The sequence below is a fragment of the Cibotium barometz genome, chromosome 29 (assembly GCF_041138505.1).
Source record: "Cibotium barometz isolate CiBa-2024 chromosome 29, ASM4113850v1, whole genome shotgun sequence".
In the NCBI taxonomy this organism is placed as follows: Eukaryota; Viridiplantae; Streptophyta; class Polypodiopsida; order Cyatheales; family Cibotiaceae; genus Cibotium; species Cibotium barometz.
In genome coordinates, this window is record NC_141074.1 from 27,870,157 (window position 1) to 28,014,335 (window position 144,179).

General features: G+C 41.2%; 2 protein-coding genes across 2 annotated transcripts; both read left to right on the top strand.

Annotated features, from left to right (window-relative positions):
- The first annotated feature begins 12,228 nt into the window (after window positions 1-12,228).
- LOC147622003 (ras-related protein Rab2BV-like) lies at window positions 12,229-65,377 on the top strand. The gene is made up of 2 exons (XM_086823044.1): window positions 12,229-12,541; window positions 64,725-65,377. Exons 1-2 carry the CDS (start codon window positions 12,353-12,355, stop codon window positions 65,205-65,207), a joined length of 672 nt encoding a protein of 223 aa, XP_086679170.1. The 5' UTR covers window positions 12,229-12,352; the 3' UTR covers window positions 65,208-65,377.
- Window positions 65,378-91,370: 25,993 nt separating this feature from the next.
- LOC147622004 (bidirectional sugar transporter SWEET5-like) lies at window positions 91,371-93,746 on the top strand. The gene is made up of 6 exons (XM_086823532.1): window positions 91,371-91,416; window positions 91,869-91,905; window positions 92,013-92,229; window positions 92,883-93,044; window positions 93,271-93,390; window positions 93,549-93,746. Exons 1-6 carry the CDS (start codon window positions 91,371-91,373, stop codon window positions 93,744-93,746), a joined length of 780 nt encoding a protein of 259 aa, XP_086679658.1.
- The last annotated feature ends 50,433 nt before the right edge of the window (window positions 93,747-144,179 follow it).

Consider the following 144,179-nt stretch of genomic DNA (forward strand, 5'->3'; position numbering starts at 1 on the left):
GCAGAAAATACAGCAGTTTGTGCAGAAAAACCAGAGTGTAGTTTCTGGTAAAATTGTGTGTTTGGCAAGATGTCAAATGATGGGATAACTCAGATTGTGGCTGAGAAGCTTGACAAGAATAACTTCCATGCTTGGAGGTTCAGGTTGACGAATTTCCTAATGGGAAAAGGCTATTGGGACTACATAGAAGGTGAGCATGAAGAGGCACCGGAGATACCGGATATAAATCCGACTGCTGCAGATGTGAAAGAGTTTAAAGACTGGAACCAAGGATCCAGGAAGGTTATGTATTGGCTATCCATTAGTATACAGGACACCATGATTGGGCACATTCAGGATGCCAAGTCCCCCAAGGAGGCGTGGGACACCTTGGTAAAGCTTTATGAAACAAATACCAAGACACGTAAGATACAGTTGAAGAATGAACTTCATATTGTGGAGAAAAAGAGCATGTCTGTGAATGACTATGCGCTGAAGATAAAGGGTATTGTGGAATCCCTTGCATCTATTGGTGTGTCAGTAGATGATGATGACAAGGTGGAAGTCTGTCTACGTGGTCTCAGGCCACAATACAAGGCGTTTAAGACGTCCATTCAGACTCGGGAAAACATTCCCAACTTTACAGATTTGGTGTCTATGCTGATTATCGAAGAGAAGAACTTGGGTGAAGACCAACAGTCTTCACAAACCAAAAACAGTTCAGAGCAACAGGCCTTCTACACGAGTTCAGAAAGAGGACGAGGTAGAGGAGGCCGTGGACGCGGTCAAGGAGGTGGCCGAACAGGTAATCAGAATTATGGCCAGCAGCAGTAGCAACAACAACAGTCCCAGAATCAACAACAACAACAACAACACGCATGTGGAAGAGGCAAATTCAGAGGCAGGGGGAGTCAAAGAGGCCGTGGAAATTGGCAAAGGCAATATAATGATACACGTGAATGCTATTATTGTGGTAAGCCTGGACATGTGCAGGCAGAATGCTATAAGAAGCAAGCTGACATGCAAAATGGAAAAGTGCAGCAAAACAACTATGCATCCTCAAGCAGAAATAATGAGGATAATGAAAGGTTGTTTGTTATGCAGCATGTCATGAATGCCATGTCTGAAAATGTTGATGCAGCACAAAAAGATAATGTATGGTATGTGGATTCAGGCGCTTCGAACCACATGACGAGTCATGGGGAGTGGTTCAAGGAGATGAAAAACCCGAAAAGACCAGGTTTTGTGGAAACAGGGGATGACACTGCTCATCCAATTTCCCATGTTGGAGATGTGCCATTGTCTATGCAGGATGGCAAAGTGAAGTACCTTGCAGATGTACTTCATGTACCGAACATAACAAAGAATCTGGTTTCAGTTGGCCAAATGATTGAGGAGGGTTTGCAGGTTCGGTTTAACCCTGATGGTTGTTATGTTGAAGACTTTAAAGACAAGTGCAAGTTGGTTGCAAAAGGCAACAGAGTGGGCAGAATGTTTACATTGAATGTAGACATGCCTGAAATGAGTGCTGCGATGTTTGCAAATGGTTCACATGAATTGTTGCAGACACAGACATTTGGCATAAAAGGATTGGACATGTAAATGTGCAGAGATTGAAGTCTATGCAGACAAAAGGAATTGTGTCAGGGCTGCCAAAATTTAAAGTGGAAGGTATGCAGAAAATATGTGAAGCATGCCAATTTGGGAAGCAAACAAAGCATGTGTTTCCACGTAACAGATATGTGAGCAGAAATGCACTAGATGTTGTGCATTCAGATGTATGGGGTCCTACGAAGACCATATCTATGGGAGGCTGCAGGTATTATGTGACTTTCATTGATGACCACACAAGGAAAGTGTGGGTATATTTCATGAAAGAGAAGAGTGAGGTGTTCACTCACTTTCAGAATTTCAGAGTTTTGGTTGAAAAGCAAACAGGGAAATATGTCAAGTGCCTAAGGTCAGATGGAGGGGGAGAATACTTCTCCAATGAGTTCTTTGAATTTTTGAAGAAGAATGGTATTCGGAGACAGTTTACATGCAGATACACTCCGCAGCAAAATGGAGTTGCTGAGCGGAAAAACAGGCACATTGCTGAGATTGCGCGAGCATTGATGGAAGAGAAGAATATGCCGCATAGCTATTGGGCTGAGGCTGTTTCTACAGCAGTATACATCATGAACAGGACTCCAACTGCAGCCATACATGATGTAACTCCAGAGGAGAGGTTTACTGGCAGAAAACCAGATTTGTCTCATCTGAAAGTTTTTGGATGCATTGCATATGTACATGTGCCAGATGAGCTGAGAACTAAGCTGGATCCAAAAGCTAAAAAATGTGTGTTTATTGGATACTCCCTTGAGCAAAAGGGATACAGGTGTTATAACCCTACTACACGTGAGTTGAGGGTAAGCAGGGATGTTGTCTTTGATGAGATGAGCAGCTGGTATGCTGCTGAAAAAGAAGCTGTTGGGGCTGATGTGAGTGGAAGTGTGGTTGCACAGAATGCAGGTCAGCAATCACAGTCTTTGAGTGGACCAGGAGAGTCCTCATCTAGTGGGTCTGTTGATAGACCATGGAGTGGCAGGCTGCGTCATAATACCAGTCCTGCAAATGTGATTAGTACATCACGTAAAGGAAAAGAGAAAGTGGTTGAGCCCCTTGGTATGCCTGACATTTCTGCAGGGCATTCTCATGTTGATGGAGAGTCTAGTGGCTTAGATATGAGCCTTGATGAGGAGCTTGGGATCCCAGCTATGAGAACACCTGGTGTAAAGAAGGCTATGGAAGCCATGAATGAAAAGCTGCGAAGATCAGGGAGCGTGAAGAACCCTGTGCAGAGATTTACATATGATGGTTATGTGGCACATCACTATGCATATATGGCAAAGGTTGTGCAGGTTGTTGAGCCCACATGCATTGATGAGGCTGTTGGAAATGTGTGTTGGGAGAAAGCTATGGATGAGGAGATGGATGCACTATATGGAAATGAAACTTGGGATTTAGTGCAATTGCCTGAAGGCAAGAAAGCCATTGGATGCAAGTGTGTGTACAAAGTTAAACATAACAGTGATGGAAGCATAAACAGGTACAAGGCTAGGTTGGTAGCCAAAGGATATGCGCAGACATATGGGATTGATTATGAGGAAACTTTCAGCCCAGTTGCCAAGATGGCAACGGTGAGAGTTGTAATAGCAGTGGCTGCGTCAAAGCAATGGTCTTTATATCAGATGGATGTAAAGAATGCATTCTTGCATGGGGATTTACAAGAAGAGGTGTATATGTTGCAGCCACCTGGTTATGAGGATGTGGGTCACCTCGAGCATGTTTGCAGGTTGAAGAAAGCCTTGTATGGCTTAAAGCAAGCACCAAGAGCATGGTCTGACAAGATTTCTGAATATCTTGTCACTATTGGCTTTCATGTAGCCAATGCAGATTTCTCGCTGTATGTGAGACATGGTGATAGAGGAGTTGTGCTTGTTGTCATCTATGTAGATGACTTGATAATTACGGGGGACCATGATGCAGAGATCTTTGATGTAAAGATCTTGCTTAGACAGAAGTTTGAGATGAAGGATCTGGGGGAGCTCAGATATTTCTTGGGCATTGAGGTGATTAGGTCACCACATGGTATTGGATTACTGGAGACAGTATGGCTTGGACATGTTGTCCAAGTATGGTATGACAGGCTGTAAGCCTATCTCAGTGCCATTGGATCAGAATGGCAAGTTGAGTGCAGATTCAGGAGAGATCTTGGAGGATCCTACTATGTATAGGCGCATAGTAGGAAGTTTGATCTACATGACGATCACCAGACCAGATTTGAGCTATGCTGTTGGGTTGGTGAGTCAGTTTATGCAGGTTCCACGGAAACCGCATTTGGATGCAGTGAGACGCATACTGAGGTATGTGAGGTCTACGTTGCATTGTGGACTATTCTATGAGACTGGGACAGAGATATGTGTACATGGGTACACAGATGCTGATTGGGCTGGTAGTATCTCAGATAGAAGATCTACCAGTGGATTCATGTTTTCTTTGGGGAGTGCTGCTGTGACTTGGAGTAGCAAGAAGCAGCCTACGGTTGCTCTATCCAGTACAGAGGCCGAGTACAGAGAGGAGCTGCTATGGCAGCATGTGAGATAGCTTGGTTGAGAAAGCTACTTGCAGATTTGGGTCTATCAGTGGATAGACAAGTCATTTTCTGTGACAACATTAGCAGTATACAGTTGGCCAGGAACCCAGTCTTTCATGCTCGTACGAAGCACATAGAGGTCCACTACCACTTCGTCAGAGAGAAGGTCTTGGCAGGAGATCTTGACCTTGTTTATGTCAGCACAGAGGATCAGGTAGCTGACATCTTCACCAAAGCATTGGGTACAGAGAAGCTCCGCAGATTCAGGGGTTCGCTTGGTGTACATGAGATGGAGTTGAGCTCGAGGGGGAGTGTTGAGATATCGAGCTTATCTAGTGAGGCGGTGGACACTGATGACCTGCCTGGGGGATAGGCCCCACACTTACATCACTGGCATGGTTGGTGAGATCTTGGGTGATATGCGGCCAGTGGGATGACAGGCTGTGTGACAGCCATTCTAGAGACTGGCATAGTTATAGCGCCAGCTCATTTAGTCGGGTTCACACTATAGAGAACCCGTGTATGTATTGGTTGAGTACCTTTCATATTATGTATACTCTTATCTTGTATATGGCGTGTTGAGTGTTGAGTAGAGAAGAAGAAGATTTTCAGCCTCTCACCTTGTGTGTTCTCTATTAGGGTTTTGTGAGTGTGTGTGTGTGCTTGCAACAAGAGCTCAAGCTCTCTTCCCCCCTGCATCTTTTCAATGTTAGAGAGAGACGTCAGAGCAAAAGCTTAGAGCTTCTCGAATGGATTCCTAGGCTACAACTAAGGAAAATTGATCTAGCTCATTAATATAAAACATTATTTGCTATGGATTGGGGAGCCTATGCTTATCTTGACTACTACCCTATCACTTTCCAATACTTGATGTCCATAGCCTTAAGGATCTCCTTTGAAAGATCATGGGGATATTCATTAATGACCTTTATGTGCACTCAAAGTGGAAGGAGCATCTTAGACTAGTCTTTATTTAAGAGATGTAAACTCTATCGCACCTTATTCAACACACTTAAATGCCAATTTTAGGTCAAACATGGTGTCATCCTCTTGGACACATTATTTTAAAGAATGGCATCTTCATAGATAAAAACAAGATCCGTATAATCTTGGAATTACCACCATCCATCAACTGCTAGGGGGTTTAGAGATTCATAGCGCACATTTGGGTATTAAAAAAGGTTTTTCTTCTTATATGCCATGTCAAATATGCTAGACCCTTATATAAGCAGTTAATTATCTTTGAAAATAATGCTAATGGGCATATGAAAAGTCTTTAGCAAACACACCCATCTTGAGGTCCCCTAAGTACCATTTCAGCTACCCTCATCTTGTGGTAAACGACTCCCAATCCATAATAGTCGATTGATTTGAAGCATAATTTTGCATTAGAACTAAACTTGTGTCTTACATGTTTTATTTGACCCTTGTATAGGTACAATCAAAGAGAGCATCATCCTTGGAAGGGACAGATTGCGTCCACTAATTGCGTAATTAGTTGGTGAAGAAGAACTGATACACTAGAGCTTCCCCATGGGATTGTTACTACCATTGGTGAATGAGGACATCCAAACCGTTTTAACATCTAAAAAACCCCACCCCTCTCCCATCCTGAGTGGCGAGCTTGCCACTTGGTATGGGGAGAGGTGGGGTTTTTCCAAATTATTTCAATTTTTTTTTTCACACACACACACACATCTCTATCTCTCCAATTAGAGAGAGAGAGAGAGAGAGAGAGAGAGAGAGAGAGAGAGAGAGAGAGAGAGAGAGAGAGAGAGAAAGAAAGTTGTATTAATGTCTTCAAAAGGTCAAAATGACCTATGAGACCAAAAGGTTACATTATATCCACCATGAGGTACATCATCCTGTGTGGGTACAAAATAGTAATAAAGAAAGATAACAAAAATCTAGAACTTTAAAATCTGATCTAGGTACATGAGGAGAGAGCTCTCATATCACCCTAATACATCCCTCATGGGCCGCTATGACATGGTGCTCAAGGTGGTAAAACTGAGTTGGCACGAGAAGGTCCTGCGATGATGGGAGATGATGGCCCGGATCCTCTTGTGGTGGCATGGCCACGGGCGAGGGCCATGGGGTATGGGGCGTCGAGCTACTCTACATAACTTAGTGTGGCTTTGTCAAGTGTCACACCTCTCAGCTAAGCTCTTGCGCTAGCCTGTGGTCTGGGTATGATGGGTGGATCGGCCCTCGGAGTGCTAATATGGAAGAAGTCGGTGAGAGCTCTTTGTGCTGGTCCTCGAGCAAGTACAACTGATCTGGATCTCACTAAGGACTCCCTGTGTCTATGGAGCTCTAGAAGAAAAAGTCCTAGGCATCTCTGATCCAGGAAGTCCATGATCCGGGAAAGTGGTCCGAACCCAGCTCGGAAGAGGCAATGGAACCTCCCCCGAATCTCATAGTATATAGGGCATCGACATATGTAATGATCCTCTGTCTCGGGCTCTGTGTGACACAGAGCTAGCATATCATGTCCTCTGGTGCAGCCGTCCTAGGCCCATATCTGGCAGTCTCCACTCTTAGCTGGTGGGACACGAGGTGCGGATCTAGCCGAGAGAGAGAGAGAGAGAGAGAGAGAGAGAGAGAGAGAGAGAGAGAGAGAGAGGAGATTTATTAAAATAAAGAAATTAAAAAATCACACCACATAACCCAACCAAGATACTTGATGCTAGATATGCACCAATTGATAACTTTAATGCAAAAAACATTAGGAGCTTACCAACCAAGGAACATCAATGTGCCAAGGTGAGCTCCCTTAGCATGCTTCAAATGTCAAGGAACACATAGTGGCCAATCGTCTAATGAGAGCTAGCTTAGAAGAAGCCAACTGCTAACCCACCGCTGTTAGATAGATGGTGTAGCCTAGACTGCTATTCTTGCAAGAGTACTGAAACCAGCTCATCAAATGTAAGGGCATTTGTATTTCTCTTCATCTTCATCATGAGTCTAAGGGTAGAGGCAAAACTTTGATAAGAATCTGGCAATGCATTGAGAACTGTGGGCACCAATGTACTATCAGGATATATCTCATCCACACTAGCGAGCTGCTCCTTAAAATCTCATCCACACTAGCGAGCTGCTCCTTAAAATCTCATCCACACTAGCGAGCTGCTCCTTAAAATCTTTGATCTTGGTGTTTAAGAACATTTCCATTGAGTCTCCCTTATTCTTGTGCTCAGACTCCAACTATTTACGCCAGATATGCAACACGTGCTTCATTGCGCTCCTGGTATAATGCACAGCAAGTGCATCCCATGCCTGTTTTTAAGTCTTACATGACCGAATATGAGGATTAATTCTTCGCTTCACAGAAAGTGAAAGCAATGCATGTGCATCTCTTCCATCCTATCCCGTTTTTTAGCAGCAGTAGGAAGTACTGGTGGTGCATGTGGAGGAGCCACATCTGTATCAGATTCTACTTCAGATGTACCTGCAGTACCTGGTGGTACTAGTAGTTGTGAAACACGACGAGTTTCACTACCACTGACCACATTCCAAAGGCCTTTAGGAACCAGTGCATGCCTCATCATATAGCACCATAATGGGTAGTTAGTCCCATTAAGTTTGTCCTCAACAGACAACATGTTGAATACATTACTGCTGCCAGCCATGATTGTCTACCAAGTGCAAAATCTTTCAACACACTGCAACAAGTACTCAATATTCACTGAATGCAACCCCGGATGACTACCAACTAACTGAATCACATACAAAGTGTATGAAAAATAACATAGAGTAGAGAATAGAGTGTTATTGGGGCAAAAGTATGATGGTCAATGTTGTTGAAGACACTGCAGATGTTGTTGCACACCAAATCTTTGTCGTCGTTGCATAGCCCAAACACCCAAAATTGAGCAGAACCAATCCAAAATGACGCCTCTCCAGAACGTTTGTAGAAACTTTGCGGTGCCTAAAATGCACCCCAAATCACACCGCGGACCCCAAAAATTTTGTATACTTCGTATACTATACAACACACTACATTATATACCTTCTTCTCTTAAGAGGGTATTTCAATCAGAGACCGAAAAGCAGGGTCGTGTGAGGGGGAGGCAAACTACTAGATCAAGTGTCAAGGAAGCTAGCTCTGATACCAATTGTTGAAATTAGGGTTAGGGTTGCAACAATGCACACACACAAGATAAAGAAGCTTGAGAGCATACAAACTCACTAGATTAGAATTAACAAACGTATGCTAGATACAAAAGATAAGTACACACCCCAAAATGAGTAGATAAGAGGGTGTACATACGCACGGGGGGGGAAATCTCCTAGTGATGGAAAAAGTGTACCAAAAATACTTCTTCATATATAACTCCCGTGTTAACTAAGATCATGATCAAGGTCAAGTTTTTACTAAACCTCCAAGGATAATCTGGAGATGGTGGACTAACACTCTAATGGAGACATAGATACTTTGGTTCTATGGATAACATGAAGTTGAACTCCTCCTAGTTCTTCGGCTCAAGGGAAAATAACTCGATAAAATTCCTTGCAATCACGTTCCTCGCTCTCCTAGGAGGAAAAGTGCTAGAAGGCGAGTGCTATCATGTTGTCTTCCATGGAAATTCCAGGGAGTCTCGACAATGAGGGTCGAGTCTTAAAATCAAGAAGGTTTCAAGAGGATAAGATACATGGGGAATCAATCTTGGATCCTTAATTTATAATTCCAGGGAGTCTCGACAATGAGGGTCGAGTCTTAAAATCAAGAAGATTTCAAGAGGATAAGATACATGGGGAATCAATCCTGGATCCTTAATTTATAATTCCAGGGAGTCTCGACAATGAGGGTCAAGTCTTAAAATCAAGAAGATTTCAAGAGGATAAGATACATGGGGAATAAATCCTGGATCCTCAATTTATAATCAAACATCATAGAATATTTTGGTCAAAGTTACAAAAGATACAAAGAATACTATTAGAAATCCAAAAAGATAGATATGTATAAGTATCATCAATTTAAGTACATTATCGGTCCATCCCTCCTACATCACCAAGCACGGTGATATTATCAAACTAATATACCATAATATAGATCTCTTGAGGGGGACGATCATCATACATAGTTAAGCTATCATAGGGTACATAAATAGTAAGCACGGATAGCATGTAACCACCTCTAGCTATGGGTCAAAGTCTCATACAGGTGATTAGCCCAAGTTTTCAATGAAGGAGGAGTAAGAGAAGGTTCTCTCTCACAAGGAGAGTTATCCTAGCAAAGACGTGAACTCGTTCTTTGAAATCCTACATGAGATGGTGATCTAGTGAGGTTGAGAAGAGCATCTACACAAAATACTTAAAGATGCTCAACCGATCATCATGATCCTTCAAAGACAACAAGGTAAGTGAAGGAGAAAGCGATCATCTGGTCCTCACAAGAAAGGACAGAAACTAGATGTTGAGCCATCTAGTCAAGAAAAGATTCGATCGATTGGTTAATGATGAAACATATCATCAACAAGTTTATTTAGTTTTTCCAAAAAAAAAGAGAGACTAAATCATGCTATGATACCAAGTGTAAGACCCCTACCCTCCAAATACAGCTATAGAGGATTTACTACCTTGTCATGGAGTTCGATTTAGTTCATTACCACTTTACTTGGATGTGATTCTCTCTTTAATCTCACAAGAGGATTAACTAATTGAATTTGATTCCTTTGGTGATTTCTCAAAACATAAGAGAAGCACCAACCTAATTTTTAGGTGGTCGAAACTTGTTAAGAAGTAAAACTATCATGGAGTCCGATTTCGTTGATTGCGGCTTTTCTTAGATGTGATTCTCAATTTAATCTCACAAGAGGAACCACACACTACTTTTCATTGCATTCAAAGAAATACTCCTTGAGAGTGATTCGATTCAAGAATTATGCTTTTTGGGAGATACGGTTTCATTGTCTTAGACCCTTTGTGTTCTTGGGACCTTATCTTATAACTTAGAAAAAAAAAGGAATAGGGTCCATTTCTCTAGTTGTGGATCTCTAAATCCCTTACAATCTTTCCTAGAATAGTTAACTTATGAGCCAACTTGAGATGTGTAGATGATTCTAAGCATAGATATGGGTCATGTATCTTCACTTCCTTAAGAGGCTAGTTTATATCCAAGATTAAGAAGATCTTATTTAACCTATTGTTGAAAGCCCTAATATAAGCATTCCATCAACACCTATGTAATTTCAAACATAGTGTAATCATCCCATCACTACTTATGTATATGCAAGCTCAATGTAAGCATTAGCTTAACAAGTAAGGAAGTTGGTATATGCAAGATCTACCTCTTAGGGTGTACATCTAATTAGCATACAAAAGTTCAATTTCTATCCTTGGTAAACCTATTATACACCTACAGTAAGCACCTTAGCAACAACCATAAAAGCTTAACATTGATGGAGTGATTAGAAGATTCATGCAAGCACCTTAGCAACAACCATAAAAGCTTAACATTGATGGAGTGATTAGAAGATTCATGCAAGCAATGAAGGAGATTACCTTACCTATCAATCATTATCACCTTCAAGCTTTAAGTGTTCTCATAAGCAGAACTAAGGAATGATTAATGCAACTTAAAGTAAGCATTATTTAAATAAGATTAGCAACAATGTAACCCTAAGCAACATCCATGAAAGGTTAGTGTAACTACATTTGGAATTAGGTCACCATTCACCTAGTATTTAGGCAACATAATGTGACCTTGAAAAATAAATTCTCTTTATGCAAGACTAAAAACAATGTGACCTTGATATAATATAAGAAATAGATATTCAAAAGAGATATGTCATAGCCAAAAATTGATAATAACCGAATCTTTTAGGCGATTTTTACCATGATGTTGGAGTTGCCTTGCAAGTGCACCCAACATCCTGGGAGGGCGTGAATGATGTTTGTTCGATGAAATGAATGGTCTTGTTAAGCTCAGTCACTAGTTGTTATTTGATGAGCTCTCCCATTATTGACTTAGAGCTATGAGCCCATGGACTTTGCTAGTGTGGATTCTAAGCTACCCTAGGGAATGTGGGTGTGGGAGAAGCTAGGTGGGGAGACAAGGTTACCGTAGTAGGCACTCTTTTTCTTTGTAGTGGGTGGAAAACACAAATAGTGACGACTGAAGAAGAAGCTAGCCACAATTTTTTTCGTTTGTGACTAGTAGAGTGCTCGGTAATGTGGGAAAGCAAGAAGTCATCCCACAAATCCCTCCCTAAATATAAGATTACGGATGATGAGTTTGTTGAAAGGCACCTTGCATTGAATTGCCACCTAATACATTATACTTTTGCAACAAAAATGTCTCATTATACTCTTAGCATTTGCATTTGTCTAGTGATTGTATTCTCTCCTTGCATTTGTCGACATTGTAGAGTAAAGAAACCTAAGTATAGAATAGATAGAAACTCTTAATGTAGCATCGCAAACAAGTAGCAATTTTAAGTACCTAGATTTGACCTAGGTGGTATCTTCAAGTTATCTGGCCCACCCTTGCACCATAAATAAGATGGTGGATGAAACATTGGGTGAAAGTGAACAAAGTGAGATTGTGAATTGCCAATCTTGTTCCCTTGGATCAACCAAAGTAGACTTAGAGTTCAAGTGCTGATTTCCAAGCACACAGAAAGAAATGTACTGTCGATATTTTTAATGAAAAGAATGGGCTTCTCTTGGCTTCAAAATTATAATCCCCATGAGTCAAGGAGCGAAGTATGGGTTGGGGAAATGGGAGCCTTCCCTTCAGTGCTCGAAAAAAACCCGAGTTTGGTGTAATATCACCTTTAAATTTTAAAAAATACGTGCAAATTTATAGCTTGAAGGTGCCAATACTTGCAAAATTTTGAGGGAATATAGTACAAATACATAAAAAAAAAACTCTTCATTGATAATTTCTTAATTTTATATATGAAGGTTTTCAGTTTTTGAGAAAAGAGTTCGCTGCTTCCCTTATATATGAAGGTTTTCAGGTTTTGAGAAAATAGTTCGCTGCGTTTAATTTTTGAAACCTTCTAGTTCGCTTCTTTGGCGCGTGCACGTTGGCGCGCTAGGGTCCCTTTGTGTCGGAAAAGCACTTGTCGGCTGTGTGCCTTCCAGCTTAGTAGTGGCGCGATCCCATGATTGGAACCTTGGCACCTCTCTGTCTGTCTTTCTTTCTGTGTCGCAGCCTCTCGCGCATTTGTGCCTGCATCTGTATTTCTTACATTAGCAGCGGCAGTAGCAAGTCGCGAGGGGGGCGGTATGCGGCGCGCGGGCAGCAGCAGAGGCGGTGGTGGCGAGGAGGCGGAGTACGACTACCTGTTCAAGGTGGTGCTGATCGGGGACTCCGGCGTGGGAAAGTCCAACCTGCTCTCCCGCTTCACCCGCAACGAGTTCCACCTCGAGTCCAAGTCCACCATCGGAGTCGAGTTCGCCACCCGCACCATCCAGGCATACACTCTCCCAGCTGTGTGCGCGCGTGTGTTTGTAGATGATCCGATTCAGCAGGGATGATGTTTTCTAGATAGCTTGGTTGATATCTGACTGAACTCACAAGAGAAAAGGCCTTTTCCTGCTTTGAACTTTATCAACCTCTGAAAAGAAGAAAGGTCTTATCAAAGTGTTAAAAGTTCCGTATGCTACGCTCTGCACGTTTCTTGTGAGTCGGTCCCGTACAGCAGTTTTGTACATCTCCTTCGAAGCTCAGCTGTAGTAAGTTCTCTCGCCTTCTCTCTACAGTAGCCATCTCTCTCTCTCTCTCTCTCTCTCTCTATCTCTCTCACGCCCCAGAGGAGTAGAGCCAGATCCATTCTGTGAGCCAGACGCCTGCGACCCAGAGCATTAGGACACCCTCCACCACACACAGACAGATCTGGGAGGCTCTCCGCGGACATGACATGCTCCCATCACAGCGTCTTTCTGCCATGAGATTGGTACTGGTTGAGGAGGGATCATAGGATAACCGTCTCTATCTGGATGTATACAAACATTGGTGATTTCATTTCCTTTTCAATTCTTTCATGGCTCAGTATATCCATGGTACCATTGTATTACTTATGGTCTCATAGACTCATGGGGTCTTCCTTAGACGTTAATATAACTCTCTCTCTCTCTCTCTCTCTCTCTCTCTCCCCAACAATGAATGTGGTAATCTCTCTTTCCCCCATATACATAATTTTCTCATAAACTTTTCTCAATTTCATCCAATTTTCACATTTTCTCCCAAATTTTTTTTCTAATTTCCCACAATTTTCCATTTTTTTTGATATTCATGAATAAAAAATAGCAAAAGCTTGGAGCTCCCGACTGTGACCTGCCCCCCCCCCCCCCGCCCCTCCCCGCCCCCTGAAGCCCCCTTGTATCTAACCTAGCCGCCTCCCCAATGTGGTCTCTCTGCTTGCCTCGCCCTCTGTCCTATGCCCTACTCATGACCCCGTGGCCGCGGGTGGCACATGCTCTGTAATATAGTACAGAAGGCAGCCCGGACCTCCGTGGTGGCTTAAGGCCCGGACCGGTACTGAGAAGGGAGAATGTTACATGTTTCTTAATCTGGGTAGAGATGGAGAAGCCGAAGCAAGCCTGAGTGGAGCAATCACCTTTCACCGGCAAGCTTTGGATTCTCGTAAATGCGGAAAGCCGGAGCGATGGGACAGTTCCCGCCTCTACCCCTGCCTCGCCCTCTACCCTACGCCCTATTCGTGACCTCGTCTCCCACCTACCCTTTTCACATGCAGCCCTTTGCTTGTTGCCTTTCTTGCCCCAACCCGCTCCCCCCCCCCCCTCTCGCCCGCCCGCCCTGCCCCGCCCCGCCCCACCCTGGTCACCTCCTGTGCGCAGCCTTATGCCCCAGCCCTTCTTGCCTTTGCTCGCCCCGCCCCTCCTCGCCCTTGCATGCCCTTGTGTGTAGCCAACCCGTCCCTGCCTCTGTTTGCCTTCCTTTTCCCTCTTTGCCTTGGTGCCCTCTATCCCCAGCCGGAGTGGTTTGTTTTCCTTGCTTCTCCCCTTCTTTTCGTTCCCGGTCTCTTCGTTTGCTTCCTCCGGGTTCCCACGGAGTACTTGTGCTTCTTCCGACGATTGAATGCATCCTGAATCAGGTGCTTGAGCAGCCACCCCCTTCCCTCCCCAAGTGGCAGATAGAGTCGCTCGGGCAGTAAGATTCTCCACGCTCTAGATACTTGTAGCCTCTTTGAAGAATGTACCCCACCAGGTGTCGATCCCTTGCCTCAACGACTCACATTTTCTTTAGCAAGTTGTCACCATTTGGCTACCCAAGTGGTCCTTTCCATGGTTTGAGCCTCGGGCTTTAGAGGCGCAAGTCGTCTGACAGGACGGAGCTTCACGAGTGGGAGGAACCATTGATGTGCTCATGATTCAAGAGCATCAACTCATTGTCGGGCCGCACACATCATTGTGGGAAGTTTCTTCTCGATTGGAGCCACATCTATTGGTCCTGTGCTTTTGGGCCCCTTGGGAACCAAGGTGGAGTATGTATTAGTTAGTGGCTTCCCAGGTGGTGGACATAGGCACGATAGTCCCTAGATGAGCAAAGTGGTTGATTCTCAAGGTTGGGAGACCAAACTTGGCCTCCTCAACATCTACACTCATAATAGAGTAGCAGACCAGTGGATCACACCACCTTTTATATTTAGGTGCGCTAGGGTTTTCCCCCCTTAGATGTGGGAGTAGCTTGCTTTTCACATCAAAGGCCAGGATACTTGGCACCACTTGGAGGCCAGATGCCTCATCCTCTCTTTCTCCCACTCGGATTGTCGGATGGACAACTCTACCTTGTCCCAATTAGACCGCTTCTATGTGAATGAGGGGGGTTGTGACAAAGATGGAATGGTGGGTAGGCATCCTTTTTCCGACCATGCCTCGATGATTCTTCATTTGGTTGATCCTTAGCACCAATATTGCGAGCAGGTAGCTTGGATCCGGAACTCCCATCATTCGTCTACTAGCAGATCAAGGAGTTATGGTCCACTTACACCTCGTCATGTGCATGAAATGCCATGGACATTCTCTGGAGCTAGTCAATAAGGAGGCAGCCAGAAAAAGAGCAGTAGAGCTAGGACATGGAGCACAGAGTGCTGTTTGGCAGTGTGGACTTGGAGCAAGGGCATGGAAGGCATGGGAGCTGCTGTCGGCTGCTTACAGAAGGCGTCGGTTGTACCAGATAGCAAGGCGGTTGAAAGCGCATCAAGATATAGCAAGAAGACCAGGCGGCACAGCTTTATGGATTTATGTGACCAGTCGGCCTGCCGATTACTGGTCGGCCGGCACTCCAAGATGTCCAAAGGGGCTATAAAAGGGGCACGTGCTCATTGTAGGATTCATTCATTGTAGTATAGGAGATGATTTTGATGATGTTCACCTTTTGTATGAAGGCAGCCTAGGGTTGTAAGAAAAGTACCTTTTGTACCATATGAAATATATTGAATTTCTAGCCATCTCTCTCTCTCTCTCTCTCTCTCTCTCTCTCTCTCTCTACTCTCCCTTTACGTCTGCGTTTTGCATCAGCATGTTTCTAGTAGTGTTTAGAGCTGAAAGAAGACTCCTAGAGCTTCCGCGTGTTACATTGGTATCAGAGCATCAAGCTCAGCAAAGCTAAACACTGATTTAGTCCCATATGATGGTGTACAGGTCCAAGGTACAGGAAAGTACATGGGTACGAAGCCCAAGGCAAGGAACACAGGAACGGGAAGAGCTTCGAGGAGGTTTGTTGGTGGTGTTCCACAAAGCTAGAGGGGATGGCAGTCCTGTGAGCCAGATAGGTTCTCGGGCAACGGTCCCAAGGGAGGATTATCCTCCAAGGGGTGATGTGAGAGTGCCAGACTCATTTCTCAAGAATGAAGACCAAGACAGTGTTCAAAGTCAGGGCAGGAACGGATTGGGGATTGGATGGAATAGATGCATAGATCTTATTCAGAGTCAGAGTGGTTTTGGAGACCGAGCTGGGTTTTCAGAGAAAAGGGTTGCCAGGGATGGATGGATGACAGAGGGACTTCGGGAAAAGAATGGGATGATGATAGTCATCCAAGAACAAGTTGGAATCCCGTCATCAAGTTTAGTAGAGGGGGATGTCATGTGCATGAAATGCCATGGACATTCTTTGGAGCTAGTCCAGAAGGGGACAGCCAGAAAAAGAGCAGTAGAGCTAGGACATGGAGCACAAAGTGCTGTTTGGCAGTGTGGACTTGGAGCAAGGGCATGGAAGGCATGGGAGCTGCTGTCGGCTGCTTACAAAAGGCGTTGGTTGTACCAGATAACAAGGTGGCTGAAAGCGCATCAAGATATAGCAAGAAGACCAAGAGGCGCAGCTTTATGGATTTATGTGGCTAGTTGGCTGGCCGACTGCTGGTCGGCCAGCACTCCAAGATCTCCAAAGGGGCTATAAAAGGGGCACATGCTCATTGTAGAATTCATTCATTCCCTAGTATAGGAGTAGATTTTGGTGATGTTCACCTTTTGTATGAAGGCAGCGTAGGGCTGTAGAAAAGTACCTTTGTACCATATGAAATATATTGAATTTCCAGCCATATCTCTCTCTCTCTCTCTCTCTCTCTCTACTCTCCCTTTACGTCTGCGTTTTACATCAGCATGTTTCCAGTAGTGTTTACTTCTGAAAGAAGATTCCCAGAGCTTCCGCGTGTTACACACCTCCCCCTAGCATGCTGTAGAGACCTTGGACTACGCCCTCTAGGAGGTTAGCCACTTTCTTGAGATAGCAGCCCAAGAGTGGCTCAATGCTTTCAGAGAGCGCAAGAGAGGCTTACATTGCAGTCGAGCCTCTCTTTAGTGCCTTCTAGAGCAGATCCCACATAGCCCTTGGGTTGGAGGACAGCCCGTATTGCACTCCTGTCCTTGGAGGAGCAAAGAGTGTAGCACATATATCATGCTTGTGCCTCCTTTTGGTATGAAGCTAAAGATTTCTTCGACACCATTGGGCCCCATTTCCACCACGAGCATTCAATCCTTGAGGAGATGAAATGGATCGATTATGCCCCCCCCCCCCCCCCCCCTTCCCCCCTTTTCGTGATTCGGGACTTCACCTCTGAGTATCACCACACCCTGCTTTTTGCTGAGCTAGACTCCCCTAGCGCGTGAGGAGGCCCGCCCAAAAGAGGGTATGGCACCACATTTAACCTTGTGTTTTAGATTCACTCCAGACATCATTGGCTTTCTTCTGCTTGCCCTCATAGGAAGTGCCTTGGGGAGGACGGACTCCGGGTTTCTCTCTTCATGCAGCATTGGGGTCCCATGAAGGCTAGCATCAAGGCAACTTTCAATGAGGTTATGCAGTTTGGCTTCCTACTCGAGTGCACTGAAGAGGGTCTTAGCTACCTCATCCAGAAGGAGAGAGGTGATAGACTTGAGATTCCCCAGTGGAGACTCATCACCCTCTTAGACGACTTATAAGATGACACCGTTGCATACCTTGAGGGCAATACTGGACTTGGGTTTTGCCTATATAGGCCATTGGGCTCTATAACTAGCACTAGAGCTTATAAAGGCCACTGGGATCTATAACTCGCACTAGGTGGCTTGGAGAGTCAGCCATAGAAGCAGGGTGGCCTTGACCTTATAGACCCTGCAGTACAGAGAAGTGCCCTTCTAGGCAAGTTGATAGTTCGCAGTCTGCATCTTTGTTTGTCATGTGAGGAATCCACTTCTTGAGAATCAGTCACCAACAAGTGAAGGTACTGCAGATGTTGGTAGTGCCATGGTGGTGAAAGCTTTTATAGGGCAAAGGTGGAGAACAAAAGAGCTTAGCAAGTGCATAACAGGAGTGAAGTAGGTGTTGTGGAACTAATGGTGGCCAGGAGATGGGCAACCACTTGAAGGCGGAGCTACAGGTGGTGGAGTTGCAAGTGGTGGCAAAGCTGGCATAGGAGCAGAAGGTGGTGAGCTAGGAGTAGTCAATGGCGAGCTGAAGGTTGACGGTGGTGGTTCGCCCGGCAGTTGCACTACCCAAAGATGCAGCGGCCTTGCCGACGGGCTAGGCGGAGGCGGAGCCCTCTCCACTAACATTGCCCGAGATTGGTGGCGCGATCGGCGAGATTTTAGGTGGTGGCTCTGACAGCAATTGTGAGCTTAGTTAGGATTAGCAGAGAGGTTGTTATTGAGGCCTAAATAGATACATGGTGATGAGATTAGTAAAGAATCATTTGGACTTTACTATGATGAAAGATCTTTATGCTACAATTGAAGATTTCAAGGACATTTAGGACAGGTTGTAGAATGGAGACTTGGTGACTTCTTATGTCATCAAGGAAGGGTTTCTTATGATGCAAACCGGTTTATGTGTGACCAAGGATTTGAGACCAAAAGTAATGGAAGAATGTCATGCCTCACCTTATATGGGACATAGGGTATCATGACAACAACTTAGGCTTTGGAGAGTTATTTCTTTTGGCCTAGCATGAGGAGGGATATTGAGCAATATGTTCGAGAACGTTTGGTTTGTCAGAAGGTCAAGTTTGATCGACAAAAACCTGCAGGATTATTACAACCTTTGCCAATTTCCAATATTCCATGGAAAAATATTGCTATGGACTTCATCTTTAGATTACCAAAGTCAGGATTTGGGAATGATGGAATATGGACTATTATTGACAGGTTCAGTAAGCAAGTCTACTTCATTCCAGTGAAGAAGACCATCCGTGCAAATCATATGACAAGATTGTTTATTTAGTAGATTTTCAAGCATCATGGATTACCAAAATTCATTGTAGGGGATAGAGATCCTCGGACTACTAGTTTCTTTTGGAGCGCACTTTTTGACAACATGGGGACAAAGCTGAATTTTTCTTCGGCTTATCATCCTCAAACAGATGGGCAAAGTGAGATTGGCAACCTCACTATTTTGGATATGCTAAAGTATTATGCTCTCGAAGCAAAGGATCAATGGGAGAAGTACTTGCCATTGGTTGAGTTTGCCTAGAATAACACTATGCACTCTTTGATAGGCAAAGCTCCTTTTGAGATTATTTATGGCAAACCATTGTTGTTGCCTATTTTGAAGACCAAGGAAGAGATCTTCCATGCGGATGAGTTTGTTCAAGATTTGGATACGACCTTTGCACAGGTTCGGAAGGCTATTGAGACATATCAAGCCAAGCATGGACACCAGTCTAGGTTAGGAAACAGGCTTTATAGAAGGCTATCTCATGGACAGCCATTAAGGCTTGTCCAAGAGCCACTAAGGAGCCCATGGATATGAAGGCAAGCCTAGGCCTTTAACCAGCCCTAAGGAGACTATGGGTCATTTGGAATGACATTGGGAAGGAGGCTGTATGCATTGTGAAAGAAGGGCACCTAATGTAGTGAAGATAGATCTCAAAAGTTATGATGTGAATATGATGGGAAGCTGTTGAGCTATCTACATATATTACCTAGGGGCATTTGTGTGATATGTTGGTCACCTATGTTGAGTCCAGTTGGACCCAACGACCACATCACCCAACTCGGATAATAATAGATGAAACAAAAGACCTACGATCATGGCACAACTTCCCGACCCTTTGGAGGTCTAGGCACAACAAAAGTATTAATCTTAGTTTTGGTCATAAGCTGATTGAGGGAATAGTTATGGCATGGGATGTGCGCATGGCTAGGTCGCCTCTTTGCAGTGATGTGGTGGAGTTGGAGGCTAGTTGCTTCTTTTGCGTCAGGTCTCACTGAGTCACCACCTTCGCTCCAGAGGAGGGGGGGGGGCAGGGGGCATACTTGAGCTCTCTCTCTCTTTTACACACTCCATTATGATGATGAAATTTCATCCTCCATAGCTCTATGTGTGATTCTGTGGATGCCAACATTGAGCCCAAGCACAGACAATTACAATCTAATTGCAGCCTCTTTGTTGTGACAATCCGGAATCGTAACAGTTTTGTGACACTCTTGAGGAAGGATTTGCAGATATTCGACAAGCATGAGATGTGCCTGTGCCAAATTTTCGTTTGAAAATCCCAGGCCATGTTCTCTTTGATCTTGTAACAACATTGTCACAAAAAGCAATAATTCTTTTTTTTCCCTGATAAAATGCGTGCTACAACAGATGTTGGTCAATGGATAAAAGCCATACTTGGGGGATGCTTCGTGGAGGGGGTTTACTCTGCAGCACAAGGTTTTTATGAGGTAATTCTTACTAAATCCAAAAACATGTTGTTGGAAAAGTCGCCTTTGTTCTTTGGACAGTAAATGGTGCATGTTTAACCTTGGTCGCCCACCAAAGATTATCAGAGTTTTATCAAGCATAGATGCCCTATGTGGGTAGAAGTGGTGGATCTCCCAGTGTATATGTGTCCTACATTGCCTTTCTTGGCAAAATCACTAGGTAAGGTTGTATGTTCCCAGATCTTCTAGGAATGTAAATAGATTATGTATCCTTTGGAACACTGATTGTATTCAATTCGTATTGTGCATATGTTCATACCAATCAAGTGCTTTACTTACAATATACAAGGCCTCTGTGATGTAAATAAATGGAGGCTTTTTTGGTCATATGTAAATACTATGAATCTCCGTGTGGTTTGTTTGCAAGAACATAATCAGCACAGTTCTGCTGGAAGACAAGGGGTCTTCTTTGGATATCATATTTTCTATGCGGAAACCCAAGGTTTCTCTGGCACTCTTATAATAGTTGCAGCCTATACTAGCTTACAATGATCCAAATGGTCGCTGGGTTGTGGTGCAATGTGTGAATGCAGGAGAGCTGTATGAATTTGTAAGTGTTTATGCATTGCAAACTTCTGCATATAGAGCTGCAATGTGGCGCTCTTTACGAACATATTCATGGATTTCAAACGCTTTTATTACAGGGGATTTCAAAAATTCGCCAAACTTTCATGATAACACCTCTCACCGTTCTCACATGATGTGTTCCAAAAAGCAAGATTGGGCTCGGACAATGACTTCTTTAAATGCATGTGATTTGTGGGCACAGCTTATGCCACATCAAAAGGGTTATACTTTTCATCATAATTTGGTTTCGCATTAGTGGGCATGCTTAGACAGATGGTATCTTCTCAATGCTGCTCAGTATACTGCACACACATGTAAAATGTGGATTGATCACACATTGTGTCTCTTTGATCATTCGCCGCTATGGCTTGGCCTGTACTTTGGCATGGCTGACAATGATTGTCCATCACCTAACAAAAGGCTACTTATGATTAACAACAATTACTTGTCACATGCTCATTTTTCTCATTTGGTACGTCCAGCTGTACATTCCCTTGTCATGCATATGCAAGAGGATATAGATACTTATTGGTTCAATTTTGTACGTGAATGCAAGCTGTGATATAGGACTATGGCAGATGGTATATAGGAGAGAATACAAGACAATTAGAACAAGCCAAAATTGCAATGCAAGAGTACACTAAAATTAGTCAGCTTAGAGAGCTGAATAATGACAAATAGCAGCTGTTAACACAAGCTGAAAATTGCCTCTACCATAATGATAAACATAAGCTTAATAAATGGAAAAGTAGGGCAAGACAGAAGCCATTACTTGATAAGGCTGCTCGTCAAAGTCTTTTTTCAAAGGCTTGCATACTTCCGGACAAAAACATTGCATTCCAAGGGTCAAAAGAACAGATGGTACTTGGACATGCACTAAAGCTCAGCTTGCCATGAATATTTTTCTCGCATGTTTGCTGCCCCTTTACCACTTTCAAGAGAGGCTCTTGATGTTATAAAAGGTCTAGGCAAATGGAAGTCTCCAAGCTGGGATGGCCTGACTATGGAGTTCTTTCAAAAGTTTTGGAATATCTTGAAATTGCCAATCTTACTTATGGTAAATCATTGTTGGAATGTTGGACAATTGCCATGCTCATGGGAAGAAGGTTTGCTGAAATTGTTGCCCAAAAAACACCTCAGTGAAACTATATTGGATTGGCGTCCCATCTCCTTAATGCCTATCATATACAAATTGGTCACCAAGATGCTTGTTAATAGAATAAAGGGTGTCCTACATGCAGGTTTACATTGAGTGCAGTATGGATTTGTCCCTAGAAGACAAATCACTAACAATATAACATATGCATACATAGGCATTGAATAGGCCAGGTATACAGTAGGATTCACTAACAATATAACAAATGCATACATAGGCATTGAATATGCCAAGTATACAACAGGATGTTCTCATCATGCAAGTAGACATAGCCAAGGCCTTTGACACAGTGCATTGGAACTTTATAGCTCAAGTAATGGATAGAATGGGCTTTGGGCCTAGAATGAAAAATGTCATTTTTTGGCTTTATCAAGAGGGAACAACCAAATGCATTTTGGGTGGTGAACTTTCAGCCTCTTGGCATCTTGGGAAATCTGTTCAGCAGGGTTGTCCGTTTAGTATTTTTCCCAAGTCCTCGAAGCCTCATGAAACCTGTCAACCACCCCCTCTGAATTTGGAACCACAAAGCCTGGAGAAACCACCTCCTTCTGCAAGTAAGCACCTGTCACCTGCCTGGCTTTCCGAAAGGTCCCGTGGAAAGAACATCCTCAACTACTGGAAGTTCTATGTCCCGAACACCACGAGACATCAGAGCATAAGTGACCTGTTCAGCTTCCTCTGACTGACGAACACAAGAACTACCAACATCAGTTCTGGAAAGTTCCTGCCATCTGCTGCCATCTACTGGCAAGCTATCCACCATCTGGTCCCGGAAAGCCCGCACCTGCAGCATATCCACACTTAAGTGGCCATTACCAGACTGCCACTCATCACAAACCTGAGGACCTGGGAGAGAGAGTGCTGAAAGCCTGTAAACTCCATTCTCCACTCCGCCTTCCCAAACCACTTGGCCTGTTGCTTTGTCCCGGAGAGCAACAAAATGCTCATCAAACTCCACCCGTACGCCAGTCTTGCAAACTTGATGCACTGACAACAGATGAAAACCAAGTGTTGGAACATACAACACCTGGGAGGAATGCTTCCCCCCTCTGCCATCGGGAACTATCTCCATCCTGCCCTCACTGTGAACTGGGATAGTGGACGTATCCCCAATAAGAATATGACCAGAAAGCTTGCAGAGATCCTGTAAACCGGAACGAGAAGGAGTCATGTGCCTGGAAGCACCACGATCGAGAATCCACTCTCGAGTATGCGTTGCGGAGAGTCCTCCAATCTCCTCTCTGCCTGAAGAAAATGAAAAATCGGTGTCCATCACCTCCAGGTGCACAAAAGCCGGAGTCTTCATGATTGCTACTGAGGAATCTTCACCCTTCTCGATCTTCCGCTTGGGACACTGCCTCCAATAGTGGCCTTTCTCGCCACAATCATTATAGGTCCTCTCTGCCTTCAGTTTCTCGCGGTCAGCGTCGGACTTCTTCTCAGAAGACTTCTCCGATGAAGCCTTCCCTTTGCCCGAGTTACGGCCTTTCGACCGTTGGCCAGTTGAGGCCTCCGAACCTCCACCCTGAGGAGGGTTCGTGAATCGTTCCTCCTGGTCCAGGACCATGGGCACAAGCTCCTCCCACGTGATGGTGCTGAGCCTGCCACTGGTAATCAACGACGAGTAAAATGCTGAGTACGAAGAGGGCAAGTGTGACAGCAACGTGATGGCCATGTCCTCTGACGATATCTCCTTCCCAGCCTGAAGAACTTTTTGTTGAAGAGCCTGCAGCTTGTTAATATGCTCCCGCATCGTCGACGACTTTGCAGGGTTCATAACCCGCATCTGTACTTCCAAGGAAATCCTCTTCATGGGCGATACCTTGTTGTAAAGTGAGGCCAAATGCTGCCATATACCTCTGGCCAGCGTCATGTGCTTTACATGATTGATTACTTGTGGTGTGCAGTTGAGGAAAATAAACGAACGGACCCTGGCGTTGACACGATCCCACATCTGTGTCTGGGCCTCCCGGTCCTTTCGGATCGACGGTAACTCCCCTTCCTCTACTTCCGGCCGTGGAACACCAACGACGACGAAATCGGCGAGGTCGTACGACTCCAGAACAGATTCCATCATCACCTTCCATATGCCGTAGTTGCTCCCGTCCAACTGACGGTCCACCGGGAACATGGGGAGTGTCGGGACCTTCACATGTCTCTTGGCCATCTCAAACAGATCTGCCATAGCGGGGATGTACTCTGAAAAGGGTGGGTGGGTGGGAACAAAGAAGAACTAAAACCTGCAAGTGGCTGTCCAGCAAATCAGCCCGCCTTCCTCTTGCTTCTCCTCTTCCTGAACAGTCCAAACAGTCCACCAATCAGCCACAAAACAGTCCCCCTCTTGCTCACACAAATCCCAAGACCTATCTAGAGCCTAGGGCTCTGATACCATGTCAGAATATGCAGCGGAGATGATGACCAGATGTGGGAACACAAGAGCAAAAAGCGCAGGTAGAAAACAGCACAAGAGAGAGATAGATGTAGGCGTGTAACTCTGCTCTGATATACACAAGAAGATCCCGAAATATGATACAAAGAGTGGTATGGGGCTAGGGGCCTATATATATGCCCCCACATCAGCAGTCGGCGTGCTGTAGGGCAGCCGACTGGACACAGGAACCTCCACGACTGGATAAACACAGTCGGCGAGCATCTGAATGGGTCGGCCAGCACGAGTAGAGACCCACGACTCATGCACTGCAGTCGGCCATGTCACAGATGCAGTCGGCCAGGCTCAGGGTCCTCCTGCCACTACTAGACTGCCTCCCATGCCACAAAAAAATGGGAAAAAATAGGGGAAAAATACGGGGAGTGAGGAAAAATGATAAAACACCTGATAAGGGGGGGCACACCCACAACAAAGGCCCTGGTGTATAATCTAGACAGGAGATGACTTCTAACATCTTCTACTTCCAGTGCTCCCAAGGCCCCCCCGGCTTAGGAGGACTTGGACAGTGTGCTTGAGGATATGCTTTCCCCCATGTGCAACTAGCCAGAAGAGGCTTGTGGGCGGGAGAGGGGGCTGTTAACAATTCCAAATTTTGGTGCATGGGAACCATAAGTCAAAGTTCCAAGCATGATAAAAATAAAAAATCTGGTAGGACAAGGTCAGCTTTGATAGCTATGGATTGAGATTGAATGCGTTTCAAATTCATTGCTTGGTGTAGCATACATTATGGAATGGATGTGTTCCAAGTTCATTGTTTGAGGTTTTGGGATGTGATGTATTCACAGTCCATTGTTGGGAGATTATGGGCGTGGTATGTCCGACAACTCATCATTCTATACTTGGGAGTTCATTGCACACTCGTGTGGGAATTCGGAGCCAAGCAATGTTCAGGTGGCATTATGTTTTGAGGAGACAGGTTGGCAGGTGCATCTTCTGCAATGTATCCAGTATCTGCAATATTGGGGTATCCATGGTCGCGTCTTCATCACGTTTCTTCTTCAGACATTTGCTCACTATGAGGTGCAGACGGGGTGTTAAAATATGTATATAAAGGCCCCTCTCCCCTTTTGTTGTATCCATTCATTCTCAACGCATATTGTCTCCACCCATCTCTTGGCGAGCATAAGCCTTGTGTAAACCTCTTGAGGAGATCATGGAGAGGCACAAAGCCACCTTCCCATGCCCGGCGGATCTGCAAAGCCTTCTACAAGTTAACCTCATGCTCGATATCCTTGACGGCCCCCTCCCCCTCCCCCTCCCCCTCCCAAGGGGGTTAGCTCCATAGATTGTACGATGATGATGGTCCCACTTTGTATCATATGGCTCGGATTTGACATCCCACGCTCATAGCTCTTGTCTTTGTTTTCTTTTGTACCATGATGAGATTACATGGACACTATTGTATCACTTTTGGTGTCACAGCCTTAGGGAGCTCCTCACCATCAGGTGTCACCCATGTAGATCCTCTAGCTCCCATGTAGATTCTCTAGTTTGCCAACTATCGATTGTGGCCATGTAGATCCTCTAGCTCCCATGTAGATTCTCTAGTTTGCCAACCATCGATTGTGGCCATGTAGATCCTCTAGCTCACCATCAGGTGTAACCCATGTAGATCCTCTAGCTCACCATCAGGTGTAACCCATGTAGATCCTCTAGCTCCCCAATTATTGATTGTGGCCATCATATGTATCTAGTTTAGATCATCTTCAAGCTTAATAGCTTGTTTTTAGCATCTTTGTAGGGTGGGTCCTTCCCTACATCGGTCTCTTCTCTGTAAGTATAGCAATTTGCAAAGGGGTCAAGTTCTACCATGCACAATCTTGATATTTTATACATGCATATATAGATAATAGCCCTATAATTTCTCTAATATTCGCCAAGCGTTGGCACAAGGGGTATAGAATGGACCTAGGGCCATTCTACCATGCACAATACTGATATTTTATGCATGCATGGGTAGAGAATGTCCCTATGGCCACTCTAACATGCACCAATAGTTGGCACAAGGGGTATAGAATGGTCCTTAGGCCATTCTAAAATTGATGACGTGCTTTGAAATTCCTTATGGCCATTCTTTCAAGAAAATTGTGCATGGTAGAATGGCTCTAGGGGGGCCATTCTAAAACAATTTGTGCAGTTTTGTATCACCCTAGAGAGATAGATATGTTTATGTTTTGTTTCTATTTTATTTTCCATTCCATGATGTATTGTATCACTTTGGTCTCATAGGCCCATTGGGTCTTTGGTAGACAATTGATATATCTTTCTTTCTTTCTCTCTCTCTCTCTCTGCCATCTCTCCCTCTCTCCTTTGTTTTGCTTCCCCATTGTGCAACTCTAACAGATGGTACACAATTTCTAGCGCAAGCATATGCTGATGACTCTTTCGAAGGCTGATGTAAGGGCTCTCATGAAAGCACTATCCCTCTATGGTTTGGCTGTAGAATTGCATGTGAATTTTGAAAAATCCAAGTTGCTCCCTTTGAAAAATTATGACTAGCATTAGATTTTGTGGCTAGGTCAGATCGTGCCACCTAATGAGATAGTCAGGCATCTCGGTTATCCCAGTGGTTGGGAGTTGTCTTTAAAGGATCAGACTCAATGGGTGATGGGCAAATTGCACTATAAAATTGAATATTGGAAATTATCTACATGGCCTCTACATGTGCGATTGTGGATAGTGCAGTCAATTATAATGGCATATGTGCTTCCGCTACTACCTTGGTTCTATAAACAAATTGATAATTTCATGTCTAAAGCAATGGAATGCCTATGGAAACCAAAGCGGATAGAAAAGGACTACGTTTGTTAAGGCAAGAGCTTGTATGTTCACCCAAAATGCATGGTGGACTCAATGTCGTTAATATTCATTAACATATACTCGCTAGGAAGACCAATCTTCTACAGAGCAAGTCAAGCCATGGGCACGTAGGTTGGGAGCTATGTGCACTAACATGCGTACAGATGCATATGAACATTGGATTATCAATTATGATGTTATAGTCTTTGGGCGTTTCACTGGCCATATTCTAGGCTCTTCATATGCGATTGCTCTTATTCAAGATTGGCAAGCTAACCTATGCCATCTACAATGGTCCGGTAGGCCTCCGAATCCGGATAACTCAATGTTACTGTAGAGTATTCACAGGAGCACAATATTTGATTGACCGCTTGCTTTGTCTCATCCAAGAAAGGCATACAATCTGTCTACATTGAGGATTCATCACGTATGTGACATCATAGATGAAAATGGTTATGTTTTTACCTTTCCACGAGCCGTTAGGCAATGTAATCTGGGGATGCATTACAGGCCAATCTGGAGAGTCATTTCGGAAATGATGCAACCTTTTCTGCCAGTCCCAATGCTTGAGGAGATAGGGAGGGGAGACTTCAAGATTGGCGTTTTGATAGGCAACTTCCACGATATACTCCTGTGCCTTTTTACCAATTGTCTATGGCCAAGGCTTATAGGTTTCTCTTACCGCCCCCATGGATTGAGAATCATGCGAATCGTTGAAATGACATTCTACATAGAAAACAGGGAGAAAAGAAACAAATCACGTCATATATTCCAGGAACCAAATCAGTTTCCAATAAATAAGTCAGACTTGCCTCAACCTAAATCTTTGGAATTGGACCCAAAAAAGCCACTTGGGTTCGTGATTAATTAGGTCCTGGTGATAACACTAAATTGACCAGATTAGCACAATAGTACGTTGAAACAAATTCCTAGTTGATTCGGAATTAAAGAGAGAAAAATAGCAATATATCAAATGATTAATTAATATCACCCGTTACCGTGGATTTCACCACAAAGTAGGATTGCCATTATGTGGTTAATGAACCTACAACAATGCTAAGACCTATCGCAAGTCAAGAAAAGTTTCAATCAATCAACGGAAGAAGAAGAATAATTCGCGCTTTTTCATTTGCAAGAATGAGGGAAGGCAAGACGCCAGGAAAAAGACGAAACCGAGGGAATGGAAATGAAGAATACAATTGTCGAAATCTCTTGCTTGGTGGAAATGAATTGTTTGCTCTAGAAAACCCGAAGGCTTTTAGGCACACATGCGCACTAAAATGCTTCATGAACTCTTGGGGAATGAGATGATTATTGAGGGGGCTGAAGGCTGCCTTATATATGGGTGCATATGTCCAAGTCAGCCTCCATATAGCTATCAGCCAGTTCTAGAGGAAAAATCCCCTTTAAATAGCCAATATATATAAAAAGGGGCCTATTAAATCTGCCCATGCCATGCTGTAAATAGACATAAATGCTGCCACACGTGTGGCTGTGCACGGCTTCTGTTGTATGCTTCTATGTGACTAACATAACATATGGGTGACCTACATGCTTTTTTCTCCAAGTGGGTTAAGGGACCGACCCTCACATCTAAGGCTAGGAGACTGACCTATGTAGCTCGTGCCTGCTGATTCGTTGACATGTCCCAAACTGGGGCTTACAATGGGGCCATGGCATACGACAATTGTTCCTAAAAGAGTACTAATGATGTACAATGTTACAGTGAATGATAAGCTAGTTGTGTCACATAGCACCTCAGTGCAGGGTGCATGCTTCATTCCCTCCTCCTTAGCTTGGCATCAAGTTCATGGCTTTTCATGTGCAAGACATGTGCAGGGCTGATCCCAAGGTTAATCCAACAAGATAAAGAATTAAGTTAGAACCAGATCATGAGCATTGGTTGCTGTTTTGGTAGGGGAAGGATTGGTGGAGGACATGGAAGGGCTGTAGGTCAGCATATACCAGAATTATGACCAGTCGGCTGCAACATTTCCAGGAGTTTTGTCCAAGACCTTGCCAACCAGCAGTCGGCCAGTCCATCAATAATTCCCAAGGCATATAAAAGGCAATGTTGCTCATCGTTTTGAGGCATTTAGTCCAGCCTTGGATTGGGTCACTAGATTTAGGGATAGATTAGGCCTATATACTGAATACGCATCTCTCTCTCTCTTCTGTATGCGTTTTGCTTCAGCATGTTCCAAGATGGTGTTTAGGGCTGAAAGAAGACTCCTCGAGCTTCCACATGTAACATTGGTATCAATTCAAGCTGGTTCTGAGATATTGTTGCTACTCAGCTATCTCTCTCTCTTCTGTATGTGTTTTGCTTCAACATGTTCCAAGATGGTGTTTAGGTCTGAAAGAAGACTCCCAAAGCTTCCGCATGTAACTTTGGTATTAGAGCTTCATGCTGGTCCTGAGATATTGTTGCTGTAGCCTGCCCATGTCGCAGCCACCTTACTGCTCGTGCAGGGATGAAACCATCGCTTGTGTCTTGATCTTTTGGTGGTGTGGGAACCAGGCAACATTGTCTCAGCAAGGCTAAACACTGATGCAATCCTAGATGAAGGTGCGCAAGTCTAAGGGAAAGTGCATAGGTACGAGGCCCAAGGAAAGGAACACAAGACATGGAAGAAATTCCCAGGAGGTTGGTTGGTGGTGTTCCACAAGACCCAAGGGAATGGCGATCATGTGAGCCGGGTGCCACTTGGGGCACACCAAGAAAGGCTTTCAGGCAACGGTTCCAGGGAAGGATGATCCTCCAAGGGGTGGAGTGAGAGTGCCAAACTCGATACTCATGAAAGAAGACCAGAGAAGGTGTTCAAGGACAAGGCAAGAATGGAAAGGGGACAGAATGGAACAGATGCATAGATCTTCATTAGAGTTGGAGTGGATTTGGAGACCGGGAAAGGTTTTCAATGAAAAGGTTGCTAGGAAGGGAAGGATGACAGGGGGACTCCAAGAATAGACAATGGGATGATGACAGTCATCCAAGAACAAAGTTTTGAATCCCGTCATCAAGTTTACCAAAGGGGGGATGTCATGTGCAAGACATGTGCAAGGTTGATCCCAAGCCTAATCCCAAAGGGCAACAAGATAAAGAATTAAGTTAGAACCAAATCAGGAGCATCGGTTGCTGTTTTGGCAGGGAAGGACTGGTGGAGGACATGGAAGAGCTGTCGGCCAACATATACCAAAATTATGACCAGTCGGCTACAGCGTTTCTGGGAGTTTTGTCTAAGACCTGGCCGACTAGCAACAATCGGCCAGCCCATCAGTAATTCCCGAGGCATATAAAAGGCAATGTTGCTCATCGTTTTGAGGCATTCAGTCCAGCCTTGGATTGGGTCACTAGATTTAGGGATAGATTAGGTTTTACACCTTTACAAGAAGGCAGCCAAGGGCTGCCAGATTTGTTGTACCTTTTTGTACATTATGAATATACTGAATACTCAGCTATCTCTCTCTCGCTCTTCTCTTCTCTCTTCTGTATGCCTTTTGCTTCAGCATATTCCAAGATGGTGTTTATGCTAGCATTCATCTCCTGTCTGTACCATACTATACCGTAGGGAGTGAGGGCTTGTGATGTGGGTGTGCCCGCCCGCGGGAGGAGTCCCCATTTTTTTCATGTTGTTCCCAGTTTTGGTAGGTGTGGGGGCTGTTTTTTCTATCTGGTCGGCCTGTAGGAGTTGGCTGGCTAGGAGGGGCCCAACTAGGGGCTGGCTGACAGGGCCATGCTGGCTGATCAGGTTGTGCTGATCATGGGCCAGCCGACCAGCCTATGCTGGTCGTGGGGCCCTATAGGGGGGCTGTCAGCCTGTTTAGACAAGGCCAACCAGCAGCCCTTGGCCATATATATAGGGACACTTGCCCCCCCCCCCCCCCACTTGTTGTACCAGATATAGTGTATATAGCAAAGTCCTACACCACGTCTCCTCTCTTGCACCTCTGCGTTTTCTGCTCTCAGATTTCTGTCTCATTTCCGCTGCGCATTCTGACATGGTATCAAAGCCCAAGGTGGCTTGAAGCTTTGGAGACAGTGAGAGCTTGGGGGCTGCTGTTCTTGGTGCTGATTGGAGAGTGTTGGGGCCGTACGGGATGTGGAGAAGTGGGTAGAAGGCGGGCGTCACCGCTGGACAGCCACCTTGCAAGAAAACGCAGCCTCTTCAAAAAATTTTCCCACCCACCCTCCCTTCACAAGACCACATGAACCCTTGAGATGGTAGATTTGCTTGAGATGGAGGAGAAACCTGTGAAGATCCCCACCCTCCCGACGTTCCCAGTGGACCGGCAGTTGGACGGGAACAACTACGGTATTTGGAAGGTGATGATGGAGTGTGTTTTGGAATCTTATGATTTGGCTGACTTCATCACGGTTGGAGTTTCAAGGCCAAATTTGGCGGAGGAGGACACTTCACTATTAGTCAAAGAGCGGGAGGCCCAGGCACAGTTGTGGGATCGTGTCAATGTCCGTGTGCGCTCTTTCATCTTCCTCAACTGCACACCCCAAGTGATCAACATATCAAACACGTGACGCTAGCTCGAGGGATTTGACAGCACTTGGCCTCTCTATACAATCGGGTATTACCCATGAAGAGAGTTTCCTTGGAAGTGCAGATGCAAGTGATGAATCTTGCAAAGTCTTCGACAATGCGGGAGCACATCAACAAACTCCAAGCTCTTCAGCATGAGGTTCTTCATGCTGGGAAGGAGATATCATCATAGGACATGGCCATCACCCTGTTGTCTCATCTATCCTCTCAGTACTCAGCTTTCTATTCCTCTTTGATCACCAGCCGAGAGACTTAGCACCATTACTTGGGAGGAGCTTGTGCCGATGATATTGGACCAGGAGGAGCGGTTTATGAACCCTCCATAGGGCGGAGGTTCTGAGGCTTTGACTGGCCAACGGTCGAAAGGCTGCAACAACAACAACAACAAGGGAAAAGGGAAGTCTTCGCAGTCGAAGTCTTCTGAGAAAGGTGTTCTGAGAAGAAGCCCGACTCAGATTGTGATGCTTTGAAGGCCGAGCGGACCTGTAACCATTGTGGCCAGAAGGGTCACTACTGGAGGAAATGTCCTCAGCGGAGCACCAAGAAAGGTGCAAACTCCTCAGTTGCAACCACGAAGACTCCAGCTTTTGTGCACTTGGAGATTATGGACACCGGAGCTTCATCTCCTTCGAGCAGGGGGGCGGTTGGTCTCACTATTGGGGATACTCGAGTGGATTCTGGACACTGGTGCTTCCAGGCACATGACTCCTTCCTGAGAGTTGTTACACGACCTTCGGAGGCAAACAGGTCACATCTTTATTGGTGACAAGTCCACTATCCTGATTCACAGTGAGGGAAAGTTGGAGATTGTTCCCGATGGCAAAGAGGGGAAGCATTCCTCCGAGGTTCTTTATGTCCCGTCTCTTGGCTTTCATCTTTTGTCAGTGCATGAGGTTTGCAGGACTGGCATGCGGGTGGAGTTTGATGAGCATTCAGTTGGTATCCGAGACAAGGCAACAGGCTAGGTCGTTTGAGAAGGCGGAGTGGAGAATGGGATTTACTAGCTCTCAGCACTCTCTTCTCTTACTGGTACTCAGCTCGGTGATTTGTGGCATTTTCATTTTGGCCACTTGAATGTGGACGTGTTGCGGCGGGCCTTCCGGGACTAGACGGTGGATGGCTTGCCAGATGTTGGTAGCAGGCAAGGACATTGCAGTTCTTGCATTCGTGGGAAGTAGCATAGGGAGTCTTTTCCCAAGCAGGCTACCAGGCGGGCTTCGAAACCACTGGAGTTGGTTCACATTGACTTATGCGGGCCTATGCAAACCCCATCTTTGGGAAGAGCCTTGTATTTTATGCTGATTGTAGATGATTGTAGCAGGTTCACATGGGTGTACTTTCTGCCACATAAGCACCAAGCCTTTGCTCGGTTCAACGGCTGGTATGCTTTGGTGGAAAAGGAGTCTGGATTGCACATGAAGACTGTTTGGGCTGACAAAGGAGGAGAGTTCTCTTCCATTGCTTTTGTGCAGTTTTGTGCGGAGAATATCATCAGTGGGAGCTGGCCAATACTAGGTCTCCTTCAGAGAATGGAGTGGTTGAGCAAAAGAACCGGACTGTGGTGGAGATGGCAAGGATGATGTTGGAGCATCGCGACCTTCCTTGACTCCAAGTCCCAGAAGCTTGTTTTTGTGGGATATAACTCTCTTTTCAAAGGCTACAGGTTATATGACCCAAAGTGGAATGAGGGTGTTGTTAGCAGAGATGTCTTTGATGAGCATGTTCCAACTTCCACTGGTGAGGAGCCACCGCTTCTTGGAGAGCCAAATGAGTATGAGGATGAGTCTAGGGCTATTGTACCACCTAGCCAGCCTCAGTCAATAGGAGAAGTTGATCCCAAGGTTGGAGATTTGTCACAGCAATAAGAAGCGGCTCCGCGTTTTGTTTGGGTACCGAAGTGGTTGTTGGATACCATTTGAGAGTCTGGTGTGACGGAGTATCCCTCCGCCGAGTGGACCACGGAGGATGGACCTTGACGATCGCACAGAGTTTGCGACAAAAGTCAGTCAGAGGAGCATTTACAGGTAAATTATGCCTTGATGTCTCGTATCATTCGGGACAAGGAGCCTACTTCAATTAAGGAAGCTCTTTCCCAGGAGACTTGGAGGAAAGCCATGCAAGTGGAACTTGAGGCCATAGAGAAGAATGGGACTTGGGGGTTGGTTCCGAGGCGGTCGAAACGGTCAGTCATTGGTGTGAAGTGGGTCTACAAAACCAAGTATAAGTCCGATGGGTCCGTGGACAAGCACAAGGCCAGACTTGTGGCTAATGGATATGCTTGGCAGCCAGGCATCGACTATGAGGACACTTTTGCACCAACAGCTAGGATGGCCACGATTTGGAAAGTTCTTGTCCTTGTCTCTCATCAGCAGTGGCCGGTGTATCAGATGAATGTTAAATTTGCGTTCCTGAATGGTGACTTGCATGAGGAGGTGTATGTTGAGCAACCTCCAGGCTTTGAGGTTCCAAGCTCAAAAGATATGGTTTAGAGGTTGCGGAAGACATTGTATGGTCTGAAACAAGCTCCCAGGTCTTGGAACCAAAAGATTGATGCTTTCTTTCAAAGACAAGGTTTCCAAAGATCAGTTGCAGATCCGAACTTTCGAGAACACGATATGGTCACATTGATTATGCTCAATGTGGATGATCTTGTCCTCGCTAGCAATCATGTGGAGCACATAGCCGTGACGAAGACTGCCTTGTCAAAGGAGTTTGAGATAATGGATTGAGGCTTACTCCATTTCTTTTTGGGATTGGAGATTTGGCAGACCCAGAGGGGGTTCTTTGTTTCTCAGCAGTGGTATGTTCATGAGTTGTTGGAGGCCTTTGGGATGGAGAACTACAAGCCTCTTTCATCTCCGATGGACCTGAATACCAAACTTACTGTACATGATCCTTGTGAGCAGGTTGATGCCTCTTTATATCGGAAACTTGTCAGTTCAACGATTTGGCTGTTGAACACCAGATTGGACTTGAGTTTTCCAGTATAACTGTTGAGCTCATTTATGTAGACACCTTTGAAGACTCGTTGGGACGTAGGATTGCGGATCTTGTGGTATCTGCAGGGTATGAAGGATCTTTTGGACTCTTTTACGACATTGGAAGGACCAAGTCAGTCTCCGCGGTTGGAGTGACTTTTATTGGGGAGGAGATCCAGACACGAGGAGATCTACTTCAGGATACGGCTTTACCCTTGGCTCAGGAGTGATTTCTTGGAGCAGCAAGATGCAGCCAATTGTTGCCTTGTCTTCCATTGAGGCAGAGTATCGGGCTACTTGTGGTGCTGCTTGCGAGGTGGTGTGGATGAGGAGGTTACTTGGTGAGATTGGGTTTCTACAGAAGGAACCCACGGTCATCTAGTGTGCCAACCAGAGCTGTATAGCTATTGCTCGGAACCCGGACTTCCATGCCCAGACCAAGCATATAGAGATACAATATCACTTTGTTCGAGAGAAGATTTTGGATGGTGACATCTTGCTAGCCTTTTGTTCAACAGAGGACAATGCAACGGACCTCTTCATGAAGCCTCTTCCTCAGCAGATGCTCCGTCAGCACTCCAGCTCACTAGGATTGGTTTCACATCCAGGAGCTGAGAGGGGGTGTTAGCTTTCATCTCTTATCTATACCATACTATACTGTAGGGAGTGAGGGCCTGTGATGTGGGTGTGCCCGCCCACAAGAGGAGTTCCCATTTTTTTCCTGTTGTTCCCAGTTTTGGTAGGCATTGGGGGGGGCTGTTTTTTCTCTCTGTGCAATGTATACGGTGCACGATTGTTTCGTGTCCACTTATGCAATGTCAGAGAAACTGGCAAATCTCTACAAAGACACTTTTCAAGTCACTAGGTAATCTGCTGAGCTTGGTGAACATATTCTTGTACATTCAACCAAGAAACATGGAAGACGCTCTGCATAGTCCAACTGTTTGGTAGCTTGAGCTTCATGGAGACATCACTGATCTTTTTGATGATTGGAAAAGGGCCAAAGCTTCGAAACGAGAGCTTGGGAGTGTAAGCACATTCATCCCCAGTTTCTGCCCATATTTGGTGTCCCTTTTGGTCCCTTTTCATGGCCCTTGATTGTGGGCTGGCCACCCCTTCTTTAGTATATTTTTCTGGGATTTTTCCTAGGCTGGATGTATTTTTCCCAAGTCCTGGAAGCCTCATGAAACCTGTCAACCACCCCCTCTGAATCCGGAACCACAAAGCCTGGAGAAACCACCTCCTTCTGCAAGTAAGCACCTGTCACCTGCCTGGCTTTCCGAAAGGTCCCGTGGAAAGAACATCCTCAACTACTGGAAGTTCTATGTCCCGAACACTACGAGACATCAGAGCATTAGTGACCTGTTCAGCTTCCTTTGACTGACGAACACAAGAACTACCAACATCAGTTCTGGAAAGTTCCTGTCATCTGCTGCCATCTACTGGCAAGCTATCCACCATCTGGTCCCGGAAAGCCCGCACCTGCAGCATATCCACACTTAAGTGGCCATTACCAGACTGCCACTCATCACAAACCTGAGGACCTGGGAGAGAGAGTGCTGAAAGCCTGTAAACTCCATTCTCCACTCCGCCTTCCCAAACCACTTGGCCTGTTGCTTTGTCCCGGAGAGCAACAAAATGCTCATCAAACTCCACCCGTACGCCAGTCTTGCAAACTTGATGCACTGACAACAGATGAAAACCAAGTGTTGGAACATACAACACCTGGGAGGAATGCTTCCCCCCTCTGCCATCGGGAACTATCTCCATCCTGCCCTCACTGTGAACTGGGATAGTGGACGTATCCCCAATAAGAATATGACCAGAAAGCTTGCAGAGATCCTGTAAACCGGAACGAGAAGGAGTCATGTGCCTGGAAGCACCGCGATCGAGAATCCACTCTCGAGTATGCGTTGCGGAGAGTCCTCCAATCTCCTCTCTGCCTGAAGAAAATGAAAAATCGGTGTCCATCACCTCCAGGTGCACAAAAGCCGGAGTCTTCATGATTGCTACTGAGGAATCTTCACCCTTCTCGATCTTCCGCTTGGGACACTGCCTCCAATAGTGGCCTTTCTCGCCACAATCATTATAGGTCCTCTCTGCCTTCAGTTTCTCGCGGTCAACGTCGGACTTCTTCTCAGAAGACTTCTCCGATGAAGCCTTCCCTTTGCCCGAGTTACGGCCTTTCGACCGTTGGCCAGTTGAGGCCTCCGAACCTCCACCCTGAGGAGGGTTCGTGAATCGTTCCTCCTGGTCCAGGACCATGGGCACAAGCTCCTCCCACGTGATGGTGCTGAGCCTGCCACTGGTAATCAACGACGAGTAAAATGCTGAGTACGAAGAGGGCAAGTGTGACAGCAACGTGATGGCCATGTCCTCTGACGATATCTCCTTCCCAGCCTGAAGAACTTTCTGTTGAAGAGCCTGCAGCTTGTTAATATGCTCCCGCATCGTCGACGACTTTGCAGGGTTCATAACCCGCATCTGTACTTCCAAGGAAATCCTCTTCATGGGCGATACCCTGTTGTAAAGTGAGGCCAAATGCTGCCATATACCTCTGGCCAGCGTCATGTGCTTTACATGATTGATTACTTGTGGTGTGCAGTTGAGGAAAATAAACGAACGGACCCTGGCGTTGACACGATCCCACATCTGTGTCTGGGCCTCCCGGTCCTTTCGGATCGACGGTAACTCCCCTTCCTCTACTTCCGGCCGTGGAACACCAACAACGACGAAATCGGCGAGGTCGTACGACTCCAGAACAGATTCCATCATCACCTTCCATATGCCGTAGTTGCTCCCGTCCAACTGACGGTCCACCGGGAACATGGGGAGTGTCGGGATCTTCACATGTCTCTCGGCCATCTCAAACAGATCTGCCATAGCGGGGATGTACTCTGAAAAGGGTGGGTGGGTGGGAACAAAGAAGAACTAAAACCTGCAAGTGGCTGTCCAGCAAATCAGCCCGCCTTCCTCTTGCTTCTCCTCTTCCTGAACAGTCCAAACAGTCCACCAATCAGCCACAAAACAGTCCCCCTCTTGCTCACACAAATCCCAAGACCTATCTAGAGCCTAGGGCTCTGATACCATGTCAGAATATGCAGCGGAGATGATGACCAGATGTGGGAACACAAGAGCAAAAAACGCAGGCAGAAAACAGCACAAGAGAGAGATAGATGTAGGCGTGTAACTCTGCTCTGATATACACAAGAAGATCCTGAAATATGATACAAAGAGTGGTATGGGGCTAGGGGCCTATATATATGCCCCCACATCAGCAGTCGGCGTGCTGTAGGGCAGCCGACTGGACACAGGAACCTCCACGACTGCATAAACACAGTCGGCCAGCATCTGAATGGGTTGGCCAACACCAGTAGAGACCCACGACTCATGCACTGCAGTCGGCCAGGCTCAGGGTCCTCCTGCCACTACTAGACTGCCTCCCATGCCATAGAAAAATGGGAGAAAATAGGGGAAAAATACGGGGAGTGAGGAAAAATGATAAAACACTTGATAAGGGCGGGCACACCCACAACAAAGGCCCTGGTGTATAATCTAGACAGGAGATGACTTCTAACATCTTCTACTTCCAGTGCTCCCAAGGCCCCCCCGGCTTAGGAGGACTTGGACAGTGTGCTTGAGGATATGCTTTCCCCCACGTGCAACTTGTAAGATGCATTTATTTGAGAGTGAGCACGGTTGGAGCTAGTCCTACATTGCAAGCATAGTCAAGCTATTAAAATTGAAAACACTTGATAAATTTTGAATGCTTCGAGTTGATTTGTTGTTTCTTGCCCCCCAACAACATTTGCATGATAATTCTTTTGTTGAGCATGTCTTACACTCACACTTAGCACCGACTCAGACTTAGGTTCCAACAGATTGTGATCCAATATCTCTTCTTTCATCTTTATGGCTTCCTCCTTGGGCGAGGGAATGGTGTGTAAACCTCCTTACATCGAAGACTTTTTAGAAGCCTTTTATTTTGATAGAAAGGGTAGTAGAGCTTGGTGATTGGATGTTTTAGGTCTATCCGTGTTGTACGTGTTTGAAATTTGAAATAATGATTGAGCCTTTTCCTGAGGGACATAAATAGTTTTCCACATAAAGAAGACCTTTCAATATGGGTCCGAGACATTTTTTTGCAATAATTAGTTTGATGAACGGAGATAACCTTAGGATTGAAAAATAAGGAGTGAGGTGATGAAAACCTTAGAATTTCTTTAAAAAAAACTATTTTTCATTTGTGGCCGTGGGAAGCTTCTAGGTTTTCTAGTAATGGAGGCTTTGTAGGATATCTTTAAGAGCATTGCCCTGCGGAGAGATTTTTTTCGCTGTAGTTTTGTGCTCTGCAATTATTTTGAGAGAGAGAGAGAGAGAGACGGCCTTTCGTAGCATTTAGAAGAGTTTCACAACACTTCCACGTGACAAGAATTCGGAGGTTCGAGAAAAGAAAAAAAAGATTTGGGTAGAATTTGAATTTGGAGTCTCAAAAGACTTACTAGGGTTGCCTACTAGTAACATGGGTTGCCTCAAAAGAAGTAACCTCAAAAGACGTGCTTCGCACGGGTTCCAACCATTGCTTAAATTTGAAGCCCATTTTGGGCTTCAACGGCCTTTTTGGGCTTCACATGATGCCTAAAAGTTTACTGAAGGTTGTAACCATGAAGGCTAAAAAATTTACTAAAGCATCGTATCATACCCCAAGTATGGGGTGTTAAGTTTGAAAGGATGTAAGAACATGTAAGTGTGTGCATCGTTTATTGAGATAAACGTTATTCGTAATTTACAGGAAGACATAAATGTAGAAAAGCGAAAGGGTAGAGATTTCCTATGTCATGGATGATGTAAGGACACATGGGCCTTTCCATGCTTTGTGTTTGAGTCAATAATTAAGAAGAAGAGATGAACGCAATGTGAAAAAGTGCTCATAGAAAAAGGGTACAAATTTTCTATGCCATGGATGATGCAAGGACACATGGGCCTTAACATGCTTTGTGTCTGAGTCAATAATTGAGAAGAAAAGATGAATGCAATGTGAAAAAGGGCTCCTTATATCATGGATGTTGTAGGACACATGGGCCTTTACAGGCTTTGTGTGTGATTCAATAATTGAGAAGAGAAGATGAACGCAATGTGAAAAAGTGCTCCTAGAAAGGAGCCAGAAGAGGCTTGTGGGCGGGAGAGGGGGCTGTTAACAATTCCAAATTTTGGTGCATGGGAACCATAAGTCAAAGTTCCAAGCATGATAAAAATAAAAAATCTGGTAGGACAAGGTCAGCTTTGATAGCTATGGATTGAGATTGAATGCGTTTCAAATTCATTGCTTGGTGTAGCATACATTATGGAATGGATGTGTTCCAAGTTCATTGTTTGAGGTTTTGGGATGTGATGTATTCACAGTCCATTGTTGGGAGATTATGGGCGTGGTATGTCCGACAACTCATCATTCTATACTTGGGAGTTCACTGCACACTCGTGTGGGAATTCGGAGCCAAGCAATGTTCAGGGTGGCATTATGTTTTGAGGAGACAGGTTGGCAGGTGCATCTTCTGCAATGTATCCAGTATCTGCAATATTGGGGTATCCATGGTCGCGTCTTCATCACGTTTCTTCTTCAGACATTTGCTCACTATGAGGTGCAGACGGGGTGTTAAAATATGTATATAAAGGCCCCTCTCCCCTTTTGTTGTATCCATTCATTCTCAACGCATATTGTCTCCACCCATCTCTTGGCGAGCATAAGCCTTGTGTAAACCTCTTGAGGAGATCTTGGAGAGGCACAAAGCCACCTTCCCATGCCCGGCGGATCTGCAAAGCCTTCTACAAGTTAACCTCATGCTCGATATCCTTGACGGCCCCCTCCCCCTCCCCCTCCCCCTCCCAAGGGGGTTAGCTCCATAGATTGTACGATGATGATGGTCCCACTTTGTATCATATGGCTCGGATTTGACATCCCACGCTCATAGCTCTTGTCTTTGTTTTCTTTTGTACCATGATGAGATTACATGGACACTATTGTATCACTTTTGGTGTCATAGACCCACTGGGTCCTTTGAAGACATTCAATATAACTTTCTTTCTTTCTTACTATAATCAAGTTGCTCGTTGTCTGACATCTCTCTCTCTCGACAGTTTTGTATCACCCTAGAGAGATAGATATGTTTATGTTTTGTTTCTATTTTATTTTCCATTCCATGATGTATTGTATCACTTTGGTCTCATAGGCCCATTGGGTCTTTGGTAGACAATTGATATATCTTTCTTTCTTTCTCTCTCTCTCTCTGCCATCTCTCCCTCTCTCCTTTGTTTTGCTTCCCCATTGTGCAACTCTAACAGATGGTACACAATTTCTAGCGCAAGCATATGCTGATGACTCTTTCGAAGGCTGATGTAAGGGCTCTCATGAAAGCACTATCCCTCTATGGTTTGGCTGTAGAATTGCATGTGAATTTTGAAAAATCCAAGTTGCTCCCTTTGAAAAATTATGACTAGCATTAGATTTTGTGGCTAGGTCAGATCGTGCCACCTAATGAGATAGTCAGGCATCTCGGTTATCCCAGTGGTTGGGAGTTGTCTTTAAAGGATCAGACTCAATGGGTGATGGGCAAATTGCACTATAAAATTGAATATTGGAAATTATCTACATGGCCTCTACATGTGCGATTGTGGATAGTGCAGTCAATTATAATGGCATATGTGCTTCCGCTACTACCTTGGTTCTATAAACAAATTGATAATTTCATGTCTAAAGCAATGGAATGCCTATGGAAACCAAAGCGGATAGAAAAGGACTACGTTTGTTAAGGCAAGAGCTTGTATGTTCACCCAAAATGCATGGTGGACTCAATGTCGTTAATATTCATTAACATATACTCGCTAGGAAGACCAATCTTCTACAGAGCAAGTCAAGCCATGGGCACGTAGGTTGGGAGCTATGTGCACTAACATGCGTACAGATGCATATGAACATTGGATTATCAATTATGATGTTATAGTCTTTGGGCGTTTCACTGGCCATATTCTAGGCTCTTCATATGCGATTGCTCTTATTCAAGATTGGCAAGCTAACCTATGCCATCTACAATGGTCCGGTAGGCCTCCGAATCCGGATAACTCAATGTTACTGTAGAGTATTCACAGGAGCACAATATTTGATTGACCGCTTGCTTTGTCTCATCCAAGAAAGGCATACAATCTGTCTACATTGAGGATTCATCACGTATGTGACATCATAGATGAAAATGGTTATGTTTTTACCTTTCCACGAGCCGTTAGGCAATGTAATCTGGGGATGCATTACAGGCCAATCTGGAGAGTCATTTCGGAAATGATGCAACCTTTTCTGCCAGTCCCAATGCTTGAGGAGATAGGGAGGGGAGACTTCAAGATTGGCGTTTTGATAGGCAACTTCCACGATATACTCCTGTGCCTTTTTACCAATTGTCTATGGCCAAGGCTTATAGGTTTCTCTTACCGCCCCCATGGATTGAGAATCATGCGAATCGTTGAAATGACATTCTACATAGAAAACAGGGAGAAAAGAAACAAATCACGTCATATATTCCAGGAACCAAATCAGTTTCCAATAAATAAGTCAGACTTGCCTCAACCTAAATCTTTGGAATTGGACCCAAAAAAGCCACTTGGGTTCGTGATTAATTAGGTCCTGGTGATAACACTAAATTGACCAGATTAGCACAATAGTACGTTGAAACAAATTCCTAGTTGATTCGGAATTAAAGAGAGAAAAATAGCAATATATCAAATGATTAATTAATATCACCCGTTACCGTGGATTTCACCACAAAGTAGGATTGCCATTATGTGGTTAATGAACCTACAACAATGCTAAGACCTATCGCAAGTCAAGAAAAGTTTCAATCAATCAACGGAAGAAGAAGAATAATTCGCGCTTTTTCATTTGCAAGAATGAGGGAAGGCAAGACGCCAGGAAAAAGACGAAACCGAGGGAATGGAAATGAAGAATACAATTGTCGAAATCTCTTGCTTGGTGGAAATGAATTGTTTGCTCTAGAAAACCCGAAGGCTTTTAGGCACACATGCGCACTAAAATGCTTCATGAACTCTTGGGGAATGAGATGATTATTGAGGGGGCTGAAGGCTGCCTTATATATGGGTGCATATGTCCAAGTCAGCCTCCATATAGCTATCAGCCAGTTCTAGAGGAAAAATCCCCTTTAAATAGCCAATATATATAAAAAGGGGCCTATTAAATCTGCCCATGCCATGCTGTAAATAGACATAAATGCTGCCACACGTGTGGCTGTGCACGGCTTCTGTTGTATGCTTCTATGTGACTAACATAACATATGGGTGACCTACATGCTTTTTTCTCCAAGTGGGTTAAGGGACCGACCCTCACATCTAAGGCTAGGAGACTGACCTATGTAGCTCGTGCCTGCTGATTCGTTGACATGTCCCAAACTGGGGCTTACAATGGGGCCATGGCATACGACAATTGTTCCTAAAAGAGTACTAATGATGTACAATGTTACAGTGAATGATAAGCTAGTTGTGTCACATAGCACCTCAGTGCAGGGTGCATGCTTCATTCCCTCCTCCTTAGCTTGGCATCAAGTTCATGGCTTTTCATGTGCAAGACATGTGCAGGGCTGATCCCAAGGTTAATCCAACAAGATAAAGAATTAAGTTAGAACCAGATCATGAGCATTGGTTGCTGTTTTGGTAGGGGAAGGATTGGTGGAGGACATGGAAGGGCTGTAGGTCAGCATATACCAGAATTATGACCAGTCGGCTGCAACATTTCCAGGAGTTTTGTCCAAGACCTTGCCAACCAGCAGTCGGCCAGTCCATCAATAATTCCCAAGGCATATAAAAGGCAATGTTGCTCATCGTTTTGAGGCATTTAGTCCAGCCTTGGATTGGGTCACTAGATTTAGGGATAGATTAGGCCTATATACTGAATACGCATCTCTCTCTCTCTTCTGTATGCGTTTTGCTTCAGCATGTTCCAAGATGGTGTTTAGGGCTGAAAGAAGACTCCTCGAGCTTCCACATGTAACATTGGTATCAATTCAAGCTGGTTCTGAGATATTGTTGCTACTCAGCTATCTCTCTCTCTTCTGTATGTGTTTTGCTTCAACATGTTCCAAGATGGTGTTTAGGTCTGAAAGAAGACTCCCAAAGCTTCCGCATGTAACTTTGGTATTAGAGCTTCATGCTGGTCCTGAGATATTGTTGCTGTAGCCTGCCCATGTCGCAGCCACCTTACTGCTCGTGCAGGGATGAAACCATCGCCTGTGTCTTGATCTTTTGGTGGTGTGGGAACCAGGCAACATTGTCTCAGCAAGGCTAAATCCTAGATGAAGGTGCGCAAGTCTAAGGTGCAGGAAAGTGCATAGGTACGAGGCCCAAGGAAAGGAACACAAGACATGGAAGAAATTCCCAGGAGGTTGGTTGGTGGTGTTCCACAAGACTCAAGGGAATGGCGATCATGTGAGCCGGGTGCCACTTGGGGCACACCAAGAAAGGCTTTCAGGCAACGGTTCCAGGGAAGGATGATCCTCCAAGGGGTGGAGTGAGAGTGCCAAACTCGATACTCACGAAAGAAGACCAGAGAAGGTGTTCAAGGACAAGGCAAGAATGGAAAGGGGACAGAATGGAACAGATGCATAGATCTTCATTAGAGTTGGAGTGGATTTGGAGACCGGGAAAGGTTTTCAATGAAAAGGTTGCTAGGAAGGGAAGGATGACAGGGGGACTCCAAGAATAGACAATGGGATGATGACAGTCATCCAAGAACAAAGTTTTGAATCCCGTCATCAAGTTTACCAAAGGGGGGATGTCATGTGCAAGACATGTGCAAGGTTGATCCCAAGCCTAATCCCAAAGGGCAACAAGATTAAGAATTAAGTTAGAACCAAATCAGGAGCATCGGTTGCTGTTTTGGCAGGGAAGGACTGGTGGAGGACATGGAAGAGCTGTCGGCCAACATATACCAAAATTATGACCAGTCGGCTACAGCGTTTCTGGGAGTTTTGTCTAAGACCTGGCCGACTAGCAACAATCGGCCAGCCCATCAGTAATTCCCGAGGCATATAAAAGGCAATGTTGCTCATCGTTTTGAGGCATTCAGTCCAGCCTTGGATTGGGTCACTAGATTTAGGGATAGATTAGGTTTTACACCTTTACAAGAAGGCAGCCAAGGGCTGCCAGATTTGTTGTACCTTTTTGTACATTATGAATATACTGAATACTCAGCTATCTCTCTCTCGCTCTTCTCTTCTCTCTTCTGTATGCCTTTTGCTTCAGCATATTCCAAGATGGTGTTTATGCTAGCATTCATCTCCTGTCTGTACCATACTATACCGTAGGGAGTGAGGGCTTGTGATGTGGGTGTGCCCGCCCGCGGGAGGAGTCCCCATTTTTTTCATGTTGTTCCCAGTTTTGGTAGGTGTGGGGGCTGTTTTTTCTATCTGGTCGGCCTGTAGGAGTTGGCTGGCTAGGAGGGGCCCAACTAGGGGCTGGCTGACAGGGCCATGCTGGCTGATCAGGTTGTGCTGATCATGGGCCAGCCGACCAGCCTATGCTGGTCGTGGGGCCCTATAGGGGGGCTGTCAGCCTGTTTAGACAAGGCCAACCAGCAGCCCTTGGCCATATATATAGGGACACTTGCCCCCCCCCCCCCCCACTTGTTGTACCAGATATAGTGTATATAGCAAAGTCCTACACCACGTCTCCTCTCTTGCACCTCTGCGTTTTCTGCTCTCAGATTTCTGTCTCATTTCCGCTGCGCATTCTGACATGGTATCAAAGCCCAAGGTGGCTTGAAGCTTTGGAGACAGTGAGAGCTTGGGGGCTGCTGTTCTTGGTGCTGATTGGAGAGTGTTGGGGCCGTACGGGATGTGGAGAAGTGGGTAGAAGGCGGGCGTCACCGCTGGACAGCCACCTTGCAAGAAAACGCAGCCTCTTCAAAAAATTTTCCCACCCACCCTCCCTTCACAAGACCACATGAACCCTTGAGATGGTAGATTTGCTTGAGATGGAGGAGAAACCTGTGAAGATCCCCACCCTCCCGACGTTCCCAGTGGACCGGCAGTTGGACGGAAACAACTACGGTATTTGGAAGGTGATGATGGAGTGTGTTTTGGAATCTTATGATTTGGCTGACTTCATCACGGTTGGAGTTTCAAGGCCAAATTTGGCGGAGGAGGACACTTCACTATTAGTCAAAGAGCGGGAGGCCCAGGCACAGTTGTGGGATCGTGTCAATGTCCGTGTGCGCTCTTTCATCTTCCTCAACTGCACACCCCAAGTGATCAACATATCAAACACGTGACGCTAGCTCGAGGGATTTGACATCACTTGGCCTCTCTATACAATCGGGTATTACCCATGAAGAGAGTTTCCTTGGAAGTGCAGATGCAAGTGATGAATCTTGCAAAGTCTTCGACAATGCGGGAGCACATCAACAAACTCCAAGCTCTTCAGCATGAGGTTCTTCATGCTGGGAAGGAGATATCATCATAGGACATGGCCATCACCCTGTTGTCTCATCTATCCTCTCAGTACTCAGCTTTCTATTCCTCTTTGATCACCAGCCGAGAGACTTAGCACCATTACTTGGGAGGAGCTTGTGCCGATGATATTGGACCAGGAGGAGCGGTTTATGAACCCTCCATAGGGCGGAGGTTCTGAGGCTTTGACTGGCCAACGGTCGAAAGGCTGCAACAACAACAACAACAAGGGAAAAGGGAAGTCTTCGCAGTCGAAGTCTTCTGAGAAAGGTGTTCTGAGAAGAAGCCCGACTCAGATTGTGATGCTTTGAAGGCCGAGCGGACCTGTAACCATTGTGGCCAGAAGGGTCACTACTGGAGGAAATGTCCTCAGCGGAGCACCAAGAAAGGTGCAAACTCCTCAGTTGCAACCACGAAGACTCCAGCTTTTGTGCACTTGGAGATTATGGACACCGGAGCTTCATCTCCTTCGAGCAGGGGGGCGGTTGGTCTCACTATTGGGGATACTCGAGTGGATTCTGGACACTGGTGCTTCCAGGCACATGACTCCTTCCTGAGAGTTGTTACACGACCTTCGGAGGCAAACAGGTCACATCTTTATTGGTGACAAGTCCACTATCCTGATTCACAGTGAGGGAAAGTTGGAGATTGTTCCCGATGGCAAAGAGGGGAAGCATTCATCCCAGGTTCTTTATGTCCCGTCTCTTGGCTTTCATCTCTTGTCAGTGCATGAGGTTTGCAGGACTGGCATGCGGGTGGAGTTTGATGAGCATTTAGTTGGTATTCGAGACAATGCAACAGGCTAGGTCGTTTGGGAAGGCGGAGTGGAGAATGGGATTTACTAGCTCTCAGCACTCTCTTCTCTTACTGGTACTCAGCTCGGTGATTTGTGGCATTTTCATTTTGGCCACTTGAATGTGGACGTGTTACGGCGGGCTTTCCGGGACTAGACGGTGGATGGCTTGCCAGATGTTGGTAGCAGGCAAGGACATTGCAGTTCTTGCATTCGTGGGAAGTAGCATAGGGAGTCTTTTCCCAAGCAGGCTACCAGGCGGGCTTCGAAACCACTGGAGTTGGTTCACATTGACTTATGCGGGCCTATGCAAACCCCATCTTTGGGAAGAGCCTTGTATTTTATGCTGATTGTAGATGATTGTAGCAGGTTCACATGGGTGTACTTTCTGCCACATAAGCACCAAGCCTTTGCTCGGTTCAACGGCTGGTATGCTTTGGTGGAAAAGGAGTCTGGATTGCACATGAAGACTGTTTGGGCTGACAAAGGAGGAGAGTTCTCTTCCATTGCTTTTGTGCAGTTTTGTGCGGAGAATATCATCAGCGGGAGCTGGCCAATACTAGGTCTCCTTCAGAGAATGGAGTGGTTGAGCAAAAGAACCGGACTGTGGTGGAGATGGCAAGGATGATGTTGGAGCATCGCGACCTTCCTTGACTCCAAGTCCCAGAAGCTTGTTTTTGTGGGATATAACTCTCTTTTCAAAGGCTACAGGTTATATGACCCAAAGTGGAATGAGGGTGTTGTTAGCAGAGATGTCTTTGATGAGCATGTTCCAACTTCCACTGTTGAGGAGCCACCGCTTCTTGGAGAGCCAAATGAGTATGAGGATGAGTCTAGGGCTATTGTACCACCTAGCCAGCCTCAGTCAATAGGAGAAGTTGATCCCAAGGTTGGAGATTTGTCACAGCAATAAGAAGCGGCTCCGCGTTTTGTTTGGGTACCGAAGTGGTTGTTGGATACCATTTGAGAGTCTGGTGTGACGGAGTATCCCTCCGCCGAGTGGACCACGGAGGATGGACCTTGACGATCGCACAGAGTTTGCGACAAAAGTCAGTCAGAGGAGCATTTACAGGTAAATTATGCCTTGATGTCTCGTATCATTCGGGACAAGGAGCCTACTTCAATTAAGGAAGCTCTTTCCCAGGAGACTTGGAGGAAAGCCATGCAAGTGGAACTTGAGGCCATAGAGAAGAATGGGACTTGGGGGTTGGTTCCGAGGCGGTCGAAACGGTCAGTCATTGGTGTCAAGTGGGTCTAGAAAACCAAGTATAAGCCCGATGGGTCCGTGGACAAGCACAAGGCCAGACTTGTGGCTAATGGATATGCTTGGCAGCCAGGCATCGACTATGAGGACACTTTTGCACCAACAGCTAGGATGGCCACGATTTGGAAAGTTCTTGTCCTTGTCTCTCATCAGCAGTGGCCGGTGTATCAGATGAATGTTAAATTTGTGTTCCTGAATGGTGACTTGCATGAGGAGGTGTATGTTGAGCAACCTCCAGGCTTTGAGGTTCCAAGCTCAAAAGATATGGTTTAGAGGTTGCGGAAGACATTGTATGGTCTGAAACAAGCTCCCAGGTCTTGGAACCAAAAGATTGATGCTTTCTTTCAAAGACAAGGTTTCCAAAGATCAGTTGCAGATCCGAACTTTCGAGAACACGATATGGTCACATTGATTATGCTCAATGTGGATGATCTTGTCCTCGCTAGCAATCATGTGGAGCACATAGCCGTGACGAAGACTGCCTTGTCAAAGGAGTTTGAGATAATGGATTGAGGCTTACTCCATTTCTTTTTGGGATTGGAGATTTGGCAGACCCAGAGGGGGTTCTTTGTTTCTCAGCAGTGGTATGTTCATGAGTTGTTGGAGGCCTTTGGGATGGAGAACTACAAGCCTCTTTCATCTCCGATGGACCTGAATACCAAACTTACTGTACATGATCCTTGTGAGCAGGTTGATGCCTCTTTATATCGGAAACTTGTCAGTTCAACGATTTGGCTGTTGAACACCAGATTGGACTTGAGTTTTCCAGTATAACTGTTGAGCTCATTTATGTAGACACCTTTGAAGACTCGTTGGGACGTAGGATTGCGGATCTTGTGGTATCTGCAGGGTATGAAGGATCTTTTGGACTCTTTTACGACATTGGAAGGACCAAGTCAGTCTCCGCGGTTGGAGTGACTTTTATTGGGGAGGAGATCCAGACACGAGGAGATCTACTTCAGGATACGGCTTTACCCTTGGCTCAGGAGTGATTTCTTGGAGCAGCAAGATGCAGCCAATTGTTGCCTTGTCTTCCATTGAGGCAGAGTATCGGGCTGCTTGTGGTGCTGCTTGCGAGGTGGTGTGGATGAGGAGGTTACTTGGTGAGATTGGGTTTCTACAGAAGGAACCCACGGTCATCTAGTGTGCCAACCAGAGCTGTATAGCTATTGCTCGGAACCCGGACTTCCATGCCCAGACCAAGCATATAGAGATACAATATCACTTTGTTCGAGAGAAGATTTTGGATGGTGACATCTTGCTAGCCTTTTGTTCAACAGAGGACAATGCAACGGACCTCTTCATGAAGCCTCTTCCTCAGCAGATGCTCCGTCAGCACTCCAGCTCACTAGGATTGGTTTCACATCCAGGAGCTGAGAGGGGGTGTTAGCTTTCATCTCTTATCTATACCATACTATACTGTAGGGAGTGAGGGCCTGTGATGTGGGTGTGCCCGCCCACAAGAGGAGTTCCCATTTTTTTCCTGTTGTTCCCAGTTTTGGTAGGCATTGGGGGGGGCTGTTTTTTCTCTCTGTGCAATGTATACGGTGCACGATTGTTTCGTGTCCACTTATGCAATGTCAGAGAAACTGGCAAATCTCTACAAAGACACTTTTCAAGTCACTAGGTAATCTGCTGAGCTTGGTGAACATATTCTTGTACATTCAACCAAGAAACATGGAAGACGCTCTGCATAGTCCAACTGTTTGGTAGCTTGAGCTTCATGGAGACATCACTGATCTTTTTGATGATTGGAAAAGGGCCAAAGCTTCGAAACGAGAGCTTGGGAGTGTAAGCACATTCATCCCCAGTTTCTGCCCATATTTGGTGTCCCTTTTGGTCCCTTTTCATGGCCCTTGATTGTGGGCTGGCCACCCCTTCTTTAGTATATTTTTCTGGGATTTTTCCTAGGCTGGATGTATTTTTCCCAGTCAGCCAGCTGCACTGTACCCAGTTGGCTAGTTCACCATGTCCAGTCGGCCAGCCCTTCTTACCTATAAATAGGTAGGCTGGCCTCTCACTTTTTCATCTTGCCTAGTCTTTCTTTTTCTCCCTCACTTATGAGAAACTTTCTGTCTCTTGCTTGGGACGGTATCATTTCAGTATATTCAGCATAGTTGCTCCATGTCTCTCTCTCTCACATATTTTTTTTTCCCCCAGAAAGGAGACTTCTATTAAGTATGAAAAGTTTTTACAAAATGGAGATTTCACACCAAAAAAGGTGGAGATCTCAACCAATCAGGAGCCCTGTGCTACCAATAGGGTCCCGAATGAGAGGACGTGAAAAAGATACCAATGTCCCACTCTCTCATAAACTGGCCGCGCTTCCTCTCCGCAGCCCTCGAAGCCATGATGGTGTGAATAATATCACTCCAAATCCTGCAAAGACACTGAGAAACAAGAACGGGAGTACCCTCAATGGCCTCGGTGCATCTAGCCTTCCAGATATTCCAGGTCTAACCTCTGTGCCGGAGGGACAAAGTGTGAAAGTGGCAAATCCTGAAGACAACACTGCCGAGCAACTCCTTGCCTAACCATAATGGCCAAGCTCCTGTCAGTCCCCTCGAATCTTAGCTGAGGCCCAGACTGTGTCAACCAAATGATAGAACCAAAAGAAAGATAGCATCCCTCTTAATCCTACCAAAGAGGTGTGCAATCGCCGACCAAACCCTATGTGCTTCCCTGCATTCCCATAAACAATGGTAAACTGACTCCGAAGCTCCTGCACATCTAGGGCATGGTGGGCAAGCACCAGTAACTGACCTCCACTGATTGGTGGCCAGACCACCATGAAGAGAAACCCAGATAAAGGAGGAAATCTGTGGCTTCCTATAAGAATGCCACAATCTCTGCCAAAAAACCCTCTGAATGTTAGTCGAAATGCCATAAGATTCCCAATGGGGTCTAAGAGCAAGGACACTCTGAATGTGTCCCAAGATAAGATGTCTGGCATTCCGCACCGTATAACTGAAAAAAGGCATGCTTTTCAAGGGGTTACAAGCATCCTTCCACACCCACTCACCGGGGTCCCAATGCAAATGTCTGATAGGGCAGTCACCATACAACCAAAGGCTAACACTCTCTGTGATCATCCCTTGGGGGGGGGGTGGGGGGGTCAACAAAGACGTGCTTCCCTAACCTGCCAACAACTCTGACTGGATGAATCTGGGGGCCCTCAATAAGGTCCTGCACGTCACATCTCTCCAACTGCCATCCATCCTATACAAAAAAAAAGACCGGTACATCATCCTCCCTAGGCAAGGGGAGACCCATAACCTAAAGAGGAACACCTGTCCCAGAAAAAACCCCAAACCAAGAATGATGACGGTCTTCCAAGAAAGATCCAGTAATCCAGTGGTTGGGAATGGCTGCATCAATCTGTGCAATCCTCCGACTAGAGCCTCTCAAATGCTGCGTGAGATCCAATCTCTGTACCTCGGTGAGGCTCTGAAACCTCTTCCAAGCCAACACTGTAGGGCAAAGGGTCTCCCAGCCAGTCCAAAGAATATGCATAGCTGTCCCAAGAGGCCTACCATGCACATCTAAGATCAAGTCATTCCACAGAATGGGCTGCCGGTTAACTTCCTTCGCTGAACACGGGGGGGTGTACCAAAAAACTCCTCAGGCAGTCCCAGGCCCATAGGAGGGACCTAACCAGGGGGGATGAAGGGGAGCGGTGAACTGCATCCGAAAAAATAAAGCGTGAGCTGAGAGTCCAGTCACCTCCGCGAACAACGACACACTTCGTGATCTGCTGCATGAGAAAGTCCTTCCACGGCTCAGTGCTTGGAAGAAAGCCCCTAACAACCAGCTTACACAACAAAGCCTTACATTGCACCTCAGGGTCAATGATATTCAATCCCCCTTCCTGCTTAGGCCTGATAATGGTTTCCCAAGCAACTCTTGCCCTGGTGTGTGCATTTCCATCAAGCCCTGACCAAAGAAAGTTCCGAATAAGGCGAAGAAGCTGGCCAATGCAGCCCTTATGAAAAATCCAGCACGAAGCGATAAACCAAGTCATGGCTAGCAAAACTTGGTTAACCACCAAAGCTCTAGAGGCCAAGTCGAGTTTCCTCCTACTCCAGTGATGAAGTTTGCTTTTAATGCTTAAGAGCACTGGAGCAAACCGTTGTGCAAGGGAGATGTCAACGCCACCTGACAACCAAGGTATCTGGCAGAGCATCCTCTCTCAATCCAAGCAAAACCAACATCTGTACCCCAATCTGCAAGAGGAGAATCACTGATCCAAAAACCAACTGACTTATGTCAATTGATGGTAGCTCCTACTGCCAAACAAAAGGCCTCCAAGGCTGTCCGGAAAGCACATAAACAAGCATGTGAAGCCTCAAGGAACAACGCAGTATCATCTGCTAACTCAGAGTCCAAAAACTCTTCCTCCGTACATAAAGGCAGCCTGAGACCCACAACACCAGGGGTTGCTTATAGCCTCAGCTACAATGAGGTACAGAAAAGGGGCGAGGGGACAGCCCTGCCTCACTGAACGGGAAATCTGAAAATGCTCACCACGCCCCCCACAGGCTAAAACAGTGCTATGAGCCTCCCTGTATAGGCAAGACACAACTCTGATCCAATTTTGGGAAAACCCCATGTGTGCCATAGTGCCCTCCAAAAAATCCCAATCCACTCTATCATAAGCTTTTTCAAAATCAAGCAAAAGAATGGCAAGAGGCTATTGACTAGACTTTGCCCACTCGACAGCTTCCCAAAAAGAAAAGATGTTATCAAATATACTCCTTCCTTGGAGGAACCCATTCTGGGTATCATGGATAGTCCTTTGGAGAATCGGCTGCAACCTTATACTCAAGGCTTTAGCTAAGATTTTATATGCAGATCCAAGGAGGGTGATGGGCCTCCATTGCTTGATGTCAGTCTTGTCCCCACTCTTGGGGATAAGGTGAATCAGCCCCTCCGTGAGGTATGGAGGCATCATACCCGACAACCACATTTCCTGAAGGGCAACAGTGATAGCATCTCCAATATGATCCCAAAAAAGAATAAAGAAGGCGGGAGAAAGACCATCATCCCCTGGGCATGAACCACTAGAAAGAGCATGCAGTGCGTGAAGGAATTCATCCTTCGAGAAAGGGGCATCCAAGGAAGAACACATAGCATCTGAAATGAGCCTGGGCATGCACTCCCAAACTTTCTGCCGTGCCACATCTCTCTGAGGGGAGGGCATCTCTGCAGTCAACAAAGACCGATAAAATTTTGAAGCAATACCCCTCACCTTATCAGGCTCAATTTGAACCTCACCTTGTGAATCTTGCAAGTACCTCACAGAATCCCTGCTATGGGAAGGCCTGTGTGCTGAAAAAAACTCTTTGTTGCATCTGCCACCCATTTGAGTCCAAAAGGCCTCGTTCACATGAAAGGCGAACTCAACCCTCCTGTCCATGGCCAATTGCACCTCTGCTCTAACTGTGGTCAAGAGGTCTGTAATCCAAGTCGCATGTGGATGCTTTTCATGTTCCCTTTGAAGAGCAGCAATTCTACGCCTAATAGCTCTCTCCTTGTCCAGAGCCTCCTTCTTCTTAGACAAGGCAATGCTATGATAATGATGGCTGGTCCTCTCAAGAGCTAGGGCAATATGATGAGGAGGATCAGGACCGTCACAAGATCTCCATAACTCTCTGATCTCAAGGGAGATGTCAGCATCTAGATAAAGAGAGTCAGGGATACGGATACGGGGAGAGGCCGAGCGAAGCCCGAGGCTCCCCGAGACACAAAACAACGGGGTAATGATCGGATTTGGTGGTGCCAGGCATAATAGCAATGGTGCCTCCTCTGTCCAAGGACCAGTCATCCACATAAAACCTATCCAGACGTGCAAAGATGCTCTCATCCCCGCTCCTGCGGTTGTGCCAAGAGAAAGATAAGGAATTTGGCCTTCTCTGGAAGTCATCCTCAGTCCAGCAATCCCTGCCAAAAAAGGAAAGTGTGAACCTCTCCCATGAGGCTCGCTCCAAAGGGTGTAAACCCCCTTCGCGTCCACCCTTCTTGTCAGAAGGTTGCTCAACCATATTAAAATCTCCTCCCACTATCCAATGATCAACTTGGGGAATGACATTTGTAACGGTGTCCCAAAAGGCCACCCTTTCACCCCTCACGTTAGGTGCATAGATGTTCAAGATTCCCAATTTCTGACCCTCATGCATGATCAAGATCCACTGCGCTCTAGCAGGGATGATAACACCATGCCCAATAACATGAGGTATAATAGATGCTGCCACTGAAATACAAACACCCCCTCTAGTCCCAACTGCCGAGGACCAGAAGGTGTGGCCAGAAAGCATCTTACCAGTTTTGCCACACTGAGATCTATCCAATTTGTGTTCCTGCAACAAAAGCACATCCATAGGCCCTCCTGTAACAGCAGGGTGAAGCTGGTCCTTCAGAAGGCGCTTCCTACCACGGGTGGGAAGCCCTCCAAGGCCCTGAACATTCCATGAGACGATTCTCATGGAAGAGAAGAGGGTTTGACCCTTGATCTAAGAAGATCGATGGGCAGCCTGAGGACGCCTCTCATAATGCTGGAGGACGGGAAAATCCACGAGGCAAAGTCCACTGACATGCCCTTGTCCGAGGCCCTGCACCGTGCCTGCATATGTACGAGAAACCTGTTCGCCCTGCGGGGCATCAAGGGCAATGGCATCATGCTGAAAATCCTGCAATACATGATCCCCACTGTGCTCAACATCCTGCATATCGCCCCCTCCAAGTAGAGAGGACTCCACAAAGCCATCCTGATCTGAGATATCATCTCTCTGCAAAGATGCATCAGCTGACACATCCCTCTGACCAGAAACATCATCTATCTGTACATGAACCGAGGAAGCCTTCCCATCAATCGCACGGGCGGGCGTGAGAGACAGCTCGCCACACCTGGCGGACTGAAGGACGAGAAGGAACCAAGGGAGGTGGCGCCTGAGAGGCCCGCTTACGAGACCTCTTGTGACCTCGAGCCCGAGGACAATCTCAAGCAAAGTGACCCTGTTGGTGACAAACCCGGCACTGATCGGGTTTACATGCAATCTCCATACGTTGCTTCAAAGGGCCACAAGGACCCGGAAGCAAAACATAGTCCTCAAAGAGCTCAATGTCACGGGCAAGAACCATGACCCTGGGGACAGCATCCACCGAGGCAGTGACCACCGGGGCAGAAGATGTCGGCAAGGCGTGAAGGGGGGGCACTTGAAGAACAAGCCCAAAGGCAGACCCGATGGCCTCTAACATAGGCCAATATGCGCGAGGAAGACCTGTTTTGAGAGCAATCGGGAAACGGTTCCGGTCTTCCTCAACAGGGTCAAAATAGCTGGAGTAGGGAAGAAAGAATATCTTCCTCGGGCCCAATGGCAAAGGGCTGCCCTTCAAAACCTCTATGAGGCTGCGTCCTTAGAATCAAAATCCACTTGGAAGAAACCTCTTCCAAGCAACCTGACATCTCGAAAGTGTAGAGCGAGGTTGGAGGGCAAAGCCGCCAAGACCCAATCCCGAGACTGGAGACGGGACGGGTGAGATCCAAAGATTCTGGAGCCATGATGCTAATTGAGGAAAAAGGCCGACTTGAACCTGGATGAGGAGCAATCCGAACCAAGGGGGAGGCGTTGAGGCGGAGCTCTCTCTCTCTTTTGCACTCTCTGCTCAGCACACTCTAGTGCTTATTTGCTTCCACCCTGTGCACTCATTCATGGTATCATCGCTCCTGGTTCAGCGATTCTCTCTGCTGCACAAGATTGTGCCCTATCTACAGCCCCTTCACCTTTGCGTTTTTCTCATATTTGCAGCCCTGTGGATGCTGCGTTTTCTGGACAGTTGCTGCTGATTGCTTTCCCTTAACTTGGCTTCATCGCTTACAGCCTAAAGGTATTTTTTTTATCAGCGTTTTTCTCTACTTGGATTCTGGAACCAGTCGGCCTGTATTTTCAGGATTGCAGCCCCTCTTTGGCTGTGTTTTCCTCTCCTTCCGAGATTGTGCATATTTCCGAGATTGAGCCCAAGCTCTTGTGATGGCTGCCCCGACTACACTTCATATGTTCTCTGAGTCTACAAAGTTGGATGGTTCCAACTACACTTTGTGGAAGGTGAAGGTGAAATCAGCCTTGCGTGGCGTGGATCTCTAGGATTGGCTTGTTACACCTGCCAATGCTACCCCTCCCACCCTTGCTTCCGATGGTGTGACTCAGGCACAGATTGATATTTGGCAAGCAAATGATCGTCGTAATTGTCAAGATTTTGTTCTCTCTCATGTGCGTACAACAGATGCTGCACATGAAGTTTGGAAAGCATTTGCAGATCTCTACGAGATTAAGTCTCCAGGTCGGATTTTGGCGTTGGAAAAGCAGCTTTTTAACTTGTCAGTTTCTGCCTTTCCATCTTTATCTGCTTTCATCTCGAAGATGAAAGATCTTCGAGACGAGCTTGTTGTTTGTGGCAAGGATATCTCCACAGCGAATATGGCTATTCGGCTTCTCTCCAAGCTTCCAGAGAGGTTTGATACTTATTTTCAGTCTCTTGTTTCTTCTCCTCGTCCTATTCCAGTTACTTGGGAGGAAGTTCTCCCCTCCATTAGGCAAATTGAGTCTCGCTTTGAGGAGAGGACTAGCACCTCTGGTGGTTCTAATGGAGCTTTGGTTGCACGAGATAAAGGGAAGAATCAATAGAAGAAAGAAAAAGGGGGTTCTGACAAGAACTCCAAGGATAACGACAAAGATAAAGACAAAGACAAAAGCAGATCTTCTAAAAACAAGGACATTGAGTGTCATTATTGTGGCAAGAAGGGTCATAAATCACCCCAATGTCACAAGAAGAAGTGGGATGAAGAAGCAAAGAACTCTTCCTCTACAACAATGTCTCAGACCAAGAAGGATGATGGTATTCTTCTATTAGTAGGTTGTAACACGCGGAAGCTCTGGGAGTCTTCTTTCAGCCCTAAACACTCTTGGAAACCATCTGATGCAAAACGCAGATATAGAGAGTAGAGAGAGAGAGATGTGCTGGAAATTCAGTATATTCATATTGTACAAAAAGGTACCCTAATCTACAGCCATAGGCTGCCTTACATAAAAGATGGTAAATACCAAATTAGTCCTGCTATTGGGACCCACTCCCTAGTGGAGTGAATGGTTCCAACTATGGGCACACTTGGCCTTTTATAGGGTTCTTGGGCAATGTAGGAGCTGGTGCTGTCGGACCAGTCGACTGGGCCTGAAATTCACACATCGTTGGTCGGGCTGCGTTTCTCCATGGATTGAGGTGCCTGCTGTAGCCGACGTCATCTGGTACAGCCGACATTCATTGCCCTCCTTGCAGCCGACAGCACCTTCTGGTTCTTCTCCAAGCCTTGCTTCAATCTACACTGCCAAAAGTGCTTTGTGCTCCATCATCCTGGTTCTACCTGGTTCATACTCTTTATCTGGCTGCCTCTTCTGGACCAGCATCGGTGAATGTCCATGGCATCTTTCATGCACATGACATCCCCCTCTGCTAAACTTGATGACGGGATTCCAACCTGTTCTTGGATGACTGTCATCATCCCAATCTTTTCCCGAAGTCCCTCTGTCATCCATCCATCTCTGGCAACCCTTTTCTCTGAAAACCCGGCCCGGTCTCCAAAACCACTCTGACTCTGAATAATATCTATGCATTTGGTCCATCCAATCCCCAATCTGTTCTTGCCCTGACTCTGAACACTGTCTTGGTCTTCATTCCTGAGAAATGAGTCTGGCACTCTCACTCCACCCCTTGGAGGATAATCCTCCCTTGGGACCGTTGCCCGAGAACCTATCTGGCTCACAGGACTGCCATCCCCTTTGGCTTTGTGGAACACCACCAACAAACCTCCTGGGAGTTCTTCCCAATCTGTGTTCCTTGCCTTGGGCTTCGTATCCGTGTACTTTCCCTGTACCTTGGACCTGTACACCATCATATGGGACTGAATCAGTGTTTAGCTTTGCTGAGCCTGATGCTCTGATACCAATGTAACATGCGGAAGCTCTGGGAGTCTTCTCTCAGTCCTAAACACTCTTGGAAACCATCTGATGCAAAATGCAGATATAGAGAGAGAGTAGAGACAGAGAGAGATGTGCTGGAAATTCAGTATATTCATATGGTACAAAAAGGTACCCTAATCTACAGCCATAGGCTGCCTTACATAAAAGGTGGTAAACACCAAATCAGTCCTACTATTGGGACCCACTCCCTAGTGGAGTGAATGGTTCCAACTATGGGCACACTTGGCCTTTTATAGGGTTCTTGGGCAATGTAGGAGCTGGCCGATTGCTGTCGGACCAGCCGACTGGGCCTGAAATTCACACATCGCTGGTCGGGCTGTGTTTCTCCATGGACTGAGGTGCCTGCTGCAGCCGACATCATCTGGTACAGCCGACATTGCCCTCCTTGCAGCCGACATTGCCCTCCTTGCAGCCGACAGCACTTTCTGGTTCTTCTTCAAGCCTTGCTTAAATCTACACTGCCAAAAGTGCTTTGTGCTCCATCATCCTGGTTCTACCTGGTTCATACTCTTTATCTGGCTGCCTCTTTTGGACCAGCATTGGTGAATGTCCATGGCATCTTTCATGCACATGACACAGGTACTCGTCGTGTACTTGCTCTTGTGACTTCTCAGTCGTGGTCGTGGATTGTGGATAGCGGTGATACTGCTCACATGACACCCCATCGAGATTGGTTCGAGGACTTCACTGCGAGGACAGGCGAGATCACTTTGGGTGATTCTTCTTCCGTGCCAGTGCATGAACATGGCACCATCCCCATCTTCCGCTCCTCCGAGGACAAGAGGTACTTCTCTGACGTTCTGTACATTCCAGATTTGGCATTTAACCTTTTGTCAATGAGTGCTCTTACAGCTCAAGGTGTGGAGGTGATCTTTTCTCGTTATGAGATTACCATTCGTGATAAGGAGACTGGTAGCATCTTGGCTCAGGGAGTCCAAGATAGTGGTCTCTACATTCAAAACAAGTCTCCTCTGCTCTTCTAGATAAAACTCCATATGAGGCATTCCATGGTGAGAAGCCCTCTGTTGTTCATTTCCGAGTATTTGGTTGTTCGGCGTATGTACATGTGCCTAAGGAGCATCGCTCCAAGTTGGACTCGAAGTCTCAACGCATGACTTTTCTCGGATACAGCACTGTGTCCAAGGCATATCGTCTTTATGATCAACAAGCCAACAAAGTTGTTGTGAGCCGTGATGTGGTGTTCGACGAGACTCCTACATCTTCTGAGGGGGGTGGTAAGCTTCTTCTTTCTCCACCTCCTCCTCCTCCTCCATTTGCTTTTCTGTTACACCTCTAGCTGTGGATTCTTAGTCAGATGATGATGACTCTGCTCCTCCTCTAGCGAGTTTGAGCAGATCTGTGCGTGGATGGTATTTTCAGACAATTTGTGATTCTGGGTTACGTGAGCTTCCTTCTGCTCCTGCGCCTGGCTCTCTTAGGCGATCTTCCAAAGTTCCAAGGAAACAAATTCATGAGGGCAACATGTTTGTTAACTATGCTCTTATGTCCTCTATCATTCATGGTCCTTCTGATCCCTCTTCTGTGGACGAGGCTCTTTCACATGAGCCTTGGCATCGTGCTGTGCGGCAGAGCTGGATGCTATTGAACGGAATGGCACTTGGATTTTGTTGCCTAGGCCACTGTAGCGTAAGGTGATTGGTGTGCGTTGGATCTTCAAATCGAAGTTCCGAGCTCATGGAAGCTTGGACAAGCACGAGGCGAGGTTGGTTGCCAAGGGTTATGCTCAGCGCCCTAGGGTCGACTTCGATGAGACCTTTGCTCCGACGGCTTGGATGACTACCATTCGCACCATTCTTGCTCTTGTAGGACATCATAGATGGCCCGTATTCCAGATGGATGTCAAATCGGCTTTCCTGAATGGAGAGCTTACACAGGAGGTTTACGTTGATCAGCCGCCGCAAACAAGATCAAGTGTACTGGCTAAAGAAAGCTTTATATGGTCTAAAGCAGGCTCTGTGGGCTTGGTACCAGCGGATTGATGAGTTCTTTCAGAAGCTCAGCCTACGTCGTTATCATTGTGGTCTATGTTGATGACCTCATCTTTATAGGTTCTTATTCTATGAGGATCCGTTCAATCATGGATGCTTTGGAGACAGAGTTTGAGATGATGGATCTTGGCCTTCTGCATTATTTTCTTGGCTTTGAGATTTGGTAGACCCCGAAGGGCATTTTCTTCTCTCAGCAAAAGTACACACGAGAGATTCTTGACAGATTTTAGATGACTGGATGCAAACCAGTATCTTCTCCTATGGATACTAGTGAGAAGCTTTCTCTTCTTGATGCTTCAGAGTTCTTCGGTACTTGCATGGCACTTTGGACTTAGGCATCTTCTATGGCCAAGGATGCACTCTTCTTGGATGGTGTGATTCAGATTGGGCTGGAGATCGAGATACTCGACGTTCGACCACCGATTGTGTTTTTTCACTTGGGTCTGGAGCCATTTCATGGAGCAATAAAAAGCAACCTAGTGGCGCTTTTCTCTACGGAGGCGGAGTATCATGCGGTTTGTTATGTTGCATGTGAGGCGATTTGGTTGCGGAGATTATTGGAGGAGCTTGGCTGTCCTCCTACCGGATCTACTCTTCTTTGGTGTGACAATGAGAGTTGCATCGCCATCGCCAAGAACTTTGTGTTTCATGCTCGTACGAAACACATTGAGATACAGTATCACTATGTTCGTGAACGGGTTCTTGCTGGAGATTTGCGTTTGGAGTATTGTCCTTCAACGGAGAATGCAATAGATTTGTTCACCAAGCCGGTTTCTAAGGCTGCCTTGGCTCCTCATCTTCGGCTTCTCAGAGTATGTTCAGCATCTAGTGCTGAGAGGGGGTGTTAGCACATTCATCCCCAGTTTTTGCCCATATTTGGTGTCCCTTTTGGTCCCTTTTCATGGCCCTTGATTGTGGGCTGGCCACCCCTTCTTTTGTATATTTTTTGGGATTTTTCCCAGGCTGGATGTATTTTTCCTAGTCGGCCAGCTGCATTGTAGTCTGTACCCAGTCGGCCAGTTCACCATGTCCAATCGGCCAGCCCCTCTTACCTATAAATAGGTGGGCTGGCCTCTCACTTTTTCATCTTGCCTAGTCTTTCTTTTGCTCCCTCACTTATGAGACACTTTGTCTCTTGCTTGGGACTGTATCATTTCAGTATATTCAGCATAGTTGCTCCATATCTCTCTCTCTCTTGCACTCTTTGCTCAGCACACTCTAGCAAGCTCTGATACCAATGTGACATGCGGAGGATTGATCGTAGTAAAACAACCTTGGACTAATACTAAACTTCACTTAATGATACTTAAGAGATAGACAATGGTGTCCATGCACTGCAATGCAGCTATATTAAATGGATGGTTACAATAAAGATCTATGGATAGATCTAGGATGCTGTACTAAATGAGAGAGATATGCTGAATGCTGATGGTGAATGACTGTTCCTTTCATAGATCTATCCTAGATCTATGGATAGACCATAGATCTAGGATGCTGAATGTTGATGGATAGATCTATGAATATCCTTCTTAGAATGAGAGAGATATGTTGAGTGCTGATGGTGAATGACTGTTCCTTTCTCCATTGCTAAGGTCCACCCTTTGGATGCCGGCTTTCCTCTATGTAGGAGGCAGGAGCTGATGACTGAAATGATGAGATTCTATTTATACGAATGCTATGCTGTTGGTCGAGTACTGTACAGCAGCCGGCCAGATGTCTGGACTTCACGACTACATTAAATGCACATAATCCTGTTGTCGGCTACTGATAAATGTTGTCGGCTGCCATTAATGCTCACGACCTGAGGTGATAAATGCTCTAGATGCCCTTAATGCTTTACGTGCTGCTGTTGGGGCTGTAACAGTTCCATACGCATGCTCATGCTGTGATATATGCCGTAAATGCTTGGATAAAATGGATTAATGCTTAAATGTCCTGCTTAATGCTTATGGATGTTAAGAATGCCATGTCACTTGTACACCTACTGGGTGTGCACGTGACATAAGTTGGGTCACAACCTGAAGCTCTAATACCAATGTAGCATGCGATAGGTTGACTGTTGTGACACAACAAAGCCTTCTTTGAACCTGTGAGTTTATGCAATCCACTTTACTTAAGAGAGAAGAGTTGAGAGAGAAGATAGAGTTGACACCATATTGGGTCCCAATTACCCAAGAGGGCCCCCCTTGCAAGCAGGAATATTTGCTTGTATTAATTTGGAGAACTTGTACAATGATGTGAATGATGACTTTGGACTAGCCAATGCAAGGACAGGTAAGATCGAACGCTGGCTAAACCATATGCTGACCCATTAGCACTGTAGAACACTCTATGAACCCATTTATGCAAGTCCAATCTGCTAAGGATGTGCACATTTGCTGGCTGAAGACTAGAGGATCTTCTATGCTGCCTAGGGGATGAAGCATACCTATACCATACAGCACTCAAGGTTGGAATCAGAGTTACCTTTTTGGCCAACACATGGAAATGTAGATTCATGACATTAAGACCTCCATGTGATTCAGGCGAACATATATACTGATATTTGAGGAGCCTCAAACCTTTCTTAATGGGCTTTGTTTTCCAAAATAGCTCCATGGCTTCCATAATGTAAAAGTGTAAATCCACCTGTCACCTGTTGATCGATGGAAAAAACTGAACATATCCCATAATGATTGGACTATGTGCAATCGTACATGCAGCGGCCAAGTAGACGATTTCCAATATTTAAATTTGGATTTGAGTCTTTGGAGCACCCAATCACATGCTTGTTTACTAATACCATTTCCTACACTTCGAGAACCACCAATTGTGAACCCAAGCAGTATTGACCATGTAAAGAATGGGACTTTTCAAATCATCCCAAAAAGATTGGAAGAATTCAAGTGTCAAACCATCCCAACCGGGGGCTTTCCAACTGCCCCACACATGTGTACACACACGTGTGCTAGAAGGGGATGGGCGGCGAGCACAGGAAGAGCAAGTCAAAGCCAGGGCGAACGGCTCATGTAGCACACACGCAGATGTCTGTGTGGTCGCACACGGCGACAATGGAGTGACACAAACGTACGGCAGGTCCTCTCACATACACACATTTTTTTATGTTTTGTAAAAACCAGTCCTCTATTACCAAAAAACAATATACATGGGGGGAATGTACTTTAAAGAGAAGTCATCCAAGTAGAAGGCTAAAAACAGTAGAAGAAGACTTCAAACTGTGGGATGTCAATAGCCTCCAATTGTCAACAGTCATGTAGGGACTGGCGAAGGTTGGCACGAAAGAAAGCATAAGAATCCAGAGAAGGCTGTCGAAACATAGCATGATTCCGAGCCTTCCAAATAGCCTAGAGTGCCCAATATCTCATCCAAATGATGAAAGTGTCAAATCCATACACACAAACACACATGCTGAGGCCAGACCAACACCGGGAAAAGCTCATTACCCAAGCCCTACCACCAGAGCCCATCCTCCAGGTGTTAGGCTTAACATAAAAAAGAGGGGTGTCAAATTTCATGGAACCTTGCATACACAAACATACTCCTGGAGAAACATTGGGACTGGAATTTTTTCAATCTCTACTCTAGACTTTACAACAAGAAACATGCATGTTCGAGTGGGGGTAATACCACTGCCTAATCAGTGGTCAGGACGAGTTATGTCTCCTTAGGGGTTTGACAATATCCTGTATAATATGTTTATAAGGGAGGGAGGGAGGCAACAGCTAATCAAAACACTCTGATTTGATTCACCTTATTCAATGAGTTTTTGACTAGATAAACATTGAACCTTAATGTCCCTCTTGAATTTATGCCTGCCCATGTCCTGTCCAAGGAAGATGCTTGGCCATATGTGCTTTCCTCATGCGCACTTGCTAGCAGTTTACTAGATCTACAACCTTTTCGGACACTCTGAAGTGTGTTAAGGAGTTGAATAGCTCAGCTGCATCAAATGGCTTTGAGAAAATCTTGCTTTTTTGCTGTAGGCTGGAAAACTTCGTGTGTAAGCAGCCTAAATCATGTATCTACTCAATGAGACCCTTGATTGGATGCCCATAATGCATATGTTTGGTGAAGGTCAACAAAGGTCCACCCAGGTATCTTGCGGGTGGGTGGAAACGTCTCTTAATCCCTTTTCTTCCATTAAACAATAAAGAGGTACATATAAGCTTCATTTCCATGGGAAATGCATGATGAACAGAACCAATTATGTGAATGGTATCTATAAACGACATCTGAAGGTAATGTCCAAGTTGGGCTATTTATAGCTATTTTAAGAACGGATGCACTCAAGTCTGTTTAGCTCTACCTTGACTCGTTTCACAACCTGTGTTTTGATATTCTTAAATATATGTTTATAGGTTGATGGAAAGACCATAAAAGCTCAAATTTGGGACACTGCAGGCCAGGAGAGGTACAGAGCCATTACAAGTGCATATTACAGAGGAGCTGTTGGTGCCCTCCTAGTATATGATATCACAAAGCAAGCCAGTCATGACCACGTTGCAAAATGGCTAAAGGAAGTTAGAGACCATGCGGATGCAAGCATTGTGATCTTGCTGGTCGGAAACAAATCTGATCTAGTGCATTTGAGGGCTATCTCAGCAGAAGATGCCAAGGTATTTGCAGAGAAGGAAGGGCTTTTTTTTGTTGAAACTTCTGCATTGAATGCTTCCAATGTGGAAACAGCATTTCAGACCTTATTGACTGAAATTTACCATATAGTAAGTAAAAAGGCACTGTCTCTAGAGGAAGACGCTGTTTCAGTGGGTCCCAAAGAAGGTAAAGCAATTCTTGTTGGGGATGCACAAGCTGGCAGAAAGAAAGGGGGCTGTTGTTTCTAATTTGTAACATTTCAGCTATTATGTGAAAGCATCCTTTGTCTGAAGGCACTTAATGGTGAGAGCAAGTTTTAGAGAGCTCAAGCCTCACATCATCATTTCTTTGAGAACACCAATAGTGGTGTTAAGTGATTTGGTTTTTCAGATATAAATATATAAATATATACATACATACACATCATCATTTCTTTGAGAACACCAATAGTGGTGTTAAGTGATTTGGTTTTTCAGATATAAATATATACTTAACACCAATAGTGGTGTTAAGTGATTTGGTTTTTCAGATATAAATATATAAATATATACATACATACACATATATATGGACTTATAAACACTTCGGTTCTAGAGTGACTGATTTGATGCAATTCTCTTCACATCAAATTTTTGGAATTAATATTGCAAACTGGGTGATTTTGAGTGGATTTGTTGACATCCTACATTGTATAATGGATCACATTATTTTTTTAACCTTTTTTTTTAGTGGGGGTGGGGGGGTTGTGTATATAGCTTTGACATGTTTCATATCAAATCTCATCTTAACTTCTTGAAGTCAGCCTTTGTCTTCCTTCATCCTAGGGCCACTTCAGCCATCTTATAGATAGATGCAAGCCACGTAATGACATTTGAGTCTTGGTCCGGACTAACTTAAGAGTTTAAGTCCCATTCATGATGTAATAATTGCGACGAGACCTTTTGGCTTGCCATTGCAAAAGGCAAGTCCTTTTGATTGCTAAAAAGACAAAAATATTTATTTCGATATTTTCTTCTCCTTTTTCCTCCTCCTCCTTCTCTGTCTCTCAGATTAAATGGGGTGTGGAGACTCGTTTTGTGTGCATGGGCTTGACTAGGCTTGGCTTCAAGGTGTTGCACATTGTAGTATGTTAATTTTCATATGAGACATCAACCTATGCACGGGATAATCTTCATTTGCACCTCAACAAGGAACATTCTCTTGGTGGTTGACTTCAATGAGTAGACAATTGGATGCAAGTCCACATGTATATGATTTCTATACAAAATTAAGATATTGAAACAACCTAATCATGGAAATCCAAGTTCCAAAATCCATCTACATTGAAGCTGATTTCCACACAAAACTAAGATATTGAAACCTAATCATGGAAATCCAAGTTCCAAAATCCATCTACATTGAAGCTCATTCTGGACTTATTCTTTCTTCTTGCACACACCTTGTAAGAGCTAGATTAGGGTCCTAGGATTGGGTCTTATGTTGGATAATCACAGGTAGCTATAGGCACTATTGAGCCCTATTTTGGGTCGAAGAGTGGGAATAGGTCTCCTAATCATTGTCACCATCACTATCACAATTCTCACACAAAGTATTGAAATATGTTCAATGTAAGACTGAAGATCCTCATTATCCCCAATCAAGGAAGGAGTTTCAATAAGGTACTATAAGTGATTCATTACTCATTTCCATATCCTAGTGGTTCCCTTACATGGAGCCCTAAGAAGGAAGAGTTTTGATTTCCTCTATCTTGCCAAATTGCTTGTTGCTCACTCATAAGAGACGCTATAACTCTCATAAGTGAGGGAGCAAAATATGTACAAGACTGAATGAGAAATGAGAGGCTAGCACCACCTATTCATAGGTGAGATATGCTGGCCGACTGGGAATGCATATGCTGGCCGATTATGTGTTGTCCGACTGGTAAAATACCAAAACAGCTGGAAAAAATCCCAAATAAATATGGAAAAAAGGGGTGGCTAGCCCACAATCAAGGGCCATACAAAAGGGACCAAATGGGCACTAGAAATGGGCAAAAACTGGGGATGAATGTGCTTACACTTCAAAGGATGCTCATTGGAGTGTAACAAAGAGGAATCTTTCCAAATGCCTCAATATGGGACAATGATTTTTAAGATTTCAAGTATTGTTAACCCATCCAATGGGTTGACAAATAATCCTAAAGTCTAATAAGTCATGATAAAGATATTACAAGTTTCTAATTATGAGATGGATGGTTTCCCGTTCTTGAATTTTGGGCATGCAATATGAATAAGTGATAAGTTTATTTTTCTCATAATGAAGATAATCTCCTTAGTGCCAATCAATTTCTTACTCTATTCTTGTTTCTCATGTGCATGTGCATGTGTTGTTAGTGATTGAGAGTGAGAGTGTTAGAGATTTTTGGGGTTCGTGCATCTTGCTTGATTATGAGAGTTATATAGGAGTTGAGAGGAATGATTCCCAGTGCAAGTGTGTGGAACTCTGTGGTGCGACAACATGGAGAGGACCTAAAGCATTGAAGCAATGATAGGTGTTTTGAACTTTGGAGATTATCTTGGTTTGGAATCTTGATGACAATTATTTCCTTGTTCTTCTTGTCTTGTGTCTAAGAGGGAATATAATTGGAATTAAGAATTTTGGTAGTATTTCCAAGAAACAATGTTTTTTCCTTCCATTCTTACACCCCCTCTACTTGCTATTAGTTTTATTTTCCCATTGCCGTTTCCATATTTGGGTTGATGTGGATTGACGAACAACTTGCTCAATTAATAACTTTTATATCGTTTATCCTTGTGCAATGATTTCTTTGTACAATCATTGACTTAGTTCAAGGGGTGTGTTTTGTACAAATGGCCATGGCAATTCAACGAAAAATGGAATCATGTTGCATGCCATGCAAGCATGTCATTGGTGCTTCTTCTAATTTTAGCTTGTTTTCAAAAAAAAATCTTGGGAGCTTACACTTTTTGATGAGGATGTCGTAGACAAACATGCATGGTGATTCCCTTAAGGTGGCATGGGGGTCATGCATGAGCTGATCACATATAGTAGGATTTCCCATTGGCCCCATGAGACAACCTTACTTCTTGTTTGTATGGGGGCGGTTCTAGTGTGGTGAATCATTTGTGGTGTCTTGCTCTTATGTCATATATCCAAGATTTCCCTATCCCATGGCCACCCATAGGAGCCAACCATACTTAACTCGCTTTGACTATTTTTTGCTTTTGCCTGTTTTGACATTCATTCTTGTTTCCATTCAGAATGGACCAATTGCCTATACAAGGGTCAAGTAATCTTGGCAATGCAAGTATGAACGATTGGTCCATTCAAAATGGAGGGGAATGTGAATATATCCTGCAATTCACATGGACACATCCCTCATCAAATCCATCGGCTTCACTATTCCTTGTGGCTAACTATATGGCAATGTCCGTGCTTTCCAAAAGTGGTCCTCCCACCATCTAGGATATGGCGAAGATGTGTGGGAAGTGTTTGTATTCCAATGAAGGTTTTCCTTCGAAGGCATCATTCTCCATACATTTTTTCACCTTGCGATTCCAACTCTCCAAAAAGCATAGTACTCCCTCTTCATTCTTTGTATCTTTATCCATCCATTGCGTCGATAGTCTTCATAGCTCCGATTTGTTTCTAATCAAGACCCTCAAGAGAATATAAATTAGCAAGCCTATGAGCAAGAGTAAGGTTGATGTGCTTTTAGTTTCATGCTCAACCCTTCCCATGGTGAGTATACATTAGCTGGTAGAATGTGGCTTGTGAGATAGCTAGCTCAAATTCACAAGGGTTTGCAAATTACAATATCTTAATTAGATTTTCTTCCATCTCTAGAGATGGCTTTTGAGGCACCATCTTGAGATCCATCTCCTTGAGGATTTGCACCTTAATCTTTAGATGTTTGTGCTTTTCTAATGCCAATTTATAATATTTGTCATGAATTGTTCTAGTGTTTACCAACTCTTTAGACATATCACACATGTTGGCAAAGTCATCTTCTCCTAATGAATCCATGAGTGCCTTTTTAGTACTTCTTTCTTGTCTCTTGATGAGAAGAGCAGTTCCTTTCTCCTCTACTAAGGCTTAACCCTTATCTTCTTCACCTTAATCTTGATCTTCTACACAGGTTTGCTCCTCATGTTTTGCTTGAGAGTGAGTGATTTCCAAGCATTCCACTTCTTTCTTGGGTTCATCTTCAACCTTCTTGAGCTCTACTACCTACTGGAAATTGTCTCTTGCGTGTTGACTACACCCATCAAGTTGAGAATAGAAGAGTAGCTCCTTTCTCCTCCTCTAAGGCTTAACTCTTATTTATTCACCTCAATCTTGATCTTCTACCCAAGTTTTCTCCTCGGGTTGTGCCTAAAAGTGAGTGACTTCCAAATATTACACCTCTTGCTTGGATTTTCTTGCTTGGGTTTTCTTCAACCTTCTCGCTCTTTACTACCTACTGGAACATTGGCTCTTGCTTGGTGTCTACACCACCCATCAAGTTGAGAAGGGTAGAAAACCCTAGCCTTGATGCAAGGGTTGTGAGATAGTACGAGATGATACACCCCTTAGCTCTTTATATCTACTTTTCCTCTTGTGGGTGCTTTAAATTATTTTCTATATGTGGAATACTTCTTTGAAATTTCTAGCTTCATGGTGCTTGTGATTGTCTTGGTCATCATTTGAGCTTTTACAAGTTGATCTTGCATGGTGGAAAGTGGCATCTAGTTGAGGTTTGAGGTTTTTATAAATATGAAAAGCCCTCATAGACTTACCTTGACTAGATAAGCATCTCCTTTACTAAAATTTCTTATTGAGTAGAGTGTGGCTTGGATACAGAAGTGAGTGAAGCTAGGAAGATAAGCATAGAAGAGAAAAAAACAAGATAGGTTGAGTAGTGGAATCATGAGAAGTCTTGTAGGTGTCTATGGTTAAAAAATCTTGCATTGAATCTTCCCTTATATAGTTTGGAAAATGAGTAAGTACAAAGAGGCATGGTTCTTGTGGAAGAAGAGAGGAGGAAAGTAGAGCAGACTATTGGATTTGGCTTCCACCATGGCTTATGTGAACAGATTTGATTTCACTTTCTCTCTTCCACTTCACTTCATTTTATCTCTTCCACTTCACTTCGTTTCATCACTTCCACACTTCACTTCGTTTCATCACTTCCACACTTCACTTCATTTCATCACTTCTACTTCACATCATCACACGTCACTTCAACTCATGTCATACCATCTCACTTCAACTCATGCCACACCATCTCACTTCACTTCTCCTTGTGCCATGTCGTCTTACTTTGCTTCTATCTTCTTGTACCATGTCATTTTAATTACGATCACTTCACCTCACTCTACTTTGTGCTACCTTATTACACTTCACCTTGTTCATTCACTTGAGTTGCAAGGCAAGGGATATGTAAATTGTGTTGAGATTTGACCCTGGATTCACCAAAAGGCAATAAGCACTTGTCAATTGGAGTAGGTAGGTGGAGATGAAAGACTCCCAATAGATGGATTCAATTAGAGTAGGTAGGTGGAGAAGAGTAGATGAGTGCACAAAGCAGGTAGATGGATTCAATTGGAGTAGTTAGGTAGATGGATTCAATTGGAGTAGTTAGGTGGAGAAGAGGAGATGAGTGCACAAAAGTAGGAGTACAAGTAGTCAAGATCATGGTGTTTGGTTTTATCAAGGTTGTCATTGGTCCCATAGAAGAGGAAGAAGCAAGTAGATCCAATGGGTCACCTTAGAACTTATCTAGCCCACCACAATAGTGTAGCCATTGCCAATGTAGAGTAGTTACTATAAACCCCAAGAAAGACATCTGTAAGCCCATAACCATCATGTTAACAAAATTTTAGCACTACACACCATTGTGTGGATTAATTTGCTATAGTAACTAGATGACTACATTTTAAGGATAGAACCTAGTCACATAGGCAACAACCCTCAACCAAAATCAAAGAGATGTATGAAGTGAAGGTTTAGTAAGACACTTAGATCCACCAAAAGCACAAACACTTATTTAGAGCCATGAGCGAGTACTTTAGAAGCATATTCTTATAGAAAATTTTACTTGATTAACAGAGATCATTCATAAGCTGGAAGAGAGAGAGAGAGAGAGAGAGAGAGAGAGAGAGAGAGAGAGAGAGAGAAAGAGAGAGAGAGAGAGAGAGAGGATTGAGTCCCAATAAAGGGCCCCACTTGTGGATGTATTTGCTTTTATTGTTATATATGTTAATGGACTAACTTAAAGGCTAAAAATCCCTTTTTGTATTGAGAATAGGACTTGTAGAATGCTGAAGACTTGGGATGAATGCTAGCTGCCTACTGTAGCACCTACTAGCTAGCTTCATGATGTGTGTTTTTCTTCACACATGCTAGATGATCTCTACGTTTTTCTATTAACATTGATTTGGGACCAGTCTTGACCTCATGCACCTTGCATGAATGGTTGAGGGTTGCATCTTCACAAACTAAAAATAAGAGAGAGAGAGAGAGAGAGAGAGAGAGAGAGAGAGAGAGAGAGAGAGAATAAGATTGGGTCCCAATAACCCTGCTTAGAAGCGCCCCCACCTATAGGTGTATGTGCTTTTATTATTGTATGTGTAAATGGACTTAACTAGAGGGCTATATATCCATGGTTTTACTAGCCATAGGACTTGTGCAATGTAGAAGACTGAATGATGTCCTTCACACACAAGTTGGATAACCTGCATTTTGCTATGATTTGTGACTGGTCTTGACCTCTTGCACCTTGCATTAACTGTAGAGGATTTCATCAGGTAGGGGTTGCCCAATGCAACCCTCTTAATGGTAGAGGGTTGCATAAGGTAGGGGTACATATCATATGTGTGCAAAGGAATGCTGAGATGAGAGACAAGGGGTTGGGAGCACCCTTATATTCTACTTATGGGACTAGCCACCTATATGAGTGCATGCCAACTTGAGCTATAGATTGATCATGGGTGATAATTATCCCTTTCTTGCCTTTTCATATGGGCACCTACCCATTAGGCCTTAGGCCCATGGTTGTGGCTCAACCCCATAGGCAAGACACAATGTATTCATGTGGGGATTTAGATTTGTTGGCTTAGGAGGGTAGTCATCTCACTACAGTGGCCACTTCTAGCTGCTATGAAGTTGAGTACAGGGCAGCTTTTACAATTACAGTTGAGTGTGTGTGGCTCATACGTCTTATGGTTGATTTGGGTGTTAGACAGTCGTCTAGCACTACGATTTTCACTGACAACCAGAGCGCATTAGCAAGTGCGAGGAACCCAGTGTTTCATGCTCGCACTAAGAACATTGAGGTGCATTACCACTATGTCAGGGAAAGACTCTCTCCAGAGCATAGATCAACTTGGTCTATGTGCCTACACATGACAACTTGGTCTATGTGCCTACACATGACAACATGGTAGATTTATTCACGAAGGCTCTTCCTTGTGAAAAGTTTGAAGCTTTTTGTAAATCTTTGGGTTTATTATCTTTTCAGGATTGATCGGCCATACCTTGCACATGTTCACATCATCACTCCTCCAAGGAGGATTTGTAGCATTATATGGTAGTCATGTGTGTGAACACACTTAGGACCATCGGCCCACTTTTTCCCTCACTAGGAGGTTTTTTTTCCCCGTGCAAATGTACACCCTCTTATCTACTCATTTTGGTGTGTGTACTTATCTTTTGTATCTGGCACACATTTGTTAATTCTAATTTAGTGAGTCTGTGTGCTCTCAAGCTTCTCTATCTTATGTGTGTGTGCATCATTGCAACCCTAGCCCTAATTCCAACAATAAACGCAAGCTATTAGAGCATTAATTCAATTTCCTTGATCATCACTGTCCCCACATAATGTAGGCCTTAATGTGGACCCACGCATGGGATGCCCAAAAGGGGAAGTTCATTATTCACATTGATTTGGGAATCTTAAGGCCTTGTTATATCCGAAATCTAAAATGGCCATGATAATTGAAAAGTTAAACCTAGTGAAGAAAATAGAATCACTCGTATGCGTGGATCTTCTCGAGGAGAATTTATCTCCAAACTAAATCATCTTGGTCTATATCTTTCCCCTTGCTAAGTTTGTGTATCCTCATCAAGTTCATTACCTCAAATTACTTGGTTTCCAAGCCTGGAAGCATGTCCTTGTAAACTCCTCTACTATTGATTTTTTTTAAAGCTTTCTAATATAACTTTAAGATCTATATTCTTAATGCATAGCTATGAGTTTCTAAGCAAGAGGAATAATAAAGTGATTTTAAAAATTTAACAGACGCTATGGGCAAGACAACACCTCGGACTCATGGAAGAGCTCCTTGTTGCTCGATAATGATGTGAGCAGAGAATCCCTTCACAAGTCATAAGGGTGAAGGAAAGAACTTAGGAGAGCTAAAAGAGGTATGGACTGAATCAATGGCAAATACTTTGATGTGGTGGGCATATAATATGAGAAGTAATATGGCCTTGGTGGCATGCCTGAAGCTTGTCGGTATAGCCAAGTCATGGTAGAGATGGGAAGATGTAAAACAACTTCTTTGACAAAGGTTTTTTTCACCCAGATTTTAAGAGAATTGAATAAATGAGTTCCTACAGTTGGGATAAAAGGGTATAACCAAAGAATACCACCTTTGCAAAGCTACTTTTTACGTTGCTCTAGCCATGCATGAGGCGATACTTCTGAATAGATTCATTCAAAAGCCTTATAAACCATTAGATATTTTAGTCAAGAACACCAAACCTGTAATAATTTTAATAAAGTTTATTGGAATGGTTGGAGAGTTTTTAAAGTCTTTCTTTGTTAAAGGTGGAGAAAGGATTGTACCACAACCTGTGAAGTTTTTTCCAAGGGAATGCTTCTCAACCTCCTTTGCCAAAGCATGCTAGGAGTGTTAACCCATTCCTAGGGTTAACAAGAGCTACTACCATTATCTTACATCAAGGAGTCAAGGTAGATACACCAAAAGGTCATATATTCAAGATATGAAGCAATGGTGTCCAAATCTACAACTTGAACAGGCACCCGTAATGGTGTGACGAAGTATTTATGGCGATTCCTGATTTAAGAGCATGTGGTACTAGGTTAGGATGAAGTACCAAGTGATATACTTCATGGATATATTATATGAGAGTAGTTATTGTAATAGCATTAGGCCTCTTATAAGCCTTAAATTCCCGACCGACCACAGTATAAGTGAGTGTGAACACTTATGGCCATGTATATAAGTGAATTTCTCTCATAATACAAGGAACTCTCCCATTGTGCAATAGAGTCTTGCTATTTCTAATCCTCTTGCTAATCTCTCTCTAATGCATGCTAGTGAGTGTGTGTGAGTGATGTGAGGTGACAGGAGGGACGAGTACATAGTGCAACGCGGCAGTGTGATACTGCTCGGCGAACGGGAGACGCGGTGGAATTTCTTCTCAAGGAGTTGTGGAGCTTGGAGACCTCAAGGGTTACAAGCTCGGCCATTGGAAAGATCCTCACCTCATGACAGTTGCGGTTCACCAGGTAATCTCTTGTTGGATGTGTTTCAAGAGGGATTAGGGTGAGCTATAACATTTTTGGCACCGTTGTTGTTGGGGAATCATCCTTTGGCTTTTTATATCAGTTTTCTCTAATCTACACATTACCCATTGACCATCGTCTTTATTAATGGTTTCCCATGAAAAAGATGTGGATTTGATGGTGATTTGGTGTAGAATAGCTCTCTTTTTTGTTTTTTGAAAGAACAATTTTGTAGCTTAATTTGTTGTTTTTGTTGTTGTTGTTAAAGAAGTTTTCAATGTTCCTAGGGCTTGCACATAGAGTTTATTAAGCTTAGTTTGCTTCCATTGTATCAAACAATGCAATAGAATGCAATTTTTAATGATTTTAGCTCTCTTTAGAGTTAAACATAGAACTAGAATCATTAATTTTTGCTTAATTTGTGTGTTTTTTGTTTGATTTGTATGCATTAGAGTATTAGTACGCATTAGGAGTAGCTTAATTCTTTAAAAAAAAAATTAAAACCATTAAAAAACTCTTGAAATCGACTAATCTCTCTTAATTGATTGGTTTTTATGATTAAGGGTGACTAATCCAATATTCAAGAGGTAAAAAGTTTAGAAAATGTGTTATTTGAGGTCGAATTGATCATGTGAGAGGTCGAAATTAGTGTTTTTGAGTGTTTTGAGAGCATCTAGATGCATCAAAACACCTAGTTACATCAATTAGAGGAATTTGGCTCTCCTTACTTAATTTTGCCTTAAGAGAAGAGGTGAAAATTAAGAGCTTAATTAATCTCTAATTATAGATTAATTTACACATTAGTTGATGCACATAGCTTAGGAATTTCATGCTCTATCCAATGATGTGCTCAATGGTGTGAATTAATTAGTGATTAGTGGTTAATTAGAGTCCTTGATTAGTCTAAAAGAGGGAAAGATTAGTGGGAGGATTAATTTTTGATTAATATTCAAACACTTTTTTACATAACTCATTAAATGAAAGGATGCAAATGAGTTGTCTAATCGACCATTTTGGGGTTCATTTATGAAGGGTGTAAGAGGGTGTCATAAAAAGGTTGACTTTTTTATTCCCACTTACCTTTTTTGGGAAAATGCCCATGTCTCTGATTTAAAAATTAAAAAAAAAATTTCGTAAATAAAGAAATTTGAATTTCCCTCGACTCCAAAATAATAATAATAATAAAAATCAGCGTTTCACTCAAGAGTTTCACGCCTTAAGGTCTCACGCGCTAAAAAATAAAAATAAAATCGACGTTTCACGCCTTAAGCTTTTCACACCTTAAGGTCTCACGTGCAAAAAAATAAAAAATAAAAATCAAATTTGAGGAGAGACGAGGATACATAGTGCAACGTGGCCGTGTGACAACGCTCACGGGAGACGCGGTGGAATTTCTTCTCAAGGAGTTGTGGAGCTTGGAAGCCTTAAGGGTTACGAGCTCAGCCATTGGAAAGATCCTCAACGATAGTTGCGGTTCACCACGTAATCTCTTGTTGGATGTGTTTCAAGAGGGGTTAGGGGGAGCCATAACAAGGAGTCAAGAGTGTTCCTTAGAATCCACAAGATGTGAGAGTTAAGGAAAAAAGGGAATTTTATTCTCGTCCACCAATACCAAGATTTTCTTCGCAAGTAATAGGGAAATATGACCGACCCTATTAGGAAGTTAAGTGTTTTCGGTGCATGCAACCTAGGCACATGGTCAAAGATTGCCCAAATCCACCCAATTTTTCCACACTTGGTTAGAGTAATCATGGTTCACGATTCCAAAGGCCATCGATTTTAGTCAAGAGTAATCGAGGACCCCCACAAAGTCGGGACAACTCTAGAGGATGAGTTCTTACACTACAAGAATCCTCTAAGGCTATTATAGTGGTTGAACAAGTAGAAGAAGAAAGAGGTTGAATTCATGCAGCCACCATTGAGCATTAGGGGCATAATAAAAAAATCTTGATTATCTAAGATTTGATTGAATTTTAGGATAGCAATTCAAGATTTTGGTTGATTTCAGTAGCACTCATTATTCTATGTCAATAGGATGTATGCATAAGCTAGCCTTGAGTTAAAAGTATGCTAAGTTTATGCAAGTAGAATTGGCCAGTGGGTGGTGGGGAAGATATTCTTCACCCATCATGAAATGGATTTATTGCAATTTTCTTTGGATGGTAATGCCATGGAATGCCGATTCAAAATTTTTAACTTTAGGAAACTATGATGGTATTCTTGGTATGGATAAGCCCACCAAAAACTTGCCATAAAGGGGCCATCACTTTGCTGGACCTTCAAGAGAACAAAGTTCATATACAATTGGAGTTTCCAGGTCTTCATCACGTCAACTATAGTGAAAGCCTCTAGGTTACTTAAAAGACATGCAATTTTGAACCCACTGACTAAGGAGTCTGACTCGAAGGAGCCATAATGGTCAATGAGTACGTATATATTTTATGAGGAGCTAGCACCTAGAAGAAATGCCTTTGATTAGAGAAGTAGATCATGAGATCAAGTTAATTCTTGGAGCCTAGCCTATTGCAAAGCATGCCTATAATATGGTAGTTTGAGAAGCCATAGAACTGAAATAACAGTTAAGGCATCTACTAGAATAAGGGTTTATTCAACCTAGTATATCGCCATGGGGTTCATGTTCTCTTTCAAAAAATGAAAGATGGAACACTAAGGCTATGCGTTGAATCCCCCACTCCCAGGATTGATGAGCTCCTAGACTGACTACACGGTGCCCTATATATTTTAAAAAATAGATCTAAGATCATGATACTATTAGATTAGAATCAAGAATCAAGAATAGGAAATTCTAAAAACAACATTCAATACTCTCAGTATGGGCACTATGAGTTCACAATGATGCCATTTGGGTTAACTAATGCACCAACTACCTTTAAATGTCTTGTCAAAATATGGCACTATTGGCAATAAACCAAGTCAAGTCATGCATAACCCAATCTGTTACATAACCACCATATTTCCGTCCTTCTATTTTTGAAACTTGAATCAAGAATCATGTTGCTTCTTCTCCCTGCTTAGCATCCAACCAAGACTTGCTATAAAATGAACTAATCCTAGAGAAGCCATCCATGACTTCACATCTTGTGGCATAGACATTGTCTAATCAACTCCTCCATGCCATCCAGCAAGCTTGCCTATCCCATCCATGACTTCACATCTGCAGCTTCTTTATGGGTTGCTAAGCCATCTGAAGGCCAAGGCCACAACCATTGGGAAGTAGCCCGTATCGACGCGGGTTGCTTCCCTATGGTTTTGGCCTTGGCCTTCAGATGGCTAGGCTATCATTGTGGATATAGACATTAACTCAAGTACAATTCTTGCACATAGAAACCCTCATCATCTAGGAACAACATAAAATTATTGCTTAGACCATTTTCATGTATGTCTATGTGCATGTATCTTCTACCTCAGACAATGTATTGGTGCAAGTCTATATCCATGGTAGCCAAGCCAAGTGTAGGCCAAGGCCACACCGTTGGGAAGTAGCCTGCGTCGACGCAAGCTGCTTCCCATTGGTTGTGGCCTTGGCCTACACATGGCTTGGCTACCATGGACATAGACAAGGATGGGCTACCATGTGTATCTCTTTTGCTACTCAAAAGTTCTACAAGGAGTCAAACATTAGCTTCTACTACCGATTTTGCTTAAAAGGCACTACCAATATCATCTCTTAGTATTTCAAATCACCCTTAGATATAGATCCCCATGTTTTCCACTCTATATAATTCACTCCTGCCATTGGAGATGCTTAAAACAATGTGAACTTGAAAGCACTTGTATCAAATGCATCTTGCACTTGATGTTGATAACACATGTTGTATAATGAAGTATATAGACATGCTTCCTCGACCTTGTACATCACTATCTTCAAATTACCCTTCAAATAGTATATACCTCCGTAAAGCTATGTGTAGGCCAAGGCCACACCATTAGGAAGTAGCCCGCATTGACACGGCTTGCTTCCCAATGGTGTGGCCTTGGCTTACACATGGCTTGGCTACCATGGATATAGACATGCACATAGACATGGCTTGTCTACCATGATTCCATATCATGTGCAACATAAACCGCGTAGCATAAACCCCATGATTCCATATCATATCAGTAGCAGGAACCACACAGCATTAAAAAAATTAAAACATGTTGTTTATACAAAAGGTAATATATTTTTGCAGAAACAATTTAACAAACATTTTTTTAAAAAGGGCTAGAAGCGGCCCTTGCCCACGTGGGCCGCTTCCAGGCCCCATTTTTTTAAAATTGAAGAGCAACAAATATGTAGTAAACATTATTTCTAACCATGCCACATCGTTTCTAACCATGCCACATTTGTGCGATTTAGCACATGTAAAGGGGAAAATCCGCGTCCGATTCTGCACAAACAAAGGGAAGGTTTAGCACGATGCAAGAGCTTTTGATGTTTTCATAGCAATAGCCAATTTTAATGAAAAGGGGAGGTCCAAAAAATACCTTTTGGAAGAACCCAGATGTCCTCTTTGGAGGAGAGAGTGCCTGAATGCTACGGTCTATGGAGGAGAGAGTTGCTTGAGACAGGAGCACAATAGTACAAAGAGGAAGATGAAGTGAGAAAGAGATAGGAATGCAGGGTCATCATCATAACTCTTGGACAGCCTGGTAGTGTTTACATAACTTTTGGGCAGCTGGTTAATGTCATTATAACTATTGGCCGCTAGTAGTGTCTACATAACTTTTGGACATCCGTTGCACTCATTCTTGGGAGTTTTTGTGCGCTTGCCTTGGTGTCAGATACCGAGTCATGTAGCTAAGCTCCCTTGCACTACGTATGTCGCATGCTTTCTTTGCTTGGTGTAGCATGGCTTTGATCCTGCATCTGACCCATTGGCTAGCATTTTGGGCTTCCCATGCCTTAGGAAGGAGTACCTTCCAGGAAGGAGTACCTTCCTCTTCTCCTGGGGGTGATTGGTGGTGCCATCGGGAGAGTGATGGAACCCCCCCCACTACTACCTTGGCCCTTGCACGAGCAGCCGAGATTCCATCTCTCCGCATCTGTGTTACCTCATTGGATTTTGTGCCTCACATCATATCTATTCCCAGCCTTTGGGGGCGACCCCATTATGCAGAGAGTGGAGTATTCCAGCCTTCCAGGCCAATGTTTCATTTGCAGGCAGATGGGTCATCTACCCTTGACGTCATCAGTCTAGGAGACCACCCCCCGATGGTTCTCCCTCCTACTTTTTGCTCAGATCCGCACCAGGGGGCCGAGGGAGGAGCAAGTTCCTAGGCCGCGAAGCACCAGGTACTGACCATGGATGACCCAACAGCCGCGAAGAGTGGTGGACAGTTGGCCCTCACCCAGTGGCCCTCACCCAGGTCGTCAGCTGCATTAGGGAGAAAATGGACTATAAAATGGGCCCTTTACTAATCAAAAAATTAGTGCTAATCAAGATATCCACCAATGGGAAGGGGGGGAGTGCACATTCTATCCACTAGCTTTCGCTATAAAATATAGGGTAGTTATTACATTTCTTAGCCTTGTCCCCCTATCTTCCACCTCTCTCTAGAGGTTACACCAAAGTTCAAGGCAAGGGTCAAATCTCCTTTTTGAAATGACATGGGCCAACATTTTTAAATAAAAAAGTGTAGCTCGGCCAAAAAAAAACCTAAAAATTTGAAATTTTGGTTTTTCCTCCAAAAAGGTATTTTTACCTTAAAAAAGGCTACCTAATCAAATTCTATGGTGGGAAACCCATTTTTCAAGCTCATTTCAGCTCTCTAAGCTCTTAATCTCTCTCTAGTCCTCTTCCACAAGCTTCTTTGATTTTCTATTATTGCATAATCATCTCTAAAGCTACTATACCCTCCCTAATCTCATCTTGCTCTCTCTTGCACACCTATACCAAACTTTCATCTCATTATGCCTACCTCTAGTAAGAGACCAAGTGATTCCATCTTTGAATACCTTCTCTACAACATTACAGATGATGAAGGTGAGTGGATCAGGCATCCATTTAGGGTGAAAGATTGGGTTTATATGCAACCAAGTGCCACAGGTCCACATCGAGTTCTTAACCGTGGTGTTTTGGAACACCATTAGAAGGGAAGGATTCTTCATTTCAAGAAGGATAAGAATGGAAAAATCAAGGCAGTATTACAATATGTCTACATGGCTGTAGACATGTATCTTCCTCCATCCATGGAGAGGAATAGGTTCCCTTGCAACTCTAAGTATATGGTTGTAATTTTATTTGGAAATGGCTTGTTTTGTTTTACTAATTATGGTATGTGGGTTGCTGACATTTTCCCATCAAGCTATATTGAAGAACAACCTTTGAGAACCCTCACTGGTATGTTTAGTGCTTTTCTTAGTACAGGAGGTGAGCTAGTATTTCTAGGTGAGAATCATAGAGTCCTCTTCAGCAAAAATATATTCTTTTACACACACTCTTACAAAGTCCCTTCTCGGCTTATAGAATATGATAGCCTTGAGGAGATCCCTGTGGACTCTTTACATATTGTAGAGTGGCCAATTCCGGATAGGTGGAGTGTTAATGCTTTCAAAAACAAGATGTATTCTAACGTACACTCCTCCTTAAAATTCTCTAAGGCCTCTAAGTCTGTGGGGCGGCTTGGATGTGGTTTGCCCCAATCCATCTATTTGTATTTATGTTCTCTAAGCTTTCTCCATAACCCACCCCAACAATGTTCATTTGCAAGAAATTACAAATTGAACAAATTGACAATGTCCTGGGTATTAGATGGAATATTGTGGAGGGGTTACACAAAGGTGACATCTACTTGTGTAAAGTGGTGCCTTCAAGTGTGACCTTTCGATACTTGAAGACTTGTCAGAGCTTATCCATTCTATTCTTCTATGAATGATGATGGTGGACGAAGAAGAATGGGGAGTGAGGGTGTGGATACACTCATATATTTATCTGTGTGACTCTTCCTGGTGGTCCAATTGAAGTGGTGAATGCAAGCAATGAATGCAAGCAATGAATGGAGATTAGGAGATGTTTGGGAGTGGGTTCCCTTGCAATCAAGTGAGGGTGTGGATACACTCATATATTTATCTGTGACTCTTCCTGGTGGTCCAATTGAGGTGGTGAATGCAAGAAATGAATGGAGATTAGGAGATGTTTGGGAGAATTTGCTCATTCTAGGATTTCAAGATGTCCAAGAAGTAAGCATCAAGATTGACCGACGAAAGGTGAGCTTTGATATTTGTAAATTTGCGTTGCTTTATGTTTTTTGAATATGTTGTTTTATTTCTTACACGTGTTTCCTTGTTTAGATTGGAAGACATTTGGAGAAGAGCTTAAAGGTTTGTAAAGACTCGAGTATAACGGTGGATGCAAATTTCAACTTGAGAATTAGTGTCGCAACAAGTCGTTGAGGGGATGTTTGTCTTTTTTTTTTTGTAATTAAGATGGTTTTGTATCAAACCTATTATAACATGATGGTTCCTTGTGAATGACCACTTGTGTTATGTCTTGTTGATTTAATTTATATCTTTATATAAATTTGGGGTTATTTACGGTCACTTACGTTATAGTGTGAAATGCCCAATGTTTAAATTTGGGGTTATTTACTGGTCACTTACGTTATAGTCTGAAATGCCCAATGTTTAATTTTATAGTCTATAAATTAGGACCCCTCTCATTTTCTAACACTTTGTTTTGAAGTTCCTCTCTCTTTCAGCACTCATCACTCCATTTCTAGCATTTGTCACTCCCTTCCAGCATGGACCCAAACATGGCATATGAGAGGTTTCTCGAGTTCTTTAAGAGGACCGAGTGGCCTGATAGAGAGGAACTTTTCTTTATATTCTCCTACGAGATTGACTTTGGAACGACTATCCTGTTGGTAGAAGAGGACTACAGAGGTACTCTTGACTACATGGAGGAGTACATGAGGCCCTGGACTATCAAGCTACCATAGGAGGACAGTGATTGGGTGCCATGTGATCTCTTGAATGACACGTATACCTTAGGAGATTGCAAAAATTCCAAGATATTGTGATCCTTTGTTGACGGTCACTCTACAAGCAAATCACTAAGGAGGAGATGCTTGCACTCTAAAGGGGGAAGATTGGCCTTGATTTCCTCTCTTGAGTTGCCACCTTCATATACCTTTATGGTGAGAAAGACTCTGATGAAGAGGTAGAGTTGAAGGATGTCTCAATTGGAGGCATGGTACAAGGCAAGGAGGAGGATCCTAAACCTGAGGTCCTCAATCAGCTTGTTGAGGCCGTTATGGCCAAAGATCTCCTCCTCCAAATTGAGGCACCTCCATCTGGTGAAACATTGTCGTCAAAGGCATTGGTGCCATACTTTAGAGAGGCAAGTGCCTTAGCCCACAATAGAGGGAGGAGACGAGGTGGGGGAGGGTCCTATAGAGGGTACCCTAGATGTATCATATGTAGTGGGCAAGGGAAAGGAGGTTACACATGAAATGCCAGAGCTTGAGCTTAGTAAGCTCAGCTTTGTGGTGATTTAAGGGGAGGAATTCCTCTTTTTACATGACCTAGAAAAGGTCTACAAGCTTAACCAAGCCGAGTGCCTCTCCTTGTTACTGTGAATGATGAATTTCCCATTGACAACAAGGGCTCAGAGGCTTTGCAACAAGGGCATGTTCCGGTGCAGGGTGGTGTGCATGAGTCAGCGACATGATCCTGAAATCAGCAATTGCAGAGGCTGATCAAAGCCTTGTGATGACCGAGGAGGAGTTTAGAAAAGCTCAGGAACAATTGTTGCCGTTGACTAGAGAGTTTGAGGATGCTACATTAGTGTCGTTGGAGGAACACAAGTCCTCCATTGACATTTGCAAGCTTGAGGTGGTTGGTTCTGATTTCAAACACACAGTAGGATAAATTTTGTATGAATTTAATAAATATAATTGATAATACTACTAGAATTCCACTATTTTCTTGTGTGCAACACATAGTCTCAGTAGATGCTTGGGCTCAACGTAAAGGTGGCACATGCGAGCATTTTGGAAGAGATGCTGCGTTGGCCCATTACATGGGTCGTATTGCAAGTCAACACCTTGTTGTGGTGGTGCACAATGCATTCACCCCCATGGAAAGCTTCTACATGTTAGCCCTCAAAGTACTTAGCAAGGTCCTATGCTTGTCAATGATTCTAAGAAACGCTGATAAGATAGTGCTCATCAACAAGGCTGCAGCGTACACTGCCTTCCAAGGGGGTTACGCTTATAAAGTGATCGCACACATTGCATTTACGGAGAGTATTGGTCAGAAGGACCCAGATTGTGTCGTCAATGCCATATTGTTGGGGACCCTTTCACTTAGCAAGAAGAGCCGCAAGACTATAGCTAGGCATCTCAAGAACATTATGAGTTAGCCTAGAAAATTATCGTAGATATTGTGTTCGACACTACTACTTTCTTAAAGACAATCAATGTAACTCCTTTTTATTAATACAAGTGGGTTTTTCTATACATAATGTCTACATAAAGTTTGAATAATGTAAGTTTCCATGATATGAGAGAGAGAGAGAGAGAGCCATTGTGGATAACATTGGATTGCATGCATGTTTAGTTTGTGGTATCAGTAGTGATTAATTTGGGCCAACTTCCCATGATGTCCGCTGTCCTCTCTAGCCATAATGGGTGTGTAGTTCTATCCTATCGAGCCATGATATGAGAGAGAGAGAGAGAGAGAGAGAGAGAGAGAGAGAGAGAGAGAGAGAGAGAGAGAGAGAGAGAGAGAGAGCCATTGTGGATAACATTGGATTACATGCATGTTTATTATGTGGTATCAATAGTGATTAATTTGGGCCAATTTTCCATGATATCCCCCTTGTCCTCTCTAACCACAATGAGTGTGTATTTTTGTCTGATTTTAGCTAACACCTAGCTCTAATTGATAGCAAGGTCTATGTGTATGTGAATGTGAATGCTTATACATGATAATTGGAGACCACCAAGTACAAAAACAGCCCCAACCTGAACAGGGAAAAGGCTACAGTTCCCGTGGAGGAGAGAAGCTACGGAGAAGAAGGAGATTGATGCACTGCAGTATTAAAATATATGATCGGATGGGCATGGTATAGTATCTACACTTTATGTTTGACATTTGAAGTGGTGTTGAGTGTGAGAAGTTTGAGTCTTCTTACTATTGAGTTAATGTTATGTAGGTCTTAAATTGCCTTGACCCACAGCTTGGAGATGTCTGGAAATCGAAATTATTTTCCTTGAATTTTGAGACTGCAGATAAGGTCATCACTCTAGAGAAAATTAAAAGCACTGCACTTGCTCCCCTTAAGGTGGAGAAAAAAATTTAGTATCTATCTTTGTTGGAGGCTAGTTCTATCATCATGAGGAATATGTATTACATGCCTTCAGCAGATATTCCTTACAGAGGGTGAGATTTTTATTTGGTGTCTTTGTTTAGCATTGATAATATTGCTTATGTTGAATTCAATCTTCTGATGCATTTCTTTATTACAACTAAAGGTGGTTAGCTAGAAAGAGTTTTTTGGAAAAGATAGAAAATCTGTAGCAAATATAGGGCGGTTGTTTACTCTACCTCTACACTACACACACACACTCAGTATTATGAAGACATCAAGTTGGAGGGGAGAAAGTATATGTTCACCTCTCTGAAGATAAGGGAGAGTAGTGAACCGAGAGGTGTTGGGAAGGCTGATAATTTAGCTGCCAAGAAGACAAAGCTCGATTACGTAGCACATAGGGTTGTCTTTAGGTAAGCACTTCATTCATTCTTTTTGCTAATGTCCATTTAAGTTTCATTATCATCGTGCCATGCATAAATTTAATTGTTTTTTTTTTTGTTGGAATGACCTAGATAGCTCACGTACTTGAATAGTGAAGGCAAGATTGATGACCTTCCTCGACATTGCAAGGGGTGGACAGAGATTGCAACCCTTGCAACATCCATGTATCTAGTCTCATGCATGGCCGCTCCCAGTGGGAGTTGGCTAATTGCCCTTAGTGGTTGGATTTTTCTAGTGGAAACGTGCTAACATGAGAGCTTGATCTCTATAAATGGTATTCTACCACTAAGAAGACCGATGATCCTCCCAAGGGTCAAGATACTCCCGGAAGGTTGAGATCACGAAACAAGGATAAGAAGGACTACAAAGAAGGTTGGTTTTTGTTTAGTGTTTGCAACATGCTACATGGAGTGAAGTATACCAAAATAAGTAAGATTATATGGTGTTTAACCTTTCTTTTGCTAATAAAGGTGGATATGGAGCGGACACCATCTCCGCCACCTAGGGATTCCACTCTTGATATTCATGATGGAAGTGATGGTTATTTAACTATCTACTCATTTTATGTCATGAGTTTTGAATTGGATGTGATATGGATAGGTGGTTTGGTAGATGTATATGTTTATTGATGGATTGTTGTGAATATTTCATTGAATTCAGTCATTGGGTTTTTAATCAGCTAAAAGGGTAGTGAAAGTTGTCACTCTTTTTATCTATTATTCGCCACCCTCACTGGATTAATAGGACATTGGGCCATGGTGGATTGGCCACATTTGGATGCTCAATAGGCGACTATATCTCCATAGGCTAGGACTTTTCTTGTGGCAAAAAAATGACATGTATGCCAAGATACATGACTTTTTTTTTGCTAGCATGTGACCTACCGGGGAGGAGCACAAGAAGAAGAGGAGAGTAGTTTGATAGGTAGCAAATTTCATTTTCTTGGACTTTCACACCACTGGGGAGAAGTTGGGTGTCGGCTCTCCATTGCCTCCTTGGAACTTGCTTTTCAGAGGACCATGTTAAATATGGTTTATTAGCCACAACCGCTTCTAGTTTGGGAGATAGTGGATGGCTTGCCATGCTTTGCCCCATTATAGGTAATGTAGGATATCCATATGCTAATTAAAAAGTGTATGCCTCTTTTCTTGGTTTATATGATGATCTTAAATACTGTGCTACATTGCCAGGTCCTTGCTTGACATGGATCGAGAGGTACGTCAAAGTTCATGACTGCTACATGATGAGAAGAGTGGTGGTGTTGGACAAGAACGAGTATGGCTTTGTTAAACATTATGGGGAGGACATTCCAGTACGTACATCTGCTTCATCTCTATTATTGAAAATGATTCCTATTGGAATAGATTTCAGTGTTACATGAAGTGTTTGCTCTTGTTCAGCTTCGTACTTCTATGTTGGTGTTTGCATGTCACAGTGGAGCCACACCACCCATATTCATGGCCGAGAGCCTTTCCCTATGCATCATGTGCGAGCGAGCGATGACATGTGGACCCACTACATGCCAGAGGCGCAACAGACTCATGGGCTCTCATCTACGAGTGCACTGCTTCAGGGTGTTAGGGGCGCACTAAAGTGCTCATGTGGATTTGTTTCTATGATTTTGAGTTTGCTATGTGTGCCGAGAGGTCTAGTCCCGGGGATGGGTTACGGCACAGGCCCTCTCATGAGGTCATGTTAGGCTAGTGGTAGATCTTGTCATTCATTTGATGTGGATGCACTATCGTGGATACACATGTACTAGTGCAGGCATCTGTTGGCAAGAGAACTCGTAGGGATGACAAAGAGGTTGGGGAGGATGATTATTCAGCAAATCCCAGTTCTAATCCCTTCGATGACTAGTGAGACACTTTACTTGAGACACTTTACTTTCATTTTGTAGTACTATGTATATTGTCTAGTGACATGCTTTATTTATGGTGGATTAAAAAATGGCTCTTGTCATGGCATATTTTTTTCCCCTAAACTCTCATGTTGATTTTCCTTGTGATTGTGGTATAAGAGACATGGTTGACTTAACATCATTATATTCTTGGTCATTGTATTCCTCGCTTTCCAATATGAACTTATTCTTCTTTGAATTTTGTCGCTTGTAGTGATTTGCCTATGTATGCGGCAGGAATGGCTAGAGCCATGGTGAGAGACAAGCGATAGGATCAACATATCAAGGAACATTCATGCATTCATAGTCTAATAGTGGATGACGAGTGTGAAGACATTGGTTGAAGTGTTTTAAGGATGTTTGAATCTTTTGGAATATTGAGTACATGGAATATTGAGCTAGAACTAGCATGGAGTGTTATTATATTGAGTACATGGAATATGGAGTACATGGTCTGTCCCATAATGACTTGATTTTGTTCATTTTGAGGATTAATCTTTATTGAATACGTATTCAAAACTTCCACGAGAGAATAAAAAGGACCAATGATCATCCTATGCTTTTGTTTATGTGAAGACAATATGTACAAATCAATTGCGAATAGAGTTTTACACAACATTTCTCAAAAGCATCGCTCGAACGCAGTCGCTCGATAATTTGACATTCGGTGAACATCCTTCTTGTTGTTGGGAGACATATGTGTCTCGAATTCTTCCAGCATGTAGCTAATTAGAATAATCCATTTCCATCATTAAGTTGAGCATGTGCTCATGACCTTGCCAAGTATAGGGTATGCTTATTAACTTGAAGGACTCCTGATAATTTTAAAACACACGTGTCTTGAGTTGAGTTCATCAACATTGACAATGTGCTTTGCTTAAAAAATAACTCTTTCTTATTAGTGGGCTGCTTGATCCTACTCAATGTGTAATGAACATTGTCTATGAGGATTACTTGAACTTTAGTCCCCTCTTGTGATATTTTCTCTTTAAATCCTTGCACGAAAGGATGTTGAATGATCAATTTGAAATTTTTGTGCTCGACCTTCTTCCCCATGCACGCGGCACAAAAAAACTTCATCATTCAGTACAAATCCTCTGCTTTGTGTCTTCATCAATGGTAAAAGAATTCATGCTTTTAGCCCCCTCTTATGCTTGTCTCATGCCCATTGTTCTTTCTTCTTTGCAGCTTCATATTGCCTAATGATGGCATGATTGTGTAGGTCCATAGGCCTTGGACTGTAGGACTTGGACCGCTCCTAATACCTTGGGAGGACTGCAAACTTGCAAAGAAGAGGGGCTTTACAAATTCAAACTCAATGAAAAAGTGCATTACATACACCACTCCATAAAGATTAATAAGTGGAGAAATTACCTCCTCCAAGACTACGCCCTCGGAGAAAATAGTCAAAGCAAGAGAGTTTGAATCCCTCGCCCCTAGTGGAACTCTTATGCTATGCATTCTTATTTGCATACCTTTCAATAAAAAGTGAACATATAATGTGTGCTTTCTGATTTTCATACCTTCCAATAAAAAGAGAAAATGCATTACAACAAATAACCCAAACAAATCTATTCAAAGATGAAGAAAAATAAGTCCATGATACCTTTGTCAAAAAACTTTCTATTCTTTGCAAATCCACCTTTTTTGCACTCCATATTATTGTAGCAAACGGAGAGAGAGAGAGAGAGAGAGAGAGAGAGAGAGAGAGAGAGAGAGAGAGAGAGAGAGAGAGAGAGAGAGAGAGAGAGAGCCAAAGTCATCCAAACTGTTAAAGGGAGTGGCGAGGGAGGGAGAATATAAAAAAATCTTTAAGAAAACAACTCCACATGTAACTCATTAAAAAAAAAGGGAGGTGTATATTAAAATATTAGTATTGAAAAGAATTCAAAAGTTGCACCCTAGTATTTTTGTTAGCAATGTCCATGTATATGCTTTTTTGTATCACATTAATATGCTTCCACCCAATTATTGATTAGTGTATAGTTTGTGCCAATTAATACATTTGTTAGGATTGATTGAATTTATAAATTAATGAGCAAACTATAATTGTGTTTGTGAGATATGTAGAGAGGATTGCCTTTGAAGGTATATGTGCACCTAAAATAAAGTTCACGGCATAATAAGGAAATGTGTGACATGTGCACATTGGAGTTTAGTTTACCTTCGTCTAGTCTAGTGTAGATTTTCATTTTGAACAATACCCTTGTATATTCACAAGCTTAAATTCTAAGCCTAAAATAAGTTGTATTTTTGGAAAAGCAAGAGTCGTGCTTGAATTTGTAAAAGATAAATCGTGTAAGTCTCATATTTATGTATACAAATGTGGAACTCATGCATGTCACTCCTTTGTAAAAATAAATATACGGTCTTAGCCGGGGAAATATTGCATCCATTCTTATGTTTTGGGTTATTTTAATTTATTTTATCTCCTTAATTTAGTTTATGTTAAATATTGTGAGCATTATGTTTTATTGATGTGCATATATTTTTGTTTATGTAAATTTCTCTCTACCTAGAAAATAGATCCTCTCGTGTCTCTACCAACCTATCTATCCTAATCATTACTTATCACACATAAACTCATTTAAGTTGCCATAACCTACTCTAGGTCTACCTGCTCCTATTTTATTTATTTTCTCTTTTTAACCCTAATGTTAAAAAACAAAAATGCATACTCTAGTTCTAGGTGCTCCTATTTTATTTATCTTCTCTTTTTAACCCTAATCTTAAAAAAATCCCTTGAGTTTAAAATTATTTGTTTGTTTATTTTTGATAGTATTTCTCCTAATAAATGAGCTTTCAACAATACCATTTAAAGGGAGAAAAAAAGGAAGGGGGGAGGTGTGTGTGTGTGTGGGAGGGTGGGTGAGTGGGGGGGGATGTGTAGAAGTCACATGCACTTCACCATCTTTGGTCCTTCTAGACAAGATCATGTATTCATATGATGTATTCATATGATAGTTTTATTGGTTGGTCATAACACACTACGTCAAGGGAATGTCAAGATCATGTATTCAATATGGTGGTTTATTGGTTGGCCATAACACACTACGTCAAGGGCATGTCAAGATCATGCTTGATATGTTACTTTAAAGAATGACAATATAAAATTTAGACTTTCTTAATATATTTATTGTTTAGGGTCTAGATCACCTTTAGGAGAAAAAGATTTTAAAGATAAGCCTCAAAATATATATTTTTGGGCTTAAGATGGAGTTATCAAACTCATATGATGTCGATTATATAGGAAATTCAAAAGCATCATGCATCAACTTGTAGGCATTAGAGCACTTGTGTTATATATAATGACGATGCGATTGTAATGTTCCTCAAAATCATGCCAATGGAATTTAGCAACCTCTTGACCACATAGAAGAATCTACCAAAATTCTTGAGTGAATAGAAAGTGCCTAGTGGGGGTGCAATGCGTGAACTGTCTCAGCATATATAGTATTATTCATCTTATTAACGTAGTAAACATACCAATAGAAATGCACACATTTGAACATCAACTCTGTCATTTCTACCCCATGAGTAGTCCCTTGATCAATTATCAAAGAATTCGTGGAAATCCAAATCTCCCATAAAACTTTATTTTAAATTTGTAAAACTAACAAACTTTAAAAATGAAAATCGGCCATTAAGCTTTTAGTACTCACAAAAAAGCTCACCATGAATTCTTGACATATGTATTTAGCACTTTTTTACCAAGCTTTGCGACCGACTCATACCAATTCTCAAAAAAATATGCGGCTTGATTTACCGTGTAACTTTGAGAATCACATGGTTAACTAGTTCAACTGAATGAGATGACGTGACGCGTAGTTGTTGCTAATCTACAGCTTAGTTGTGTTTATCTCATGCTTAGAGGGTGGAAAGCTCGAGTTATCGAGAAGTGGGTCGTTGCTAATCTACAGCTTAGTTGCGTTTATCTCGTGCTTAGAGAGTGGAACGGACTGCAATGTGTTGGCCTGATCAGTGGGCATGCATGCAAAGAGCAGAAGCTCTCAAAGCAAAGAAGCACTTCCCCATTAACGGCTAATTGCCCCTAATGACCGGGCCTCTCAGTTAATTACATGTATATAGCAGCATAAAAGCAATCTATTGTCCGGTGGGCTGGTACTAGGGCGCTGTTAATTAGGAATACAGTACCGCAGATGCCCGTGAAGAAGATTAATCCATCGCTCTTGCACATAATAACGCCTGCATTAACGACGCCATCGTCAACATTAATATGGCAGCTGCTGCGGACATTGCTCGCACAGTCATCGGAATCGTAGGTACTATAGCTGCTCAGCAGCGCACAAAACCTTAATTTTCTATGTGCTTGGCCTATTTAGCCCTTAATTAAATTGTATTTGATTGTGCTTGGCCTACTTTTCCCTTAATCATATTGTATTTGATTGCGCTTCGCCAGCTATTATATTATATTTGGCCTAATTAGCCCTTGATTATACTGTGTGAGATTGCGCTTGGCCGAATTAGCCCTTGATTATATTGTGTGTGATTTCTCTTGAACTAATTATCCCTTGATTATATTGTATCTGATTGCTCTTGGCTTAATTATTAGCCCTTAATTATACTATTGTATCTGATTGCGGCTGCTGTTGGCTTAGTTGGCCCTTAATTTATACTGTATTTGATTGCGCTAGGCCTAATAAGACCGTAATTAGGGTATTCTATTTGATTGCGCATGGCCTAATTATACCGTGATGCAACTCTGATTTTGCAGGCAATACCATATCGTTTTGCCTGTTTCTTTCTCCGATGTAAGTTGCTCAAAAGCTTTAATAATAATTACTGATCAGATGCGCTGCTGCATGGGAGGCGGTTTAGTAACACGGCTTGTGCGTGCCTGTGTGTGTGTGTGGGGTAGGCCCACGTTCGTGAAGGTGGTGAGATGGAAGTCGACGAGGGGGTTCTCAGGGGTGCCGTACATGGCGACGCTGCTCAATTGCCTGCTTTGGGTCTTCTATGGGATGCCGGTTGTCCACCCAAAAAGCCTGCTCGTGCTCTCCACCAACGCCACTGGCGCCTTCCTCGAGATCATCTACATCGCCATCTTCATGCTCTACGCCAACCCAAAAGAGAGGGTAAATCACACATACAATACATACTTTTTGCAACAAAGCCTAGACCAACACACACACACAGTAGTTTTTTTGCAAAGACCAACATGATACACACACACACACACACACACACACACAATATATTGCAACAAAGCCTAGAATTTCCCTTATTGGAAGCCATATTACTAAGTGCCTCTTGTGCACCATGAATTGGAAGCCATATTATTGAAGGCCTCATGTGCATGATTAAAGTCCATTATAGAGTAGCCTTATACTGATCTATGTCTTTTGTGCACATGGTGCTATCTATGTCTTTTGTGCACATGGTGCTTTTAGTCCAAGCAAGCCGTGTCCAACAACGCGATGCACCACATGTACATGAAAAGGAGGTTTATGCTCAAAGGGGCGTAATCCAACAACTTGATGCACCACATGTACATTAAAAGGAGGTTTATGTTGTCCAAACCACATGGGAAATTTCAAAACATTCCCATACTCATGTGGGGAAAAAGGTTTCTTTTTCCCACATGAACTTGTTAACTTTTTGAAATATCCCACATGGTTTGTACACCGTAAAACCTTCTTATGGTACAAAAGACTAACCAAGGAGCTTGATATTTATCTAGAGAGTCATTGTATGACCATCATTGTTGATCATTGTTTTATGTTTGTAGATGAAAGTTATGCGCATCCTCATGGTTGTGCTCTCAATCGTGTCAGTTGTGGTTGTGCTAACCTTGGTAATGGCACACACACATGTCAAGAGGACAATGGTGGTCGGGAGTGTCTGTGTCACAGTTGGCATTGGCATGTACGCATCACCCCTCACAATCATGGTATGAATATATTATTCTCACTCTTATGAATTAAGCATATTGATTAGTATTGCATTTAGCATATTAATGACCTAAAAGTAATTGCATTTAATATTGGTTTAATGATCTAAAAGTAATTGCATTTAATATTGGTTTAGTATTGCATTTGATATCACCTACTTTAATTTTAATATCATGAATGATGAGAGTTTTGAGTCCAATTCAAACATGATCTTTTTTGCAACAGAGAAGCGTGATTCAGACGAAAAGCATCAAGTACATGCCATTTTATCTCTCCTTTACTTCCTTCCTCAATGGCTTGGTGTGGTCTAGCTATGCAAGCATATACTTCGACATCTTCCTCATGGTAATTGCATTGATCATCTTCCTCATGTTAGTGATTCATCATCACTGAAAGAACAATCTTGAAAAGCTTTAAGTAGAGCTAAGTGTGGTGCTTCTCTTGAAAATCTTTAAGCTAGTACTCCTAAGTGTAAGGTGGATGTGTGGAATGTGGGTGTGCAGCTTACAAATGGAGTGGGAGCTTTGTTGGGTGCTTGCCAACTTGTTCTATACGCCACCTACTATGGGCGAAAGCACTTAGAGGATGAGGTGAAGGAAACAACACAACTACCCATCCTCTCTCAGGAGGATAAGATGCAGGCTTGCAACCTGCAAAATGCACATACCCCAACTTTTCAAGATCCCACTCAACCACCGTAGAAGTCTATCTTATAACAGTCAATAGTTTCTCTATTAATGATAATGTAATGTTCTAATGAATCACACAACAATAGAGATGATGAAGGATATTAATGCCTTTTATGTTTAAATTTATTATGCATGCACTAACCATATGAATTGACCCTAGCCCATATTAGAGTTGCATTTAGTTTTATTCTCGCATTAAAAAGCCCATTTCTCTATATAATGCCATATATATCCACCATATAGAGCTTGCTACCTTTATAAATTTACATAATTATGGTTTATTATGCATGCACTAACCATATGAATTGACCCTAGCCCATATTAGAGTTGCATTTAGTTTTATTCTCGCATTAAAAAGCCCATTTCTCTATATAATGCCATATATATCCACCATACAGAGCTTGCTAACTTTATAAATTTACATAGTTATGGTTTAAAATTTGAGAATTTTCATTGGGTAAAAAGAGAACGGTACAGTTTTCTAGGGGGTGATAGATAAGGTGTAAATGAGAATAGGGTAAAAGGTCTAACAACTCTAGGAGAAAAGGGATAAAAGTTCTTGTATAAAAAGATCTCCAAACTTTGAGGGTTAGGCAACCGTGTGGAGCCTAGCATTTCACATAGTATTACACCTAATCTCCTAGGCAACCCTGTGGAGCCTAGGAGATTAGGTAATAGAGTAATCATTATTAATCAAGTGAAATTATTTCAATTTTAATTAAATGAAGTGTTTCAAAAGTGCAAGTGATGCAGTTTTAGTATGGACAACTTTTTTCGTAAAACCTTTGGTACAAAAGACCAAATAAGGAGCGTGATATTTATATAGAAGTCATTGTAAGTCGATCATTGTTTTATGTTTGCAGATGGAAGTTATGCACATCCTTGTCGTTGTGCTCTCAATTGTGTCAGTTGTGGTGGTGCGAACCTTGGTAATGGCACACATCCATGTTAAGAGGACAATGGTGGTCGAGAGTGTGAGGACAATGGTGGTTTGGGAGGAGTGTGTGCGTCATGGTTGGCATTGGCATGTATGCATCACCCCTAACAATCATGGTATGAATATATTATTCTCACACTTGTGAATTAAGCATATTGATTTAGTATTGCATTTAGCATATTAATCTAAAAGTAGTTACATTTAATATTGGTTTAGTATTGCATTTGATATCACCTACTTCATTTGAATGATGAGAGTTTTGAGTCCAATTCATACATGATCTTTTTTGTAATAGAAGCGTGATTCGGACGAAAAGCCTCAAGTACATGCCATTTTACCTCTCCTTTACTTCTTCCTCATCAATGGCTTGGTGTGGTCTAGCTATGCAAGCATATACTTTAACATCTTCCTCATGGTATATGCATTGATCATCTTCCTCATATTATGTATTCATCATCACCGAAGAACAATCTTGAAAAGCTTTAAGCTAGAGCTAAGTGTGGTGGTTCTCTTGAAAAGCTGAAAAGCTTTAAGGTAGTACTCCTAAGTGTATTGTGGATGTGTGGAATGTGGATGTGTAGCTTACAAATGGAGTGGGAGCTTTGTTGGGCGCTTTCCAAGCTTGTTCTATATGCTACCTGCTACTATGGGCAAAAGCACTTGAGGATGAGGTGAAGGAAACAACACATCTACCCATCGTCATAGTAGTCTATTTTAGAAAAGTGGTTCCTGGAATGGATCCAGGTGGAGGCGGGGCCTGTAGCTTAGACAGCTATTCTTATCTCTATAGATAGGTTGGGATTATCGCGCCCCAAAGACGTATCACCCCAAAGACGTATCATACTTTCAAGGATGCAGGCCTGCAACCTGCAAAATGCACACACCCCAACTTCTCAAGCTCCTATCATAGTTTCTCTATTAATGACAATGCAATATATACTAATGAATTACACAACAATAGAGATAATGCATGCTTTGAATGCCTTTTATGTTTAAATTTATTATGCATTCACTAACCATATGAATCGATCCTAGTTGATATTAGAGTTGCATTTACTTTTATTCTCACATAAAAATCCCATTTCTTTATATAATGCCCTCTATATCCACCATACAACATTATCATAGAGCTTGCTAGCTTTATAAATTTACATAATTATGATTTTGAATTTTAACTATTTGAAAGCCTTGATTTAATGCATCTTCAAACTTGAAAATTTAAATGGATGGTATAGGTACACACGGATTAAAAATGAGTCTAGGAAAAAACAAGTAAAAATGAGTCTAGGAAAAAACAAGTAAAAATGAGTAGGAAAAAATGAGTTTAGGAAAAAACGAGTTTCTAGGGGGTGATATATAAGAGACTTCAAGAGGTGATATCGAAAGATCTCCAAACTTTGAGGGTTAAGCATAAGCCCTATGAAGCCTAGCATTTCACATAGTATACACCTAATCTCCCAAGTTATTTTTGTGATTAAGTCTTAGGTAATTGAGAATAAACATTATTAATCAAGTGAAATTATTTTAATTTACATAGGATACACCTAATCTCCCAAGTTATTTCGAGAATAAACATTATTAATCAAGTGAAATTATTTCACAAGTGTAAGTGAAGTAATTAGTATGGACATTATTTAATAAAATAAATGCATATCAAACTTTAATAGTGAAGTAATTAGTATGGACATTATTTAATAAAATAAATGCATATCAAACTTTAATTTATGAGTTCAATCTCACATTATAGCATGGACATTATTTAATAAAATAAATGCATATCAAACTTTAATTTATGAGTTCAATCTCACATTATAGCATGGACATTATTTAATGAGTTCAATCTCACATTATAGCATGGACATTATTTAATAAAATAAATGCATATCAAACTTTAATTTATGAGTTCAATCTCACATTATAGCACATGTAGTATCAAAGGGAACATTGTACATTTATGAGGCTACATCTATAAACTCATAAGTAGGTTTTTGTTTATTATAGCATGGACATTATTTAATGAGTTCAATCTCACATTATAGCATGGACATTATTTAATAAAATAAATGCATATCAAACTTTAATTTATGAGTTCAATATCACATTATAGCACATGTAGTATCAAAAGGAACATTGTACATTTATGAGGCTACATCTATAAACTCATAAGTAGGTTTTTGTTTAAAGGAGATCCTAGTGTTGAGACTAAAGAGACTAAATTCAAGTTTATGAGGATAATCTCACATTTATCACATATAGCATCAAAAGTAACATAATACATTTGGGTGGTTGCAAGATGAGGTTATCTGGAAAAAAATTTAGTAGGTGCCCTTGGGTTTAGCCTGAAAAAATAACTAATTTTTCAAATAGAATTACTCATATCTCCTAGTAAGCCAAGGAGTTTCACTTCAATGTCTTCTGATGAAACACGACATACAAAGTTGGGTAACCAAAACTATCAATAATTGCAACGCCCCTTTTGTTTGGACACAAAAATTATGTACAGACTTTGTCCGAGGTTTGAATAGGTACAATAAATATGAGTTAATTGTCTATAATTTTTACATTATTACTCATTTGATATGATTTATCGAGTAATTTTTGATCCGAGGTACACCAAATGTGAGTTAATTGTCTAACTTTTACATTATTACTCATATGATATAATTTATCGAGTAATTTTTTATGTGTTATTTTTTTATTTTCTATATTATTTAAAAGGCAAAAACTATATTATTTTGTCCTCCCATTACATCTACCATCTAAAATGCTCAAATTGTATGGATCTGTGATGATTGGATTAGCAAAAAAAAAATTAGTAGAATATGGATTTAAGGTTTGGATTAGAAAACATTAGTAGAATATGGATTTAAGGTAAAATTATACATCTTATAGTTAGATTTTTGTAGATGTGATCTTTGTAAAATTTTGTTTAGGCTAGACTGCTAGAGGCCCATTAAATTAATTATAATGTAATTTTAAAAAATCAATTATTGAATCTTTTGATCTAAGAACTCTAGGAGTTACTATACTTGTTACCATAAATTTATTAAAAAATCACTTAACTTGAATAAGTGAAGGTCCATTTTCAATTCTCCCAGATGAAAATTCCTATATTGTGTCCTTTCTCCCTTTTTCAAGTCAAACTAATCAACATCATGTGTCCTTTCTCCCTTTTTCAAGTCTAAAACTAATCAACATCATCGACACACAGAGGGATGCAGAGGAAAACCACAAGTTTTTAGACACAACTTTATCATCTCACTAATAATCAAATGACATATATGGATGAGGATGGTAACACATACATCATCTCGAGAGTATATAAGAAGAGAGAAGGATAGAAAGGTCTCGGAAGAGGAGAGTATTCCCATCTAACACAGACCTAGAACATAGGACTTTAAGGCCAAGTGAAGTAGGAACCTCTTTAGAGGAAATCACTCAAGACTAGGAAGCGTAGTGGTGGGAGCAAGAGGAGAATTTTCATTTTACTCCACAAGGGAAAAAAATCATAGGATGTGAGGCTTTCCTCCACATTAGACCCAATCCAAGAGGAACATACATCTTCCATAGGGATGAGAATCATTAGGCAAAGCCTTTTGAAAGAACCAGGCCAATAACCCTAGTTGACCCAGGTAGTGCCAATTCAATTAGGATGGGGAACCATGAGAGTTAAGAACCAAACAATAGACCCTCAAGCATACCAATCGCTCACAACGCACTCATATATGGATACTTGATGATACATTCATGCTTTATACACCTTGAACAACCAAGAGAAGCATCCTTTTGGGGTGCAAGCCTATGGATATGTGGGACCACCCTATACACATGTATTCCCCAAAATAGAACCCGGATACATGGCCACAATGGCTCTTGGACAAATTATAGAACTAATAGAGACTAGGTTAAATAAGGAGAAACACCGATGCCATTCTCTCGGCATTAATCAGACCAACAAGGAGATTAAGAGAGGAAATAACATATAGTCATCCTAGAATAAGGTACTCTCTTATAGCCAAGCTAATTTTGAAGTTTGATGGAATGGGAGATCCCTACAACCATCTAGATGTATTTTAAATAGATCTATGTTGTAAAAAAGGTGACTGATCCTTGAACTAAGATAGACGCTTTCAACTTAACTTTAGAGAATAGCGTTTTGCTCTAGTTTCAATTGTAGAAGATTCTTAAAGAGAAGCTATGGAAGTTTGGAGCTCGCGTTCACACATGATTCCATTAGGAGAAATTTGGCCTCCAAAAGGGCCCTCGCGTTCACACATGATTCCATTAGGAGAAATTTGGCCTCCAAAAGGGCCTTGTAAGGATTCCTAATCTTTAAGGGACTAAAGCTAAAAATGTAGAGACTTAGGCGACAAGGCTAATGATGACCCCTATTCTAGGGCTCTTTTATAGACTTTCCATCTATCCTACTTGCCTAGACTTTACCTTATTTGTAGAGACTAAAACCAAAGATCCCTAAGCATTACCCTCCCTCCCTCCTACTTTCTGCTCTAAGATAGATGCTTTCAACTTAACTTTAGAGAATAACGTTCTGCTCTAGTTTCAATTGCTAGAAGATTCTTAAAGAGAAACCATGGAAGATTTGGAGCTCGCATTCACACATGATTCCATTAGGAGGCATTTGGCCTCCAAAAGGGCCCTCTAAGGATTCCTAATCTTTAAGGGATTAAAGTTAAAAATGTAGAGGCTTAAGGCGACAAGGCTAATGATGACCCCTATTCTAGGGCTCTTTTATAGACTTTCCATCTATCCTACTTGCCTAGACTTTGCCTTATTTGTAGGGCCTAAAACCAAATATCCCCAAGCATTACCCTCCCTCCTCCTACTTTTTTTATATACAAACATTCATGCCTCTTTACTTTTTTGATTTTTAAACATTCTCTCCTATTACTTTTTGAATTTTTTTATAAATAACCTCACTCCTCTCTCTTGCTACACATCACCAAGTTAATGGATGTTTTTTAATTCCCAACCTCACTCCTCTCTCTTGCCACACATCACCAACCTAATGGAAGTTTTTAAATGGTGCCCAAAAAACAAAAAAAAAATTCTTTTTACTTTGACACTTTCTCCCTTAAAATCCCTTCCCTAATATATAAGGAGGCCCAAAAAATTAAAAAAATGACTTTTTTAAAATTTATGAATATTATGCTAAAAAAAACCCCTAAACAATATAAGTATGCAAAAGGTTTTTTTTCTCTCATTTTCTCACACTAGCTATTTAAAAAAACATTCCTTCCTCTTTACTTTTTCAATTTTCGGACATTCCCTCATTTTTTTTGTTTTTTTATGTCCAAACTCTCTCCTCTCTCTTATCACATCAACACAAGCTTTTGAGTCATCATAACTTAACCTTCTTACCTCTCTATGGCCCCTTATTACCTACCTACATTGTCACCTCATAAAAAACCGTGTATGAGGATTGGGGAGAAATCACTAAAAAGAAACTCCTTTAAATTTATCTCTGAAACTCACTCCCAATCTATGTTAATGATTGAAATCCATTTTTCATCATTTTCTTGCACTAATTACTTAGAAAAACCCCTAAGGCTATTTAACAAACAAATATTTATCTTGCTTTATTTTAAAAAAAAATTCAAGCATTGCATTGCATTTCATTTATTTTTGAAATTTTATTTCCAACCTCTCTCCTCTCTCTTATCACATCAAGACAAGCTTTTTGGGTCATCGTAACTTAACGTTTCCTCTCCTAGAACCTCCCACTAACTACCTGATTGTCACCTCATCAAAAATGTAATTAGGGATAGAGAAAAATAAAAAATAAAATTTTCTTATTTTGGCTATTCTATCTCAAAAACTCTCTCCTAACCTATGACTGATTAAAATCCATATTTTTTTTCCTCATTTTTTCTTTAAAACTCCTCAAATAATATACAATCACAACACTCTAATCCTTGCCAATTCACCAATCCACTCTAATCTTTTATAATTGTACCATTATAATCCTAATGGAAGTCTTACAAAAAACATTAAGAGAAATTTGGACTCTTAAATGGGCCCTCTAACTAAATATTAAGCAAAGAAAGGCCGAACCAATGAGAGTGTAAGGATGCATGATTCATGTAACATGAATCTTTTTGTTAGATCTGCCACCCAAAATTGCAAGATCAATTATAAGCATTATAATATTTGTGTTAAAACATTTTAAAAAAATAGCATCATGTAGATGTGTTCAAGAAGGAAGAATATCTGCAACATTCACGACATAGAGGTCTTCAATAAGAAAGGCAATGATGGGGCGAATGGATCCCTGAATATTATATAACACAAGTACGAATGGATTTTAATACTACCAAGTGCTCGAGGATCCTTTAGGGTTAAGCCTAAAAGTACCTCAAATCCTCATAAAGCAATGGAAGGAAAACATTTTAGAGTTTAGGAGGTGCCATAATATTGGAGGTATAATAACAGAGGTCCTTATTGAACACGTTTACATGCACAAGGAGAATAGATTGTGTGCTGATTATATTAGCATGAGACCTAAGCCTAACAATGAGTATCTAACTCCATGTTTTTCTTCTACAACCCTAAAAATAAAATTTGACCAAAGCTTTGTGACCTATTGTAGTTATAATATTGTAGCTCTCTATCCATCCACTGTGTATGAATGGCAGAATGTGGAGTATTTTAGTGGAAAGTTCTTTGTTTTGCACACTGAGAAAGGAAACTTGTTGTATGATAACCATGTAGCAAGCCATCTAGTGGCTCAAAATATCTATTTTAATGATTCTTTGCATCACTACAACACATAAGGGACACATCAACGTCTTGAAAGGGGGAGTGTTGGGAATTTTAATGTTACTGAGCAGCAGAACTTTTTCGTTGCTCAGCAGCATTTTTTCGCTACTTAAAACGCTACTCAGCAACCTTTTAAACGCTGCTCAATAGTGCTTTTCGTTGCTTAGCATCGAAAAATGCTGCTACATTGTAAAAAAATAAAATGCTCCTCAGCCGTATGGCCTAGAAAAAGTAATCCAGCTTCTTTTGCCGCCAAGCCGATTTTATCATTTGAATGTCCTAACCTTGATACCTTGGATTTTTTTGCAGGTTCATATCTAATTTATCTCTTTTACCTCTCCTACCCTATCCTCCTCAAAGCTCAAGGACTGTGTTCAGATGGAAATTTGGGTCTAATGGACCATTATTGTGATAAGGATTTGAATGATATGATATGAGTGAATTATTATCTAATGATGAGTTCTATATAAGGGATCTTTATCCGAAGATTCTGTTAGGTTCACCATACTATAAGGAACCCCAGAATTAGTTGGATCTTAAGGGAAAGAGTTTTCCTCTAATTTTGTGAGATGAGGACATCTCGCATTTTTTAAGTGGGGTAGGATGTAAGATTCCTCCCTCCGACTTTTGAGGTGTGCAGGTGTAAGAACCTCCCCTTCTGATCTTATGATTAATCCCCTCTCTGAAATAAAAGAAAGATCTTGTTTTACCCTATTTTGGTCTAGAGAGAGAAAATGTCTAGACGGAGGTAATTCAAAATTGAGATATTTTTGGATATAAAAATCCTCCTAGTGTCTAAAATAGTTTTTCCTGAAATAAAAATTCAAAAAAAAATTTCCAATGTGCAATTGAAATTAATTGAAAATAGGTAAAAAAGGACCTTAGCCTAAGGATCCAGATTTAAAAAAAAAATTAGATTATGATCCAATTAAGGTTCCTATGGACCAATAAGATCAATCCAAATGTAGGGAGGAGATAAAATGAAGAATAAAAGAAAATCCCTCAAAAATGAGTAAATACTCACATAAGATAAAGAGTTGACTAAGGACAAGGTTTATTAGTTAAAAAAGAAGAGATATTTAGAGGAAATGATACATTTTTGACACCTCAGTGTAGGGATCTCCCCTCATGAAGGAGGCACCTATTTCACATGTCTGGAGGAGTTTTAAACTCATAAATAATGAGATATATTCATCTCTCCTCTCTCCTGTTTCAACTAGATCCAAAAAGTAAGCTAAACTGACCCAAAAATGGTCAAAAATTGACCAAACTAATCTGGAAAATTCTAGAATCAGTTTGCTTGGTTAGAGGCTCATTTTTTCCTATAAATAGAAGCCTCTCCCTTTGTAAAAGGTTAATAGTGTTTATGCATTGTTACTCTACTCCTATACCCAGAGCCAATTACATTGAATTTTCTTGATAATTCAATTGTTTTTGGCTTAATCCTCTCCAAAATAATTGGTGGCCACTCTTGATCCAAACAAGAGTAGAACCCTCAATCCCTCAAGCCAAAGGAAAGCTTACAAACTCTATGTAAGCTAAATTCTTCTTACTTTTAAATTTTAAATCTATGGTTTTCTTAATTCTTATTTTTATAGTTGATTAAATTAAATTCTGATGCCATGCCTTGATGAAAAGGCCATCCCCTTCTCTTCCTTACAATTCAGACTTTCTTTATCCTAGAATGATTAAAAAACAAATTGATTAAACTTTTCTTATTGTTTACTCTCTTGAAATTGAAAATTGTGTAGATTAGAGTCCTTTATATCTTATTGGGGTTAATTTAAATAGAAAATAGAATGTTAAAAATTGAGAAATGGTCAGCCATACTACAAAGGAGGTTATGGTAAATTTTTTTTGAATTTTGTGAAAAAGAAAGTTTATTTTTATGTTGTTCTAAAAGAGTAATTCTCACCGTTTGTGCATTCTAAAAGAAATATTCTAATTTACTCCATGTATATGTTCACCTATGAATATGCATGGATATCACTGATATTAATTATAAAAATTAATTTCTATGCATAGAAAGATGCATAATGGAAAATTTTATTATTAAAGTGTTGTTTTCATTGAATTTAATTTTTATGCATAGAAAGATGCATAATGCATAATTTCTATGCATAGAAAGATGCATAATGAAAATTTGTATTATAAAATTATTATTTTGATTGAATTTAATTTCTATGCATAGAAAGATGCATAATGGAAAATTTTATTATAAAAGTGTTGTTTTCATTGAATTTAATTTCTATGCATAGAAAGATGCATAATGGAAATTTTTATTATAAAAGTGTTGTTTTCATTGAATTTAATTTCTATGCATAGAAAGATGCATAATGGAAATTTTTATTATAAAAATGTTGTTTTCATTGAATTTAATTTCAATGCATAGAAAGATGCATAAAGGATTTATTTTTATATTCAAAAGTATTATTCTCATTAAAATTGATTTTATGCATAGAAAGATGCATAAAGGATTTATTTTTATATACAAAAGTGTTATTCTCATTAAAATTGATTTTATGCATAGAAAGATGCATAAAGGATTTATTTTTATTTCAAAAGTGTTATTTTGATTAAAATTGATTTTATGCATAAAAAGATGCATAAAGGATTTATTTTTATATTCAAAAGTGTTATTCGCATTAAAATTGATTTTATGCATAGAAAGATGCATAAAGGATTTATTTTTCTTTCAAAAGTGTGATTCTCATTAAAAGTGATTTTATGCATAGAAAGATGCATAAAGGATTTATTTTTATATTCAAAAGTGTTGTTCTCATTAAAATTGATTTTATGTATAGAAAGATGCATAAAGGATTTATTTTCCTTTCAAAAGTGTGATTCTCATTAAAATTGATTTTATGCATAAATAAATGCATAAAAGGATTTTCATAAAAGTGTTATTCCCACTGAAGTTGATTTTTGTGCATAAATAGATCCGTAAAGAATCTTTATATCAAAATTAGAATTCTCTTAAATTCTATGTTTAAATTCTATCAGATAGATGTGAATGGATGGATGGATGTGATATGAATAGAGGTGATGAGACGTGAGGTGAATAGATGTGATGAGATGTGATGTGAATCAAATAGATGTGAATGAATGGATGGATGTGATATGAATAGAGGTGATGAGATATGAGATGAATAGATGTGATGGGATGTGATTAGAATCAGATAGATGTGAATGGATGGATGGATGTGATGTGAATAGAGGTGATGAGATGTGAGGTGAATAGATGTGATGTAAATCAGATAGATATGAATGGATGGATGGATGTGATGTGAATAGAGGTAATGAGATGTGAGGTGAATAGATGTGATGAAATGTGATAAGAATCAGATAAGTGTGAGTGAATGGATGGATGTGATGTGAATAGAGGTGACGAGATGTGAGGTGAATAGATGTGATGGGATGTGATAAGAATCAGATAAGTGTGAGTGAATGGATGTGATGTGAATAGAGGTGATGAGATGTGATGAGATATGATGTGAATAGATGTGATGAGATGTGATGTGAATCAGATAGATGTGAATGAATGGATGGATATGATGTGAATAGAGGTGATGAGATGTGAGGTGAATAGATGTGATGGGATGTGATGAGAATCAAATAAGTGTGAGTGAATGGATGGATGGATGTGATGTGAATAGATGCGATGAGATGTGATGTGAATCAGATAGATGTGAATGAATGGATGGATGATATATGATGTCATGTGAATCAGGATGTAAATGAATGATATGGGATATGAGTGGATGATATGTGATGAAAATGGATGCAAATGTAAAAGTGAAGAATGGATGTGAATGTGTATGTGAAAGAATGTGTATGTGAAGAATGGATGCGAATGAGTATGTGAAAGAATGGATGTGGATGTATGTGAAAGAATGGATATAGATGTGTATGTGAAAGAATGTGACGTGATGCAAAGAGATGTGATGTGTCATGAATATATGTGGATGCGATGTCATAGATATGAATGTATAGATAGATGTGAGAAATCGTACATATGAACGATTGGATGGATGTGGATGAATAAGATGAGATGTGTATGAATGAGATATGATGTGGATAGAAGTGATGTGATATAATGGTGATGAGAATGAATGTGATGGATATGAATGAATATGATGGATATGAATGAATGTGATGTGATGGGATATAAATCGGGATAGATGTGAATGAATGAGATGTGAGGTAAAATGAATGAGAGGTGATGTGAGTGAATGTGATGTGGTCTGAATGGATGAGATGTGAATGAATGTGATGTGATGAGATGTGGATATGGGTAGATGTGAGTGGATGAGATCTGATGAGGATAAATTATGGAAAGATGTGATGAGATGAGATGAAAATGATGTGATTGGATGAGAATAGGAATACTTATGAAATGGTTGTGGAATTAAATAATGTGGATTGATGATGGAACAATGTGGAAAGACGAGAGTTCGTTATAAAAACTGTATTTATGGTATGTTTTTAAATGACTGTTTTATGTCAAGAATGCTGGGGAAGCATTTTGACCGTCTTGTGAATGAGGTCGTGGAGACCTAATCTGATAAAGTTGCAACAGCTGACGGAGAGTCAACGGAGGATGTCTCGCGTAGCAAAGTCGGCCGAGGTCTTGACGAGCCTCGGTTCGATTAAAATGGTGAGCAATTAGTACGGTGGATGAGGGACCAAGGAAGCGGCCAATGAGTAAAGTGCTAGGTCACCTCTGCGAAGGATCCTAGAGGGTGTGCTGACCATACGGTGCTCGGGCTCGGGGTCACCGAACGATACCCACGCGTGCGTCGAGGAAGATATTGGAACAAGGAGTAAGAGTTGTTTTCTAAATTCAGGTATGGATATGGTTGATTGACCTTGCTGGTCCTCACAACGGATGAGTCCACGGCTCTTTTATATGGATCCGTTGGTTGATCTTGCTGATCTTCAACGGAGATTCCATTTTGATATGTGAATATATTACCGGTTACTATGAGCTAGGACTAATTGAAGAAATTGGAGCTTCCCTCTTTCTTCAATCCCCATTGGTGGCTCCATCAACATACTTAACCAATTGATTAGTTGGGGGCCACTACCGTGAACAAAGAATCAAGCAAATTGTAAGGTAAATGGTGAATTTTGATATTTTCTATAATTTCTCAATGCTTCTCTCTTCTCAACCCCTCTCAAGCTTGAGAAGCTTAATTGGAATGGTTTTTGAATGCTATTGAAGTTAATTGATGAATGGTAGTGAAGAGTTACATAATTTGATGAATGTTATTGAAGTTAATTGATTAATGATAGTTAAGAATTACATAAATTTCCATTTATGCTTAATTCAAATGGTTTTTATGTAAATTCTCTCTCTCACTCAAGAAATGGTCATACTCATGACCCATTCTCAATCCAAATAAAGCTTTTCATAAAGCTTTTCCTTAATCCAAGATTAATCTATGCTTGAGGCCAAATTAATGGCTTTTTTCTATGCTTTTAGTTTATGTATATTGATGATTCAATCCATTATGGATTAATGATCCAATTAGGGATCATTCTAATTATTTCCTTAATGATAAGCTTTATCCCTTAGAAAATTGAGATTTATCAGTCACATAGCAGCGGAGCTATGGCAAAATTTTTATAAAAATTACGCATAAAATAATTTCATTCAAAGCATAAAAAGAGGACTTTCTACCATATTCTAGGAATTATCATCCTAGATTAATTGAAAGATATTCATTGTAATCCTAGAGAAATTGATTTTTATATTATGCATAATTGATTTTCATGCATAGAGGTATGCATAAAAGATTATTATTTTAACATAAAAGTGTTACTTTTATCATAATTAGATTTCATGCATAGAGGTATGCATAAAAAATTATTATTTTAATATAAAAGTGTTACTTTTATCATAATTTAATTTTATGCATAGAGGTATGCATAAAAGTTGATTATTTTATTGTAAAAGTGTTACTTTTATCATATTGGATTTCATGCATAGAGGTATGCATAAAAGATATTCTTTTTATACTAAAAGTGTGATTTTTCATCATAAATGGATTTTATGCATAACTTAGATGCATAAGAGAAATTCTTTTATTCTAAAAGTGTAATTCCTACCAAATTGAATTTATGCATAAGAAGATGCATAAAGATTGATTTTAATTCAGAAGTGTCATTCTCATCTAAATTGAATTTATGCATAGGAAAATGCATAAAAGATTGAAATTTAATTCAAAAGTGTCATTTTCATTTAAAATGAATTTATGTATAGGAAGATGCATAAAAGATTGATTTTTACTTCGAAAGTATTAATCTCATTAAATAGAATTTATGCATAAATAAATGTGTAAAGAAATCTTATATCAAATATAAGAATTCTTTTGTATTCTATAAATAGATATGAGATGTGATAGGATGTGATAAGAGGTGTATAAGATGTGATAAGAGGTGATAAGATGCTTATGAAATAAGTTAGGAGGTGATAAGATGAATTAAGATGTGATAAGATGTGTATGGGATGAGGTAAGAAGTGTATGTGATAGGATAAGATGTATATGGGTTGTGATAGGGCGAGAATGGATGTGATGTAAAAGATTAGATGTGAAGGCATATGGGGTTATATGAATGGGAATGTGGAAATAGATGTATGTATGTGGATGTGTGGATGTGGAGATGGGAGTGTGGATGTATGAATGTGAAAATGGATGTATGCATGAAGATGTATATGCATAGATGTGAATGTGGATGTAGATGTGGCTGTATAGATGTGAATGTGGAATGTGGATGTGGATGTGGATGTGGATGTATGTATGTATGTGGATGTAGATGTGGATCTATAGATGTGAATGGAAATGTGGATGTGGATGTATGTGAATGTGGATGTAGATGTGGATGTATAGATGTGAATGTGGAATGTTGATGTGGATGTATGTATGTATGTGGATGTAGATGTGGATGTATAGATGTGAATGGGAATGTGGATGTAGATGTATGTATGTATGTGGATGTGGATGTATGAATGAGGACGTGATAGTGAATGTATGCATGTGGATGTGGATGTATGGATGTGGATATGGATGTGTATGTATGAATGTGGATATGGGATGTGGATGTATAAATGAGGATGTGAAAATGGAGGTAAGCATGTAGATGTGGATGTATGGATGTGAATGTGGATGTGGATGTGGATATGGATGTGAATATATGATATGTGATGTGAAGGAATCTGAAGTGAAGAGATGGAAAATGATGTGATTGGATGAGTACACATATAAATGGAATGTGGAATAAGTAATGTGGATTAATGAGGGATAATGTGAAAAAATGAGAGTTAATATAGAAATTGTATTTGTAAACTGTTTGTAAATGCTGTTTGTAAATGGCTGTTTTATGTCAAGAATGCTGGGGAAGCATTTTGACCGTCTTGTGATTAAGGTCGTGTAACCGATAAAGTTGCAACTGCTGTGATGACGGAGAGTCAATGGAGGACGTCTCGTGTAGCAAGGTCGACCGAGGTCTTGACCAGCCTCGGTTCGATTAAAATGGTGAGCTTCCGGTACGGTGGATGAGGGACCAAGGAAGCGACCTATGAGTGAAGCGCTAGGTCACCTACGAAGGATCCTAGAGGGTGCTGACCATACGGTGCTCGGGCTCTGGGCCGCCTAGGATACCCACGCGTGCGTCGAGGAAGATATTGGAACAAGGAGTAAGAGTTGTTTTTTGAAACCGGGCATGGATCTGGTTGATTGACCTTGCTGGTCTTCAATGGATGAGTCAATGGTTTTTTTATGGATTTGTTGGTTGATCTTGCTGATCTTCAATGAGAGTCCATCTTGATTTTTATAAGTGATTATATTGCCAAGTATTATGGGCTAGGAACTATTGAAAAGGCCCCTGAGTGGACAGGTGGTGAGCGTTCTGGTTGCCAATGATGCCATAGATACTCCGATGAAGGAATGATGGGAAGTTGAGAATCAACCGGATAATTTGGAAGATTGTGATCAGTGATACTATGGTTCATTAAAGGATTGTTTTAAAACTGGTTGAATCTGTGAAAAAGGCAATTTCATATTAGGTGTGTAAGTGGTGTGACTAGTTTCATTTTTGCATGAACATCTGGCTAGGGGGCCTGGAACTCTTTTCCCTGGTACCCGGGACAAAAATCAAATTCTAAATTGGATCCCATCACTACAGTGGTTGGGCGGTTGGCTAACCCATGGGACTGGATGGGGTTAGGCTGGACTGATGGATCCGTAAATCGAGACTCAATTTTTGTTACTACGATAGATAAAGTAAATCCCGGATAGTAATTGTTCTATGGATAGGAATCAACGGCTGTGCCTCTTGATGGTGGGAAGAAAAGCGTTGATCCCAATGATCCAAGTGCAAGTTTCTTCCTTGATCTGACCAAGTATCTTTATAGATGCAGTCGGATCAGTTTGTTCAGAAATGGTCTTGACTACGTTAGAGTAAAAGTTATCCTGGTGGAATCGCCCATGCTTTCCGGGTAAAGGAAGTTTTTTCGGGTTTGGTTTTGGTTAAACCGACGGATTAGTCTCTTATCCGGATATCCGTGGGCGAGGTCCCAAGTGTGGGACCCTGCCCCTCGCAAGATGTGCTACTTCCGCTGCTAGCATCTGAATCCATTGTGCGGTGGGAACAGGGATCTCACAGTTGGTATCAGAGCAAATTGACTAATAAAGATCAACTGAGAAGCCAAATATGTCAAAAAAATTATCAAGAAGCACAAAAAGATTGTAATTGTGTAATATAATTCATACAATTTGATATTCAAATTGAAAATTTGTAAATTAGTAATTGGGTCTTCAGATGGAAGTACCGCAATTGTATGGAACCCTGACTTGCTTGAGGCCTAGATATGATGGTATTTACCTTATACTTCCAAGTATCATGACTACCCGTATATACCGAGGGTATAACTGTAACTCTTTACCGGCAGTATATACGAGTAAAGCTAAGAATTATAAGCGTTAATGCTATCCAGATGATGATTTCGAATGTGGTTGATATGATTTTTAATTCTGTTTGAGAATTGATGAATTGATTTGGATTCTGATTGAAAATGATGATTTCTAAAATTTAGTTGAAATATAATAACCTGAACGAAACCACAATGAGGATGAATGGGACGAGTCCCTGTGATGATATTCATAACTGGAATGATGATAATGAATTCAGCAAATCACTATGAGATTAGTGGATTGTGCTGTAAGATTGCTACTGTTAACACTTGATCTGTAGATCAAGTTAAGGGATGACAAATTGAGAACTTGCTTGACAAAAATTCCCGTGGAGGAATGTTCAGAAAGAAATTTTTCGGTCTAATGGACCATTATCGTGTTAAAAATATGGATGATATGATCTGAATGAATTGTTATTTATGATGAGTTCTATATAGGGGATATTTATCCCCGTATTTTGTTGGGTTGACCAGAATATAAGGAACCCCAGAATAAATTGGATCTTAAGAAAAAGAGTTGCCCTCTACCTTGCGAGATGAGGACATCTCGCATTTTTAAGTGGGGTAGAATGTAAGATTCTCCCCCTGCCTTCGAGGCATACAGGAGTAAGAATCTCCCTTTCTGATCTTATAATTATTCCCTCTCTAAAATAAAAGAAAGATTTTGTTTAAAAAAGGAAGACCTTTTCCCAGAATACTTTCTCAGGAGCCCACCTGTTTTAAGGATTCAGAACGATGAGTTCAGAAGTAAGAACCGGTGTTTTAGATGCCAAGGAATTGGTCATCAGTTAAAAGACTGCCCAGGATCGACAGAAGCAGTATGCAGATAAGAAGAGGGCAGTGAGAGAATTCAAAGAAGCAGATATGGTCTTTATTCGAGTACGGCCCAAAAGAAGTTCTTTATCTCTTAGGAAGTATAAGAAGTTATCCCCCAGATATTGTGGGCCATATAAGATTTCAATGAAAGTAGGTGACTTAGCCTACGAGCTTTTTCTACCTCATCATCTCAAAGTTCATAATGTATTTCATGTGAACCTTCTATAGAAATATGTGCCAAACCCAAATCATGGAAAGACGGTAAAACTTCAGTGACAAGATACCGTTGGCTTCTAAGTTACGCTAGCTCCTTCCTTTATATAAGTCATAACTTTTACTTGCCGCTCGCAGTAATCTTACTCCAATCGATCTCCTTTCTTTCTTAATCTCCTCCATGGCTTGGCAACAGGAATTAGTTTTATCCATGATGATTTCTCACCTTCAAGACGCAAGTGAGTCTGTGAAGAAGGATTTTATAGAACTGTATGAGCGCTCACTTTTCCCTCACTTGGGAACTTCTGTAGCTCAAACCAAATGGCGGACCTGTCGAGATATAACTAGGGTAACACCGTGGGGGCGACAGCACTTTCGTAACAATGTTTGCTTGGCGATGGTTATTGAAGCCTTGGGTTTGGGTCCCCGATACTACTGTGTGATGAGATCAAGGCATGGTGGATTTTCTGAGCGGGTCTTCTTACTAGCATGTTTTCTTCCTCACCAGAAGATATGCCTTTATCCCGTTTTTGGCTTGCCTCTCAGAGGTCCTTTTAATAGGTCACCTCATACCAATGAGATAGGTGCTGCAATAACCAGCCGAATTATTCCCATAGATGAATTACCTTATCCGTGTGCAGCTTGTGAGTGCTGCTTTTGTGACCATATGATGGACGGGCTTATGGAAGTGTAAAAAAGTTCTTCTATCTTTACTGTATATGTTCCAAGAATGAATAAAGTTGAAATCTTTGTTCTTGTCTTGAGTCTTGCTCTCTTTGAGACTTTTCTTGGTGGTTAATCTTAATTAAAAATTTTCTCTCAGTCTCATATTCGTGCATCTTGCGAAATTATCCCCAATTTGCGAGATGAGGGCATCTCGCGTTTTTCAAGTGGGAGAGAATGTAAGATTCCTCCCCAGCCTCTCAAGATGTCCAGCATCTTCTCCTGTAATCAATCCCCTCTTCAGAAATATAAAAGATCTTGTCTCTGCCTATTTTGACATAGAGAGAGAAAATATTCTAGAGAGAGAATATTCAGATTTTTAATATTTTTGGATAGAAAAATATCTCATCTTATTAAAATAAATTTCCTTGAAATAGAAATTCAAAAAGAACTTTCCAACGTGCAATTGGAATTAATTAGAAATGGGTATAAAGGACCTTAGCCTAAGGGTCTAGATTTTCAGAAATTTTTAGATTATGGTCCAATTAAGGTTTCTATGGGCCAATAGCATCAATCCATGTGTGGGAAGGAGATAAATCCAATTTTGTAAAAGAAGATACCCAAAAAAATGAGTAAATGCTCACATAAGATGAAGAGTTGACTATGTACAAAGTTTATTAGTAAGAAACTGTGAGTAATTTTAATAGTATGAGATATTTGGGTATAATGATTTTATTTTGACACATATGTAAGGAAGGGGAGTCCCTTCAATACTCACATAAGATGAAGAGTTAAAAATGTACAAGGTTTATTAGTAAAAAACTATGAGCAATATTAAAAATATGAGATATTTTGGGTATCCAAAAAGGAGTAAATGCTCACATAAGATGAAGAGTTGAAAATGTACAAGGTTTATTAGTAAAAAACTATGAGTAATATTAAAAATATGAGATATTTTGGGTATGCAAAAATGAGTAAATGCTCACACAAGATGAAGAGTTGAAAATGTACAAGGTTTATTAGTAAAAAACTATGAGCAATATTAAAAATATGAGATATTTTGGGTATAATGATTCCATTTTGACACATATGTAAGGAAGGGGAGTTCTTTAAAGGAGGTGCATATTTCACATGCTTGAATGAGTTTTAAACTAAAAAATAATGTAATATTTTTATCTCTCCTCTCTCTTGAACCAAACCAAATCAAAATGGAACCAAACCGAATCAAAAAGTAACCAAACTAGGTCCAAATCTAGTCCAAATTCAACCAAACTGAATTTAGAAAATTCTAGAATTCAGTTAGCTTTGGTTAGAGCTTCCCTCTCCTATAAATAGAACATGAGTCCTTTGAAAAAAATATAGAAGAATTTTACTATACTAGAGCTATGCTGAAATAATGCTAATTTCTACTATTCTCTAAAATTCTCTCCAAATTGAAGAAATTGAAGCTTCCCTCTTTCTTCAATCCCCATTGGTGGCTCCATCAACATACTTAACCAATTGATTGGTTGGGGGCCTCTATCGTGAACAAAGAATCAAGCAAATTGTAAGGTAAATGGTGAATTTTGATATTTTCTATAATTTCTCAATGCTTCTCTCTTCTCAACCCCTCTCAAGCTTGAGAAGCTTAATTGGAATGGTTTTTGAATGCTATTGAAGTTAATTGATGAATGGTAGTGAAAAGTTACATAATTTGATGAATGCTATTGAAGTTAATTGATTAATGATAGTTAAGAATTACATAAATTTCTATTTATGCTTAATTTAAATGGTTTTTATGTAAATTCTCTCTCTCACTCAAGAAATGGTCATACTCATGACCCATTCTCAATCCAAATGAAGCTTTTCATAAAGTTTTTCCTTAATCCAAGATTAATCTATGCTTGAGGCCAAATTAATGGCTTTTTTCTATGCTTTTAGGTTATGTATATTGATGATTCAATCCATTATGGATTAATGATCCAATTAGGGATCATTCTAATTATTTCCTTAATGATAAGCTTTATCCCTTAGAAAAATTGAGATTTATCAGTCATAGCAGCGGAGCTATGGCAAAATTTTTATAAAAATTACGCATAAAATAATTTCATTCAAAGCATAAAAAGAGGACTTCCTACCATATTCTAGGAGTTATCATCCTAGATTAATTGAAAGATATTTATTGTAATCCTAGAGAAATTAATTTTTATATTATGCATAATTGATTTTCATGCATAGAGGTATGCATAAAAGATTATTATTTTAACATAAAAGTGTTACTTTTATCATAATTAGATTTCATGCATAGAGGTATGCATAAAAAATTATTATTTTAATATAAAAGTGTTACTTTTATCATAATTGAATTTCATGCATAGAGGTATGCATAAAAGTTGATTATTTTATTGTAAAAGTGTTACTTTTATCATATTGGATTTCATGCATAGAGGTATACATAAAAGATATTCTTTTTATACTAAAAGTGTGATTTTTTATCATAAATGGATTTTATGCATAACTTAGATGCATAAGAGAAATTCTTTTATTCTAAAAGTGTAATTCCTACCAAATTGAATTTATGCATAAGAAGATGCATAAAGATTGATTTTAATTCAGAAGTGTCATTCTCATCTAAATTGAATTTATGCATAGGAAAATGCATAAAAGATTGAAATTTAATTCAAAAGTATCATTTTCATTTAAAATGAATTTATGCATAGGAAGATGCATAAAAGATTGATTTTTACTTCGAAAGTATTAATCTCATTAAATAGAATTTATGCATAAATAAATGTGTAAAGAAATCTTATATCAAATATAAGAATTCTCTTATATTCTATAAATAGATATGAGATGTGATAGGATGTGATAAGAGGTGTATAAGATGTGATAAGAGGTGATAAGATGCTTATGAAATAAGTTAGGAGATGATAAGATGAATTAAGATGTGATAAGATGTGTATGGGATGAGGTAAGAAGTGTATGTGATAGGATAAGATGTATATGGGTTGTGATAGGGCGAGAATGGATGTGATGTAAAAGATTAGATATGAAGGCATATGGGGTTATATGAATGGGAATGTGGAAATGGATGTATGTATGTGGATGTGTGGATGTGGAGATGGGAGTGTGGATATATGAATGTGAAAATGGATGTGTGTAAGTGGTGTGACTAGTTTCATTTTTGCATGAACATCTGGCTAGGGGGCCTGGGAACTCTTTTCCCTGGTACCCGGGACAAAAATCAAATTCTAAATTGGATCCCATCACTACAGTGGTTGGGCGATTGGCTAACCCATGGGACTGGATGGGGTTAGGCTGGACTGATGGATCCGTAAATCGAGACTCAATTTCTGTTACTATGATAGATAAAGTAAATCCCGGATAGTAATTGTTCTATGGATAGGAATCAATGGCTGTGCCTCTTGATGGTGGGAAAAAAAGCGTTGATCCTAATGATCCAAGTGCAAGTTTCTTCCTTGATCTGACCAAGTATCTTTATAGATACAGTCGGATCAGTTTGATCAGAAATGGTCTTGACTATGTTAGAGTAAAAGTTATCCTGGTGGAATCGCCCGTGCTTTCCGGGTAAAGGAAGTTTTTTCGGGTTTGGTTTTGGTTAAACCGACGGATTAGTCTCTTGTCCGGATATCCATGGGCGAGGCCCCGAGTGTGGGACCCTGCCCCTCTCGCAAGATGTGCTACTTCCGCTGCTAGCATCCGAATCCATTGCGCGGTGGGAACAGGGATCTCACAGTTGGTATCAGAGCAAATTGACTAATAAAGATCAACTGAGAAGCCAAATATGTCAAAAAAAATTATCAAGAAGCACAAAAAGATTGTAATTGTGTAATATAATTCATACAATTTGATATTCAAATTGAAAATTTGTAAATTAGTAATTGGGTCTTCAGATGGAAGTACCGCAATTGTATGGAACCCTGACTTACTTGAGGCCTAGATATGATGGTATTTACCTTATACTTCCAAGTATCATGACTACCCGTATATACCGAGGGTATAACTGCAGCTCTTTACCGGCAGTATATACGAGTAAATCTAAGGATTATAAGCGTTAATGCTATCCAGATGATGATTTCGAATGTGGTTGATATGATTTTTAATTCTGTTTGAGAATTGATGAATTGATTTGGATTCTGATTGAAAAATGATGATTTCTGAAATTTAGTTGAAATATAATAACCTGAACGAAACCACAATGAGGATGAATGGGACAAGTCCCTGTGATGATATTCATAACTGGAATGATGATAATGAATTCAGCAAATCACTATGAGATTAGTGGATTATGCTGTCAGATTGCTACTGTTAACACTTGATCTGTAGATCAAGTTAAGGGATGACAAATTGAGAACTTGCTGGACTGAAATTCCCGTGGAGGAATGTTTAGAAAGAAATTTTTCGGTCTAATGGACCATTATCGTGTTAAAAATATGGATGATATGATCTGAATGAATTGTTATTTATGATGAGTTCTATATAGGGGATATTTATCCCCGTATTTTGTTGGGTTGACCAGAATATAAGGAACCCCAGAATAAATTGGATCTTAAGAAAAAGAGTTGTCCTCTACCTTGCGAGATGAGGACATCTCGCATTTTTAAGTGGGGTAGAATGTAAGATTCTCCCCCAGCCTTCGAGATATATAGGAGTAAGAATCTTCCTTTCTGATCTTATAATTATTCCCTCTCTAAAATAAAAGAAAGATTTTGTTTAAAAAAGGAAGACCTTTCCCCAGAATACTTTCTCAGGAGCCCACCTGTTTTAAGGATTCAGAACGATGAGTTCAGAAGTAAGAACCGGTGTTTTAGATGCCAAGGAATTGGTCATCAGTTAAAAGACTGTCCAGGATCGACAGAAGCAGTATGCAGATAAGAAGAGGACAGTGAGAGAATTCAAAGAAGCAGATATGGTCTTCATTCGAGTACGGCCCAAAAGAAGTTCTTTATCTCTTAGGAAGTATAAGAAGTTATCCCCCAGATATTGTGGGCCATATCGGATTTCAATGAAAGTAGGTGACTTAGCCTACGAGCTTTTTCTACCTCATCATCTCAAAGTTCATAATGTATTTCATGTGAACCTTCTATAGAAATATGTGCCAAACCCAAATCATGGAAAGATGGTAAAACTTCAGTGACAAGATACCGTTGGCTTCTAAGTTACGCTAGCTCCTTCCTTTATATAAGTCGTAACTTTTACTTGCCGCTCGCAGTAATCTTACTCCCATCGATCTCCTTTCTTTCTTAATCTCCTCCATGGCTTGGCAACAAGAATTAGTTTTATCCATGATGATTTCTCACCTTCAAGACGCAAGTGAGTCTGTGAAGAAGGATTTTATAGAACTGTATGAGCGCTCACTTTTTCCTCACTTGGGAACTTCTGTAGCACAGACCAAATGGCGGACCTGTCGAGATATAACTAGGGTAACACCGTGGGAGCGACAGCACTTTCGTAACAATGTTTGCTTGGCGATGGTTATTGAAGCCTTGGGTTTGGGTCCCCGATACTACTGTGTGATGAGATCAAGGCATGGTGGATTTTCTGAGCGGATCTTCTTACTAGCATGTTTTCTTCCTCACTAGAAGATATGCCTTTATCCCGTTTTTGGCTTGCCTCTCAGAGATCCTTTTAATAGGTCACCTCATACCAATGAGATAGGTGCTGCAATAACCAGCCGAATCATTCCCATAGATGAATTACCTTATACATGTGCAGCTTGTGAGTGCTGCTTTTGTGACCATATGATGGACGGGCTTATGGAAGTGTAAAAAAGTTCTTCTATCTTTACTGTATATGTTCCAAGAATGAATAAAGTTGAAATCTTTGTTCTTGTCTTGAGTCTTGCTCTCTTTGAGACTTTTCTTGGTGGTTAATCTTAATTAAAAATTTTCTCTCAGTCTCATATTCGTGCATCTTGCGAAATTACCCCCAGTTTGCGAGATGAGGACATCTCACGTTTTTCAAGTGGGAGAGAATGTAAGATTCCTCCCCAGTCTCTCAAGATGTCCAGCATCTTTCCCTGTAATCAATCCCCTCTTCAGAAATATAAAAGATCTTGTCTCTGTCTATTTTGACATAGAGAGAGAAAATATTCTAGAGAGAAAATATTCAGATTTTTAATATTTTTGGATAGAAAAATATCTCATCTTATTAAAATGAATTTCCTTGAAATAGAAATTCAAAAAGAACTTTCCAACGTGCAATTGGAATTAATTAGAAATGGGTATAAAGGACCTTAGCCTAAGGGTCTAGATTTTCAGAAATTTTTAGATTATGGTCCAATTAAGGTTTCTATGGGCCAATAGCATCAATCCATGTGTGGGAAGGAGATAAATCCAATTTTGTAAAAGAAGATACCCAAAAAAATGAGTAAATGCTCACATAAGATGAAGAGTTGACTATGTACAAAGTTTATTAGTAAGAAACTGTGAGTAATTTTAATAGTATGAGATATTTGGGTATAATGATTTCATTTTGACACATATGTAAGGAAGGGGAGTCCCTTCAATACTCACATAAGATGAAGAGTTGAAAATGTACAAGGTTTATTAGTAAAAAACTATGAGCAATATTAAAAATATGAGATATTTTGGGTATCCAAAAAGGAGTAAATGCTCACATAAGATGAAGAGTTGAAAATGTACAAGGTTTATTAGTAAAAAACTATGAGCAATATTAAAAATATGAGATATTTTGGGTATCCAAAAATGAGTAAATGCTCACACAAGATGAAGAGTTGAAAATGTACAAGGTTTATTAGTAAAAAACTATGAGCAATATTAAAAATATGAGATATTTTGGGTATAATGATTCCATTTTGACACATATGTAAGGAAGGGGAGTTCTTTAAAGGAGGTGCATATTTCACATGCTTGAATGAGTTTTAAACTAAAAAATAATGTGATATTTTTATCTCTCCTCTCTCTTGAACCAAACCAAATCAAAATGGAACCAAACCGAATCAAAAAGTAACCAAACTAGGTCCAAATCTAGTCCAAATTCAACCAAACTGAATTTGGAAAATTCTAGATTTCAGTTAGCTTTGGTTAGAGCTTCCCTCTCCTATAAATAGAACATGAGTCCTTTGAAAAAAATATAGAAGAATTTTACTATACTAGAGTTATGCTGAAATAATGCTAATTTCTACTATTCTCTAAAATTCTCTCCAAATTGAAGAAATTGGAGCTTCCCTCTTTCTTCAATCCCCATTGGTGGCTCCATTAACATACTTAACCAATTGATTGGTTGGGGACCTCTACCGTGAACAAAGAATCAAGCAAATTGTAAGGTAAATGGTGAATTTTGATATTTTCTATAATTTCTCAATGCTTCTCTCTTCTCAACCCCTCTCAAGCTTGAGAAGCTTAATTGGAATGGTTTTTGAATGCTATTGAAGTTAATTGATGAATGGTAGTGAAGAGTTACATAATTTGATGAATGCTATTGAAGTTAATTGATTAATGATAGTTAAGAATTACATAAATTTTCATTTATGCTTAATTCAAATGGTTTTTATGTAAATTCTCTCTCTCACTCAAGAAATGGTCATACTCATGACCCATTCTCAATCCAAATGAAGCTTTTCCTTAATCCAAGATTAACCTATGCTTGAGGCCAAATTTTTTCTATGCTTTTAGTTTATGTATATTGATGATTCAATCCATTATGGATTAATGATCCAATTAGGGATCATTCTAATTATTTCCTTAATGATAAGCTTTATCCCTTAGAAAAATTGAGATTTATCAGTCATAGCAGCGGAGCTATGGCAAAATTTTTATAAAAATTACGCATAAAATAATTTCATTCAAAGCATAAAAAGAGGACTTTCTACCATATTCTAGGAATTATCATCCTAGATTAATTGAAAGATATTCATTGTAATCCTAGAGAAATTGATTTTTATATTATGCATAATTGATTTTCATGCATAGAGGTATGCATAAAAGATTATTATTTTAACATAAAAGTGTTACTTTTATCATAATTAGATTTCATGCATAGAGGTGTGCATAAAAGATTATTATTTTAATATAAAAGTGTTACTTTTATCATAATTGAATTTCATGCATAGAGGTATGCATAAAAGTTGATTATTTTATTGTAAAAGTATTACTTTTATCATATTGGATTTCATGCATAGAGGTATGCATAAAAGATATTCTTTTTATACTAAAAGTGTGATTTTTCATCATAAATGGATTTTATGCATAACTTAGATGCATAAGAGAAATTCTTTTATTCTAAAAGTGTAATTCTTACCAAATTGAATTTATGCATAAGAAGATGCATAAAGATTGATTTTAATTCAGAAGTGTCATTCTCATCTAAATTGAATTTATGCATAGGAAAATGCATAAAAGATTGAAATTTAATTCAAAAGTTTTATTTTCATTTAAAATGAATTTATGCATAGGAAGATGCATAAAAGATTGATTTTTACTTTGAAAGTATTAATCTCATTAAATAGAATTTATGCATAAATAAATGTGTAAAGATATCTTATATCAAATATAAGAATTCTCTTGTATTCTATAAATAGATATGAGATGTGATAGGATGTGATAAGAGGTGTATAAGATGTGATAAGAGGTGATAAGATGCTTATGAAATAAGTTAGGAGGTGATAAGATGAATTAAGATGTGATAAGATGTGTATGGGATGAGGTAAGAAGTGTATGTGATAGGATAAGATGTATATGGGTTGTGATAGGGCGAGAATGGATGTGATGTAAAAAAATTAGATGTGAAGGCATATGGGGTTATATGAATGGGAATGTGAAAATGGATGTATGTATGTGGATGTGTGTATGTGGATGTGTGGATGTGTGGATGGGAGTGTGGATGTATGAATGTGAAAATGGATGTATGCATGAAGATGTATATGCATAGATGTGAATGTGGATGTATAGATGTGAATGTGGAATGTGGATGTGGATGTATGTATGTATGTGGATGTAGATGTGGATGTATATATGTGAATGGGAATGTGGATGTGGATGTAGATGTGGATGTATAGATGTGAATGTGGAATGTGGATGTGGATGTATGTATGTATGTGGATGTAGATGTGGATGTATAGATGTGAATGAGAATGTGGATGTGGATGTATGTATGTATGTGGATGTAGATGTATGAATGAGGACGTGCTCAACACACCATATACAAAAGATAAGAGTACACACACTATGAAAGGGTACTCAACCAAATACATACTAGGGTTCTCTATAGTGTGAACCCAACCAAATGAGCTGGCGCTATAACTATGCCAGTCTCTAGAATGGCTGTCACCACACAGCCTGTCATCCCACTGGCCACATATCACCCATGATCTCACCAACCATGCTAGTGGTGTAAGTGTGGGGCCTATCCCCCACGCGGGTCATCAGTGTCCACTATGTCACTAGATGAGCTTGATATCTCAACACTCTCCCTCGAGCTCAACTCCATCTCATGTACACCAAGCAAAGCCCTGAATCTGCGGAGCTTCTCTGTACCCAATGCTTTGGTGAAGATGTCAACGACCTAATCCTATGTGCTGACATAAACAAGGTCAACGTCTCCTGCCAAAACCTTCTCTCTGGAGACCTCTATATGCTTCGTGCGAGCATGAAAAACTGGGTTCCTTTTTTCCAACTGTATACTGCTAATGTTGTCACAGAAAATGACTTGTCTATGATAGACCCAAATTTGCAAGTAGCTTTCTCAACCAAGCTACCTTACATGCTGCCATAGTAGCACCTCTATACTACTCGGCCTCTGTACTGGATAGAGCAACCGTAGGCTACTTCTTGCTGCTTCAAGTCACAGCAGCACTCCCCAAAGAAAACATGAAGCGACTAGTAGATTTTCTATCTGAGACACTACCAACCCAATCAGCATCTACACATATCTCTGTCCCAGTTTCATAAAATTTTCATAAAATAGTCCACAATGCAAAGTAGACCTCACATACCTTAGCATGTGTCTCAATGCATCCAAATGCGGCTTTCGAGGAACCTGCATAAACTACCTCACCAACCCAATAGCATAGCTCAAATCTGGCCTCGTGATCATCATGTAGATCAAGCTTCCTACTATGCGCCTATACATAGTAGGATCCTCCAAAATCTCTCTTGAATCTGCACTCAACTTGCCATTCTGATCCAATGGAACTGAGATAGGCTTACAACCTATCATACCATACTTGGACAACATGTCCAAGCCATACTGTCTCTGCAGAGTAATCCAATACCATGTGGTGACCTAATCACCTCAATGCCCAAGAAATATTTGAGCTCCCCTAGATCCTTCATCTCAAACTTCTGTCTAAGCAAGATCTTTACATCAAAGATCTCTACATCATGGTCCCCTATAATAATGATCAGGTCATGACAACAAGCACAACCCCTCTATCACTGTGTCTCACATACAGCGAGAAATTTTGTATTGGCTACATGAAATGGCTACATGAAAGCTAATAGTGACAAGATATTCAAAAATCTTGTCAGGCCATGCTCTTGGTGCTTGTTTTAAGCCATACAAGGCTTTCTTCAACCTGCAAACATGCTCGGGGTGACTCACATCCTCATAACCAGGTGGTTGCTCTTCCTGCAAATCCCCATGCAAGAATGCATTCTTTACATCCATCTGATGTAAAGACCATTGCTTTGACGGAGCCACTGCTATCACAACTCTCACTATTGCCATCTTGGCAACTGGGCTGAAAGTTTCCTCATAATCAATGCCATATGTCTGCGCATATCCCTTGGCTACCAATCTAGCCTTGTACCTGCTTATGCTTCCATCACTGCTATGTTTTACTTTGTACACCCACTTGCATCCACCAATGGCTTTCTTGCCTTCAGGCAATTGCACTAAATCCCAAGTCTCATTTCCATATAGTGCATCCATCTCCTCATCCATAGCTTTCTCCCAACACACATTTCCAACAGCCTCATCACTGCATGTGGGCTCTACAACCTGTACAACTTTTACCATATATGTATAGTGATGTGCCACATAACCATCATAGGTAAACCTATGCAGCACAGGATTCTTCACTCTCCCAGATCTTTCGCAGCTTTGCATTCATGGCTTCCATAGCCTTCTTTACACCAGGTGTTCTCATAGCTGGTATCCCAAGATCCTCATCAAGGCTCATCTCTGAGCCACTAGACTCTCCATCAACATGAGAATGCCCTACAGAAATGTCAGGCATACTAAGGGGCTCAATCACTTTCTCTTTGCCTTTATGTGATGTACTAATCATATTTTCAGGATTGGTATTATGATGCAGCCTGCCACTCCATGGTCTATCAACTAAACCACTAGATGAGGACTCTCCTGGTCCACTCAAAGATTGTTATTGCTGACTTGCATTCTGTACAATCACATTTCCACTCACATCAGCCCCAACAGCTTCTTTTTCAGTAGCATACCAGCTGCTCATCTCATCAAAAACAACATCCCTGCTTACCCTCAACTCACGTGTAGCAGGGTTATAACACATGTATCCCTTTTGCTCAAGGGAATACCCAATAAACACACATTTTTCAGCTTTTGGATCTAGCTTAGTTCTTAGCTCATCTGGCACATGCACATATGCAATGCATCCAAGACTTTCAGATGAGACAAATCAGGTTTTCTGCTAGTAAACCTCTCCTTTGGAGTTACATCATGTATGGCTGCAGTTGGAGTCCTGTTCATGATGTAAACTGCTGTAGAAAGAGCTTCATCCCAATAGCTATACGGCATATTCTTCTCTCCCATCAATGCTCGTGCAATCTCAGCAATGTGCCTGTTTTTCCACTCAGCAACTCCATTTTGTTGTGGAGTGTATCTGCATGTAAACTGTCTCCGAATACCATTCTTCTTCAAAAATTCAGAGAACTCATTGGAGAAGTACTCTCCCCCTCCATCTGACCTTAGGCACTTTACATATTTCCCTGTTTGCTTTTCAACTATAACTCTGAAATTCTAAAAATGAGTGAACACCTCACCCTTCTCCTTCATGAAGTATACCCACACTTTCCTTGCGTGGTCATCAATAAATGTCACATAATACCTGCAGCCTCCCATAGACATGGACTTCGTCGTAGGACCCCATACATCTGAATGCACAACATCTAGTGCATTTCTGCTCATATTTCTATCACGTGGAAATACATGCTTTGTTTGCTTTCCAAATTGGCATGCTTCACATATTTTCTGTATACCTTCAACTTTAAACTTTGGCAGCACTATCACAATTTCTTTAGTTTGCATAGACTTCATTCTCTGCACATTCACATGTCCAATTCTTTTATGCCAAATGTCTGTGTCTGCAACAATTCTTGAACCATTTGCAAACATTGCAGCACTCACTTCAGGCATGTTTACATTCAATGTAAACATTCTGCGCCCACTCTATTACCTTTTGCAACCAACTTGCACTTGTCTTTAAAGTCTTCAACATAACAACCATCAGGGTTAAACCGAACCTACAAACCCTGCTCAATCATCTGGCCAACTAAAACCAGATTCTTTGTTATGTTTGGAACATGAAGTACATCTGCAAGGTACTTCACTTTGCCATCCTACATAGACAATGGCACATCTCCAACATGGGCAATTGGATGAGCAGTGTCATCCTCTTTTTCCACAAAACCTGGTCTTTCAAGGTTTTTCATCTCCTTGAACCACTCCCCATGACTTATCATGTGGTTTGAAGCACCTGAATCAACATACCATACATCATCTTTATGTGCTGCTTCAACATTTTCAGACATGGCATTAACAACATGCTGCATAACAAACAACCTTTCATTATCCTCATTGTTTTTGCTCGAGGATGCATAGTTGTTTTGCTGCAATTTTCCATTTTGCATGTCAGCCTCCTGCTTCTTATAACAATCAGCTTGCATATGTCCAGGCTTACCACAATAAAAGCATCCACGTGTATCATTATACTGCCTTTGCCAATTTCCACGACCTCTTTGACCCCCCCTGCCTGTGAATTGGCCTCTTCCACCTACGTGTTATTGTTGTTGTGAATTCTGGGACTGTTGTTGTTGTTGCTGCTGGCCATAATTTTGATTACCTGTTCAGCCACCTCCTTGGCCCCACGTCCATGATCTCCTCTACCTCGTCCTCTTCATGAACTTGTGTAGAAGGCCTGTTGCTCTGAGCTGTTTTTGTTTTGTGAAGACTATTCGTCTTCACCCAAGCTCTTCTTTTCTCTATAATCAACATTGACACCAAATCTGTGAAATTGGGAATGTTTTCCCGAGTCTGAATAGACGTCTTGAATGCCTTGTATTGTGGCCCAAGACCACGTAGACAGACTTCCACCTTATCATCATCATCTACTGAAATGCCAATAGATGCAAGGGATTCCACAATACCCTTGATCTTCAATGCATAGTCATTCACAGACATACTCTTTTTCTCCACAGTATGAAGTTCATTCTTCAACTGTATCTTTCGTGCTTTGGTATTCGTTTCATAGAGTTTTACCAAGGTGTCCCACGCCTCCTTGGGGGACTTGGCATCCTGTATGTGCCCAATCATGGTGTCATGTATATTGATAGAGAGCCAATACATAACTTTTCTAGCTCTTTGGTTCCAATCCTTGAAGTCTTTCAATCTGCAACAGTCGGATTGATCTCCGGTATCTCTGGTGCCTCTTAATCTCACCTTCTATGTAGTCCCACAGTAACCCTTTCCCATTAGGAAATTTGTCAACCTGAACCTCCAAGTATGGAAGTTGTTCTTGTCAAGCTTCTCAGCAACAATATGGTTTATGCCATCATTTGACGTCTTGCCAGACACACAAATTTACCAAAAACAGCACTTTGGTTTGTCTTGCACAACTGTTGTATTTTCTGCAACGGTACTGTACTACACTCAAATGTCACACCCAATGACCTCAATGTGCATACATACACCCTATGGCAACTGTTTGACCTCCTTGCAGCACACACAATGTCTGCACAACCAATCTGTCTTCTTGCAGTTCTTAAAACAAAGTTCTGCGGCGCAGAGAATCGATGACTTACCCGCCGTAGTGCTCGAAATCGTCTGCTTTCCAAAAAACGGAGATCCTAACACGTCCGATACACATTTTTGGCCCGAAAAATGTTGTCTGATAGGTCCGATAGGACAGTATAGTTGCCCTATAGCTTTACTCCCACGACGAAAGCTCCTCAATAATCAGAGATCGTTTGCCGGTGCCTCCTGTAGAGCTCTCGAGAAGGGTGTAGTCGCCAACACAAATAGGGAAGAGTAGATGAAGCTCTTACCCTCGTACCACTTCCTGTGTGCTTCTCTTGCTTGCAGCTCAGCCCTTAGCATGAACCAAGCTCTGATACCATGAAAAGATACAGGGGAGAAGAGAGCTTGAGCTCTTGCAAGCACACACACACTCACTCACAAAACCCTAAAAGAGAACACACAAGGTGAGAGGCTGAAAATCTTCTTCTTCTTCACACAACACTCAACACACCATATACAAAAGATAAGAGTACACACACTATGAAAAGGGTACTCAATCAAATACATACTAGGGTTCTCTATAGTGTGAACCCGAGTTACATGTTATTTGTGTTAATTGGGAAACTAAGAGATGTTAATAATGGTGGAGAAGAGAGGTAGGATCCCGAGGAACGTAGACAAAATCATCAAAAAAACGAGATTGTGATTCTCAGTTCCGCATCTGATTCATTGAAGTGACATTCATCATGTAAAGAATTTGGCCTTTGATGAAGTCCCTTTGTGTGGTAGGATTCTTGTCAAAGTTGTTGAGTAGGACCTGTTCCTGCATGTTTCTTCCCATGTGCTTTTTATGCTTTTATTTATATATAAGTACTCTATGAAGTAGATATACATGAGGTACATGAACTGAATCAAATAGACTCTTATTGAGCTACTGCTTGTTCAAGTAGCCACTTGTTGGTGAGGCCTTTAAGAATTACGTCAGCTTGCAAGGCTAATACTATTTCTAAATGGTAACAAACTCTGTGATGGAATCCATAATGTTGGTAGTATTAGAGATCTTTAGGTTGGCAAGTTCATTCTCCCAGGCAATCTTTTGGGTAGAGTTCTCTCTATGATACTTTCTTTGAATGGAATTCCATAATTTTATGTGGTGTCATCATCATTGTCATCGAATTGACAAGAAAAAGATGGTTTAATTTTGAAGATGATGAAAGCATGTGCCCAAGCATCCTTATCAAGCCAAGCATCAATCTCAAGCCAAGGAGAAGTTACAGTTGGCTGGGCGGCATCAGACCCACTAACAATACCCCATAGCTGATGATACCGAAGTAAAGTATTCATCTACAAAGACCAATCAAGGTAGTTGTTCCCATCTAGGATGGACTCCTTGGGAAGTTTGGTATAATAGATAAAGAGATGGAAGTCGGTGTAGAAGCCATGGAATCCTCCTCTTGAATTTACAGTAGAAAGGCTACAAGTAGGTACCCAAGGGGCTGCCCACTCCTCCGTAGATAGTAGGTGAGGTGAAAGAAAGATGTAGAACTATACTTCTTTTGGAGATTAAGACACACGAGTAAAAATGGGAGATGACCTCGCATGATAAAGTAAGGGAGGAAAGTAAGGGAGGGAGAGGCTAATGGAGCAAGTGCATAGTGCTATCACTAGTCCGAGATAAGGACATGATACAAAAAAAAAAAGGATGCTACAAAAAGAAAAAATTAAAGTGTACAAAGGAAGGAAGGGCTGGAAAAAAAAGGAAATGCTATCTGATAGTCTTCCTGTAGAGTGTAGAAGCAAGAGCATGAGAACCTCAATGATCTAATACCATGAGAGAATGGTTAGAGGGAGGAGAGATTTAGAGCTACCAGCAATGATCCAACACTTGAGCAAAATGATGAATGACTTAAATGTAAAAAATCTTGTTCTTATATATAACACAAATAGCCAAGTCAAAATCCCACAACTGGTGAAAATACTTGCAAGCGACTGGGAAAAGTGCCAGAAAATGTGGGGATAAATGCTGGAGAGATGAACATAATCCAACAACGCTACGCACTTGGTAAAGCATAGCAAGTGCATCCCAAGCATGTTTCATAGTTTTACATGAAAAAATATAAGGAATAGTGCCCGTTTGCACTAAAATTGCCGCTACTAATACATGTGCTTGTATATTCCTGCCATCCTACATCGCTAGTTCCACTATAAGAGGTGTAAAGGCAGATCACATAAGAACTCATATCACCATCCAAAGTACCTATACTATGCTATTGTGTTTTCAAGATATGGCATGCCTAAATGCCAATAATAACATTTCAAATCCCAACATATGGCACATCATATAGGAGTACAAAGGGTAGTTGATGTGGAAAGCATACAAAATACTCCACTACCACTTAGCCTACAAATAACTAATCTCTAACACAGAATACACATATCCCAACTACATGGGTACTGTCAATGCCCACTAAATGTAACCAATATTCCAGTCGATCACTAATGAGATGATGAAAACTTACAGTGTGAAAAAATACAAAGTGTAAAGTGTGAAAACAATACTTAGTAGGAATGCAAAAATTGATGATAATGTTGATGATGCTATTAAAGTTGAGCTCAAAGATGTGATGTCAAAGATGAGACCGCCCTTTCTATTGCTTTTGCTCTATGAAGAATACCTATAGAAATAGTTCAAACTAACACTCCGTTGGGATGCCTGTAGAAACCTTATAGCCTGTGATGGAACGAGCCCCAAAACTTACCTAAAATTTATAAAAACTTTGTTAACATAGTTATACCTTCTCCACCTAAGAGGATAGCTCAATCTGAGACAATGAAAAGAGCAACCCAAGGAGAAGACCATAAGGGGTGAGCCAAGAGAAACTACTCTAATACTAATTAATGGATTGGAGATCAATGTAGTAACACACACATAGACATCAAGCAAGGAGAGATAGTAGATGGAAGCACAACACTTAGAGTAGATTGATATGAATGAGTGAAGTACAAGTAAAGTGATACAATAAGGTCACTTACACACACTCATAAGAGTGCGCACATACGCTCGGGGGAAAAACCTCCTAAAAAGGGAAGAAGTTCCTCAGTCTATTATTAGCCTACATTCACACATCACTACAATATAAATGGCTACAAGTTAGTGGTAGAAGTTCTCATTTTATTAATAAAGTTATTGATTTTTTTAGTGAAATAGGTTCTCATTTTATTCTTGTTAGCTTAATTTTTTGTAGTGCTTTATGCAAGTCTACATCTTAATAACCAATGATTGAGCTACAATTAGTAACAAGACTTGTGTGCCATACTTATAAAAATGGTGGGGAGCAACTAGAATTGAATGGGAGGGCTAAACTTATAATAATACTCTTGGAGTTTACCACATAGTGTATACCAACAATACTTTAAGTGTTATTCACAATTATAATGAAAAACTATTGCTTAGAGTTTTAACAAAACTATTTCTCAAAGTTTTTTATGGAAGAATTTTTTGGTTACTTTTTTTTGGGGTCTTCTGTGGGGATTTTCCAAAGAGATTAACCCCTACCTTTCTTGAAGATGAAGAAGCACATGGAATTTGTTGTATGTTCTCCTTGGTCCAACGCTATGGCAGTGGTAGTAACATTTTTTTAATTGATGATGCTTGAGTTAGCCACACGTTATTTGAATAAAGTTTCTGAGAAAACTTAATAAAGGAAAAAATATTAAGGGCATCATTAAATAGATATAATACCAATAAGAATGATAAAATAATTATCTAATTTCTCACCTTCACATCATTCTTTTTATTGAAAAAACAATGCTCAATAAATTTTACTGCGTTGGTGATAACTCGCTAGCCACGTGTGGGAATTGGTCTGGAAAGGGACTAGCTAAGCCAAAAGATTTAGTATTATAATCATCTCAGTTAGTTAACAAAAAATATTAAAATAAAGACTTACAAGTTTGTTGAAGTATTTCATTAACCTTGACGACCCATACAAATCTTCTAATACTGAAGCCGTATGCTCTATTATTCTAACCATATGCATCGCACGCATCTGTACATTGTAAATAAAAAAGGAAAAGAATTAAAGCCATATAGAGTGATATCAAGATGCCCATGGTGCGATAGAAGGGGGTGTACTTGCTTTGGGGTTTCCATTATCACATGGTGAGGTACCTTGAAACAAATACTTATTACAATTTTGTATCTCCATAAAGATGAAGAATTGAGTTCATGAAATATGATGCCTTACTCGCAATATCAATTGCGATTAAGATCTAGTGGCTCCTAAATAAAAGATACTGAATAAGGGACCATTTTATTAGTAAATACTTTCTCGTAGAGAGAGAGAGAGAGAGAGAGAGAGAGAGAGAGAGAGAGAGAGAGAGAGAGAGAGAGAGAGAGAGAGAGAGAGAGAGAGAGAGAGAGAGAGAGAGAGAGAGAGAGAGAGAGAGAGAGAGAGCACCTTTCATGATAAGGAAACAAAAAACCTTTGATAGTATCAAAGGGGACACCATTAAACCAATGTCTTAATTCATCTTCTGTTCTATTTGAATCTCTAATGGAAGCTAAGAACGTAGGATCCACTATCCAAACTTATCTTTGGATGTCATTTGGCTTCTCTGCCATCAAGGAATCTAACAAAAAATAAAAGTTAGTTTCATGAAGAATTCAATTTGAATACTATTTTAGACTATCATGAAGGGCCTAGTGTATACTTTAAAGAGAGAGAAATGAAGGGCTTAGTGTATACCTTAATAAAGAATTCATTTTGAATATTATTTTAGACTATCATGAAGGGCATAGTTTATACCTTAAATAGAGAAAATAATTGCATCATTGATCTCCATTATCCTATCTCTTAGAATTTCCAGGTCTTCAATTATGGTAGTCAAAATTCCCTCTTTATAGGCAGAAAGGAGACACAAATTAAACGTATGAGACATGCTCGATAGTAATTGTTTATTGTTTACATCTAATGTTTACATCTAATGTGATAACCATTTGTTGTGTTTATTGAGTAATATATTCTGCAAGTCTCTAAGACTCTTCCACTTTTTCATCATGTCCTTACTTGTCAACATAGTTTGGACTGATTTGTAAACATGTCTTGGTTGAAAAGCCCTCTTATATAACCTAAGAGACCTGCATGACCATCACATATATACTTGATAAAGGAGGTTAATTCTAAAAATAGAGGGGTATTTTTTGATAAAAGATTAATAGGATATATATCAATTCCTCTTCCCTTGAAGTGGAATTCTCCTTATTAGCAAGCTTCTTGAGAAATCGCCTTGCCTTTGCTCCACTCATGGAGACTTGTTGGGCCATTCAAAATGATTGCTTATTAATCGCTACTTTGGCATTTCCTCCATGGAATCCCAAGATGTTAAGTAACTCCTCCACTTTGGTGATCGTAGATTTCTTTTGTTTCTTTGTTGGCATTACAAATGCAAAGTCAATATAGAACTTAAGTGACCAATCAAAGACCCGCATAAATTTATAAAGCATGCAAAAATGGATATTGTTTAGTGGGAATGAAATGATGGGCTTCCAACTAAGATCTACCCTATCTCTATTCGGAGCTAACAATATGTTGCATGACATGACTCCACCAATCCATTTTCCATCATCTACTTCTTCCTCTTCTCCATCACCATCACTATCTCGGTGCTTCTTGGTTACGATAGCATCTACCACCATTGTGGTCCCGTCATTAGCATTCTCCATTCCGTTGCTAGCATGCTTCTCCTTGGTGTCATCCTTGCTAGTGTCCTTCCCCTTGGTGGCATCCTTGAGCACCCTTCCCCTTAATAGCACCCTTGCCCTTGGTAGCACACTTTGCACAGCTAGCACCCTTTCCCTTCTCAGTGGGGCCACATGATTGTCCTTATCCTCTGCATGCTTTTCCTTGCCTTTGTCTTTGCTTTCTACTTCACCCATGAAAAACGGACAAGGATAGCAAGTAGATCCACCTTAGGGACAACCAAGAATGCACTTGATGGTCTTCAAGTCTCCACCCAAATGCCATTGCACACTGACTATACCCACCTCTTCTACATGTAGTAGTCTACCATTTAGCTGATCCTTTATTACCTATGTGATGTGTGGAGTTCTCTTGAACATCTAAGCTAACACCTTATATGTTTCCTTTGGTACTTCAAAGGCTCTAATCCACCTCATTTCCTTCTTGGATTGAGCACACTAAATAAAGTACGCTGCTTTTTCTCGTTCTCACTTGTGTCTCATGCATGTGCCATTGCCTCATTCATCAAGGTGATACTTATATGCTTCAACCTTCTTCCTTTGATAATTTGGCACTCATCCATTTAAGCAAGGAATGCTAGTATGTCTCCTAGCACTATAAATAACAAATGAATATCTTGTTATCACTATAGGTAGAGTAGTAATTCTCAAACTAAAAAATGTGAGAGGAAAGAAAACTCACCATGTGAATGAAGGTGATAAAACTTTACCATGTCTTGCTGCATCCGTTCTAAGTTCGTAAAAATGTTATTGAAGGCTTCATATTGAAAGGCTATCGATGATTTGTTGGGCCTTTTCCCTAGGACTTGCTAGTGCCTTCGACATGGAAATACTGCCCACACATCCTTTCATATCATCATTATTAGTTCTCTTTACAGTCTAGATCTTTCTACAAACTAGAGAAACAAGTTTGCTTGTAATCCCACACTTTTGAAGTGTATGATTAATTAGATGGTGTATTTCCTCATAACCCTTGGTACTAATTCCAGCTTCATTGCATACATTTTAAATGTCTGCTGAGCTAAGAAGGTTTGTGAGGTCTAACATAATTAGATGGTGTATTTACTCATAACCCTTGGTACTAATTCCAGCTTCATTACATACATTTTAAATGTCTACTGAGCTAAGAAGGTTTGTGAGGTCTAACATAACTTTCTTTGTTACTGCTTCGTGTAAGGACATGCAAGTAGGATCATGAAGGAGGGTAATAAGGTCCGATTGCTTAATGCATGAACACACCAAATCTCTCCACCCATCATTGGTATTACCATAAGCCTCTTTAATAAAATACCTACAAAGAAAACCCTAATCACTGTTAAAAATTACTGGCACTAAGTTAATAAGAACAATTGAGCCGAAGTGTTGTGCAAACTTACTTTGTGGCTTGCATTCTCCTTTTGCGAGCTCCACCGTGCGGCTCCACTACAAGACTTTCACTTGACGCCAACACTTTCTTGCTCTTCGTGCCTCCGTTTGGGGTGCTTTTTAATTTCTTCAAAGTCTCTTTTAGCTTCAAGGTACACGCATCCTTCTCTCCATTTGTGGAGTCTAGCTCCTTCATTTTTTGATTGGTCTCTCTAGCAAGGCTTATTAGCATTGATGTAGAAGTGATCGCATGCTTTGTAGTTAAGAATATAGATATTGGCTTTATAATGCTCCAAACATGGTTTTTCTTTTGCAATTACAATAGCCCAATAATCCCTTATCCCCTTCACATATACAAATTGTACAAATGTGGATAAGTCCTTGAATGAAGGAGTATCTCTAATGGGTAAATTGAGGGGGTAAAGATGACCATCAATCCAAAGATCTACATTCTTTTTTCTCGTCCTCTCCTTAACTCAGAGGTTGTTTAGGGTTAGCATGCTTGAAACATGAATACTTCTCAAGAACATACACATGCACATCAAGCTTACATTTACTTAGTGAGTCATTAGTATTGGTGACATTAGGGAAAATTTGGACTCTCAAATGGGCCTCTGGCTCCTCTCTCTCTCTACCACGAATCAAGGAAAAGTGCCAAAGTTAATGTTATAATATTGGCACTCTCTCTCCTCTTCAAACCTTCCTTAATAGTTTTTTATAAAGATCCACCTATTACTTTATTCAAATCTTCCTTAATAGTTTTTTTATAAAGATCCACCTATTACTTTATTCAAATATCTATTTTCACTTGCAAATCTTCTCAATGCATTAAATACTTACTGCAATGAAATCCATGAGCTTTGCGCTCGTTCTTTCTTTCATTAAATGAGTCCCCTTCCCTTAATCATCATTCATTCTTCTCGTCAAACATTTTGTATCTACACGATGATCCTCCTCCTCTTTGCCATTTTTTAAATTCTTTTTTGCATACTACGTACCATGGGTTATTGTTTTGGTGCCATTTTCTCCTATACTCCTCCTTGGATCCATCATACTCAGAGTTGCATGGTAATCCAGAAGCGGGGACAAGGAGCTCAAACAAAGTAATAAAAAAATAATAATGGTGTTTCATTTTTGTTTCAAGAAACTATTCACTTATGACTCGTAGACTCAACGGGAATGTATCTTCTACTAATTGATGTTATGTTTTATGGATGTTTCTCTTTCATTTCTATAGAACTCTAGAAGAAATGAAAACAAGAGGCACATACATCTGGCTTTGGATGAAGATTATGCACCTCTACATAAGAGAATGAATGCCAACCCCCTTGAGCTAGAGATCCAGAGAGCATCAAGAAAAAAGCATGTTGATTTGTGGGTTCTCTTATGGCTCACCCTAACCCCCCTTGAAACACATCCAACAAGAGATTACCTGAATCGCAACTATCGTTAGGATATTTTCAATGGCCAAGCTTGTAACCCTTGAGGTCTCCAAGCTGCTATACAACTCCTTGAGAAGTAATTCCACCACACCTCCCGTGAGCGGTCACACCACCGCGTTGCGTGTACTCGTCCCTCCTCTCACCTCACTTCACTCACACACACTCACTAGCATGCATTAGAGAGAGAGATTAGCAAGAGCAAGACTCTATTGTGCACAATGGGAGAGTATATTGTATTATGAGAGACATTCACTTATATACATGGCCATAGGTGTTCACACTCACTTAAAGTGTGGCCATAAGTGTTCACACTCACTTAAAGTGTGGCCGACTGGGCACTTTAGGGAGACTTTATGCTCAAAGAGGCCTAATTCTATTACCATGACTACTCTCATAATATATCCATGAAGTAAATCACTTGGAAATTCATCCTAACTTGCTACCACATGCTCTTGAAGCCGGAATCGCCATAAGTATTCCATCACACCATTACGGGCGTCCATCCAAGTTGTAGATTTGGGCACCATTACGTCATATCTTGAATATATGACCTTTTGGTGTATCTACCTTGAGTCCTTGATATAAGATAATGGTAGTATCTCTTGTTAACCCTAGGAATGGATTAACATTCCCCCCTTCCTAATGGCAATCGCATCCGCGTGATCGCGTTGAAGACCTTTGTGTGGGGAGAATTAACAAGCTTATATATGGATTTGATATTGATTGATGTTCAATGGTCTTTGTTCCTCCGGAAGGTGAGAAGGGCTAGTTAGTAAATGAAAAAGTTAGTGGTTTTTTGGGAATTCCTAAACAGGTGGGTGGGTGTGTTTTTTTGCGAATGATTGCATTTTTATATTTGTGTGAGCATGTTTTTTTGGGGTTTTTTTTCTCACTTTGTTTTTGGAAATCATAACTAAGATTACATGTGATTTCTGTTAGTGGGGAAGCTAAGATATGTTAAGAATGGGAGAGAAGAGAAGGGAGGATCCAAAGGAACATAGACAAAAGAATTAGAATAAGATTGTGTTTCTCAGTTCCTCATTTGATTCATTGAAGCGACATTCATTATTTGAAGAAATTGGCTTTCGATGATGTCCCTTTGTGTCGCAAGATTCTTGTCAAATGTTGTTGAGTAGGGCCTGTTCTTACATGCTTTTTTCCATGTGCTTTTTATTTATTTTTATATATTTAAGTGCTCTTATGAAGCAGAGATACATGAAGTACAATAAGTGAGTCATATAGACTCTTATTGAACTGCTCTATGTTGAAGTAGCCACTTGTTGGCAAGAATTAAAAGAATTATGTTGACTTGCAAGGCTAATATAGATATCTTCACTAAGGATTGGAGATCATTGATTTATGGAGATGGTAGCGTCGGTTGGAGAGGTTTGTAATTTGAAGGAAAATTACAAGCGATGCGTTGTACCATGGACCAGGCTTTCGCCCACCATGGCTCCCCCATCTAGAGATGTACCTGGAAAGTTATTGATGGTGAGGCTTTGGTGCAAATGTCCTCCACTGCATGAGTATGGATATGTACTCATAGAGCAGCTACTACATTCACTTAACTAAAAGAATAGTAAGCTATAAGCTTAACAAAAATGGAATGGCTATTTAAGATCCTTGGGAGTTGTTTGTGATATTCTACCACTTTTAGGTAGGCCATATGTGTGACTCCCTTGTATTTGTGTTTTTTTTTGTTACCGCCTTGTGAGCAACAGGTTCTTGTGGCTACTCTCCTTTTTGAGAGATTAGGCTCTTATGCCTGCCATGTGTAGCTTCTGCACTTACACTTCACATCCAAAGGGATGAAAAGAGGATTGTGAGTTTGTCTTTGATGAGCTCATAAATCTCTGTGTTGCAGATGTGGGAATTGATTCTTGAATTTTCAGCTCAAATGTTTTCGATAAGACTGTTGACTGGTTATCATTGGGGTTGCTTGAACACACAAGCTCTTGTGTCGGTGCTGAATGCATGAGGGTGGTTGAGTGACTTGCTTGGTGTTGTTTGGGCCTCCATTCTTATCGAACTTTAGGTGAAGTTGTTGGGGCTAAAGTCGATAGCGAGGCTGTCTTCACTTTGTTTGATTTTGGGAACCATATGATGGGATTACCATCATAGTATCCTTGTTGTTAAAGCACATGCACAAGCAGATGACCATTATAAATTGGTGGCTGATGCCTTTGGTGCTAAGGTTTGTCTCTTTGAACAGGCTTAGGGGACTTTTTGATGCACTTGGGAATTCACACTTTGGCATTATCTTGGTAGTACCCTTGTGCTTCCAGTAATCTTTTTGGTACCCACACTTGTTGACTTGGTGGAGTTCTTTAAGGAACTTGCATAGGCTTTTGTGGACGGTATTATGGAGTACTTTTATTTTTCCTTGGCCTCTGAGTGCTGTTTTGAGAAAGAGGCTTTGATAATCAAGGCACCCAAATTGGATTGGTGCCTTCGTAGTAGCCTTGGGCTACAAGTAGCTTCTTCTCCACCCACCTTTTGATGCCATTAAGATACCTTGATTTGTGTTGTCTTGGTGGATTTTTCTTTTTGGTGGAAGTGGAAGGTTTTGGGCCCTCTTTCACATTGGTTGGCGCTGAGGCTGCAGGTTTGAGACTCATGGGCATTGTTGAGGATGAGGTTTGAGTCTCTTGCAGAGTGGTGGTTACTGATGTGGAGGCTTTTGAGCACGTAGCCCTCTCTTTTGGCGAGGTTGGTTGATGAAGACGCATTTGCTCTGAGGCTTTTCCCTTGAGTTCCTTGTTAGATGGTTATGCTTGGGGAACTTCTTCAGGAATAGAAGTGGATTGCGAGGTTTTGGCATTGGACTTTGTTGGTGAGGATGGAGTTAAAGGAGTAGATGCTTTATCGAAGTCGGTCGTTGAGGCAGATGATAGGTCATTGTGTAGAGGGGCTTCTATGGAAGAGGCTTGTAACTTTTTGCGTTCATCATCATATAAATCCATTAGGATTGGATCCTCTTCCGTGCAGTATGGTATTGTCAAGTCTATGTCGTTGACCGTCATGATGACCCTATCGCTAGCAAACTTGTACAGTGGTGCTTGGCCAGCAATAGTCCATTTATGCCCCAGGATCAAATCTGCTTCCAACACATAATCACAAAAAACTTGCAAGTAAGGGCGTTAGTTTTAATATACATTGTATATTCAAAGTACCCCAGACATGGCATGTTCAAGTCTTGTGTAAATGGAATTCTTTCAGAATGAGCCATGAGTGTTGGTTGACCTAACAAATCCCATAACTTGAGTGTCATGAGATTCTGCTCTCTTGTTGGATAAAGTTATGCTTGAATTGTGGTGATTTTACTGGAAAGTTCCAATCCAACCATAATTCTTGGGATATTCTCAATAAGATATGTTAGAAGTTGCAACTCTTCCAAGGTCTCATCCTCCTGTAAGAGCAATTGCACAATGCCTGTAAGAGTGTTCAAGGTGACTGTTTGCATGGATTCATCAAGTGAATACAACAAGTCACATATCCAAGCTCCACCAAGGATGACATCATACGCAAGGGGATCTGTGGGGTAACATGGAATCTAAATTCCACATCTCCACCAATTGTTTGAGTAGCATAGCTAAAGTAACCTAGAACTTCAATGTTTTGTCCATTGGCTCCTCTTGCAAGACCATTGTGTGTAGGGATGAGTTTAGGTTGTCCTAATGACACCCAAGTGTCTATTGTCAGGATGTTATGAGACTAGCTCGAGGGCTAGCCAATGCGCGTTTGCACTTAGAGGAACCATGGATGTTTGACTTTGTGTTTTAGCTTCAGATTCCATTTTGGTTTCATATTCCCATTCACTCTCATCCTCTTCTTGGCTCGCAATTTTCTCAAGAGTACCTAATGTGTACAATGGCACACTCAGTCCTCTGACAATTCTAACTGAGGTCTGTTTAAAAACTTACGAATCCATACAGCCCTGTTTTATGTAGCTCTTGATGTCTTTAAATAACTCATGTTTAGCCATTAAAGGTATAAGTGTTGATGCTATGCTAGCTTCACCACATGAGAGGAGCGCATTCCTCCAATTGAGGTTTTGAGAGGCTGCTTTAATTTCGTAAGGGATTCATCGAAGTCCTCACGTGCTTTTTCAACCGTATAATTTGTGCAATCTGCCTCATGACTCTTTCATAGTAGTACGTCTGCCTCTTGAAAGGGAAAGTGATACTCCTCAAGTTCTTATATTTTGGTTGCTTTTTTAGGATTGGCATTATAAGGTTCAATCACAAGCAGTGATCCTGTATGATACTCAACAATGCTAAGCATGCTCTCTTGAGCTAGCTTTTTACATTTCTCATATGTCATATGATCATGATTTTCAATTTAGGGTGGTTGGGCGGGTTCTAGTTTCTTGATTGGTCTGTGAGGTGCACCTAGTGCTGAATTAGAACTTGTTTCATCCTCACTAAGTGATGTACTAGAACTTGTTTCATCTTTTGAGTTTCTTTGGATCGCAAGGTTTTCATTATGTTTGCCTATGCAATGAGATCGAATTCGGGTTTTTGTATCCTGTGTTGCACATGTGGGTGCTGTGGTTTGAGTGGTGGCCTTTGAGGTGGATGCTTTTGCATCATGTGTAGCTTCTAGCTCTTTTGTGGGTTTATGTTTTTCATAGGTTCCTTTTCCCTGTCCTCCTCTCTTTCAACCTTGGTTTTGATAGTTTGTTTTTCCTTGTTTTTCTTGGGTCTAGAAGGTTTTGTTTTCTCTTTTGGTTTTTACTTTAAGGCATATTCTTCTACCCATTTCGAAGTGTTATCTTTTGTGTTCTTTTTTTACCGTTTCTCATGCCTTGGGTTGCAATCACGTAAGCACATTCAAGGGTGCCATAGACAATTGCCTATTTTGTACACTTAAGATGTTTATAGTTGTATTCTGTGAGACAGGTTGCAGTGAAGCAACTCGCCTTGGGAAATCTTGGAACATGTGGTCAATACCATATCGTTCACATAGGGGTTACAAGGTGTTAGTGACCTTGGGCATGGAAGTATTCCAAACAGTGCAATCTGACACCTTGTGCGGTCCACAAACAATAGAAACACTGAAGTGTTCGATTAACTTTTTCTTGAGCATTTTCTAAGGCTTTGGATTGTTTCTTCTTGTTGGTGCACGGGAGATGGAAGTTTTGAGTTATTTGTAGATGAATTGGGACATTGGGTAGTGTCATGACCAAAGGTTTTGCAATATATGCAGCACAGAAAAACAGGTGCCTTGTACACACAATGGGGATTAGGATGGTCGTAGTAGTGATTGCACTATACACAAGGCATTTGGTTCATTACTTGGAGAGGCATTAAGGATGTTTGGTTTTGAAGGATCTCATCCTCTTTTTTAAAGATGTCGATTGAAAGCTTTTATGCAAGGCTACATAGAATTCAGGGAATGACAATTCTGAGATCAATCTCTCTTTTGCCATTGCTTCACTTGGTTTAGATAAGGAACATCTCGTAGTATGATCATCTTCCATCATGTTGTCATCTAAACGCATTTCTTCTTTACAACATTGATCAAATGTTTCTGGATTGGATAAAATGATCAAGTTGTGTAAGATGTTTTTCTTTCAGCCCATCATGAAACATATCTTCAATTGAGAATCGTTTCATTTTTTCCATGACTCACATTATGAGTCCAAGAGTTATTTCCGAAGGATAAAGTCTCTAATGGTTTCATTTGGTTTACGCTCAATTGAATAGAGTTCTTTTGTTGCACTCCATTGATCACCTTGTCTTGAAAAGCCGTGGATAAAGGCAGTTTTCAAGGTTTTGAAGTTGGTCTTGATTGTCGACATCAATGTGATGAACCATCGACTAACCTTTCCCACTAAGAATAGGTTAAACGCATGTACCTTGGTGGGGCAATTGGGATTTCCAAAGGCCTCGCATCGCTGTTCATCAAACATTTGTATGAATTGAACCGGATCAGTCGTACCATCATATTTGCCCATAATTTTGGAAATCTCTACGGTCGTACTTTTGTATGAGTCATGAAGGCTGTATGTGAGTGCTCTTGTGGGGGTAGGGACTCACTTAGTCCTTGGGAAACCCCCCTTCCTAGACTAGTCAATATGTCCAAGCTGTGGGCATCCAAGGGGTGGAAAGGGTTGGTACCTATAGGATTTGTGGAAATGTTAGGTAAAAAGGGATGGAAAGGGTTGGTACCTATAGGATTTGTGGAAATGTTAGGTAAAGGACCAAAGCCCGGTGGGATTAAAGTGACTGGGGGTGCAAAACCCGATGACACTCTTGTTGTTAGCATGGTGAATGGTATTGGGAGGTGCATTTACAACATGGATCTCAATGGCTCGAAGATGTCAGCCATTAGGTTCAGTGAAAGTGTCGGCCCACATAGTCCCTCTATCGTTGCCATGTCTGATGCTACCAATTGATCCTTAATGAGCAAGCACACTCTTTTTCTTTTTTCTTTTTTGATTTATGACAGCCTATTACAGCCTAAGGAGGCCTGGCGTACTCTTCGTTGGGTCAAACGAGTGTCTGTTTTTGCCCTAATTAGCTTAGGCGCTACATGCACGAATAACCTGAAATATTTTTCCGAAAAAGGTGCATGCTAGTAGCTTCCCAAATGGAAGAGGAAGTCCTAAAACCTATTTTCCATCATTGTCTCAAGATGAAAAAAAATGAGTTTTTTTCCCTTATTTCGCAGCCTATTTTTGAAGGTGTTCTAAAAAGAATTTGGAAAAACTTTGTATGAGAGAGTTGTAGTATTTTTGGAGTACTACAACTTTATCTCTCTGAGTTTTTCATGATTTTGTCATTTAGAACCTCAAAAAGTAGCCCGAATATGGTCCAAAATCATTTTCCCGTTTTGGGCGATTTTTAGTGCTTTAAGGACCGTTTTTTGCCTCGATTTCCAGGTCAAATTTTGAGGCTACTAGTCGAAGGCCAAAACGATCAATTTTGACCTCGGACGGTCAAGACCAATTTTGAAGAGCTAGATGTCGGCTTTCCAATGAGTATTAGAGCACCTTTATCGGATTCACTGTTTACGAGATACTTAGAGTTGCATGGCATTCCTCTTGGAGAAGCGAGGACAAGGAGCTCAAACCACGTAATAAAAAAATGATAATGGTGTTTCATTTTTGTTTTAAGAAACTATTCACTTATGACTTGTAGAGTCAACAGGAATGTATCTTTTACTAATTGATATTATGTTTTGTAGATGTTTCTCTTTCATTTCTATAGAACTCTGGAAGAAATAAAAACAAGAGACACATACATCCGGCTTTGGTGGATGAAGATTACGCACCTCTACACAAAAGAACGAATGAAAACCCCCTTGAGCTAGAGATACAGAGAGCATCAGGAAAAAAGCATGTTAATTTGTGGGTTCTCTTATGGCTCACCCTAACCCCCTTGAAACACATCCAATAAGAGATTACCTGGTGAACCACAACTATCGTTAGGATATTTCTAATGGCCAAGCTTGTAACTCTTGAGGTCTCCAAGCTACTACATAACTCCTTGTGAGAAGCAATTCCACCACACCTCCCGTGAGCGGTCACACCACCGCGTTGCACTACGTGTACTCGTCCCTCCTCTCACCTCACTTCACTCACACACACTCACTAGCATGCATTAGAGAGAGATTAGTAGCAAGAGCAAGACTCTATTGCACAATGGGAGAGTATATTGTATTATGAGAGATATTCACTTATATACATGGCCATAAGTGTTCACACTCACTTAAACTGTGGCCGATCATGCACTTTAGGGAGATTTTATGCTCAAAGATGCCTAATGCTATTACTATGAATACTCTCATAATATATCCATGAAGTACATCACTTGGGAATTCATCCTAACTTGCTACCACATGCTCTTGAAGCCAGAATTGCCATAAGTATTTCATCACACCATTTTACGAGCGCCCATCCAAGTTGTAGATTCGGACACCATTGCTTCATATCTTGAATATATAACCTTTTGGTGTATCTACCTTGACTCCTTGATATAAGATAATGGTAGTAGCTCTTGTTAACCCTAGGAATGGGTTAACAGGTTCAAGGGTCAATTTACCCACCTGATCCCATGTCCCAACAGAGCTACCCAACTTTTTTAGGTTAACTTCATTGGTTAAGTATGTTTGTGAGGGCAATGTAGGATTGCTTGGCTACACAAAGAGGCTTGCAAATCAACATCAGAGTGTCTATTTTTCTACACAGAGATTGCTAATGATCAAGGAGAAAATATCTCACAATTAAGTGCTATGTATCAGAACAAGGAGAATAAATGTAAAGCTTTGGCAAATGTTGTTCATACTCAACACGTACAGAATGCAGAACTTTTGAAGAAGGTGTAAGAAGTAGAGGCCAAAAATAAAAGATTGTCAATAATGACGTTAGAGAAGATGGTGAAATATGGAACAACTCTATGACTTTGGAAGCACGTGAACAAAAAAATCCTAGGAAACCTCTCATTGAATTATACAAAACAAGAGGGCAATATAGATGCCGTGTTGATGCAAAGAACCAGAAGATGAAAGAAATCCAATCCAGTGGGGGGGGAGATGATGTAATTACAAAAATCCTCACAAAAGATACCATAAGCTCCATACTCTCTCATTCTAAGCACCGACCAATGGTGGCAGATAACATTGTCAATTACAAGATGTCAGAAAAGAAATCACATCATGTGAAACACCGGGCATGTGTGACAAAATTGGCATCAAAAAAATCAATCATATGCAATGATATACAAGAAACTAGATTCAAGATTTAGTACCGTGTTAAAGGAAAAAAAAAGGTAGTGCCCTTGCCAAACCCCTACTAAGTAAAAAAGGCAAGAAATTTCATGAATGAAAATGTGCTTCATTTGATTGGTGAGCCTAGACATCTTTGTCACTCACAAGTATTCAAACAAGGTGTGAAGGAAGTGCCATTTAACTTGAATAACAACTTTGTGTTGGATATTACAAATTGCAAGAGGCAATGGTGAAATTTTACAACATGCCGATTATTGAATGCAGGGGCAAGTTGAAGTTTTTCCTAAAGCTTGACGAGACTGAAATTATCAAAGGGAAAAAGATTGAGAGAGTAAGCTTGACATTGATGGAATACAGCATTGGATTTAGCCATAAAACCCGATCATCCAGATTATATCAATGTAGAGAATGAAAAAGAAATGTGGTTGCTTGCAGCATTTGAGGCTCCCAAAAGGAGAACCATGAAATCCTAAAGGCCTTCTTCAACTTAATAGGTATGCCAAATGTTGTGCATAGTCAAAGCACAAGGGAAGTCCTACATGTGGAAGGTTTTGGTCAGTACAATGTGGAGTGGTATCTTGCGAGTGACCTAAAGACTTTGAAGTGTATGTTTGGTGTATCCAATTCAACAAATGTAGAGTTTCCTTGTTTATATTGCATGAGTTTAAGAACCAAAGGCACGGATAGAAGAAAGGTGTGGAACATGCGAACATGCAAACCCAATGCACCAACTCGAGATCAATTTGTAAGTTAAGGAGGAGAAATGGTAAGAGTAGATCCCTCCTGCTGGGATGTTATTTTTGGCATACCC

What these genes read in the sequence shown, in the direction of transcription:
- LOC147622003 (XM_086823044.1), top strand. Translation starts at nt 12,353, where the DNA reads ATGCGGCGCGCGGGCAGCAGCAGAGGCGGTGGTGGCGAGGAGGCGGAG. An exon ending in TCGCCACCCGCACCATCCAG is followed by an intron (nt 12,542 to 64,724) that starts GCATACACTCTC and finishes ATATGTTTATAG; the next exon opens with GTTGATGGAAAGACCATAAA.
- LOC147622004 (XM_086823532.1), top strand. Translation starts at nt 91,371, where the DNA reads ATGGCAGCTGCTGCGGACATTGCTCGCACAGTCATCGGAATCGTAG. An exon ending in CACAGTCATCGGAATCGTAG is followed by an intron (nt 91,417 to 91,868) that starts GTACTATAGCTG and finishes CTGATTTTGCAG; the next exon opens with GCAATACCATATCGTTTTGC. An exon ending in CATCACCCCTCACAATCATG is followed by an intron (nt 93,045 to 93,270) that starts GTATGAATATAT and finishes TTTTTGCAACAG; the next exon opens with AGAAGCGTGATTCAGACGAA.